The 144,179-nt window shown below is 43.1% G+C and overlaps 3 protein-coding genes and 2 long non-coding RNA genes across 11 annotated transcripts; 3 read left to right on the top strand and 2 right to left on the bottom strand.

Moving 5' to 3' along the window:
- The first annotated feature begins 25,373 nt into the window (after positions 1–25,373).
- Positions 25,374–33,893, top strand: LOC146656517 (E3 ubiquitin-protein ligase DTX3L). Of its 2 annotated transcripts, none has more exons than XM_085424263.1 (5): positions 25,374–25,465; positions 27,827–28,798; positions 30,312–30,529; positions 31,595–31,660; positions 31,925–33,893. In XM_085424263.1, the coding sequence occupies exons 1-5, from the start codon at positions 25,442–25,444 to the stop codon at positions 31,926–31,928; spliced, it is 1,284 nt and encodes a 427-aa protein (XP_085280389.1). In that variant the 5' UTR covers positions 25,374–25,441; the 3' UTR covers positions 31,929–33,893. The 2 variants fall into 2 exon arrangements, with proteins under 2 accessions (XP_085280389.1, XP_085280388.1); XM_085424262.1 differs by having other exon boundaries at positions 31,595–31,671.
- Positions 33,894–35,021: 1,128 nt separating this feature from the next.
- Positions 35,022–43,991, bottom strand: golph3a (golgi phosphoprotein 3a). Of its 2 annotated transcripts, XM_085424264.1 has the most exons (4): positions 43,599–43,988; positions 41,153–41,284; positions 36,679–36,793; positions 35,022–36,280 (listed from the first exon to the last, which is right to left on the bottom strand). In XM_085424264.1, the coding sequence occupies exons 1-4, from the start codon at positions 43,806–43,808 to the stop codon at positions 35,856–35,858; spliced, it is 882 nt and encodes a 293-aa protein (XP_085280390.1). In that variant the 5' UTR covers positions 43,809–43,988; the 3' UTR covers positions 35,022–35,855. The 2 variants fall into 2 exon arrangements, with proteins under 2 accessions (XP_085280390.1, XP_085280391.1); XM_085424265.1 differs by lacking the exon at positions 41,153–41,284 and having other exon boundaries at positions 43,599–43,991.
- A 7,176-nt stretch (positions 43,992–51,167) lies between these two features.
- On the top strand, positions 51,168–140,834 carry pdzd2 (PDZ domain containing 2). Its single transcript, XM_085424272.1, has 27 exons — positions 51,168–51,467; positions 79,897–79,987; positions 81,276–81,584; positions 83,103–83,578; positions 93,020–93,515; positions 94,921–95,066; positions 95,169–95,301; positions 97,316–97,459; positions 98,354–98,453; positions 98,531–98,673; positions 98,948–99,067; positions 108,903–109,017; positions 109,124–109,197; positions 113,371–113,593; positions 116,182–116,299; positions 116,452–116,584; positions 118,023–118,110; positions 119,732–119,835; positions 123,240–123,402; positions 124,815–125,713; positions 126,005–126,149; positions 132,977–135,206; positions 135,325–135,430; positions 135,505–135,606; positions 137,967–138,210; positions 138,479–138,613; positions 140,198–140,834. Exons 3-27 carry the CDS (start codon positions 81,462–81,464, stop codon positions 140,386–140,388), a joined length of 6,951 nt encoding a protein of 2,316 aa, XP_085280398.1. The 5' UTR covers positions 51,168–51,467; positions 79,897–79,987; positions 81,276–81,461; the 3' UTR covers positions 140,389–140,834.
- Positions 57,797–66,024, top strand: LOC146656515 (uncharacterized). 5 transcript variants are annotated; one of them, XR_014913889.1, is made up of 6 exons: positions 57,797–60,513; positions 61,011–61,068; positions 61,231–64,022; positions 64,123–64,235; positions 65,262–65,356; positions 65,465–65,693. It is a non-coding gene; the product is annotated as an uncharacterized LOC146656515 (long non-coding RNA). The 5 variants fall into 5 exon arrangements; XR_014913888.1 differs by having other exon boundaries at positions 57,797–61,068; XR_014913891.1 differs by lacking the exons at positions 57,797–60,513; positions 61,011–61,068 and having other exon boundaries at positions 63,926–64,022; positions 64,178–64,235.
- Positions 66,022–68,416, bottom strand: LOC146656514 (uncharacterized). The gene is made up of 2 exons (XR_014913892.1): positions 68,210–68,416; positions 66,022–66,526 (listed from the first exon to the last, which is right to left on the bottom strand). It is a non-coding gene; the product is annotated as an uncharacterized LOC146656514 (long non-coding RNA).
- Positions 140,835–144,179: the final 3,345 nt, after the last annotated feature.

Here is a 144,179-nt window from a genome sequence, read left to right as displayed (position 1 = left end):
AGATAAACAGAAACATGGAACTCTAATAATAAACATCATAATCATCATCATAAACACAACAAGAGAACAAGAAAACAATCCCCGATGCAAACTAAAACCAAAACATAATAAAACTCAAAATACTGGGTCCAACGGACCCAGAACCGTGACAGTCTCATTCAAAATCCCTCACCAGCAGTTGTCCCGGGGCAGCCACTGACAGCAGCAGCAGACCTGACCCCGGCCTCCAAAACCTGTGACATTGGTGCCTGTGACTTTTGCGACTTTCTGAGTTCTGTATATAGTGTGTACATTAGTTTTCATTGTAAATAGCACTGGAACAGAAGGGGTGAGCTGCCTTATTGTTTTCCCTTGCACTGTTTTTCTCCTGTTTATCTCAGTAGGGAGTTAGGTGTAGCGCTTGTCTTTTGTTTGGTTTTTGATCTCACATAGGGTTTTAGATAGCACCTCCTCCTGACTTAGCTTGTTTTGTTTGTTATTTTGGCCTTTGTTCACCCCGGAGCTTCATTTTGCAGTGTAGAAAAATAAACCACCGTTCACTAAGAAATTGGTTTTCCCTCTGTGTATGGTTTTGGGGACCAGGGCGGGGCAATCTTTTCAAACTTATGTTGCGTTCCTGTACCCCTAGACTGGGGCGTAAAGTGGGGGCTCGTCCGCTCTTTTCTTTTTGGTCATTGTGTTTTTGGGTTGTCTGCAGTTTTTGGTTGGCAGTTTTCTTGTAGTGTTGGGGGTGATCTAGTCACAATGACTTTTGACGTGGATGATTTTGCACTGCAACCCACCATAGATAAGTTGGATCAATGCTCAAAGGCAGATTTGTTGTTGGTGGCAAAGTTGTTTAATGTTAGTGTGCCTTTACATGCTAAAAAGGCAGAAATTAAGCAGTGCCTAACAGCACAGCTGGTGGATAAGGGGGTATTTGCAAAGTCGAAACCTCGGCCGGTTGAGGCGACTGGAGGTTTGGTGGTGGATGCGGGGGCAGAAGCTGCTGCAACCATCCCACAAGCTGCCAGTGGACGGATGACGCCAGGGGTGGAGGCTCTTGCTGCCATTCAGATCCCAAACGTTAGCCCAGCCGGACAATTAACAGGATTGGTTAGTGAGGATCTTAGGCTCGCCCTTCGCCTGAAAGAGGTGGAGCTTGAGGCTAAAGCCAAAGAAGTTGAGCTTATGCATCTCCGCATAAGGGCTATGGAGCTGGATCCTTCCCGACAACGCAATGTTACCTCTACCCCGGTGAGTAAAATTGTGAGTAAACCTTCTGATTCATTCTCCTCTGACCAATTTGATGCAAGCAGGCAAATTGCTTTAGTGCCACCTTTCAGAGAAAGTGAGGTTGACTCTTACTTTAATGCCTTTGAACGCATCGCAACCACTTTGAAATGGCCCAAGGATGTGTGGAGTTTGTTGCTGCAGTGTAAATTGGTGGGGAAAGCACAGGAAGTGTGTGCAAGCTTATCCACTGATGACAACCTGGATTATGAAATTGTGAAATCCACTATTTTAAGGGCGTATGAGCTAGTTCCAGAGGCATATCGCCAGAGGTTTCGGTCGTGTGAAAAGTCTGACAACCAAACACATGTAGAGTTTGCCAGGGAGAAGACTCTTGTTTGATAAGTGGATAGTTGCAAGTAAAGTGAAGGACTTTGCTCAGCTGAGAGAATTGGTCCTACTGGAGGAATTCAAAACGTGTCTTCCAGAGAATGTTGTTGTATATCTCAATGAGCAAAAGGTGGATTCGTTGTCTAAAGCTGCTGTTCTCGCAGATGAGTTTGTGTTGACCCATCGCGTTACGTTTCCAGCTGTGTGCCGTGAATGTGCCCCGTTGTCTAAACCTGCGAGGAGTTTGAGGGTTTCTCCTAAGCGTCAAACACGCCCTGATCAGGCTCCCATGACTGTCCGAGAATGCTTTTATTGCCATGATACTGGCCATCTCATTGCCAATTGTCCGTCGCTCCAGAGCAAACTCACACATGGAAAAAGCCAAAAAGCATTGGTTTTGTTCAGTCGGTTTCTACTCCTAATCCCGTCAGTGATGAACCAGGAAATGACAGTCTTGACAGCAGTTACCGACCTTTCATTTCACAAGGGTTCGCCTCACTGACTGGAATAGAGGAGGATTGCGTGCCGATTGTAATTTTGCGCAACACTGGGGCTGCCCAGTCTCTCATTTTGGAAAGTGCGTTGCCTTTTTCAAGTAACTCGTTTTGTGGTGCTGATGCTCTCGTGTGGGGAGTGAAAATGAGTGTGTTACGAGCTCCGCTGCACAGAGTTTTCCTACAGTCGCCTCTCGTTTCGGGCCCCCTAACAGTTGGGGTGCGCGCTCGCTTGCCCGTGCAGGGGGTTACTATGATTCTGGGGAATGATCTAGCCAATGGAAAAGTTTTCCCAATCCTTGAAGTAATTGAAAACCCCATCGATGATTTTGTTTTTGTTTCTGAGCCTGCTGCTGACAGTCTGCCCTCTGTTTTTCCTGCCTGTGTTGTCACGTGCGCCCACAAGCGCAAATATGGTGATGTTGACTTGTCTGACTCTTTACTATGTTCTGAAGCTGTTCCTGAGAAAGCTGAACTGCCTGTGGAAAAAGCTGAAAAATGTGTGTCTGATAAAATGCTACCCGCTACACCTGACCTATCTTTTGAGGTAAACAAAACAGATTTTATTCATGCGCAACAGAATGACCCGACTTTGGCCAAATGTTTACTCGCCGCAAATTCCAGCAATCAGAATCCCCATGTCTACAGCATTGAAAATGATGTGTTAATGCGCAAATGGCATCCTCCCTCATCTAGTGATCTTGGCTGGAACGTATTTCAACAAGTGGTTGTACCGCAAAAATTCCGACCCCAAGTACTCAGCCTCGCACATGACAGTTTCTCTGGACATTTAGGAATTAGGAAAACTTACCATCGTATTCTGCGTCACTTTTTTTTGGCCAGGTTTGAAGTCTGATGTGACCAAGTACTGCTGTTCTTGCCACATTTGCCAGGTCAGTGGAAAACCCAACCAGGTTATTCCTCCCGCTCCATTGCATCCAATCCCGGCTTTAGGGGAACCATCTGAGCACATAATCATTGATTGTGTAGGTCCACTTCCAAAAACAAAGTCAGGACATCAGTACATCTTGACTTTGATGTGCGCCGCCACACGCTTCCCTGAGGCTATTCCGTTACGCACTATCAAAGTCAAATCCATCGTCAGAGCATTAGTAAACTTTTTCTCCACTTTCGGTTTGCCTAAATCAGTTCAAACGGACCAAGGGTCTAACTTCATGTCCAAGATTTTCGCTCAGGTCTTAAAATCGCTGTACATCAAGCATCAAAAATCCAGTGCGTATCATCCCGAATCACAGGGTGCGCTTGAGCGTTTCCACCAAACTTTAAAAGCCATGCTATGAAGAAGCCATGAGGAAGTTCTGCCTCGAGTCAGGAAGAGAGTGGGACGAAGGTCCGCCACTTCTCCTTCTAGCGGTGAGAGAGAGTGTGCAGGAGTCCACGGGTTTCAGTCCCGCAGAGCTGGTGTTTGGACACACAGTGCGTGGTCCCCTGCGGCTGCTTAAAGAGAAATATCTGTCCGACACAGCTACCCCCGAGCAGAACGTATTAGATTACGTAAGTTGATTTAGGGAGTGTCTGCATAAAGCATGCGAAATTGCACGCGAGGGTCTTTCCGCGTCTCAGGAAAAAATGAAAAGAAAATTTGATAAAAAGTCCGTGCAGAGAAAATTTGAAGTGGGTGACAAAGTGTTGACTCTCCTACCCGTTCCTGGATTCTCTCTCCAGGCAAAGTTCTGTGGGCCCTATGCTGTTCAAGAGAAACTGAGTGACACAGATTATGTTATAGGTACCCCAGACCGTAGGAGAAAGCGTCGTGTGTGTCATGTTAATCTGATGAAGCCTTATTTTGTTCGTGATGCAGGTGTAAACTCCTCCTCATCCCCCGCTGCGCTGTCTGCCGTGCCGGTAGTTGTGCCGGCATCCCCGTCTCAGTATAGCCCAGAAAGTGATGGCTTAGTTTTCATTTGTGCTGAGGGTTGCTCCCGACTCAGAAATGCAGTTTGCATCCATCCAGAAGTGCTTTAGCCATGATATAGATATATTACAATATATATTAGCAATAATATAGATATGTAAGTATATTACAGAAATGGGTCTATTACGGTATGTTATAATGTACACGGTATGAAGGTATGTTATGAATATGCTATAACTATAAGTATGTACAGGCTATGAACAGGATATAAACATGAAAACTATACAGAAATATGAAATATGCAAGTTGTAAACAGTTGTAGAATTAAAAATTATCGTATGATTATTTACACAGAACTATACAGTAGTGCAGTTAAGAGGCTATATAAAGTGCTAGTGGTTGTGAGTGGTGGTTCAGTCCATGTTATTATTGTGTGTTTGAGGGTACAGTTGTCCATTGTGTGTGTGTGTATGTCCAGTCCATGTGTTAACGTGGGTCAGATGTCAGGAGGCAGAGTTCAGGAGTCTGACAGCTGTGGGGAAGAAGCTGTTCCGGTACCTGGTGGTCTTAGTCCGGAGGCTCCTGTAGCGCCTCCCAGAGGGCAGGAGGGTGAAGAGTCCATGTGATGGGTGACTGGGGTCTTTGATGATTTTCCCAGCCCTTTTCAGACACCGCTTCCTGTAGATGTCTTTTATGGCAGGAAGTGGTGCTCCGGCGATGCGCTGGGCAGTTTTCACGACCCTCTGCAACGCCTTCCGGTCCGAGGCAGAGCAGTTCCCGTACCAGACTGTTATACAGTTGGTCAGGATGCTCTCGATGGTGCAACGATAGAAGTTCACCAGGATGTCTGAGGACAGGTGGTTCTTCCTCAGAGTCCTCAAGAAGAAGAGGCGCTGGTGAGCCTTCTTGACCAGCTTGGAGCAGTTGGTCGTCCAGGTGAGATCCTCGGAGATGTGGACTCCCAGGAACTTGAAGCTGCTCACACGCTCCACAGCCGTCCCCTTAATGTGGATGGGTGGATGTGGGTCAGCATTCCTCCTGTAGTCCACGATGAGCTCCTTGGTCTTCTCGGTGTTAAGCAGCAGGTTGTTTCTGTCGCACCACTCAGCCAGACGATCCACCTCCTCCCTGTAGGCGGCCTCATCGTTGTCACTGATGAGGCCAATCACCGTGGTGTCATCTGCAAACTTAATGATGGTGTTGGAACCATCAGCAGGTCTGCAGTCGTGGGTGAAGAGGGAGTAGAGGAAAGGGCTCATCACACAGCCTTGTGGTACACCGGTGTTCATCGTGATTGTAGATGAGCAGCAGTTATCCAGCCGGACATGTTGGGGGCGGTTGGTCAGGAAATCCAGTAACCCTTTGCAGATGAGGGAACTGATGCCCAGGCCTGTCAGTTTCCTGATGAGCTGTGAGGGGTGGATTGTATTGAACGCTGAACTGAAGTCTATAAACAGCATTCTGGCGTAGGTGTTGTTGTTGTCCAGGTGTGAGAGGACAGAGTGCAGTGCGATGGAGACTGCATCCTCTGTGCTCCTGTTCTGGCGGTATGCGAATTGGTGGGGGTCCAGGGTGGGGGGGAGACAGGATTTGAAGTGTGCTAGGACCAGCTGCTCTAAGCACTTAGTGATGATGGGGGTGAGTGCTACTGGGCGGTAGTCATTGAGGCAAGATGGGTTGGAGTTTTTGGGTATCGGGACGATGGAGGTGGATTTGAAGCAGGCCGGTACCACAGCGTGGGCCAAGGACAGGTTGAATATGTCTGTGAGCACTCCTGCAAGCTCCCCAGAACACGCTCTGAGAACACGCCCGGGGATGCCATCAGGGCCTGCAGCCTTGTGGACATTGATCCTGCTCAGCACCGCTCCTACATCGGTGGGGGAGAGAGTCAGAGGTTGGTGGTCTGGCGTCACGTCTGCTTTGGTTGTAGTTGTGGGGTTCCCTCGCTCAAAACGAGCATAAAAGTTGTTGAGCTCGTTGAGGAAGGAGACATCAGAGGATGCGGGGGAGGGTTTGGTGGTCCTGTAGTCTGTAATGGTCTGGAGTCCTTGCCACATGCGTCGGGGGTTGGAGTTGGAGAAGTGTTCTTCTACCTTCTTTTTGTAATGGTGTTTGGCTTTTTTTTAGCTGTGTTATATTGCTGCCTCTGTTCAGTGGTGTCGAGCCAAACGGACTTTAACGTGTGTTTGAACGAGCTGACGGTTCACTCGTTAAGCTGAAAGAAAGATGCTTTAATCACAGCAGTCACACATGTGTCCACTGCACCATCTGGAACTCTTCTTGTTTACACTCGTAATAACACAAACACTAAATCCTGCTTCTCTGTGCTGTTGTGTAGCAGTGTGTACACCTGAGACTGTCACCTGTCTGTCTGTCCTGCACTCTCTCTCTGTTTCTTTCTCTCTGATTGTGGAATAAAAGTATGAACATGTGTTTATAAGTCACACTTGTGTTTGAATCCTGCAGCTTATCACACATTTGATTTCCATGTGTGACGACTGCAAGTGTCCAGAGTGAGGACAGACTGAGGGAGCCACTGCTGCACATCATCTGTGAGGCTTTGCACCCCTGATGATCCACCAGGACAAACTCAGCAGTGTGTGAGGAAGAGGAGGAGGAAGAGCCAGCAGCAGCTGACAGATGGAGAGAATAGACAGACTGTTCCCTGTTTGTGAAGGACGGCTAGGAAAGTTTAACATAACTGTCTGTGCTGAATCAGTCTTATTAGGTAATGTTCAAATAATGTGATCATCCCAGTGTTTCCAGTGTGGGAGAAAGTACTCAGGGCCTTCAAGTTACACACTATGAAAGGCAGCAACAAGTTTAATGTTCAGAAACCTAAAGTCTGTATCAGCAGCAGAATGGAGCTAAAATAAATGTTGGTTTCAGTTCTATGAAGCTTTGAGTATTTTGGATCAGTAGCTGCTGTGTTTGTTGCATCATATTGCTGTAATTGTTTATATGCTTTATATATTCTGAGCTAAGTTGATCTATAGTGTCACATCATATTCTATAAGGATGTTATGTGTTTGTAGACTTTCTGCCCAGTTTGACCCATTTAGCAGACGTCAGCCTGTTTAAGGCTCTGATATCTATTCTGTGTGACTTACAGCAGTTATGACATGGTCTGATTTTCTCACCCAATAAAGGAATATTTCATATATCAGTCTACTCTTCATTCTATCAGACACAGTTATCACAGCTCGTACATTTTCTTTTTACACATGTATGTAAGCATTGAGCCAAATTTAGTAATGACAACATGTTAAACGAACAATATTTGTCTCTTATGTATAATACATCTATATATGCACTGTCAAAGATACTCGTCTTTGAGTGAAGATTTAAAGTGATAGGAAATATAAATAAATGCAACTTGAATCTTTGACACAGAGTTCAAGCTCACTGCTGCAATATATCCTGTAATACAGTGGTCCCCAACCCCCGGGCCTCGGACCGGTACCGGTCCGTGAGTTGTTTGGTACCGGGCCGCGAGAGTTGAGGCTCATGTGTGAAATGTATAGTTTTCAGGGTTTTTATCGGTTTTCAGCGTTATTTTGTTATCGTTTTTATCGTTTACCGGGTTTTTCTGGGTCTTTTCACGTGTGTTATGAAGGGTTAGGGTTAGGGTTAGAGTAAAGGAATGCATGTACCGCCGTTACATATTTAAAATACAAAATATGAGTAACTGTATTCCGTTACAGTTACCGTTCAAAAAGGTGGTATTTAGAATACAGTTACTTTGTTGAAATAAATGGATTACACTGCGGTACTTTCCTGTTTCATTTTGTCGCGGGTCAGGACTGTTTGGGTTTTGTTTGACAGCTATGTGCTGCTGTTCCAGGCGGCAGCGTTACGGTTGCCATGGTTACAGGGCGACGCCCTCTCTCTCTCTCTGCGACTGTGTGTTTCCTGGGTGAGAGAGGCCTTTTCGTTGTTGTTGTTGTTGTTGTTGTGCTAAGCTAACAGGCAGAATGCTACAGGCATGGCCCTAAAGAATGTAGCATCATGGGCAGTGTAGTCCGTGCTGCAGGGAGAATGGACTGCCATACACGTTAATGTGTCTGTGAGCGAGGGAGGGAGAAAAAGGGGAGTGGAAAAGTATGAGTTGTGATCGAACTGGAAGCATGTAAATATAATAATAACCACTGCAGCCAAGAAGAGTGCCTGACGAGCCCAGTTGTAAGTAAGCTATTAAGACTCGACTGTACACCGTGTTCGTGTTTTCCTCCGAAAACAATAAGTTCCATTGGAGCAGCCTTTCAACGCCTCTCTCTGTCTCTCGCAAGAAAAGTTGACCCACACAACAAAGTAAAGCTATTTTTCGGCTACGAGCCAACAGGGACCCCGCCGTATTAGTCAGGGGTCCCTTTACTACAGTTCGGAGTCGCGGACCTTCACTTACAGTAATAAATCACAGCAATAGTACATTCAAGTACTGTAGTTGTAAAAAGCATGATAACATATTAAGTAATCCAAAGTATTCCGTTACGTTACTCTCATCGAGTAACGTAACGGAATACGTTACAGAATACATATTGGGGCATGTATTCTGTAATCTGTAATGGAATACATTTTAAAAGTAACCTTCCCAACACTGGTTATGAATAAATCTTCTTTTTTTCGGTACCGGTACTAGTTTTATTTTGTTGTATTTATCCGCGACACCTTAAAGGCCGGTCCGTGAAAATATTGTTGGGCATAAACCGGTCCGTGGTGCAAAAAGGTTGGAGACCGCTGCTGTAATATATCCTGTAATATATATATATATCATTATAATCTGACAACACATATAATATTGGCCATATTATATTTACATTACCACAGAGAGATGATTTTAGTCTCATGAACAACATTAACTAATTGTTATTTACGAATGTGGCAGGATGAATGTTATCCTTCGGTCCAACCCACTTTCAGCCTGGCCCATTAGGGGGCGCTGGTATAAATAGTGGCCATTTGAGTGTCTCTGCGTCGCTTGCCTGTGAGCTCCTTTTTGGTCACCTGACTTCCCCTCGGTGTGGTGGAGATCATTTGCGGGTTATTCTTCTGAAGCCTCCATCGCGGCTGGTCGTAGCTATAGAAGCCTCCTCTGAGCTATTCTGCTTACGTTCTGTGACCCGGCTTACTTGGTACGTAATCAACTTTTGTTACGCTCTCTGCCTTCTATTGTTCTTTTATAGTAATTATTTATTATGTTTCGCAGGAAGTGTGGGCCTTAGTTTTGCGCCAAGCTACGCGAACTGAAGTGCTGCTGTTTTGCCTTGCTGTGCTTTTACCGTCTGTTCCCGTTGTGAGAATTCTTTCCCTGCTGCTGTCAGCTTTTACAGTGGACGTCGGCGTGGACAACGGCCATATGCATGCCGGTTATCGGAGTCAGCTGGCGTGCATATTGATTGACTGTTAACTTATCGTCGTGTGGACGGCAAGTTGGAGCAGTACGGCGATTCCGTTTGCTCCAGATTTTAGAGTTTTATTCAGATTGTATGTTGTTTTATTGCTTTTTGATTTGTAGTTTGGATTTTCTGTTACACCACTGGTGGGAGGCCATTTTTCTAGCTGTAGATCACCAGTGTGGTCCTGCAGTTGGGTTATCCCCCGGTGCTACACATTAGTTTGTTGTAATATATTAACATTTTCTTTGTTTCTTTTATTCAGATGCGGAGTGACGACGTGGAGGAGACTAGGGTGCCTTGGTGGTGGGGTCCCTTGAGTGTACACACCTGCCTTGTCTAGTTTATTAGTGTGAGTGTGTGATAGTGTGTTGCACTTGTGTTTTGGTGTGTTTTCTTTCTTTAGTTGTGTGTGGCATCCCTGCCCCTCCACTGGTAAGCCTCAGCTCTGAATACCTTTTTAAGCATATTTGTATTTGAATATTTATGATTATGTTTTTATTCGGTGTTTTAAATAATTACCAATAAATTGTCAATTTGTTTATTATTGAACCTCGTCTCTGGATTGAGTATAGCGAACCTAAGTGCCTTTTTGGTGATTTAGTGTCATTTCCAGTATTCTCTGGGTGAAATTCCCAGGGTGGCGTTGTCGTTCTTTAAAACTGAAGAGTATTTACTTTATATCCCAACCTCGTCTCGCCACACTAGCTAATGTTGAAATGACTGTTCAGTGCAGAAATGAAGCCCAACAGTCATGTTTTACAGTCCCGTGGTCTCAGCCTCAGATACTCAACTAATCAAAGCGATGTCATGAAAAAAATGAATGACCAAAAAAACATTTTTCTCCTTCATTTCTGTCACACAAAGCCGTATGAAACGTTTCTCGCGGTTAGTGTCATGGTTGCTAGGCAACCTGAACAGCGCAACGACGGGTAGACCGTCCCATTTCACAGGCCTCGCACTTCCGCACTTCCCGCACTTATAGTACGCACCGTCCGTAATACGCGTACTGCACGTACTCCAAGCGTGCGGTCTCTTAATTGGGACACAGCCATTGGTTCGTACAGTGCTCTTAGAAAGCCTCACCTTTACACACCTGTAGTTATTGTGGTCAAACAGCCTTTGTCTCACCTGGCCATAAAACTTCTCCAGAAAGTGTTTGGCAGGACATTTCAGCCAAGCTTGAAGGAAAACAAAGACTGACTGTGTGCATATATGAGGCATCTCAGGAGCCTGATGTGTTTGTGGGCGTTGGCGTTTCCTCCTGGACTGTGGCTCTGACACTCATCTTCTGTCTAATCTTATGGACATATTTGTTTTGAGCTTGTTTTGTCTGCACTGGCCTGCATATTGTTAAATGTTGGTTTCCTTTTTTCAGATCTTTCTACACTGTATATATTATTCTGCTGCGTGCACTCTTGTATGCCTCTGCTTCTGATATCCACGGTTCACTTGTGTCATACAACACAACAGAATGTCCTCCTGTTGCATGATGTAACCCACATAAAAATAAAAAGAACTGCATCTATAACTAAATCGGAATCTTAAATTCCAACCGGAGCGTGTCCGTGAAGGCATCGTGACGCGTCATGACGCACGCCACGCCGCGAGGCTGCACGTGCCTGTTGTGACCAATCCTATTCGCGAGGCACTATTATATGCCTTCCGGGTTGTCGCCTCGAAACGACGCGGGGGAGAGGCGTTAGTGGATGGAAGCAACAGTATTTTGATACCGCCGCGGGTAGATGCGTGGGGTTCGTATGTGACATCGCACGTAGTGAATGTGCAGGCTAGTGGTGCCCTGGAGAGACCACAGCGACACCACTACTTTGGATGGCGAGCTAGGCCCAACGAGCCAGAACCCCAGCTACAACTTCCTGCGGTCTGGTAGGAGGCTGCTGCGGCCTACACTCTCCCCTCTTGGTTTTCAGTCCCCTAAATCTCACTTCCAAGATTTCAGTCTTGGAATCTTAGTGCTGATCATCATACTTCCAATTTCAACCTGTCTAGACTGTCATACGCGTTGGACTTATATCAATCATGAAATAAACTTTATGGACATTGTTTGCCAGAGGTTGGACGAGGTTGCTGCACCGCTGTGCAGCGGATATTTTACAAGCTTGAATTATGTTTTATCTTTTCCTGTCTGCAGAATTTGTAAATATTGGTATTTGGTAATTGCACTTTATTTTCACTATAAATAATAACTGTAATCCCAATATCTGTGGTTGTATGTTTATTGTACTTCACTCACCTCCTAGAGCCGAATCTGATATCTTCTGAATTAGCCCAACTACTCATAACCAACTTAAATTATTTTAGCTTATGTACTTGCTACAATGATATGCACTTATCCATGTGTTTTACTTAATAATATTCTCTTTATTATATTTATGTGAACTCAATCGAAATTTTATTAAAACCCTTTGAAGTTATAAAGAGAGCAGCTTATAGAAGAAAGAAAAGTCTGACACATTTTAACCCACAGCCCTGGAGAACACTGAGGCTGCTTAGCTAATGCATAGCAATCAATAACACTGCACAATGTTTAAGCTCACTATGATAATGCATGTAAGTCAATATGATTGTTTGAGAGAAACTGCACCTCAGAGAGCAGCAGTAGGGGGGCATCAACAAAAAGCTCGAGTCCAGAGAGTTTCCATTAAAACAAAAGAAAAGAGCAGGATTTTAATTCCCCCCAGAATTCTTCAAACCTCATGAATAAAGATGTGAAGAAGAAAAATGTTCACTGAGGAAATTCTGCCTTCTGTTTGAGATCATCAGTTGATCTGTTCTAAGGTAATTAAGTGAAGATTAAATCCTCAAGAATCTATGTTTTACTTAAAAAATATATTTCACTATGTTATGTACTCCAAGTATTAAGAGGAAATCTAAATGGTAAATGGTAAATGGCCTGTATTTATATAGCGCTTTTCTAGTCCCTAAGGACCCCAAAGCGCTTTACATATCCAGTCATCCACTCATTCACACACACATTCACACACTGGTGATGGTAAGCTACATTGTAGCCACAGCCACCCAGCCACAATCTAGAACCGGAGCAGTTTGCAGCCGAGTGTGAAGCAGCAGAAATGAGAATCAGCACCTCCAAATCTGACACTATGGTCCTCAGCCGGAAAAGGGTGGAGAGCCCACTCTGGGTCAGGGACGAGTTCCTGACTATACGCATAGATATAGTCAGCTGTGGAACCTGTGTTTGCTGAATCTCCCACAGCATAGTAACGAGGATGTAAGAAAAGAGGTGATGGATATAATCGCCCTGATCATCCCAGAGGAAAAAAACAAATTCGAGTCCATGATAGAGACTGTTCACAAAGTTGGTCGAACAACAGATGAAAACAGCTCACGCCCCATCATCATACAGTGCACCATGCGCACCTTCCCACACAAAGTGTGGAATGGCCATCATTGATGGTGTAAGACACACGGCATAAAGAAGAGATTACTACAAGAATCGCAAGATGTACCTTAAGTTCCCTTTGTAAGTTCCCTAACATTAACAGGTATTTCAACTACCTCAGGCTCACAATGTTACACAGCAAATCCAGCATGTCCAAATTAACACTGTCGGATTTGATTTCAACACTATTAAAGTGTCTATATGGGTCCACACCAGAGAGTGTTAATTTAACTCTTTTTGGAGAGTTGGTACGTTAACTCTGATTTAGTGTTAAACACCAAATCTGTCTGGAGTTGATAATTTAACACTTGGTGTTAAGAGTTTATATATTAACTCTCAAAGAGTATTTTAGTTTAACTACGTAAGAGTTATCTTCTAATTCATTCTAAAAAGCGGGAATTTTACTGTTCTGAACTTCTAGAAATTTATTTTGGAAATAAACATTTACTAAAAAGATGCAATGGTTTTTGAAAAACATTTATTCTGAACTGTGCACCACAATTTCAAAACATTTTCTGAAAGATGTAACAGTATACATGTTCTCACTTTCATTAGAAATTTGTTTATCAAAAGGTCTGACATGGTAAATGCAAATAACAGCATCTCATCACTTATTTCTTCAATACAATATGCATGTCCTTCATTCATCACTTTGTGGAACTGCAACGCACTTCTGCTCTCCCCCATATTCCATCTTCACAAGCATATCCTGTGCGGAGATCGAATAAAAATTAGTTGACACTAATTAATGGCACAAATAATCCAGTAAACAATTGCAGCACAGTAAAAAAAAAAAAAAAAAAAAAGGAATCCTCTTTGAGCCATTACTTGTGTAAAGTATTTTCCCAAAAGACAAGGACACAGGCAACAGGTAATACTGAACTAAATGTAAAACCTCAACCTTTTTAATTTTTACCTAAACCGTGTGCACAAAACTCTGGAGGGATCTATGCTAACGTAGAACCCAGTCAGGACGTCAGCTACTGCTGTTTGCTCGTTTTGTTTTATGGGCGATCGTTTTCAGGCTTCAAGTAGCACCATTATACCAACATTTACATTCTGCACATTGTTTTAGGTGTATTTGACCAAAAGTTTGACTGAAAATTCACATGCAAGCTTTTTTTCATGGCTGTGGTATTTGCCCGCAAACAATACCTTTCAGCTAGCTAAAACAGAATATTATGCTATCAGCGAGCAACATGGCTAATGCCTTTCACACAGCTTTGTCTCAACTCCAAAGAGCCACAGAAGTAAAAGCTCATAATAATAATTGAAACAATCTTTGAAAAAATGACTTACCAAGCATGGCAAACAACTCAAATATGTAGAGCAAAATGTTCTGAAACGGCTTCACTTCAGCTTCGATTGGAGCCGTGCTGGGGGCGGAGTCTGTGAATTTACTCTGTTGGTGTCATAGCCCCTCTAGGAGTTCAGAGTTAAGAGGTCAAGAGTTAATGTTTCCATTGTAACACCTCCAGATTTGACAGAGAAACACTCATTTTTAACACTCGATTTTAACTACTATCATTTTACACCTCAGAGTTACATTAAAAGAATGTGACTCTGCTTAGAGTAAAATTAACTCTACCTTTGCAAGGAGACTATTAACACCAAAAAATTTAACACTTTTGAATTTGCTGTGTACTGTTCAGTGTTTAATAATTTTGTGACACATGTACATTATGATTCTTTTTTTATTTGAAATACCTCAGGTTCATTCGGTAATATGTTTACAACCAACAATAACCTCTTTATATTTTCTATAAAACTTTTCATACCTCCAAGTTAGTCGTACGAATATTTGACAAACATTATTATGGTAATGTTTGGACTTGTTTGCGTTTTACGTTGTGAGTAGTTAAACACAAACTTTTATAGGAGTATAAATGTTAATTTGCTTCAGCGTTTGGGTCACTTCATTGGAAAAAAAACAAAGAAAAAAAGTCTGAAGAATTTTACGTAGGTACTCAAAACTTAGTGTTCCCTTTTGAGAGTATCTTCTTTAGGTGTTTATACCTTAGCACCTTATAAGTTTCTAGTTAATTTAATAGACATCCAGTTCACTTTATTCGTTCCCTTCTTCCCTTATGGCAGGCTTAAAAATGCTATCCCTTAAAGCTCAAGGTATTCATGACAGTACCAAAAGAAAGTCCATTTTCATTTTCTGTAGACAGAAAAATTCTGATTTGATTTTCTACAAGAAACTCATTCGTGTGATAATGATGTAAAATTTTGGAAAGCAGGGTGGGGTGATCACTGTTATTTGTGCTATGCCTCTCAACATTCGGCAGGCGTAGCTGTTAGGTTTAAATTGTTAAATGTTATCATTGTGTTACTTAAATTTTTAAGTCTTAGTTCAAACAGCATGATCAAAGACATTCCTTTGTTTCTATTGCCCTCCCCAGCCTGTTGGTGGGGGAGGCTGTAGTGTTTATTATAGGCACATCCTATGTGAGGGTTCTGTTTTCTTGCTTAGTAAGTTTCCTGCTTTTATGATCCTTTTGGTGAGCAGGAGGTCACACAAACACACACGTGCTTACACGTGCACACACATACACACGGTACCTTATCTTTTATAACCATAGGGGGGTTTACAATGGGTGGTGCTTGTGTGTACTCTAACTGTTTTCAATAAAAGGCGGCAAGCGGAGGCCAGTTCTTCGAAGTGGTCTAAGACGGAGGGCAGAAGGGCTGCTCTGAGATCCTCCCTTGCGCAAGTAAAATCGCTGTTCGTCTTGCTTCCTTGTCATTAAGGGGAATAAGTGTCTAAACCAGCGGGGCCTGTGGAAGCACAGACCCAACAGTAGCCATTCTGCTTAACAACTTTAAAGGTAACATTATTGAGTCATTGTCTTCAGATGAATGCAGATGCATTATTCTGGTTTTCAAATTGGACAACACCTTCTTTATAATCTGTAATTTATACAGTCATAAAAACACAAATCAGGCCAAATCTATGTGCATACAATTATCTGAGAAACTTGATTCTTAAAATCAAAATACAAGGGAGCCCACATGATTCTTAGAGGAGATTATAATGATGCTCCAGACGATCTTATAGATAGAGTACCAATAAGAACATCTCAACACTCACAATTTAAAAGCACTGCGTTTTTCTGTGAACAACTTGCAGATATAGACGTATGGAGATTCTCTGATACAGAAGATTTTACCTGGAGCAATGCAAATAGATCTCTACAATCCAGAACTGACTTGTGGTTAATATCTTCTTCATGTTTGCATTCTGTTTCAGAATCTTCTCATGATTTTGCTCCATAAACTGATCACAATTCACGTAGTTGGCAATAAAAAAAGTCAAAGTAATCTACGTGGTTTTTGGAAGCTAAATAATTATTTATTGAGTGATGATACATTTTGTAATATAGTGGAAAAAACTGCAGAATATTTGGGGATACCAATATGAATCACACACTAAAATGGGTATTTTTCAAATCAAGGTAAGAGAAGCAGCAGTAAGGCGCAGCAAAGAAATAAAACAAACAAACAAATGACTCTAAAGAAATCAGTATTATGAATGAATTAAACATATTCATGAAGAAAGATGCTCTTTCAGATTATTAAGAAATTAAATTGAAAAGACTAAAGGAAGAAATAGATAATGCATATATTAACATGCACATGAACTCTCACCCCCGTTCTCTGCGACCTGCTGGAGCGGGGGGGGGGCTAGGAGGAGGAGTTGGCCGTCCGACTGCGGTCTGGAGTGTGGGGCCTCCCTGCTGCTGCGGAGTCGGGGCGGTCTGCCTCCCCCCACTGCAGGGAAAAGGGTAACACCACCTGGGTCTGGGTGCAGTTCCCCCCTCCAGGGGCAAGGGTACCTAGACCCGGTTTGTAGAGTACGCTTGGGGAGTGTGATCGTGTGTACAGCGTCTCTTTATGTCTGTCTCCACGTTGGTTGAGTGTGGAGTGAGTGCATATGAGAGCATGAGGGTGGGAATGGATGTTTGTATCTGTGTGTGCCTGTATGTCTGTGTCTATATTAGAGATGGACCGATCCAATATTACGTATCGGTATCGGTCCGATACTGACCTAAATTACTGGATCGGATATCGGAGAAAAATAAAAAATGTAATCCGATCCATTAAATATCACGAAAGCACCTCACAAAACTTGCAACACGCCGTAACTCACCTCAGAACGTTAGCACGTCGGAGCAGTATGCATCACGTGATAGAGCGGCTGTGGCATGTGGGACCTGTCGGTGGTCTGGATAGCATGTGGAGCTTCGCTAGCAACCCGGCATTTCATCTCCGACAAAGTTACCCCGAGAGAAGTAAAGCAAGTGTGTAAGTCCATCTCTGAATGTTTGTAAAGCATTCCTGCGTTAAGCTTAACAAGCGATATATGGAGTGACTGCCTCTCCTGCTGCTACTTCAATCATGAAACTGCTTAATGATCAGCTGATCGTCTCTTGTTTGTTTTTGGCCCACTTTGCACCAGAAAGAGGAAACCAGCGGCTGAACAGCAGCAGCACGTTTAAGCTTGATCAGCTGTTGTTAGAATTTATTTAATATTACTTTCTACACCAGGATCTTTTTCTACGTAGCTGACGCTGGTAACTGTGCAGGGGCGGATCTAGCAAAGTTTAGCCAGGGAGGCCGATAGGGCATTAACTGGGAAAAGGGGCACAAAGACATACTTTTCTTTCTTATTCTCATTTAAAATGTCGAGCTTTTAATAAATAATTATCTGACACCCAAAGTTTTAATTTGATGTAAAATGAATAGAAGTCAATTACTGTATATAGTAACTATTAAGTCTAATATATATACCCTAGTAAGCTATAGTACTTTTTCCTTTGGGAAGGTACCATCTGTGCAGTCTGCAATTTTGTTGAAGAAAGATGTTGAATCTATTTAATATTTCTTGAAAAATAATTGATTTCTGTGCATTTTTTTTCACACTGCATCAAATTAAGGTTGATTACGTCGATTAAGCATCATGAGGTGGAGCGTGAGGGGTGGTTCCCTATTTTTTATTTATTTATTTTTGTTGATGCTGGGAGTTGGAACCCTATTAGTTAGGTTGCTTAATATTTACGCTAAGTACTCTTTAAAATACCAGAATAGGGAGGATGGTGTAGGTCTAAGTTTATTAGATTGATCAGTATTGCTGAACTATGAAAAAAAATTTTGCATACAGGTATAACAGAATAGCTTTAGTGTAGTTGTTGTTTTAAACTTGAGTATGAACTTATACAAAATGCAGCAAGATATTTAAAAAACTGTTTTGTTGATTAAAAAACACTATATCGGATTCATATCGGTATCGGCAGATATCCAAATTTATGGTATCGGTATCGGACATAAAAAAGTGGTATTGTGCCATCTCTAGTCTATATGTCAGGTTGGGTATCAGACGCCACCTCTCTGGGGACATCTCAGGCCCTCCAAGGTTTGGAGGCCTATCTCCCCCTACCACCACTTCCCCTGCCAGTGGCGGACCCCCTCAGACATCGGTGCGTTGGTGGTTCTTTGTGTCCGGGGATGGGCGTCCAGGTACACACCGGCTCACTCCTTGGCGGCCGCTTATCGGGGCCTGGAGCCTGGGGCTCGCTCGGGCCACTTCGGAGGTGGGGTGCCCCCGGCCTCTCTGCCTGGGGCTCGGTCACTCAGGCACGGCTGGCTGCCGGCGGAGCTCACGGGCGCGTCACTGCAACTCCCCCTGGCTTCTGCTCCGCGGCTGCTGAGTGAGCCCTCATCTGGGACTCTCCTCAGCTCTTTCTGGGACAGTGGCGCGGCTGCCCCTCTGTTGGTCTTCCTTGGTCTCTTGTGTTCTGGGGGCCTCTGGATGTCTGGAGTTTTGATCTCCTCCATACCTGCTTCATGCCCTGGAGGACGGGGCTGTGGCCCCCCCACACCCTCTAGCAGATCATTACATGAAGGAACCTTTTAAAAACAAGCGCGTCCATGCTCACAGGTGTACACACGGGTGATCACACCCACAAACTACACCCTTTTTGGCTCCTACCTCAAAGCACACTGTGTTCTGTTGATCTTATGTGCTGCACAATAATGTTTAATATTTAGTATTTACTGTTATATTCACATATATCATTGTGATGTTGTTTATTCTATTACTCTTGTTCTCTTCTGCTTGTTTTCTTTTTTCTTTCTCAGCAGGTGATCCAGGTGATTGATATATGTGTTTTTTTTTCTGCCCGTTCTGTTGGTTTTTGTTTTTTGCCCTTCTCCCCCGTCCCTCTTCTCAGCTGTTTCTCTTTCCCTCTTTCTTTCTCCCCTTCTTTCCTCCAGTCAAGTCTGTCCCGTATTCAACAAGTGAAAATAAAATAAACAATAAAAGGTGAATCAAATGGACCATTACGGCAAGGCTGGGATGGTCAGTTTGGTAAAGTAAATCCGTTGGGCATCTTTCTTTGCCTTTAGACAACAATTCTGATGCAAAAGAGCCAAACGGGACAGGCAAAAAAAAAAAAAAAAAGGAAATGTGAAGCTCACACTGGAGGTAATGGTGCTGACCTAATTGCGTGAGGTACGAGTTTAGATTACGTCCAGTGATTAGAAATATGAGCTGTGTGTTTGTGGGTCCATTTGTGAGCATGAAAGAAAATGGCTACAGCTATACCCTGCAGACAGTAGCATAGCAGTATGGAAGAGTTTAAATTAATAACTTTAATAAATGATGTCATTCTAATATTTATCATTTCATTTCAAACTGTGCAAAAAATATGATCTCATTATTTAAAAAAAAAAAAAGAAAGAAAGGAAAAACAAAGTTCTGTAGCAAGGCCAGTTTTGCTTAATATGGTTGGCATTGTTTTACTGAAAAGATCAGAGTTCCATGAAAACGTTGTCAGAATGGAAGCAGATGTTGCTCTAAAACCTGAATTATGCGGTATTAGCAGCGCTGATGCCAAGTAACAGTCTGTTTACGACTTATATTTACTGGGACATCTTATTTAGCACTAGCTAAACAGTTAGCCAAACAGTTAGCTATAAGTTAGCTAGAGGTTCAATGTTTGAAGCTAGTTAAACTAATAGTCTAAAAAATTACTTTTTTTTCTTAAGAAAAAAAAAGAAAAGAAAAGAAAAACATGCACTGTTCCAAAAAATAGTAATGTCAAAGTATCTTACTGTATATTTTACAGTTTTGTACTGTCTTTCTAGAATATCATTAAATTTACATAAGTAGAATGTGATTTTACATGTCAAAGGTAAAATAACATAACATCACTGTAAATATAGTAAAACACAATTTACTTGTTTTTTAAATATATTGTTTTGTACATGTGCATATTTAGATTGTAAAAATACATTTAGAAATGTATCATAATTTCACAAATATTTGTCTGTTATGTGAGAGAATGATCTGTTAAATTCAAATGTAATACTATGGAAAAATATATAAAATGATCAAAAATTAATGAGAATAATCAATAATTAAAGGAGTATTTGAATTATAATTTTGCTGAAAATTTCATGTCATCCAGGTCTGATTCAATAATTCAGAGGTAACAAGTGAAAATATAATTAATAGGAATAAAAACATAAAAAACATATAAAACATTGCACGGCCACGCTGTGCTAATTATATATTTTAAAAAATAAATGTAGAGGTAGGAATTGCAATTAATATAAATCTCAAAGTATTCACAACATTCCTGAAAAGAAATAGGCCTCTGCACCTGGGGTGAGGGTGTGGCCATGAAAACAATGTGACATGCCATTGGATGTTGGGACACATAATAACATGACGCTAAGCATCGGCCAATGAATGTGAACTAACAACCACAAGGTCGCGGGTATGGCAGCACTGTAGGAAAACATCCTAATATAAAAGTATTGTACTGTGCATTTTACAGTTTTGTTCTGTTCTTCTAGAATATCATTAAAGTTACGTAAATAGACTGATTTCACATTTCAAATGTAAATTAACGTTAAATCACTGTAATGCAATAAAACATAATTTTCATGATTATTAAATGTATCTGTCTGTACATATGCATATTTAGATTGTGTGAGATTATAATATTATTTTATGCCACGTTAGACCCCTAATCAAAGATTGTGAATTATTATGTAGTTTTAGTTTGCATTATTCTCCTGAATTAGAAGAAGGTGATAACTATTACATTTGTTAAACTGATTTGCATTACATTAGACTGCTGATTTATTGTGAATGAATGATATTGTTTTATGATGCATTATACTGCTGAGTTATAAGAAATACTGTTCGCAGAAAGTCATCAACTTATTTGTCTGATTAGAAGAGAACAGAACATGCTGGAGTTTTCTGCCCCATCTCAGCAGGAGCAGATAAACAGGGAGCCAAGGTCGTAGCTTAGGCGCCGTGTGAGAGAAAGCATGTGAATGTTTAGGCTTTTATGATAAGGTGGGAGAACCAGAGGCTATAAGAGTTTGATCAATGCTCCACCATTTTGAGATCTGATGCTGTCTGCGTACGGTGTCCATCTCCCACGCGTGTGATCATTAAAATCATCGTTTGACTCAACCCGGCCGGACCAGTGTTGTTATTGTGGTTTTTCCTCTTGTGTCCATCCCCAATATTTGAATCCGTAACAGTTGTTAAAATACATTCACAAATGTATCATGATTTCACAAATATCTGTCCGTTATTTGAAAGATTGAACTGTTGAATTCAAATGTAATGCTATGGAAAAGTATATAACATGATTCCTATAAGCGTGTGTTACATCACATAAGTATTATTATCATTGCTATTTAGGGCGATCGTGGCTCAAGAGTTGGTAGTTTGCCTTGTGATTAGAAGGTTGCCGGTTCGAGCCCCGGCTCGGGCACTCTTGGTATTGTGTCCGTGGTCAACACTCTTCACCACCTACTGGTGATGGCCAGAGGGGCCAATGGTGCCATATGGCAGCCTCGCCTCTGTCAGTCTGTCCCAGGGCATGCAATCCATTATCATTTAAACCAACTGTATATTTCTGTACATTTACGTATTATGATTCATATTGCCACATTCATTGACCTTGTTTATAGGTAATTTCATTGTTTGATCACGTTAAAATGTTTCCGAATTTGATGTCTAAACGCACGTTGAAAAGGTCTAATCCCATGTAAAATTAGCGCAACAAACTCTATTTTCATTACTGAAACTAACTGTATTTTCATGAGAAAGTTATTTTCTGTTATTTTACGGTAGTATTTTGGCGCCTCAGCTGCTGGAATATTACTGTTTTTTTAGGATTTGTTTTTTTTCCTATTTATAGATAATTTCATTGTCTAATCACATTAACATGTTCCTAATTTAATGTTTAAGATTACTTGAAAAGGCAAGATCCCATGTAAAATTAGCACAACAAACTGTATTGTCATTACTGGAAATAACCGTATTTTTATGAGGAAGTAATTTTCTGTTATTTTACGGTAGTAAAATAGCTGCCGGAATATTACCGTTTTTTTAAGATGTTTTTTGTAACAGTGTGGCTACAGGGGCTTTTATAAAGTCCAAAGCAAAATGGCTAGAACAAGGTGAAAGAAATTCTTGTTACTTTTGTGCTCTTGAGAAACGAAACCAAAGAAGAAACAATATATCTGCCCTTAAGATTGATAATAACATAACCACTAATCATTTAGATATCTCAAAACATGTTGGTTCATTCTACAATGATATATACAAATCAAATTGTAATATCAATGATTGCGATAGATTTATCGAGTCAGTTAAAAATTTTGCACCAATAATCTCAGAAAACTTTAAAACTAATTGTGAACGTCCCATAACAAAATCAGAAATTTCAGAGGCACTTCGATCAATGAAAAAGGGCAAATCTCCAGGCAAAGATGGTTTATCAGTGGAATTTTATTTACATTTCTCGGATATCATTGTTGATCCTTTATTAGAATTATTTAAGGAATGCCGTGATAGAAAAGAAATGTCCACAAGCATGAAACAGGGTATTATAACTTTAATTCCTAAACCTGATAAAGATCTTCTATAGAAAATTGGAGGCGTATCACACTTTTGAACATAGATTTTAAGATCATCTCATTGGTCTATGCCAAAAGATTAAAAAAAAAATCTTGATGAGATCATAGCTGAAACGCAAACTGGATTTATGACCAACCGCCATATCACTTCAAACATAAGGCTTATTTTTGACCTATTACACTACCCTGACAATATAAATAATGGTTCCCTTATTGTGTTTCTTGATTTTTATAAAGCTTTCGATACGGTAGAACATTATTTCTTATTTAAAGCACTGAAAACTTTTGGTTTTGGTCCACACTTTGTGTCAACTATCAAAATGTTTTATAAAAATATTGACAGTTGTGTTATACTATATCCAAATACTACTAAGATTTCCAGTCATGAGATCTGTTCGCCAGGGTTGCCCAATTTCACCCTTTTTATTTTTGATTGTGGCTGAACTACTTTCATTACACATTTTGAATAGCCCAGTAATTAGGTTTATCTGTTATGGGTAAAGAAATCAGACTGACTCAACTAGCAGATGACACTGTTTTATTCTTAAAAAACAAAGATCAGATTGAAAAGGCTATTTCATTAATAGACAAATTCTCAACTGCCTCTGGATTAAAAATAAGTCTAAATGTGAAATTTTATTTTTGTACCAATCAAATGTCAAATCTTTATACGATATTCCTGTCAAAAACTGTGTTAGATACCTTGGTATTCATGTCTGTAAGAATGACACGGAGCGTCAACAACTCAATTTCTCTCCCAGGATGGAAAAAACTAAAACTATGTTGAACTTATGGCTCCAAAGAGACCTATCAATTTTTGGTAGAATCCTTTTGACTGGAGGTGTTTCCAGATTTGTGTATCCAGCCCTTTCCGTTAATGTGTATGATTCCATGTGTAAAAATATTTTGTTAACTTTGTATGGAAGAATAAGCACCATCATCTGAAAAATCATTGCTTTGTGGAACTAAAAATAAAGGTGGTTTTGGCCTTCTGGACTTCATGGACCTGAACTATACATTTAAGGTGAAATGGCTAAAAGAATGCTTAAAATCTCCTGGATCATTATGGCATTTCATGCCACATAACATTTTTAGGAATGTTGGAGGTCTACAGTTCTTATTGTCTTGTAATTACAGTATATCAAAGTTACCAGTTAAAAACAGCTTGGAAACGATGTTGTTCACATAACTTTTCTCCACATAGATCTATTATCTGGAATAATGAATGTATCACTAAAAGGAACAAATCACTTTATTTGCAGAATTGGATTGATAAAAAGATAATCTATTTAAAAGACTTATTTGACGTTGAAGGCCAACTACTTAGTTATAATGACTTTATTACTGAAAAAACATTCCCTATCAAATTTAAAGATTTTAGTTCAGTAATAAAGTCCGTTCCTAGTGGACTGATTGATTTAATGAAAGGCTACAAAAAACAGAACACACCACATGCATCCGTTAACACTCTTTATATAAATGGTATTGATCTCTTAAGCAAGAAATGCACCAATAAACATATTAGAGAATGTTTGTATAATGCGAAGAAAATAACTCCAAGAAGGAAGTTTTTTTGGAATGCTATTTTTGAAAATATCAACTGGGATAAGGCAAGGCTTATTCCTTTTAGATTTTGTATCACAAACAAAATAAGAGAATTACATTTACAACAGGAAAATACTACATAACATTTTAAAACATAACATATACACAACATTTTTTTTGTGCTCAGTTGCAGTATCCAGATGAAATTCATAATCATGCCACACGATTCTCAACCAACCACAATTTAGTAATTCCTCGTGTTAAAAGTAACTTTTTGAAAAACTCTGTTATATTCAGAGCATCGTTTCAGTGGAATAAGTTGCCTGAGGCAATAAGAGAATTGGCTTCAATTCATAATTTTAAAAATCACCTAAAAGCCTATTTAGGCAGTTTTTAATGTATTTGTAAAAATTGTAGAGGGTAATATCACTTGTAATGGAAATTGTGTATTTTGTTTGAGTGTTTTGTTTTGGTTTTCTGCTTTTATATAATTTTTAATATTCACATGTTTACATTTCAGTATTGTAAAACTTTACTGTAGATCTAATTGTTGTAACATTTTATTTGGAGATATTTGATGGCTTGGGCCCCAGGAAGACTAGCAACCACTGTTGTGGAAGCTAATGGGGTTCCTTATAAATAAACAAATAAACAAACAACATTTCAAGATTCTGTGACACTGATAGAAAATTTACCTTTTGTAAAACTAAACCTGAAAGTGTAACTCATTTGTTTAATTTCAAAACTCAACCCATTTGTTTTTGATTGAAATGGAATATTACTTAAACTCTCTTAAATCAACTTCAAATAAATTGATTGAAATTCATTCCGAAATTTTCAACAAATGAGCTGTCACAGATACAATTTTCAAGTACAAAGCTATTATGAAGTCTGTCACGTCCCTCTTTTTTCCCTGTATTTATTTATTTACCCTTCTTATTTTCAGTGTACTGCTTATTGTTGCGCTGATTTGTCCTGTATCTCGACTGTACAAACTGAACTGGAATGACTGACTGTTCACGTTACAGTTTCAAATAAAGTTTTGAAAAAAAAATTCAAGGTTAAAAAAAGTTGTTTCCAGTTTGATCACGTGATGAACAAAGGCTGAAAGTGAAAGCAGGCGAGGGTCGGGTCTGCGCCGAGTCCACAGACAGCTGCAATGTCCGCGATCAGCAGAGCAGAGGTAGGTGCTTCTGTTCTCATGTACAGCTAAGGAAGCACAACAACGTTTTTACGGCGGTCCGGTTTGCGCAGTGTAGCCTGCACCGTATCTGCGCAGTTGCTCTGGCAGCACGTAGGGTTAGAGTGCGCTGCTTTCTCTTCTTTAGTTCATCGCAAAAGCAGCTTATACAAAACAGCGTTAACAGAGTTAACTGCGATACGGCGCTCACACCGCTGTTTAATACGACTTCCGGTGTTCTGACAAAACACCCTACCTATCAAGCTGTGAATCTCTGATTAATACGAGCACATTTCTGCTCTGAGCTCTTCCACTCGTGCTACGGTACTTTGGCTGTATCCCAGTTCAGGGTCTGCAGCCTTAAAGGCCGCATTTTAAGGCCGATTACGTCACAGCGACGCGACGAAGGTTGCTCGAAATGCGGCCGTCAAATGCGTCCTACATTTCCCTGAATTTAAGGAGACTTCGGCTGAATCCCCATTCAGGGTCTGCAGCCTTAAAGTATGCAGCCTCAACGGTCCTCAAGGGCCGCGTACTCAAAGACCGCTAAGGCCGGAAGTGTGAGGCTTGTGAAGTGGGACGGTCTAGCCTCCGCCGCGCTGCCCAGGTTGCCTAGCAACCATGATAGCTGGAAACCTGTGGTTGACAGAAAAGAAGGAGAAAATGTTTTGTTCGTTTGTTTGTTTCTACATGAGCTTTGTGTGATTTAATAAGTATCTGAGGCTGAGACCACAGGACTGTAAAACATGATTGTTGGGCTTCATATCTGTACTGAACAAAGATTAGCTAGTAAATAACAATTAGTTAATGTTGTTCATGAGACTAAAGTCAGTGTAAATGTGATATGGCCAATATTATAGTTATTATACTAATCATTATTAGTTATTACAGCAGTGAGTTTGAACTCTCAAATCAAATCATTTCTATTGTACCTGCACATCACATGTGTAGGTACACTGGTGCAGCACATGTGAGTGAACTCTGTGTCAAACACTGAGCTTCAGTAAAGATTCGAGTTGCAGCTATTTATATGTCCTATCACCTTAAATCTTCACTCAAAGACACTCAAGTATTTTTGACAGTGTATATACAGATGTATTATATATAAGAGACAAATGTTGTTCCTTCAGTATGTTGTCATTACTAAATTTGGCTCAATGCTTACATACATGTGTAAAAAGCAAATGTACGAGCTGTGATAACTGTGTCTGATAGAATGAAGAGTAGACTGATATATGAAATATTCCTTTATTGGGTGAGAAAATCAGACCATGTCATAACTGCTGTAAGTCACACAGAATAGATATCAGAGCCTTAAACAGGCTGACGTCTGCTAAATGGGTCAAACTGGGCAGAAAGTCTACAAACACATAACATCCTTGTGCCGTGATATTCAGGACTGCAAACCGAGCAGCATCACTGACTTTCAGCTTGTTGTGTTTGTGGATATATGACTGACTTTAATTATCCACAAAATCATCACATTGGCCATCACAATGGTACAATACTGAACATGATGTTCTTTTTGATGGCACTATTCTTCATAACATGAATCATAATCATCATCATCATTAATGATAATACTTAGAGATCTTCCTGACCCTAACGCAGTGGAATATTCCTCTTGTTTGTTATGTAGAATAGAATAAAGTAGAGTAGATTAGATTAGAATAGAATAGAATAGAATGCCTTTATTGTCCCTATACAGTTGTACAATGAGATACAGAGCATCTCCTACTCAGTGCAAACATGGGGGCGGGGTGCACAGTTCTGCAGCAGTATTAAAAATATATATAAAATGTACAAATATACAATCCGGTGTAAAAAAAAAAGTAAATATGTAAATAAATAATGTTTGTATATACAGTTCAGGTTGTTGCACATAGAATTTAGTATTGCACATTCATACTATCATTATATCTCTCGGCTGGCCTGGGAACGCCTTGGTATTCCCCCGGATAAGCTGGAGGAGGTGGCTGGGGAGAGGGAGGTCTGGGCCTCTTTGCTTAGGCTGCTGCCCCCGCGACCCGGCCCCGGACAAAGCGGATGAAGATGGATGGATGGATGGATGGACATTCATAGAGGAGAATGGGGGGTGGGACTGTGTTATCAGTGCATGTGTGGGTTAAGGGTGGTTATGGTTATTCCTGTTGTCCTATATGTCGTGCACAGCTGGTGTGGAGCACCAAGAATTTTGTGACAATAACAGGCTATTCTATTCTATTGTGTTTCTATTTGTTTGTCTAACATGGCAGCTCTGGTATGGACACAGTTCTTGACTCAATATTCTGAGCTTTATTATAATGTAGTGCATTTTAATGGCATTGATGATCAAATAACTAAAGCTGTCCTGTCTCGTTGCAGTTTTTCACAGACATCATTCTCAGCATTGATGAAACTCCTTTTAAAGATAAGGGAACATTAAAGAACATTGTTGAAAGCAGGAAGGATTGTTACTCCTATGAGAAGAAGGGTTCCTGTTACAGAGTGAAAGGAACCTTTGAACAGCTGCACAAACTTGTAAGAAGATGCCAAAGAGCGACCGATCATCACAGTACTGCTACACATGGACGGACAGGTCAGCACAGTCATCACGCTTCCACTCGTGTCAAATCTGTGGAAGTGTCTCGGGTTGTTATGGACTACATTAATGAAAAATGTGACGAAAAACTTGGAAAAATTCTTGGAAACTGTTCACTGGTCCCTGTACCACAGTCTGACATCACTGCACGGATTACTTTCAGACCACAGAGCGACTCGTTCCGCCAAGCTGCCTTTGTCAGGCAGAGGTTCATCACATTTTACCAGAGAGTTGCGTCTGACCTGCACATCATATCTGTCCCTGGGGATCTACACGAGCAGAACAAGCTGCAGAGAAAATTCCCAACTCTCATCTTTGAACCAAGCAACAATAAACTAACAGTCATGGGACCTTTTCCACACATAGCTGAATTTAAGGAGTTTCTTTGGAAAAATCGTTCAACCAAGCGTCTGGTCAGCAAAACTCCAACAGACAGTCTGAGCAACAGAATCTCAGCGTCTTCATCGGCACACAAAGATCCTGATGATGAATCCTGCCCCATCTGTATGGAAACAATAGTCAGAAATAAGAAAAAGACACTGCGGTGCAAGCACTCTTTCTGCAGCGACTGTCTGGAGAAAGCTTTTGTATACAAGCCAGTCTGTCCCACCTGTGGGGAGTTATATGGCACTCTAAAGGGGACACAGCCTGATGGAGGCACTATGGAGGTCACCAAAAACACTTCACCTTTGCCTGGTTATGAGAAGTATGGAACAATAGTCATCCACTATTATATTCCACGTGGCATTCAAAAGGTAAGAGTGCAGATACAAGGTCATTTTCTCTGTGATCTGCTTCCTGGTTTCAGGCAGACATGTTTGACCCGGTCAGACTCATAATTATTAAACACAGAAATAAGACTAAGGCATAGGCTAAAACTTAACTTTTAGTGTGTGTGTGTTTTTGTTACCCTTTCATGACCCCAGTCTGCAGCATCTAGGTTTCACATCATCATCATCATGTTCCATCTGCTCACCTCACTACCACAAAACTCTGGGCTGCACTTCCACCAGAGCACCACACCACTTCTCCTTTAAATCACATGTCAACATCCATCTGTTCAGAACTGCATACCCGCCATTATAACTTGGTCCTAGTCTCTTGGTACCTTGATTAGTTTTAGAGTTGTGACTCTGTTTACTTTATTTAGTCGTCTGTTTCTATTTTGCTGTACTAATGTCAGGTGACCTTGAAATCGTCTCACGGAGCAATCTGAATCTAAAACAAGATACCTGATAGATAGATAGCCTGAGTCTAGCTCCTGTCACCACCTGGTCCTGGTGACCCTTCTACTACTCTTATCAGTACCTGCACCAGATTTGATCCTGTGTGACTCTTGCAGTGGGCGTGTTTGTCCAATTGCATGACCCTCTTGGTTGTGTTGTTGTGTTGTAGTGAGCAGTCAGTCATGTAGCTTTCCATTGCCCTAGTTCACGTGTCAGTGAATTATGGCTTTGGCTAGTTCACTGACAAAATGTAACTTGTTGTATTTAATTTTATTTATATAGAACCAAATCGCTACAAGAATCACCTGGAGGTGCTTTATATTGTACTGTAAAGAAAACCCTACAGCAGGCATGTCTGCTGCCATGAGCATCAGGCAGCATTGGTCACAGCGTCGGCCCCGTCTGATCCTGCAGGGGTGACAAACTCTGCAGCTTTTGAAGTTGTGTTGTTGACACCTCAGATACTGGTCTTATCGAGGTGTTATCACCTCGTCTGTGCGGCAAAGCTTGATTTATTGCCACTGTTATACGGTCAGTGTTGGGTGTAATGTGTCACAAAGTTCATGTTACTGGAATCACATTACATTTTTCAGTAAAACAGTGGTCTGTACTAAATTCAGTAATTACACGGTGAAAGATCAAAATCCAACACGGACTCGTGTCAACGTGAACTCTTTGATCAGAGCAGGACCCAGTGTGCTCCTGATGTCACCAGCCTGGAGAACTGGGAGGGCTGTGTTAGGAAGGGCGCGCAATATTAAATATTTGTCACATCAAACAAAAACTCAAAGAGGTGTTTTGGAGGTCGTACTCCTGTGTCCTAGCTGAGTGTACATGAAGCACACGGGTGGGTTCATTCGTGTGAGACTCACAACTTCTGTCTTGTGTGCATAATTTTAAGAATTTCTCAGCACATATAAGCTTTACTTTTATAAAGAGTAATAAAGAAAGCAACTGCAAACTACAGCTACCTGAGAGCCAAATCCACATTGAGTCTAGGCAAGTTAGATAAAGCAGAGAAACCTTTTCTGTCTGTCTGCAGGAGGAGCATCCCAGCCCAGGTCAACCATATGAAGGAGCATCCCGGACCGCCTACCTTCCAGACTCCCCGGAGGGCAGGATGGTGCTGGGCCTGCTGAGGCGAGCCTTCGATCAGAGACTCATTTTCACCATCGGACGCTCCACTACCAGTGGCAGAAACAATACAGTCACATGGAACGATATCCACCACAAAACCTCAACACATGGAGGACCGACTCAGTAAGGACAATGGCAACACTGCAGCTCATTGATCGATCATTTTGGATTGATTGTACCCTCAGTCTCTTCTATATTTAACCCTTGTGTGGTGTTCGTATTTTTGTTACTCAGCCAGTGTTCATGGGTCTGGTGGACCCGCTAGAGTTTTGGCTTTCCAAATTAACACTATCAAACAATTTTATGTTAAATTACTCAACAGATGTTTACTTCATCCCAATTACAAGACATATGAACAGCAAACATGGTTAATTTTTTCCCTTTACCTTTGTTAGATCACATTTATGAATTAATGTGCTTCTCGTTTTTCTTTTATATAAAATTTTATAAATAAATCAGTTATAATCAAGTGGAGTGAGTGGAAAGACACAACACATTTACACGTGAAAAAATAATTAATTGTTAAATTTTTCTTTTGAAAAAAACTGAACACGGGTCTCACAGACCCGAACACCATACAAGGGTTAAGGGGCGTCCACACAGGAAGCATCGCTAGTGAACATTTCAAGCACCAGTTGCAGAGATCACACTTTATTTACCACATCGGTGGTTCTTTTGTTCACTGTTGCTTGAAGTCGCTTACTTTCATGTCCATGCTGCGGTCTCTGGACGGCACCTGCGGTGTGGACGTCCCCTTACAAATGTACTGATGAGTGCATGTCAGCAGGTTTTTGCCTCCGAACAGTTCTTCCCTTGCAAAGAGAACTAGCGTGTATCGATTCCTTTATTTTACATCAGTCTGTGTTAATGTCTCAGGCTCATTATTAGTTTTCATCACAGGTGAAACTGGCTGTAGTTCAGTTTGGTTTGTTAGTGCTAGTTTACCAGGTGCTTTCTATGTCATTTAAGTTAGACACCTTACATATTAGCCCACCTTACAGCCAGACAGCCTTATGAACAACATGCTGGACGTTTCAGACACCAGCAGAACCAGGCAGCCATCTGCTGCTGGGTGGTGAGAGGATAGAGGCGAGCGTACCACAATCAAGGACAAGAGTAGACAGCAGTTAATGACGTGCAACAGTAAGAATATAAGGCAGCACTTATTTTCCTGTGACTGTGTTACAGCTACGGATACCCCGACCCCGAGTATCTCAGCCGAGTTCGAGATGAGCTGAAGGTCAAAGGAATTGAGTAAGTTTAAGGTTTGTGTCTGCACAAAGAACACTTACGATTCCTTTTCTACGTTTTGTCCCTGTTTCATGATTCGACGTTTTGAACATAAACTGTATTTAATATAACCTGTAATGTTGGAAGCAGCTAATATCTGCAAAAGAAGTAACAGTAGTAACACAAAAGGTCAAACACAGTTATGTCCCATTTCAAAAAAAGTCACAAACAGTGCATACGAGTGGATGTAAGGAGCTATGACGTGTGTTTCTGTTCACTTTGTCACAGGTAAAAGACGCAGCCGTCCCAGACTGACCGCTGCTCATCACCAGCTGAAGGCACACGAAGCGTTTCCTCTCGCTGTGCTTTCATGAGTCGTGATTTTTGACAAGAAGCCAGTTTAAGTTGATTCTCCATTAACTCCCCCCCATTAAATATCAGCTACGTTGTATAAATGCACTTTGGTAACACTAACCAGAGGTCTTAATAAGGAGGATGGCTAACATCCTCAGGGTCACTCAGTTGTGTTGTTGGACCTGCAGTGACTACGTTGTTTCACTCAGTGTCGACTAACAAACATGCAAAGTGCTGGGATGATGCTGATTTTTGTGTTGTTCTTTCATTATATGTATTTAGATGTTTGTACACTGATTAGGAGGCATGTTTGTGACTGTCCAGAACTCCAATTTCCTTTTTTTCAAATTATAAGCCACATGAAGCTAAATGAAGGTAATGTTGATTTCCTCTTCTGAGCACAGGCAGCCACAGCATGGCTCCTCCAGGACTGGTGGTGCTATTCTCCAGGCTGATTGGTCAGTGAGCTGTGATTGTATACCTGTTCAATCACACCTGTAACCTTGAACAGAACCTCCTCTTAAGCAGTTTAGAGTCGATGTACGAGGTGAGAAGTGAATCATCACTAAACAAACTAAAGTAACATTCAGCCCACATCACACTTTGAGCTAAAACGTTGCTCTCCAGAGCGTCCGTGAGTGTACAAAGTGTGTGACGTTTAACACACACAGAAAGAGCAAATAGTGCTTGTATGAATGAGTGTGAAGCGCTTTGAAAGAACTGTTCCATTTACTATTCAGGTTTGTGGTGACAGAGTGCTGAATGCAGGGTAGTGTATCAGTGTGTCGACCCACCGACAGGGTGACACAGCTCACTCTACCTGGTGTTTACGTTCAAACCTAAACGTCCCTGTAAGACTTCACTAGTGTTTGGTGAAGCTGTGTTTATCAGTACGCTACAGCAGGCTGCACCACACATCTGTGCCCAGCTGTGTCATCCATCATTTGGTGGACTTTGTATAAAAGTTGCATTTATTCTGACTGAATACACTGTGTTGCAAACAAATAACAACAAAAACCATGAGTGGGTGTGTCTGTGACTTCTGTTCAATCATTTTCATTGGAATTGAAGCTGGCCTGACAGATTAGTGCTACACAGCTCACACAAGCACAGAGTTTGGTTTAAACATCGAAGTCACACGTTATGATCTGGCTGTTCTTGGATCTGTTTTCAGGACAGTACACAGACTGGAGGTCCCTTTATTTAGAGAGCACACATCACTTTGCTGCAACATGTCATGCCTTATGCACAAGCCTCCTGATGTCTCTTCTCTTGTTAGATATGGAAAAGAAGAAGGCCATCCTAATTAAGCAACATCCTTCATCACGTTCATGGGGAAAAGGCTTTGTACATTTTGACAGTGAACCATAAACTTATGCCTAATTCAAACACATCAATAGGAGAATGTGAGGTTCGATTCTTCTGACAGCCTGACGTGTACCCAGCTATCCAACAGACGGATCAATCTGAGGAGTTCAGCTAAAACGTAGAGACAACGGCTACATCGGCTCCACTGAGAACCACAGTGGGCAAAGATGTAAACACAGAGCTTCTGATTTACATACTGTAGGTTACACTTTACTGATTAACCCTCTGACTTCACAATGGGATTAGTCGACCAAGTTAAAATAACCTCAGAACTCCTGGGCACATCTTGAGTGGGTTCACTGAGATCACAGACCCACACTCTTTCCACTGATAGTGGTACGGTTCATACTCATTTAAACTGAAAACTGCTTCCAAGAAGAAATAATGGCATTAAAGATACACATCGATGAACATGATGCAATCAGTTTGTGCAGTTCTTAAGGCCTTTTGTTTTTGGTGTGCCGTGGTTGTTACTGGTGAAGGAACCTGCTTACGTTTCAGATGACGTTCTCGATTAGACGGAGTGTCCAGGTTCCCAGACTGAGCTTGTGTGGTGCAGACAGTACATCGCATCAGAGTAACGTAAACAGTCAGTTTGGGACTTTGCTGTGTTTGGAGGTTCCTGGAGTTTCCCTGTACTGGAGAAGAGGTGGATTATGAGTCATCAGACGGAGCTCGTTTCACTCAGTGAACACTTTTATTTTATGCACCCAAGACCAGGCAGCGTGAGCACATTCTGGAGGAGGAGCCTGCATTCAGCACCATGTCTCACTGAAATGTGTCATTGTAGTTGGGAACGTACCAACTGTAGCTGTCACTGATGCTGAGTTTGTTCTCTATCAAAGTGGAACATTTGATCCTTAGTAAACAGAGTAAAAAGGCGCTGTCCCACCACCTGCTGCTTTAACCCTGGCGTGCTAACATTAGCCGGTGTGTGTCTGTGAAGGTCATCAGCTCTTTCCAAACTCCTTATAGGGCTGATATTAGTCCTGCACCAAAATCTGTTTTCATTGCAAATAATTCAGAACTGTTTTTGTTCAACTACTTTTGAGAACATTTCTCCTTTGATCAGCACAGAAACGACAGAAGCTCAAATCCAAAGCACCTTCTGCAGGAGCGTACCCTGGTCCACGATCGGCCGTGTTAATCCCACAGGAACTCCTCCACGAACAGCGAGACCGCTCACAGCTGTATAGCTCTAGTCTTTACCAACCACACATACACACAGGACTTTATTCTGTACACTTCATGCACATCATCTCCATGACCACCTTAGAATGACCATTTACCCAAGCATGCATGTCTTGACTGTGGGAGGACTAGCTGGAGCAAACCCATGCAGCACAGGGAGAGCATGCAAAGTCCACACAAAAGGCCTCAGCCAACCACGAGACACCACAGCGCTAACGACGACACGGGCGCGCCGCCCCAGGCCGACAGCACTTAGCTGCTTTTATGGTGTCTGATGTTGTTCTGCGTTGAACTGGAAACTGCCACAGCCTGATGGGAAATGACTTTTGGCTTCTCAACACTTGATGCCAGCGTTTTTGCAAACCAGAGAGGAACTTGGTTTATTATCATCATGGGTTCTCAAAGTTGTTCAAAATTGGAGCTAAAATTGCACTTCTCTAGTCAAAAGCCTGGTCCAAGTGTGAGCGAGCTATACATCAAGTTTTACTTCTTCATTCCCAACATGTAAACGACCATACAAACCAGTGACGTCACAGAGCTACAGACTGGTGTCAAATGAAAACAAAACCCTGTGGGTTAGTAAGAACATGGAGCCAGGATAGCTTCAGTGCTACAGCATCGTCCGTCACTGGGTGCGTTGATGATGCAAGGCTCGCTCCATCATGTACGGGTCCGTGCTCGTGCCTCGACGGTGGCCACACTGGTATTGTAGGAGAGGTTTCATCATCACGATCAAATTTATACCGGTTTTCAGTGACTCACTTCTAACTATGCCAGCAGCACAACAGAGCCAAACCAAACAGGAGTTAGTGTCCCAACAACTGAGCAAACATCTGGAACTCAATCTGATGGTGGCCCACAGTCACAGAGTGGACCAGTACAGATGTTACTCCCAATAAATTAGACTCCAGCTCATCTAACCTTTTACTTTCCTGCTGCTGTGCACATGTACATCATTGTTGATAACCTGTGACATCTGTACCACACTCTTAAAAAAAGAAAAACAGGATATGAATCAGTGATTTCAGGCCTACCCATACCATCAGCAAGCACTTCATGTGACGTGGCATTTAACCACAGCTAGTTTTTATGAAAGTGAACACATAACTGATGCAGGGTAGAGACAGGGTCATGGAGCATCATCAAAGAGAATCATCAGGAAGGAAAAGAAACAGAAAGAGGAAACAGGGCAGCCCATGCCACAAAATCCAGGCGTCTGGTACCAGAAGTCACTAAAGTCAAAATGTCAGGGTCAGGAGTAATTTTCACCCCCACTGTCACGTCAACGCCACTGCCTGCTGTTCCCTCATTTAGTGAAAGCAGCCACCACAGCCCATAGCAGCTCGTTGGTGTTGGCCTTCATGCTCTCCCCTTCTGGCTCCAGTTCCAGCAGCTGCCGCACTCTCTTCATGGCGAGGTCATACTGATCATCTAACAAGGGGGCAAAGGCATTTTCCAGAACATCAGAGGAATGGGCTAAGAAGATGAGAGCCAGGAGCCGCTTGTCCATTCGATGAGGATCATTCACCCACTTGTCCAGCACAGCCTCCTGCACCTTCTTAATGAGGCGCTGTTTGATGTTGTTGTTGGTCAGGGGATGTGTCGTCATGTCAAACAGCAAAAAGTTCTGCTTCTCCGTAGTCAGGACACCTTTTTCCACCAAGTTTTTGGCCAGCCGTTCACGGACGTTCCTCAGCTGGTAATGAAGCTTCAACGGGTTCCACGTCTCTCCTACAAGGAGCCAACAGAACAGAGAGCGTTAGTGCCGTCACACGCCAGCATAACCAGCTCAGCTACGCCTACACCACAGACAACAGGAAAACCGCATCAGCGCCAGTACAGCAAAGGCCTCAATGAACCTTTAGCTCAATAAACTGTAGACAGTTTGGTGTGATTGGAGATGCCGGTTCTTTAAAGTTGTCGGTGGACTGGTTGTTACAACAACATGCCTGTCAACCTATTCAGGAAGACTGTTATTTACCTGCTTCACAGTGCACACATCACAGCACTCACACTCTAACTACACTTTACCTGCAGACACAGTGTTTTGCTAAGAGTCACTTGGAAACACAGTGAGGAAGCACACAGTGCAGTGGGAGAGCCCACAGCAGCAGGACAGCTGAACTCACCGCTGAGCAGCTCGATCCAGCTCTGCACAGTCTCTGGTGGCTGAGTGTCTTTGATGTGTTTGAGAGCTTCGTCCAGGAGCACATCACCTGTAGGAGCATCTGACTTGCAAATCACCTGCAAATGCATCCAGAATCAGAGCAGGCAGAGCGTGGAAATGTTCTTAACCCTGAAAGAATCCTGAAGTTAATCCAGGCTTTGCTGAACCATGAAAAAGTCCTTACCAACAAAGTGGGAGCAGATTATTATAGTAAAGACTGACACGACGTGAAACAGCACCGAGTGAACTAACCCATATGGAAAAGAAATAGTAAAAACATATGATTTACTCATGAAAGTGGCCACTTTCTCATTACTTTCATATAATTTTTTTTAGGAAGTATACAAAACATACAAGTTTCATTATATAATTTTTCAAGGGATCTTATATCTGTTTTCTACGGAAGCGTAGAGCTGCCACCCAGGCAAAAGAAAAATACAAGTGTATCACGTTATAACGTGAAAGGTTATTATTGTTCTAACAAGATACTTTTCCTGTTTGTACAATATAATATTTATATTGTACGAACGTGATATTATGTTGTACAAACGTGAAAAGTATCTTGTTAGAACAATAAACCTTTCACGTTATAACGTGATACACTTGTATTTTTCCTTTGTCTGGGTGGCAGCTCTACGCTTCCATAGTTTTCACTCTTGTATGCTTTTCATACAAGTTTCATACAAGACCGAACAAACTTTATAAGATTTATAAATATCTTTTCCATATGGGAAAATACAAACAACTAGGCATGTGTGGGACTAGTCATCGTCGCTGCTGTCACTAGTCAGTACCAGACTTACTAGTCAGTTAATCTGTTAAAATTTTATTCTCAATTATGATAAATGGTTGTGTCCTAAGCAGCCACCAGATGGAGCATCGTTGTTGAGAAACACATCAAATCTCAGCTTGATGTTTTGTTATCAAAAATTAACATCAAAATAAAATAAAACGATGCTCAGTTTTAGTATTTGCTAGTTTGGTGAAACCTTTTATTAGCGCATTATTAGTAAAACTTTAAGTTGTGGTTTATTGTAATACCTAGGGCTGTGCCATATGACCAAAATGTTATATCCCGAAATAGGACATTCATCGTCCCGACAACCACATATATCACAAAACGCTTACATTTTCTGTCAGTTCGGTGAATCTCGGGCAGCTCGACCTGTGTGAAGTGTTTCAGCCGGGCGCCGTGTAGCTGGAGTCGAGTGTTTTGACCGATGCATGAAACTGTAACAGCTGCATTTGCTTTGTATTCATTACACGGCGTGCTGCGGGGAAAAGCCTGTTCTAATGTTTGAGTCGAAGGTTTATGTTTTAGCACCTGACGGCTCTTTCACTTCTCATCCGTAAACACTCTGCGTACTCTTTCACGTGATTCAGTTTATTTTGAAAAATCTCAACAGGATCTTCAGCTTTACCGTAAAAGGTTTATGTGGAAAACAAACAAGTGGACGTCAGAGCTGTCACTACCCAATCCGTACCGGAAACCTGATCGGTACTACGCATGTGTGAAAGGTGTCTCCTCCCGGCTGAAGCATTTTACGCTAGTTACGGGTCAGAGTATCTGTTAAGAATAATAAGTATCTCTTAAATTGTTTGCAGTAATGAAACATTTCAATGTAATGTAGACAAAAACGAAAAATAAAACGATAGTTACAGATCAGGACTCCCCGATCCGTACCGCGCATGTGCAGATTTTTCTTCTTCTTCTCTTCGTTTAATGGCAGTTTACTCCCCAGTGTACAAGGATACCGCCACCTGCTGACCGAGCGAATGAACCCTATTGTAAAATGAACTAGCGTCATTACAAACGCGTGTTAAATTTGATTTAGTGATAGTAGAGTGCGTTTATGCTCGTCTGTGTAGAGAGGATTGATGGAACAGCGATGATTATGTCCGCTATCACTGTCAATTGTCAGTAAACACTTAATCGGGCTGCTGAATCTTCACGTGTCATATTACTAAGTCAGTATTAGTAAGTCTGTAATTAGGCGCCATTCTTCTTATTTTACAGCGCTGTTGTTTAATCGGGGGACGAGAAAAGCATGAATTTGTTTGTAAACGGATTATCCATTGTTTAAATGTCCCGGCAGTCGAAAAGGAGGCAGAGCTGTTGAGAAATGCTAGGAGCTAACTGGGCGCTAACCGTGTCACTCTTAACTGTCGCAATGTTGGCAAAGAGAGGAAGTGACGTAAGATTTGCATATGCGTGGTACGGATCGGGTAGCGACAGTAGCCACGTGCTTCCCTCGGGTCCTCAATTGTGGTGACACGTGTTCGAAATGCAGAGAGGTGCGCTCGATTTGCCACACGGAGCAGCGCGAGAGTAAAGCATGAGGGAGGGGCTAATAATCAGTCATTTTTAATGATCGTTGAAAGCCCAGATCGTAATCGAGATTAAAATTCGATTAATTGAGCAGCCCTAACCGTAAATACAAAAAAGTTGCACAAAATTATTTCCAACTAGGGCTGGGCGATTTATCGAGTTTTTTTTAAAATATCGATATATTTTCATACGAGATATAAGATGTGACAATATCCTTTATATCGATATAGTCTATGTTACGTTATAATTATACTTGTGGAGCCGCAGGTTTGCCTCTCTTTCGTCCACTTTTGTCTCTACGCAAGGTTACTCGGCCTCGCCTCTCCTTCACTGAACACAACTCCGCCTCCCCCATAGCTTCACCTGCAGGCAATGACAAGATGAAAGCGGAAAATCTCCGTTAGCGAGTTACCGTGCGTGGGGCTGGGCGGCGTCAACGTGTTAGCGAGCTAACCGCGCTAACGAGCTAACTGCGCTAACGACATGCAGCCCGGAGGGGCTGCACGGCCTAAAATCCTTTCATTTTCTCAAAAATCGACAGCGCGCCTTATGTATGAATTCTGGTTGTGCTTACTGACCGCGAACCGATTTTATGTGGTACACAGCGCTCAGCAATCTGTCAAAAAATGTTTTAATATGACTTTGCTAAGCTACGGAGCTGCACCGCTTGATGGATTGTCGGAGGATTACGGCTACCGAGGAGGAGCCTCGCGGAGTGATACGTACTCTGCTTCAACGTAATATTACCGTACTGTGTGTGTATAAGGACCACAAATGGCTCCTGTTCAGAGACGTGGTGCAGCTGTGAAATCTGTCTCTTTGTTATTACGCTCAGCGTCTATTAGTTTACATTTTGACTGCACAATTGTGAGCTTTTTGTTATGCACAAAAACAACATTGTTTTCTTTTATTTATGGACCATGATTATTTAATAAATGCTGATAATTTATTTTTGAGTAATTTCTTCATGTACATCTACGCTGTATGTAAATAAAAGTGCCCGTGTGACATCTGGGACACAGTGTGACTAGGAACTCTCTTTTTGTTCTTAACTTATGGCTTTAAAAAAATTAATTAATAAATAAATCGAGATATATATCTTATATCGCCATCCAGCTAAAAAAATATCGAGATATGAATTTTGGGTCATATCGCCCAGCCCTATTTCCAACCACAGGAAATTTATTTTGAGTGTCTTCATAGTTTTGTTTTTGAAATACACCAATTTTTATATACTGCAGGAAAACCAAAAATAAATATTATCATGCAAATTTGCAAAGAAAATGGCATATGCATCAAAATAAACTATTTCCAGCAGTGCAATCTGAGTCCTAAGCATCCCAGAAACGACACAGAAAGTCATAAAGTCAAACATAACTTTTAAAAACACCAGTATAGGCTCATGAGGCCCTGAAGGTAAAAAAAACGACATTTCCGCGAAAAATGACGTCACTTCCGGTTCCGGGCAGGTGATGGCGGACATGTGATAGTTCGCGCTGACGTCTATTCCAATGTAGGAAGTGCTATGAACAGCTGATCGGATCGGCAAAGCGTGTTTCTGGAATATTATGTTTTTGTTCCTGCAAGTGTTTTTTATGAAATTTTTGCAAAGCTTTATGTGGAAGGAAACCGTGACCGAGGACAAGCTGATGGCATAAGATGTCAGTACAACTCCTCCGGTTTCTTATGAAAAAAATTATTGCGCTAGCTTGCGTGGTTGCAGTTCTACTGGGATTAAAAATAGTTACGCAAAACGGAGCGTGCTGCTCTGACCGGCTTTAAAGGGTTAAAAAGACTAATAACTAATAAAAACTAAACATTTTGAATGAATCCAAACTGAACTGAAATGAAACTGAATTAAAAACAAAGAACATCTTCAATGCAATAAAAACTGATTAGAAGATACAAAACTGTAACAACATGAGATTTTAGGTGTGTGCTTGGACATGAACAGCTGATATTACACGTCTGTTAAAGATGATTGTTCTTGTGCAGGCCTTCACTACACGCCGTGACACCGTGACACTAATACACCAGCAGGGTGACGATGTCTAAACGGGAAACAGCTTGTGTACACAGTGAAAGCTTAAACATAACCGTGTCGTACCTTCCTGGCCAGCAGACCTTTCCTCCTCATGCCACAGGCCTCCAGCTGAAGGCGTCCTCGCAGGGCCAGCTCGATCAGCATGCACCCTCGCAGCCCTGATGAAATGCAGTCATTCCAGAATGAGGTGTAGCCCTGTGCAATGGGACACATCGTCACAATCCAGGTTGTCAAAGAGTGCCAGAAGCCGACGAGCTCAGTACCAAATCATTGCAGGTACTTGGGGCGCCTTGAGGCGACTTTTGTTGTGATTTGGCGCTATATAAATAAAACTGAATTGTATGAGTGTGTCACAGGGCTAACACACAGAGACAGACAACCATTCACACTCACATCCACACCTAAGGGCACCAACTAACTCAACCCCACTAACTGCATGTCTTTGGATGGAGGGCGGAGCTGGAGAGCCTGGAGAGAACCCACGCAACCACGGGAGAACATGCAAACTCCCCATAAAGGGAGGTGGGAGAATCGAACTGCATCCTGTTTGTGGTAAATTCAGTTGACTGTACATGATTGGGAAAGGCACACAGCTGTCTACATAAGCTCCCATAGGTAACAGCACAAGTCAGAGCACAAACCCAGCCATCAAGTCCAAGAACGTGTGTAAACCAGGACTGTATCGAGGCACAGATCAGGGGAAGGGTACAAAAAAAGACTTCTGGCACTGAAGGTCCCAGAGTACAGTAACATCATCTATAAACAGGAGTTTGGAAACACTTCTTAGAGCTGGCTAATCTGAGCAGCACATGACAGGCGCTTGCAGTTTGTCACCTGAGGGACTCTCAGACCATGAGAAACAAAAGTCTGATGAAACACAGATTGAACTCTTTGGCCTGAAAGACAAGCGTCATGTCTGGAGGAAACCAGGCGTCCCTCATCACTTCCTTACAGGTGCTGCCCATGGTGGTGGCAGCATCATGCTGTGGAGATGCTTTCTAGCAGCAAGAACTGGAAGACCAATCAGAGTCGAGGGAAAGAGGAACGCAGCGACATACAGAGACGTGATAACGTGCTCCAAAGAGCTCTGGATCTGGAGGGGAGTAAGCTGTGCGCTTACTTTTGCTTTGACGATCAAAAATGTCTTGTTCCTCACCTCCCACAGAGTTACTCACCGATCCTGACAGAACATATATGCATGTGTCCGTACTGACAGCAGTGTAAGCTGAGTGAGCTCTGGGAGACACTTTGACACTTTTGAGGCAGAATATGGACCACAAATGTCATCGTTGTTCACTGTTAGCATCACAGTGGAATCATGTTTTGGCCACCAGGGTTGTGAGTCGGTCACACGACTGAAAACTGAGTAAATGGCTCATTTTAATGTGTGCACCACCCAGGCTAACTTTTATGATCATTATTTAACAGTTGTTGTTGCAGCAGAGCTTTTCTGACCTCTGACATTCCTCCTGAAGTTGTTCAGTGCTGTGAATGTAAACTACTTCAGTCAGTGAGGGAGGGACTGAGTGCTGGTCTGTCTGTCAGCTGGAGGAGGCAAACACAGCACCGTTTGTCTCAATATTGTTGACAATTTCAATTCTAGATGACCTGAATATCAGATTATCAGTTCTGTTAACAACCAATCAGCAGCAACTTGTCATCAAAGCAGAGTCCCACAGCCGTGGCATGGGTGAGAGAGGACCACGCTCTACTTTATCAACATGGATCTGAAGGAATAATGTTTGGTCACCCACTGAAACTCATCCGTCTTCATTTCTCAGCCAAATTTGTGATAAACTGGAGTCTTGTTGTGTACCTGAAACTCTCCATCAGCCATTTGGCTACTGAAGCTGCTGCATTTACTCTCTACAGAAGAAAAAACAGTTGTTTGTGTTGCTGACGTTAAAGTTAAAACGAGCAAACATGGTTTGTAATTTTGTTTAAACTGACACAAGTTTCCTGTTAAATTTGGAGGTTGAATGACTCCGTTTTAGTTGCATTCCTAATGTTATGTGAACGGGACTGAATCCGTACTCGAGGATTTTAGATTTATCGGTGGATTTCACTTTGCTTGCTGTTCGTAGTTCAGTGACAGCAAATCATCGATACATCTAAACACACCTTTCACTGGTACTGTAGCACTTTGTATTAGTTATAATCAAACACTCCTGTAAACAGTTTTTTACTTTGACTCCATTCCGTTTATTCTTCTTACTCATTGTGTTAGCTTGGAGCTACTAACATCAACGCCAGGATCGCCGCACTTATTCTCCGACCATTACTGCTGAACTACTGGAAAATATCATTTCTTCTCATAATCGTGTAGCACCAGACATTAGCTATCTCGCTGCAGACTGAAGACAGCAACTGTTGTTAGCTACAGCTAGCATTGTAGCAAGCAGGGATGCTAACTTACATAGAGCTGTTTGGAGACTACAGCTAACGTTAGCCGAGCGATAACATTTAGCTTATTTGCTACAGCGTTAAGGCGCAGTTTATCTGCCATTACCTCTCGGTCCTTCAGTCCTAACAGCAACACTTCTTCCATCAGTGTAAGACGTGTTTCTTTGGAGTCTCCGGTATCATCATCGTCCTGATCCTCCGCTCGCCGGGGCCCGTGGTCTTCTTGGCCGGACGGTCGGTCTTTCTCAGCGGCGTTACGCGAGGCTTCGGTCCGCCTCTGCACGAGGCCCGAACTCCTCTGAGTCAACGAAGTCATTTCTGCCGGCGAGTGTGCTCAACAACTACGAAAGCAGCAAGTCTGGGACTACGTTCACCCAAGTACTTGTCAACCATAAGTATTTTGCGTATAGGTTAGTACCCTTATCAGGAGGAGTCCTCCTCCCCTTCCGCACCAGCGTCTGTCTAATATGGCGCCGAGCGGAGACTGTGGTACCAAACCTGCTGGATGGGTTTGGTACCACAGTCCTGCTGGATACCAAGCGACCCACCTTTAACTTAGTCTGAACGCCACACCAGCTGGCTAAAAGGCTCATGCTTGGACAGACCCACTGGACTCCTCCATATAATAACAAAATCTAAATACATACACAGATTCATGAAAACAAATAAGTACATTAAAAATACACTTGTTCCCAAGTGGAACCACAAGATAAACATGATTAAAGAACCAAATTAGTTATTCTGGACCTGTTCCTCTCGTGCTCTGTGTCCATTAATCATCTTAACTAACAGGGAAGGAATGAGTGCTTGTACTGGTCGTGCTGACATAGAAAAGCTGTGTACCGTTGCCCGAACTTTAATAAAACATACTCAGAATGCAGAGCATGCAGATCTGTTATAATGCCGTCTGCCTGTGTGAGGATGGTCTGCTAGTAATTCTTGAGAGTTTCACAACATATTGATTTGGCTGGGAGCTAGTACAGTCATGAGTGTAAAGGTGCTAAACGCCGTGTCAGAGAAGACAGAGTTCATCTTCACCTGCTGTGGCCCGTCTGACATGAAAGAGCGATACCAGTTCATCATCATCGTTTATTTGTATAGCACTTTAAAAAAACACACCAGGCAGACCAAAGTGCTGAACAACACAAATCAAAACAACAAAGTTAAAATACAATAAATTAATAAGAAAGGTGTCAGTTTCCTAAAAGCCAGGGAATAAAAGTAGGTTTTCAATCTGGACTTAAAGACCTGCACTGATGACACTTGTCTAATATGGAGGGGAGGGTTATTCCAAAGCATCGGTCTCCTCTGCATTTCAGCCGCGACTTAGGAACCGACAGCAACAGCTGCTCAGCTGAACGGAGCGAGCGAGTAGGAACATGTGACTTCAGCAAATCAGATAAGCATACAGGAGCCAGACAATTTAAAGATTTAAAAACCAATAAAAGGACTTTAAAACGAACCCTAAATTAAATGGGAAGCCAATGTAAAGAAGCCAGGACCGGAGTGATGTGATCGAATTTTCTACTACCGGTTAAAAATCGTGCTGCTGCATTTTGCACTAACTGCAGGCTTGACAAAGTGCCCAACCCAAGCCCAATTAAAAGGAAATCACAATAGTCCAGACGTGAGGTGATAAAAGCATGAATAAGAGTTTCCAAATTGCTTTTGAAAAGAAAAGGCTTGACCTTCGACAGGCGTCTGAGGTGATAAAAAGCTGATTTTAACATTTACATGACCATCGAAGGTAAGTGCGGAATCAAATTTAACACCAAGATCAGTGATTGAACTTTTCAAATGGGAGGTCAAATCACCAAAATCAACATCTGGAGAATCAGTAGAACGATGCGGGCCAAATAAAATTCTGTTTTTGATCATTAAAATTTAGAAAGTTATTTGCCATCCATGATTTGACATCGCTAAGACAGTCAAGCAGAGATTGACATGGGGAGGTATCCAAATGACTAAAAGGTAAGTAAAGCTGGCAGTCATCGGCATACAAATGAAATGACACTCCGTGTTTACGAAAAATCGCACCAAGAGCGAGTAAATACAGCGAGAAAAATAAGGGCCCGCGGATAGATCCCTGGGGGACACCCCAAAGCAGAGGGGCCACAGAGGACGCGGCCAACCCCAGCTTAACACAAAAACTCCTTTCGGAAAGTTATGATTTTATTCACGACAATGCCAAATCAGAAATTCCCACACAGTGGTGTAAGCGGGAGATCAGCAGGTCGTGGTCCACTGTGTCAAATGCAGCTGTCATGTCCAATAAGACAAGCGCAGCATATTTACCACAATCAGTCGCAACAAGAATGTCATTCATAGCTTTAACAAGAGCTGTCTCCGTACTGTGAAAGGGCTTAAAACCGGATTGAAAGATTTCAGACAGCTGCGAGTCATTCAAGTAGTCTAACAGCTGGGTATGTACAATCCTCTCCAAGATCTTGCTTAAAAAGGGAAGCTTGGAGAAAGGTCTAAAATTCGACATAACAGAACTATCAAGGCCAGGTTTCTTAAGTAAGGGATGTATGACTGCATGTTTAAAGGTCCATTAGACATGGATCCACATTCAGCTGGATCAGTTTTTCAGAAGGACCTGAGGCGAATTAAGAGCAGAGCTAAAATCAATCCCACATATGGTAAATGGACTGGATACACTTTTCTGCTCTATCTGAGCACTCACAGCGCTCTACACTAGTTGTCACTTTTTCCTACACACTTCCTGTCTAACATCCACACTCTGATTGATACATCAGAGATGCAACATGGGGTTAATGTCTTTGCCCAAGGATATTTGGCAGCAGACTAGGATCAAACCACCAACCTTCCAGTTAGTAGGTGACCACCCCACATGCAGAGGGACATGAATTATCAGCAAACATTCATAAAAAATAAACAACAGTCTGGTCTTATATAACCTACTGTTCCCACCTAAACTATTCAGCCTCTTCTCTCAAGAACTTCTGCCGAGATTTTTGTCAGTTGGCACCCGCCCGGCTATAGCTGGGTTTAATTTATTCTGGTGCTAGGATTTAAAAACTACAAATAAAATAAAATTATAACCCTTACCTTTTGACTGGCAACTGTCTCAGGTTGGACTGATGACAGCTGGGTTAAGGTCCAAACCCCTGCCACTATTTTAGACAAGAAGAGTGTTTGAAGAGAATGGATGGAATTAAAATCAGCAGATGTTGAAGTTTCCTATGAAGCAGTACCCTAAAAAGACCAATAAATGGCGCTATTGTACCATTTGCCCTGTAGAGTAGCTCTGTTATACCTATTCTTCATACTGTTTGTGAGGGAGTTCGCCTGTCTTTCCCAGGGTACAAAAGTTGACCAAAAATGGACTGAAGAAAAAAAATCTATAAGAAAACTTAGATGGAGGTATGCCTTCACGCACGCTCAATCATCCGGGTAAGGAAATCCCAGAAAGTTGATTCTGTTCATCTGTTTTCAGTGGGAGAAACGCTTCGTCATCATCAGGTGACTTCTTCAGTCTCAGCTGACTGCAGGTTTCCAACCTTATAAACAGGACATTTGTAAAATGACCTAAACTAGGACCACTGACTAACTATTGGCCATAAGGTCACTGATATGTCACATGGAGGATGTGGACATGTAAGAGAGAGAAAAACTGTCAACAACTCACTCAAGCAGAGAAAAATATCCTTGCAAAAGGGCTGAACTTTGCTATGATGCTGAGATTGTGTAACTGATCACAGCCACAGAGTCAGAAATTCAAAACAACAACACCGCAGATGTGAAAGCAGAGCAACTGTGGATGAAAATGTCGGCCTGTCTCAGCAAAGAAAAGTCCCCAGCATCCAATATCAGCATGGAGGAGAGGAAGGTACTTACACCGCTTAGTAAGGACAACAACAGCACCATCCAGCAGTCTACAGCAGGTGTTGGTTTGCTAAACCACACAGACCTTCATGAGAAAATTTAGCTCAGTGACAAAAATACTATAAAATACTAAAATATGAACCCTTGAAACAAGACCCAGGTAGTGGTCACAGGAAAAGGGTGATAGATTGTCTTAAGCAGTTGACTTTACTGACCAGACCTCAGACCACAAGTCACACCCAGGGGAATCTACACCAAGTCTGTATAGTTAACTAAAAAAACATAAACAGGGTGCACCTTTAAGACCTCCTTTAAAGCCTGTATGATCAGCTCTGTCACTTGTAACATCTCTTAGTTTCTGGCTTCGATCCTGACCCATTGATAGGCAGCTCTGAACACCACATCCAGAACACTTTGGATTTTGTTGAGAAGGTGAGAGATGTCATCATGGAGGCAGATGAAACCATGGTCTCGTACGACGTTACATCTCTCTTCATTTGCATCCCAGTCACGGAAGCATTGGAGGTAGTCCGTAAGAGATTAGACCCCAACCTCAGCAACAGGACCGCTCTCAGCATCCACCAAGTGTGTTTGAACTGTGTCTTCATTACACCTGTTTCACATACAAGGGTCAGTTCTACAGACGGAAACATGGGTGTGCCGTGGGCTCCCAGTTTCACCCATCGTGGCCAATTTGAACATGGAAGAAGTGGAAAAGAGAGCTCTGCTAATCTACCCTGGAACACCTCCAAGCCATTGGTTCAGATATGTGGATGACACCCGGCTGAAAATCAAATCTCAGGACGTACCACATTTCACAGATCACATTAACTCGGTGGACCGACACATCAGATTCACCAGGGAGGATATGAAAAGGGGCAGGTTAGCCTTCTTAGACTGTGAGATTTCCATCAGTAATGGGGGACATCTAAAAGCTGACGTGTACCGTAAACCTACACATACGGATCAGTATCTAAGGTTTGACTCACATCAAACGTCATTATATACTCTCTATTGTTCTATTATACTACCTTACAGGACATACTGTGTGGAAGTGTGGGGAAACGTATAAAACACATCCAATATACATTCTGCAAAAAAGAGCATGTAGTTTGTTGTTGCTGTGGTTTACGTGCTGGAAATGGTTTTATTTGTGTATGCTCATGTGTTAGTGTGTATCTATACATCCATCCATCCACTGGAGCACAAACTGGGGGTCATCAGGACACTACAACACAGAGCGAACACCATCCGCACAGACACAGCAGCCAGGGAGGCAGAAGAACATCAAGAAGGCCCTGAGTAAATGTGGCTATCCTAGCTGGATGTTTGTCAAAGCTGGAAAGGCTCCTAAAAAAAGCTCCAGCCGATCCAGGAGTACGTGTCAGGAGTATCAGAATAGTTGAGACAAAATCTCATCTCTTTGACTTTCAAACCCCAAAACGTGCTGCGATAAGGATCCAGAGTATCAAACAGAGTAACATAGTGTACGCTGTTAAGTGCAGGAGGATTGCCAGGATTTATACATCGGGGAAACCAAAGAACCTCTGGCTAAGAGGACGGCACAACACAGCAGAGCCACCTCGTCGGGCCAGGACTCTGCAGTCTATGCACACCTACAGGCCAGTGGACACTCTTTCAATGATGAGGATGTATCATCCTGGACAGGGAGGAACGCTGGTTTGAGGGCGGAGTCAAGGAGGCCATTTACGTGAAAAGGGAAAGACCATCTCTGAATGGAGGAGGGGCCTAAAGGTACATCTGTCACCATCTTACATGCTGTGATTGCAGCCATTCCCCAACTCTCTGTGAATTCTTGAATGTGTTGTCTGTCACTTCTTTTCACCCACTTGTCCACATCATCTGTGTGGGTGTGGCATATCAGTGGCCCTGGTACTGACCTCCCAGTCCATTGTTCATCAGTGGTGCTAGTTTCAGTCAATAACCAAATGTACTGTTGTGTAAACCTGCAGTCAGCTGAGAGTCACCTGGATGAGTCATGAAAACTCTTCATCCAGATGAACAGCTGCAGTCTTTAACCCCATTTTTCAAATACATTTAATAGCAAACACTCATAAAGCAGTTTCCATCTGAAGAGGACATACCATGTTCAGACATCAGAGACTAAAACAGCTCTGCTATCACTTCAGACATAAATAAAGACAGAGTGTTTGAAGGGTTAGTGAAGTCTGGCTAGCTGAAACATAGTGTGCTACCTGGTGGTGCTAACATAGTGTAATGAAGACCGAGGAATAGTGGTAACTAATAATAATGAAAGTAAATGTGATTGGATGAATGCAGTCCGACAGTGACCAGTGATTATTTTCAGGGGCTTGTTTGTGCCAAAAAAAGGAAAATGCAAAGCACTGCAACATGTTAAAAAGATGGCCGCCTTAATAAACTCAGTAGGAGCTTGGAACCAGAGGCAGGGTTGATACGTCACCATATATGACCTATTGTTCTACATGTTGGAACAGCAGGTCCTACTAAATAATGATGACGTGCACCAGACACGTCTTAGTATCAATAAGCATAAAACAAGAAAGGCACTGCTAAGTGAAATGAAAGGGCACAACTGGTAGAACTCATGGGGCTCAATCTAGGCTGACTGCTGCAGAGCCATGTGTTTACCTGAGGACACCAATCACCCACCTTGATGGCCCGGTGGAAGCACCTTCAGTTGAACTAATCATTTACTGTATGACTTTATCAGTCCCCAACATTTTGGCTTTCTTTATAACATTGCCCCAGTTCAGTGCTCTGTGTGGGTATTCAGTTATGGACATTTGTGCTCTCTCTGAAGGTCCCACCAAAGTGTTTCAGTGGGGCTGAGGTCTGGAATGGGCCTTTGCAGCAGCTTGACTCTTTTCTTTTTCAGCTGTGCTTGGGATCATCGTCCTGTTGCACGACCCAATTAGAGCCAAGCTTTAACTGTCAGACAGATGGACGCACATTTGACAGATGGTCCACACTTCATGCTCCACTCAGTGATTGAAAGGTGCCCAGATCACCACGCCTCCACCACTGTGCTTCACAGTTTGTGGTGATATTTAAAAGTGGTCCTCTGCACGCCGCCAGACGTCTTCACTTTGGTATCGTCTGTCTGAAGGATATTGTTCTAAGTGTTTTGTTGTTCATTTTGCAGCTTTGCAAACCTAAGCTGTGCTACCACACTGACTTTAGACAGAAGAGGCTTCGCCTGGCAACCCTTCCAACAACTCGTATGATTTCAAGTCTTTTTTCTAATTGTACTGACATGAAATGCATCATTTGAGATGCAACACAGGCCACCTATATCGCCTTATCCCAAGGATGCATTAAGGTGTTTTTTGTACTTTTCTGTACTCTGTAGGGTCCTGTAAATGATTTTAACATGGTTGTATGTTGAATATATATGTGAGAGTGTGCTGTTTGAGAAGAAGAAAGCCCAGGTCTACCAGTGCACTAAAGGAGGTGAAGAACAAAGGTTACAATGTTAGAGAGATGTCCATGTGTGTGGCATCATAGTAACCAGGATGAATAAGCACAGTCACGTATACAGTACGGCTGGTTCCATTTGAACTTGGAGACAGCCAGAGTGGAAACACCGAGCAGCATGCTAACATCTGCTAATTCCTGCTTCATGTTGTAACAAGTTCAAGTTGGGAGAGTTGGGAGGTCAGTTTGACAGACCATAGTATTATTACTACTGTAGAGTTATCACACGATGTGATGGACAGCACATCACAACACGTAGTGTTGGGGAGCCCACGGGGGGAGGAGCTGGGCGCAAAAGAACCACCTCAACAAATCTGGACGTGACTCCACCCTCCGTGTGCAGTGGGGAGTGGGGCGGCCGAGTGACAGTTCAACCCGAACCCAAACCACCCGTGACTGTGGCTCAGCAGGCTGAAGTTTGACTTTGTCTCTGTGTTTTTTTTCCTCGGTGTTCCCGGAGAGGATATCGGGACTTCTGAAGTTTGGAGCCGCTTTTCTTCAGAAGCTTTGCGCCACTTTATTCCTGCACACAGGCGCTCTGTGAAGCGCGCCTTTCATCTCTCTTTAAAAAGGAAAAAACCCGCTGAAAACACGGAGGATTGTTCGAGCTGGAAGTGGAAGCCTTAGAGGAACACGGTGTAGCCCGCAGGTACAGTAGCTCTGCGTTATCTTCGCACTGAGTACGCGTTTAGAGACGTGGACGGTAACACAGCAGTGACTGAGCCTTTGCGAGTGTGTCGCTTTCACAGAATAGGGACACGCTGGAAAACAGCGAGCATCAGCAGTATCCGCTTGGCTGCACAGCTCTGGACCGTCTGAGCGCTTCACTTTATTACGCATTATACGGACAGCTGTGAACTAAATAAGTCACGTTACTGAAGACTTTCAGATACTAACTAATCATAACCAACCAATCTGACCAGCAACGTTTTCTTTAGAAAAAGTTTGGTGTTAATGCATTATTATTGTTATTGTTATTATTATTATTATTATTATTATTATTATTAGTAGTAGTAGTAGTAGTAGTGTATCTAGATACATGTCAGCAGAAGGTTAAACTATATAACCTCAACAACAGCACCGTGTGTGTGTGTGTGTGTGTGTTGTTTTTCTTCTTCTTGAACTTATAATTTAAAAGCACAAAGCGTGAATGTCTCTGATGTGTTTACCGACCATCAGTCTGTCAGACACACCGAGTGATTCCTTAAAGTTCTCTCTGCTCTCTCAGCTCCATTCACTGTTGCTTTCAAGCTCTTTTGGCTCCAGCTTTAAAATGACCTCATTAAGAAGTAATGTGATTTCTTTTCAGTGTAGAGACTGCCATCCAACATTCACAGCCTACCACCCTCACGAGCCACACAAGTACTTAGTTGAACAGAGCATGTGAAATATGTACAGTATGATTATGAACATGTTGTATACGAAACCATCCAAACACATTTCACTGCTACATGTCTCATGTCTCTGATGTCTCACTGATGTATGAGAGGACACATCGTGGGCTTCACTAGGAAAAAAAACACAAATACTCTGCAATACCTGGTCCTGGTACTGATACTGCAGATAATATGGATGTTTTTCCCAGGTTCCAAATTAGAGTGACTTTGTGTGTGTCTGTATGTAAACGCCTTGAGACAGCTGTACTTGCTGTGAATTGAAATTGAACTGTGTCGTAACAGAGGTCGAAAGTAACAAAATACAAGTACTTGGTAACAGTGCATAGAATCTTCTGTTATTTTTATTGTTGTCCTTTATTTATCCAGATCAAAGTTTCCAAGAGGGCAGCACATAAATACGATACATAACAATATAACAAATGCAATATTCCACACAGACACAGGAATAATATGCAACAATGACATTATAAGCAGTCACACTAACCAGAGGAGCTTTTCTCTCGCTCATATAAATACAACTAAAGTCCCACATTGTAACTATTTCTGACCATTTCAGTTTATTCTGTGGATTATTCCAGAAACACAGCCATATTTAAATGTTGTTGTTTTTTAATTGTGTTCTGACTCAGGGGACAAGCATTTGTATATTGTTGGGAGAGCGTAGGCTAGACTGGATGTGGTTTTTACACATAAACACACAGATAAGAAGGAACCAGGCCAAGGAGACATCGATTTACCAAGAAACTGTGTATGCAGGTGAAAGTGGATATGTGAGGTCTGTGGATATATGAGGTCTGTGGATATATGCTGTCTGTGGACATGTGCGGTCTGTGGACATGTGCTGTCTGTGGACATGTGCTGTCTGTGGATATATGCGGTCTGTGGACATGTGCGGTCTGTGGATATATGAGATCTGTGGACATGTGCGGTCTGTGGATATATGCGGTCTGTGGACATGTGCGGTCTGTGGATATATGAGGTCTGTGGACATGTGAGGTCTGTGGATATATGCGGTCTGTGGACATGTGCGGTCTGTGGACATGTGCTGTCTGTGGACATGTGCGGTCAGTGGATATATGCGGTCTGTGGACATGTGCGGTCTGTGGATATATGAGATCTGTGGACATGTGCGGTCTGTGGATATATGCGGTCTGTGGACATGTGCTGTCTGTGGACATGTGAGGTCTGTGGATATATGCGGTCTGTGGACATGTGCGGTCTGTGGACATGTGCTGTCTGTGGACATGTGCGGTCTGTGGATATATGCGGTCTGTGGACATGTGCGGTCTGTGGATATATGCTGTCTGTGGACATGTGCGGTCTGTGGATATATGCGGTCTGTGGACATGTGCGGTCTGTGGATATATGAGATCTGTGGACATGTGCGGTCTGTGGATATATGCGGTCTGTGGACATGTGCTGTCTGTGGACATGTGAGGTCTGTGGATATATGCGGTCTGTGGACATGTGCTGTCTGTGGACATGTGCGGTCTGTGGATATATGCGGTCTGTGGACATGTGCGGTCTGTGGATATATGTGGTCTGTGGATATATGCGGTCTGTGGACATGTGCGGTCTGTGGACATGTGCGGTCTGTGGATATATGCTGTCTGTGGACATGTGCGGTCTGTGGATATATGCTGTCTGTGGACATGTGCGGTCTGTGGATATATGTGGTCTGTGGATATATGCGGTCTGTGGATATATGCGGTCTGTGGACATGTGCGGTCTGTGGATATATGCTGTCTGTGGACATGTGCGGTCTGTGGATATATGCTGTCTGTGGACATGTGCGGTCTGTGGACATGTGCGGTCTGTGGATATGTGCGGTCTGTGGACATGTGCGGTCTGTGGATATGTGCTGTCTGTGGACATGTGCGGTCTGTGGATATATGCGGTCTGTGGACATGTGCGGTCTGTGGACATGTGCGGTCTGTGGATATATGCTGTCTGTGGACATGTGCGGTCTGTGGATATATGTGGTCTGTGGATATATGAGGTCTGTGGATATATGCTGTCTGTGGACATGTGCGGTCTGTGGATATATGCTGTCTGTGGACATGTGCGGTCTGTGGATATATGCTGTCTGTGGACATGTGCGGTCTGTGGATATATGCGGTCTGTGGACATGTGCGGTCTGTGGATATATGAGATCTGTGGACATGTGCGGTCTGTGGATATATGCGGTCTGTGGACATGTGCTGTCTGTGGACATGTGAGGTCTGTGGATATATGCGGTCTGTGGACATGTGCGGTCTGTGGACATGTGCTGTCTGTGGACATGTGCGGTCTGTGGATATATGCGGTCTGTGGACATGTGCGGTCTGTGGATATATGCTGTCTGTGGACATGTGCGGTCTGTGGATATATGCGGTCTGTGGACATGTGCGGTCTGTGGATATATGAGATCTGTGGACATGTGCGGTCTGTGGATATATGCGGTCTGTGGACATGTGCTGTCTGTGGACATGTGAGGTCTGTGGATATATGCGGTCTGTGGACATGTGCTGTCTGTGGACATGTGCGGTCTGTGGATATATGCGGTCTGTGGACATGTGCGGTCTGTGGATATATGCTGTCTGTGGACATGTGCGGTCTGTGGATATATGCTGTCTGTGGACATGTGCGGTCTGTGGATATATGTGGTCTGTGGATATATGCGGTCTGTGGATATATGCGGTCTGTGGACATGTGCGGTCTGTGGATATATGCTGTCTGTGGACATGTGCGGTCTGTGGATATATGCTGTCTGTGGACATATGCGGTCTGTGGACATGTGCGGTCTGTGGACATGTGCGGTCTGTGGATATGTGCGGTCTGTGGACATGTGCGGTCTGTGGATATGTGCTGTCTGTGGACATGTGCGGTCTGTGGATATATGCGGTCTGTGGACATGTGCGGTCTGTGGACATGTGCGGTCTGTGGATATATGCTGTCTGTGGACATGTGCGGTCTGTGGATATATGTGGTCTGTGGATATATGAGGTCTGTGGATATATGCTGTCTGTGGACATGTGCGGTCTGTGGATATATGCTGTCTGTGGACATGTGCGGTCTGTGGATATATGCTGTCTGTGGACATGTGCGGTCTGTGGATATATGCGGTCTGTGGACATGTGCGGTCTGTGGACATGTGCTGTCTGTGGACATGTGAGGTCTGTGGATATATGCGGTCTGTGGACATGTGCGGTCTGTGGACATGTGCTGTCTGTGGACATGTGCGGTCTGTGGATATATGCGATCTGTGGACATGTGCGGTCTGTGGATATATGCTGTCTGTGGACATGTGCGGTCTGTGGATATATGTGGTCTGTGGATATATGCGGTCTGTGGATATATGCTGTCTGTGGACATGTGCGGTCTGTGGATATATGTGGTCTGTGGATATATGCGGTCTGTGGATATATGCTGTCTGTGGACATGTGCAGTCTGTGGATATATGCGGTCTGTGGACATGTGCGGTCTGTGGATATATGCTGTCTGTGGACATGTGCGGTCTGTGGATATATGTGGTCTGTGGATATATGCGGTCTGTGGACATGTGCGGTCTGTGGATATATGAGGTCTGTGGACATGTGCGGTCTGTGGATATATGCTGTCTGTGGACATGTGCGGTCTGTGGATATATGTGGTCTGTGGATATATGCTGTCTGTGGACATGTGCGGTCTGTGGATATATGTGGTCTGTGGATATATGCAGTCTGTGGACATGTGCGGTCTGTGGATATATGAGGTCTGTGGACATGTGCGGTCTGTGGATATATGCAGTCTGTGGACATGTGCGGTCTGTGGATATATGCGGTCTGTGGACATGTGCAGTCTGTGGATATGTGCTGTTTGTGGATATACAGAAAACATTATTTAGCAGTAGCAGAGAGAACAGTGACATACACGATTTCCACAGCCGGTAATAAAACATGGATCAGGAAACAGGATCTTTAAGTTCTGGTCTGATGCATCAATCAGCACATCAGCATAAAGACTCCAGTATCTGTTCTACGTCAGATTATCAGAACAAGCTTGTTATTTTTCTTTTAAGAAGTTTGAGGCAGGTTTTATTTCACATCAGTGCGTGCCGTCAAAATGATGAAAAAACATTTAATTTATGCATCATTTGTAGCGCTGTACTAAGAGTTAAAGTGGGGCAGAACAATCCAGAAGTGTTTTTGAAAGGAGAAATACAGGAAGGGGTGGGAGGGAGAGCGGTTCGGTTTGAAGGCGAGGGCTGTTCAATGCGATCTGAAATCTAAAGTTTACATGAGAGCGACCTTTAATATACTATATACTGGATCAGTATATGATGCAAAATGTCATATGAACCTGAAGTGTGTACAAACTGTGTGTTATTTACAGGGTGCATGAAAACACTGCAGGTTAGAGCAGGACGACGGCTCACAGTGAAGCTCACAGCAGAAACTGATTGATTCACTACAACTAATGTTGTACTAATGCACTAAATATATTATTTTGTTCTTATTATTAGTAGCACAAGGCTCAGTTAGCTTTGGACAAAGTAGTAGAAACATCTTCAGAAAAGCTGCTTTTCACTTTCTGACTGTGAGTACATTTCACAGCCTGCACGCTTGTTCAAGATTTCAGATTTTTTAACACAAGTACTGTACTTCTGCTGACCCTCCTGTTCTCAGGTACAACAATGATATGTGTGGGTCAGTTGGACACACGTCATTGTTAGTCGTCCAAAAGTGTCAGACACCCAAATATTCCCATAAACAGTGTTTATATGTCATGATTAATCCATTACTAACATTTCAATCAATATTTAATGCAATGTAGCTCACAGATCATGGTTCAATGCTGATATATAACTCGTTTTTTCATAAAAAAAATGAGTATTTAAACATTTTTAATGTACATTGAAAAGTCCTGCATACAAAACAGAATGTTTTCCATGATATTGACTTTTCTAAAATGTAGTAATAATAGCTGTAAGCGTGTTGAACATTCGTATCTCAATTTTCAAATCAGATTACTGAGAGAAAATACAAAGTCTCCAGAGACGTGTTCTGCATCCCACAGACTGGCTGCTGACTCACAGACCCAGCCAGGACTCGCAAACATGCATCCTGTCAGTTCTCCTTCAGATACACCGTCTCTTCAGATTAGCTGTTTTCAGAATGACTTTCTGTACCGAGCTCTGTCACACGAGTCACTGCCACACTAGTGGGACTTGGCACCGTTTGTTATTGTGTTTCGTGCACTTTTGGCTGATGTGTATCTCAGGATGAAGATCACAATATTTAACCATTTTTTGATAATATTGTTGTCCTTGGAGGGATATGAATAGGGATGGGTACCGGTGTCCGGTGCCATGATGGCACCGGTTCTGACATAAACGGTAGTAACCAGACCGAAAAGCAGCGCACATTTCGGTGCTTTATTTCGGTGCTTTTTTTTCCTGAGCTGTGATACACTTTGGATTCTAGCCAATCATTTTACGTTTCCGAGGATAGTAGGCGGGGCCAGGTACGTACGTTCTTTTAGAGCAGAGCTACAGATTAAAAATGCCCAAGGCGAAGCGGTCAAAAGTCTGGCTGTACTTCACAGCAAAAGATGCAAACTCAGCAGCAACAAGTGCTTTAAGCTGATACTGTGATACTGTCAAAGGAGGTAACACCTCAAATCCGATGAAACACCTGGCGACGCATAGCGTTTTTTTTAAAAGCCCAGAAATGCGCCGTATTTGATAGCTTGCTGCGAGACCTCACACCGAGCACATCTACTGCGGGTGTGGTGCCTGTTATCGGACCCGGAGTTAGCAACATCCCCAAAAACACGAAGAGGAGAGTCCTGGCCCCTAGCCCTGCCAGTGTAGCAGAAATGATGAGGATGCAGCAGCAGCCGTTCTTCTCTGCGTGAGTAGCTTAATGTTGTTCGTGTGTAATTTACGTTGAGTAGGCTAACCACGTTATTACATTAATGCATGTAAGGTGAACTAGCAAACATCATCATAGCTACATGCGGCTGTCTTCTTGTTTGATGGCAGATACTCCCTTCACCCTGGCCAAAAAGGCTAAAATGACCAAAGAAAAAGTGGAAAACAGCTAAACATGAGAGGTTTTTGGACAAAGTTTGTGTTTTTTCCATTGTTTAAGCACTGCTTCCAGCCAAGAGTGATACCATATATGCCCCATAGCTGCAGAAAAGGCTAACGTTGTTATCTTTTTACAAAAACAGCTGAACATGAGAGGTTTTTGGACCAACTTTGTGTTCTCCATTCTTTAAGCACCGGTTTGAGCACCGTTTGAGCACCGGCACCGTTTCAAAAGTACCGATTTGGCACCGGTATCGGATAAAACCTAAACGATACCCCTCCCTAGATATGAACAGCAGTTTCCTCATTTGGTTCATAATCTGAATCCTGAGACTTCAAGATGTTCTTCAGCCACATCCTCCTCAGACGAATCTCCCACCCTGTGATCAAAGCTCCAGAGCCTGCTGGGCTCTCAGCTTTTTACTTCTGCTGCCCGTTTGGTAATAAACTGACAGGCTGCAGAGTCCTTATGTACTCTGCTCATTTCCTGCTGAGTGTACATTCAGTGTGGTTGGAGCTGGCCGGAGAGCAGAAAAGGTTCCCATCAAACGTCATAACATCACTTTACACATGAGGTCAGTAAGTCAGTTGTGTGTTTGAAGTGAAATATGGCTCACCCCGTTAGCCTCCACTTTGACTGCCAGGTCAAACTGACTCGAACCGTATCTATGTAATATGAACCTGCAGGGTTACAGATATGTCAGATGGACCATTTATATGTTGATCACACTTTTTTAGCAAAGCAAAATAAGTTTCATGTTAAAAAAGCAATTTGAACCATTTTTTAAAATGTTTTTCAAATATCAAAACAGTCAGTTGGACCCACAACATAACAGAAGGGTTAAAGAAAGCCTGTCTGTACCTCAGCTGCTTCCCTGTCACGGTGTAGAGGAAACAGCCTGAGCTGCATTGGTAATGAGAGCTCAGCACAGAAGCAGCAGAACCAGAAATCAAGTAAGACGAGCCTCAAATTCCTAACAGCAGGGTCAGCTGCTCTCCTGATCTCAAGTCATTTTTTGGTATCAGAATTGACCATAATGGATCAGTTGGGGTGACTCTGGGTTAACAGGCTCTAAAACTCATCCTGACAACCATCAAAAGGCTAAACTTGAAGTTTACATACATGACTTCACACAGTGCGCTGCTTACTGTACTTCTTTCAGAGTTAGTAGTTCTGTGCCCTGTGGTCTCAGTTACACTGCTGTAATTCAATTCAATTCAATTGTATTTATACAGCGCCAAATCACAACAACAGTCGCCTCAAGGAGCTTTACATTGTAAGGTCGACCCTACAATAATACACACAGACATAAACCCAACAATCACATGACCCCCTATGAGCAAGCACTTTGGTGACAGTGGGAAGGAAAAACTCCCTTTTAACAGGAAGAAACCTCCAGCAGAACCAGGCTCAGGGAGGGGCGGGGCCATCTGCTGCGACCGGTTGGGGTGAGAGAAGGAAGACAGGATAAAGACATGCTGTGGAAGAGAGACAGAGGTTAATAACAGATATGATTCAATGCAGAGAGGTGTGTGAACACATAGTGAGTGAGAAAGGTGACTGGAAAGGAAAAACTCAATGCATCATGGGAATCCCCGGCAGCCTACATCTATTGCAGCATAACTAAGGGAGGATTCAGGGTCACCTGGTCCAGCCCTAACTATATGCTTTAGCAAAAAGGAAAGTTTGAAGCCTGATCTTGAAAGTAGAGATAGTGTCTGTGTCCTGAATCCAAACTGGAAGCTAGTTCCACAGAAGAGGGGCCTGAAAACTGAAGGCTCTGCCTCCCATTCTACTTTTAAATACTCTAGGACAGGGGTCAGCATTTGGACCCGGTTTCCACGCAAAGGTAAACACTGGGAGCCGCAAATACTTTTTGACATCTAAAATGAAGATAACACTGTATCAAGGGCGTAGACTTGGCGTGGACGGAAGGGACATGTCCCCACCAATATCCTGCGATTATTGAATTGTCCCCACCAATAATTTGATCTCTTCGAATAAAGAAAATCAAGAAAAAAACGATCTGTCAGCGTCTCATTCACCCAGCGGTGCAGAAAGAGTTAAATTACGTTCTCTACTGGAGTCCTACATCATGTGACAATTATGGCCAATGTGATTGGCTGAGCCTTTCAGGGAGCTCTGTTTAGTTTCAGCAGCGGTAAACCTGCGCTGCAAGGAGGAGAGGAGGACGGCAGCAAAGAGGAAGAAGCTGGATATAAGAAAGTATTTTTCAAAGAAACCTGTAAGTCACTTAAAGCCAAGTTCACTCATAAAATGTGTCACAATAACGTTACAGGCTATGCTAGGCTTTGGCCCACATCAGTCTAAAACTGTATGTAACCATGAATAACGTGTTTGGGAAACTAACTGCATAACAGGCAGCACTATTAGTTCTCTCAGTCTCAGAGCAGCGTTTCTCATTTTGATTGAAACTGTCAGAAAACGTCAGCCTCGAGCAGCCCGGATATTAGTTTACAGAGGCTGTTAGAATTATATGTTTAATGTTAAAATGTTGGTGACACAATAATTTCATCCTAATCGCACTGACGTATTCATAGGGTTCATTTTTGAGATAAAATGTCATCATGATATGCAAATATTTCAACCAACCCAAAGCTCAGAGAGCAATGGTGACAGAAGGTCACAGGTGAAATTGGATGATGACTTGTTGGTTCATGACTGTATTTGAAGCACATGTGTGACTGCATGTATGTGGAATGTCTCACTGTTATTCATCAGGTGACAGGCAGCTCTGCCATGTTGTAGCTCAGACAGAGGTGAAGAGGCGAGCTCACAGGTGACTGGCTGATGATTTGGTGCTATAGATTAACTAGTATTTATTATCATGACAATTGTTAGGCTGCTGATGTAAATTGATTCATTAGTGTATGTTTGACAAAGAATCTGAATTGACATGTCTCACTTTTATATGGCACAAATCAATGTGTTATTTTATCAGGTGGCAATATGTCCCAGTGCAGTCAGAGGGGAAGAGCCAGGCCCAAAGGTGAGGCACATCAAGCACAGAATAATAATTGTAATCTGAGGATAAAACGCAGGTACTGCATTCAGTGTCCCCTTAGTGCTAATGTATCAGAGATGTTGGTGTAACTGAAGTAATGTTGTTAAGTCCTTGAAGTCATATTCTTTTATTGTCATGACTGTATTTGAAGCTATTTTTATGTTTGTATGATACCTGATTTATATGGAATATGACTGAAGTAAACTAAAGCCTAAAATACTTAGTCAGTCATTTGTTTAATAGTAATTTAACATTATATAATTCACATGTAAAACTATGAATTGTAATTTTAAATGGTTTAAAAGCATGTAGAATAGCATATGTAGGCAAGTATATTTCTCCTTTTTTTTTAAATCAAGAAGCAAAGACAAAAAGGGAAAAAAAGAAACAGGGTTCGATGGTTGAATCGTCCGTCCCCACCAACGCCAAAACCAAATCTACCCCCTTGCACTGTATATATTGTTTTTTACTTGTATGCTTTGTGTGAACAACTAAAGTGTGTTGCTTATGAAATCCATGAAATGCTACAGAGAAAATGACATGTTATTTATGTAATGAACACATTTTGAACTCCTAAAGAAATATAACAAAAGGAAAGACACGCAGCTGAACTAAAAGGATCCAGGAAACAAAAACTGTTGTGAGCCGCCACCCTCATATCGCCTTTGGGCTTTTGGAGCCTTGACCTGACTTTTAAAAAATAATTGGAAAAAAAGCACTATGCTGCTAAAAAAAAATAGATATTTGCAAAATTCTGCCTAAATATGTATTTTACCTGGTTAATGTCTGTGGCGGGGCGTGGTCTGCAGCGCCGCTGCAGGGGAGGCGGACGCACCTGAGCGTCTGTGCTCTCTATGCTGTTGTTGGTATATGTCGGGCTGTGAGCTGAAAAGCTACAGCTGGCTGTATGCGTACAGCAACCGTGTGTGAAAAGTGGTCAATAAAGAGATGCTGAAAAGCGTGTTCATGCAAACACCATCGGGTCTTTCGTGATATGTTTACAACGGGACTTCTGCTCCTGAACCTCTGCGCACAGTGTCTGCAGATCGGGGCTGTACGAAGTCACTTTCATCTTTACGCAGGACTGTAAGCTGTCGTCTGTGAGGCGTGAGCGGTGTTTGTTTTTAACATAGCTCACAGTGGAGCTGCTGACATAATGTGGATCCGAAGATCCATAATTGGCCTACCTGGGGTTGAAAGTCTCGATAAATGCATGGCGTTTCGGCGGGTACACCGGCTTCCGCGAGCGTGACGCTTATTTTGAGCGATGAAAAAATAAAAAAATATTTCAATATCACAATAATCTTCCAATTTAGAACTACAAGTTTAAAAAAAAGAACTAACATAAAAAAAATACACTTCAGCTAAATACTTTTAATTTATTTTCCCAAACCACCTTGTAGTGTGGTTATATTAAATATAAGAGAAAGAGAGAACTTTAGGAAATTAATATAGCCACTACAATGATCATCAAAACGATGAAAAAATATTGGCGTAAACAGTTTATTTTGCAACACCACGAAACAAACGATAGCGTAAAATGAAACGATAGACGTTTTTATATCGTCATCCGATATATATTGTTATATCGAACAGCACTAGAAAGCAGTCTTACATATTTGTTTAATATGTGCGTTGAAGGACATGTCCTGGTCAAAAATGACTCCAAGGTTCCTCACAGCGTTACTGGAGGCCAAGGTAATGCCATCCAGAGTAAGAATCTGCTTAGAGACCATATTTCTAAGCTTTTCAGGGCCGAGTACAATAACCTCAGTTTGATCTGAATTAAGAAGCAGAAAGTTAGCAGCCATCCAGGTCTTTATGTCTTTAAGACATTCCTGCAGTTTAACTCATTGGTGTGTGTTATCTGGCTTCATGCACAGATAGAGCTGGGTGTCATCAGCATAGCAGTGTAAATGTATGCTATGTCTTCTAATGATGCTGCCTAAGGGAAGCATGTATAATGTAAACAGAATTGGTCCTAGCACTGAACCCTGTGGAACTCCATAATTAACCTCAGTGTGTGAAGAGGACTCTCCATTTACATGCACAAACTGGAGTCTATTAGATAGATATGATACAAACCACTGCAGCACAGTACCTGTAATACCTACAGCATGTTCTAATCGCTCTAATAGGATATTATGGTCGACAGTATCGAACGCTGCACTGAGGTCTAGCAGGACAAGCACAGAGATGAGTCCACTGTCAGAGGCCATAAGAAGATCATTTGTAACCTTCACTAAAGCTGTTTCTGTGCTGTGATGAGCTCTGAAACCTGACTGAAACTGCTCTGTGTTGGTACAGGGCATTGAAGATGATAACAGCGGGTGGATTATATTCTTAAACTTAGTTACAGCGCTTTCAGAAAGACATCTACTGTGATAAAGTCTACTCTCCACTGCTGTGTAATCAATTATTGTAAATGTAATCAGGAAATGATCAGACAGGAGAGTATGGAAGAAATATAGTATCATCAGAATTCAAGTATTTTTAGACATTGAATTTATGACACTGAATTTTTATCCTCCAAATTTCCCTGCAAAAATATTCACCTGCAAAAATTCACCTGCAAAAATTCAACTGCAAAAGTGATGAACTTTAATGACCCAAGCCAGAGCAATCAGCACCAGATCGAGTCGAGTGGCTCTCGGCCAATTAAATTACGCTGTTTGATCACATGACACCGTTAGCCAGCAGTGTGTCTCCTAAAAGAGAGCTGTTTAGAGGTGAGTGATTAAGTTTTTCTCCTAAATAGAGATCATTACAGAACGCCTAGTCCTACTTAAAATCCCATTTATTTTTATTTTATCATCTACTCGAACTAAGGAAAACGTTTGACTAACTCAAAGACAATTTCCACGCCTCCCCTGCCTGACTGCAGAGGCAGTTTTGAATTTAGGAGCAGCAAGATGGAAGCGGCAAACCCTGGCGATTCTCCGGTAAGTATATTGTTTTTTATCTTCAAGTTTGTCTTTTGAAACGTTAATTTTATTTAAATCCGTTGCTCACGTATAAAGTACACAGACGGGGTCTTTGCTCAACTCGTCTGAGGCGTGTCTCACTAAGCGCTACATGCTAGCATCCTGCTAACCGAGCTACCCTTTACATGCTGTGCTTTAGAAAATAGGATACTCGTTAAAAAATACTCCGCAGATATTGATAGATAGACGAACACTGCAAATATAATGTTGTAAACGAAAACGGCCTTTGGTGAAGGGGTAAAATACACCATGAATAAAGCCATAGAGTGAATGGCTGCCATGGTTGCAGAACGGCCTGATTTAATGACAAGAATGGGGAAGAGTGAGGCGAAGTGAACCAAAGCCACAAAACACGGTCAGACAAGGCGGCAAAAGGGCAGTGATCTGTCCGTCAGTATGAAGTTGGTGTGTGCTTTGGTGAACAAAAACTCCAGACCGGTAGCAGGAAGATGGGAGACTCGTGTTTCACTGGAATAGTGGTGAATTAAAACATCCTTTGTTGGGGACATTTAGGTGTAAATGCATCCATACAGGTGAGACAGAGGCAGACCAGACAGTGAAGAAAACAAGGCAAACATTAGAAATATTAAAACGGAAATATAGGATTAATATAACATACAATTGGGGAAAATGTAAGGAACACAATGTAAATGATATTGTAAAGTCATTAAAACAGCATACTCTGATTAAAAGAAACAGATAATTGGGTAGGAGGATGATGATGATGATGATTTTGATGATAATAATAATAATAATAATAATAATAATGTTAAAGAACATGTACAAGATGGGTATGTATACTTGTAGCCAGAACTTAACAACTACAAAGTTGTAGCATGCCAGACCATCTTGATTGAATGTAACTTCGCTCCACACAAGTTTTATGGTAGACATATTCATATTGGTATCTAATAAATGATTGATTCTTAGATTTTATCAAACGTTAATTTATAAATTGTTTCTGTCTTTATGTGTTTGTTTCAGATTATGCAAGATGTAATTATTCAGTCAGCAAGACACTTGCTGCAGTTACTGACATCATCCAACTGAACTGCTGCTGTGATGAATCAGAATACAAGGTTTACTTTAGCAAGACTTATGAGTTAATGCTACATTTAACTAAATTGTTATATATTTTGTGTCCAATATTGTCTCCATATGATTTTGTTTTTTGCAACATCTTGCAGAGAACAGAGTCAAGGTACCAGCTTGGTCAACCCTAAAAGACCATCTGTTCATCAAGAAATGACCAGGTGAAAAAGTCATAAACTAAACACTCTGCATGAGCATGGAATTTAGGATGCAACTTTATATCTTACCTGCTCTACACTCAGGGCTTGAATTACAACAACAGTCAATCACATAAAAAAAAAAAAAAATACTTTTGGTAGTTCTGTGTCTCTCTCTCTCCTCCAAACCCAGATGGCTGCTGGTACTGAACCGGGTTCTGCTGGAGGTTTCTTCTTGTTAAAGGGGAGTTTTTCCTCTGCACTGTCACTTCATGCTGCTCAGTGTGAGGGATTGTTGAGGTTGAGTCCATATGTCCTGCGAACAACTGCTGGGCAATGACACCATGCAATCTTCTGGGATTCCTTGGATAGAAAACCTGTGAACTGCACTTGTCCTTGGTCTTCACAGCTCACCTTTTTACTGTTTATTGAATCAAAATTCTCCAGTGACATGGATTCTACATTGTAACTGATGTGATGTTCTATAAAGTGGTTTTAATAAAAAAAGGCAAAAATTAGTTTGTTTCTTTATTCAATTTTTGAACAGTGATACTCATTCAGTAAATGCAAATTATTTACATGGCAGTGCACTATAGGCATAAATCTAGACCCCTAGATAAAACATGATGGCATTATAGCAGTGACAACTCCTCCACAGTAGCAGGTGGGATTTTTCTTTTTTGAGGACGGCTCCTTTTACCTGTCACTACAGATGGTCTGTTTGTTCTGATCAAGAGCCTTTTTTTGGGCAGCTGAAGAGGAGAAGTCTATCTTATGGCCAGCCTCTGGCTGTATCTTGGTCATATTACCCAGCAAAACCCAGTATGCAGGTTCATCTGTAACAGTCCTTGTGCCACAGATCACTGTTGCTTCTACATTAAACAGAAGAGCAGTGACGTGGGTGCAGGTCTCCGTGACTCCGGCCTTACAGCTGCAGTGGGCGGCTTCAACCTTCCCTGTGATGCTCACAGTGACCCATGGCTGCAATGCTGGTTCATTCAGTCTTTGAGAGTGCAGGACCTGAAACACACACAAAGTTCTTGTCTTTAAATGAACTATGAGCCACGGCTGACATAAATGTTTTATCTACTTAATCATTAATGTAACAGTGTTTAGAAAGTTAGCACATACATGTAATTTTTCATTTCTTTATGTGTCCATCTATAGAACGCTGCATGTTATAGTGTAAATCTGCCTGTTCTGTCAGAAACCTGCCTGCAGAAAATGAACCTAAAGGATGTAATGCAAGGATGTCATCACTTTCAAGATGGAGAAAGCATAAAGTGACAATTATGAATCACTTAATATGATAAGGAGATTCTGCAGGTCATTAATCAATGTATAAAATTAAATAAAATTATTTTTAGTGACACAAGATACAAATATGGAAGGAAGATGTATAATCGCTCAGTTTGGGGAAATTGTGGGTAGCCTGCAAGGGCCTCAACTTCTCCATACCCACAATGTGCAACAAATGGGCACAGCTGATCTTCAACAGTGGAACATCGGCCAGTTACTTCCAACTTTAACGCAGCTTGTAGTCTTGGAGAGCAGCACACCAAAACTGCATGCACAACTTCTGCTAACAGTGGAAACAGATTAAGAAATCCATGCAAACAGATTCATAAACCGAAAGAATATTATTTTACAGGATTAATGATCATATCAGCCGCTGGCTGATCACAAACCCTGAGGGTGTATACGAGAAGCAGAAGAAGCAGAGGGGATATCCAGTTTAAGTTTAGATAGTATTTGTAAAGATATTGACCATATCCTTTTCTGAAAGTGTGGATATAATGGATGGGGTAAGGTACTGACATGCTACAACTTTATAGTTAAGTTCTGGCTACAAGTATACATACCCATCTTGTACATTTTATTATTATTATTATTATTATTATTATTATTATTATTATTATTATTATTATTATCATCATCATCATCATCCTCCTACCCAATTATCTGTTTCTTTTAATCAGAGTATGCTGTTTTAATGACTTTACAATATCATTTACATTGTGTTCCTTACATTTTCCCCAATTGTATGTTATATTAATCCTATATTTCCGTTTTAATATTTCTAATGTTTGCCTTGTTTTCTTCACTGTCTGGTCTGCCTCTGTCTCACCTGTATGGATGCATTTACACCTAAATGTCCCCAACAAAGGATGTTTTAATTCACCACTATTCCAGTGAAACACGAGTCTCGCACCTTCCTGCTACCGGTCTGGAGTTTTTGTTCACCAAAGCACACACCAACTTCATACTGACGGACAGATCACTGCCCTTTTGCCGCCTTGTCTGACCGTGTTTTGTGGCTTTGGTTCACTTCGCCTCACTCTTCCCCATTCTTGTCATTAAATCAGGCCGTTCTGCAACCATGGCAGCCATTCACTCTATGGCTTTATTCATGGTGTATTTTACCCCTTCACCAAAGGCCGTTTTCGTTTACAACATTATATTTGCAGTGTTCGTCTATCTATCAATATCTGCGGAGTATTTTTTAACGAGTATCCTATTTTCTAAAGCACAGCATGTAAAGGGTAGCTCGGTTAGCAGGATGCTAGCATGTAGCGCTTAGTGAGACACGCCTCAGACGAGTTGAGCAAAGACCCCGTCTGTGTACTTTATACGTGAGCAACGGATTTAAATAAAATTAACGTTTCAAAAGACAAACTTGAAGATAAAAAACAATATACTTACCGGAGAATCGCCAGGGTTTGCCGCTTCCATCTTGCTGCTCCTAAATTCAAAACTGCCTCTGCAGTCAGGCAGGGGAGGCGTGGAAATTGTCTTTGAGTTAGTCAAACGTTTTCCTTAGTTCGAGTAGATGATAAAATAAAAATAAATGGGATTTTAAGTAGGACTAGGCGTTCTGTAATGATCTCTATTTAGGAGAAAAACTTAATCACTCACCTCTAAACAGCTCTCTTTTAGGAGACACACTGCTGGCTAACGGTGTCATGTGATCAAACAGCGTAATTTAATTGGCCGAGAGCCACTCGACTCGATCTGGTGCTGATTGCTCTGGCTTGGGTCATTAAAGTTCATCACTTTTGCAGTTGAATTTTTGCAGGTGAATTTTTGCAGGTGAATATTTTTGCAGGGAAATTTGGAGGATAAAAATTCAGTGTCATAAATTCAATGTCTAAAAATACTTGAATTCTGATGATACTATATTTCTTCCATAGGAGAGGGTTTTCAAGAAACACTGTTAAATGTTCAGTTTCTATGCCATATGTTAAAACAAGATCTAGAGTGTGATTAAAGTGGTGGGTGGGTTCTTTTACATTTTGAGAGAAGCCAGTTTGATTTTCCGAGTTTTACAGCTGGGGTGGATGAGGCTAAGCATCAGGCTTTCAAATGAATTAAAAGTCTGTCTGAGTCTTTGGTTGATTAATCCGATTGTTAAGTGATGACGTGACGAATCCTACTTCCGGGCCTAAAGTAGTCTGCGTTTAATATGGCTTTTGTGTTGTTAACATGTTTAATGTTATGTATTTTCTTCTATTTAATCTCAAAAAGCTCCTAAAATAGTGAGTGATCACTGTTGACCTCCCTCGGCTTTTATTACTGCTAATCATTTATTTAAGCTCAGTTTTTAAAACCTTAGGATGTAGCTACAGCCCAGCCCATGCAGCAGTATATGAATGACTAACCTCGTATTGTGGATGGATTATCTCAGTTGTTCTTCTGGCTGAAGTTTGGTCCTTTTACAGCATCCTGCCATGCGATTACATTTGTTCCTGACCACCGAGAACACTCACGTTAACTTTTATCGAGTGGAAAAAAGTTAGCTTGTTTATATTATGCTAACATAGCTGTGTCGCTAGCGGTCACGTAGCACATCATTATATACCAGCTAGCCCAACTTCAGTAACCCTACAAACGTCACTGCTGTTTAGTTTCCTGTCTTCATTTACGCTGGAAGTGATAACAGAGCTGTACGTTTGAATCTGTTTCCAAAACCCCGCAGTCAGGACATGCTATATTGTATTTAGATAGAAGCTAGCGAGCTAACTTCCTGCTAACTTCTAACTCCGTTAAATGTCATAAATTCCGTTTTCATGGATGCCTGGATGTTAAACTCAATTGTTACACCTGGTAGAGCAGAACGCTGATCATTTTATTAAAGATGAAAGACTTTAGACAGTTTTTCAACTCTTTTTTTTTTTTCTGTTTGGGAGCTGACACAGTCTCTATGGAGATGGGTTTTTGGGGGGTAGCAGGAGGAGAGAAGCTGCAGAGAGGCGTGTAAGACTGCAACTCTGCTTCCTGGTCCCAACTCTGGATAGTCATATTTTGGGGGGGTTTAATAAATTTGTCCATATTTCTAGAAATGAGAGCTGCTCCATCCAAAGTGGGATGGATGCCGTCTCTCCTAACAAGACCAGGTTTCCTCCAGAAGGTTTGCCAATTATCTATGAAGAACACATCGTTTCTGGGACACCACTCAGACAGCCAGCAATTTAAGGAGAACATGCGGCTAAACATGTCACTCCTGGTCTGATTGGGGAGGGGACCAGAGAAAACTACAGAGTCCGACATTGTTTTGGCAAAGTTGCACACCGATTCAATAGTGATTTTAGTGACCTCCGATTGGCGTAACCGGGTGTCATTACTGCCGACGTGAATTATGATTTTACTGAATTTACGTTTACCCTTAGCCAGCAGTTTTAAATTTCCTTCAATGTCACCTGCTCTGGCCCCTGGAAGACAATTGACTATGGTTGCCGGTGTCTCTAGCTTCACATGTCTGAGAACAGAATCACCAATTACCAGAGTTTGACCCCCGGCGGGTGTGTCGGTTAGACACATGAACAGGTTGGTGGTGTACCTGGGGCTTCTGTTTAGGACTATGCTTCCTCCTCACCGTCACCCAGCCGCCCTCTTTCCCCAGCTGCTTGGGGTCTGCCGGGGAACAGCTAGCGGGGCCTACGCTATCTTCGGCTGCACCAGCTACAGGGGCCTGGCTAGCTACGGGTGAATGAAGGGTGCGAAGCCGAGTCTACAATTCAGTAATCCTGGCTTCCAGAGCTGCAAATATGCTACATTTGTTAGAGATATCATTACTGCTAAAGGAGGCCGAGGAGTAACTAAACATGACACAATGAGCAAGAAAGTGCAGGAGGGACAGGTGAAGTAGCCATGGTGCTAACGAGTCGGCTACGAGCTAAGCTAAGCTAGCAAAACAGTACAGAGACAGTGAGTGAATACTTTGGCTATAAATTAGGTAGTGAGTACTCAGAAAGTGTGCTTCGGATGAAGCACGTGAAGATTATACTATGAAAAAAGAATGTATTTAAAAGTTTTTAATTAAATTGCTAAGCAGATAAGCTACTCAGAAACACCACTGTGTTTGAGCAGGAACAGGAAGTGATACTCTACCACAGAGAGAGTGAACACCAAGTGACCTTCACATAAAAAAATATTTTGGCATGCGACTAAAGAAATCCTAGGTCACACCGGTGCAACCAGCCGTTCGAGCGCCAGTGCAACCGTAGAGCCCTACATGGGAAGCAAGAAATATTCCCATTGCTTAACTGATCTTGAGCCAGGAAGGGATCTATTAGTAACCAGTATGAACAAGTGAATAACTGCTGCAGATAAAAGCTTTGTGTATGCAGCTACACATGTGATTATTGTATAAAGGTTTGACATGGAGACTTGTGTGTGTTGTTAAGTTTGCACCAGTCCAAACTCGAGGAACAGAAACCTGGTTGCCTCTAGGTTAGAATGCAAGTTCGAACAAGTGTACAAGTCTAAGAACCATTACTGGTTCACTTAAATGTTGAAGGACGAATAAATCCCCCTGTAAGAAAACACAAGTCTCTTTTCTCTCAGTTATATTGTTTATAATATTACATCTTGGCTGCGTACGACTCTGGATACTGTAGCTCCTGTGAAAACTAAGGCCTCAAATCAGAAGTACCTGACTCCGTGGTATAATTCTCAAACACGTACACTAATGCAGATGACTCGTAATCTGGAGAGGAAATGGCGTGTCACAAATTTAGAGGATCATCATTTAGCCTGGAGAAATAGTTTGCTGCTTTATAAGAAAGCACTCCGCAAAGCCAGAACATCTTACTATTCATCACCAGTGTTCGGACTAACGCGTTATTAAGTAACGCGTTACAGTAACTACGTTATTATTGTGGTAACGAGCACAGTAACTAGTTATTATGCCAAAATCAGGAACGCGTTACTCGTTACTGGGATTTAGATAGGGTCGTTACTCGTTACTTCGTTTGGTGGCATCGCGTAGTTTCCACAGATTCAGTAACATTAGCAAGTGGTGGAGGCCAGCAGGTGGATGAAGGAAAAGGGACCCGAGGCGGCCGCCGGTCCAAGTGTGAACTGAACTTCAGGTAAGAAGTTATGACCTGCAGTCTCTCTGGGTCAGATATGAACCAAGTTTAGGTGGAGTTTATTTTCGTTATTCTGACCTTTTCCGTACTGCGTGCTAGCTAGCATGACGGAGTTTCTATACAGCTGGGTGGTGCTATGAAGTTAATGATGTTGAACTTTATTTTGTTCATAAGTTATTAGAGTTGCCAACCGTCCCGTCTGGTATTCAGAGAAAATATTACGCGTTTCTTATTGAGGTGAAAAGGAACAGTTTGTCCCGTAATTCAGCTGCAATGGAAAACACACAAAGCTGGAGTTATTCTGTGTTTACGCTGCACAGCTGCCTCTTCTTCTCTCATTCTCTCCCCCTCCCTCTCCCGTTTCTACTTCAATCATGAAACTGATCAATGATCAGCTGATCAGCTCTCTTGTTTGTTTATCGCTCACTTTGCGCCGAAAGAGGAAACCAGCGGGTGTCGCGCTAAACAACAGCAGCACGTTTCAGCTTGATCAGCTGTTGTTAGAATTTATTTAATATTAATTTCTAGTATCAGCTGATGTTTGCTGGAGCCACAGCTGTAAAGCTGCTGGTCATGATATGGTTTGGTTATCTGGTGAGAGGGAAACATGAAGATGAAACCAGGAGATGTCCTTACTGAATCATCAGAGCTGTGATGGAGAAACAGGTTTACCTTTTAGGTGACATGGATGAGTTGAAGTTATGAACTGTTTCTGAGAGACAAATAACACCAGGATCCTTTTCTAAGCAGCTGACAGCTGGTAACTGTGCAGGGGCGGGTCTAGCAAAGTGTTGCCAGGGGGGCATGTAGGGCATTAACAGGGAAAGGGGGGCACAAAGAAATACTTTTCTTTCTTATTCTCATTTAAAATGTCTAGCTTTTAAAAAATAATTATCTGAATCTTACAACAAACGATTGATAGATTGATGCATATATACCATCAGAACAGTGTACATCACTGTCACAACAGTGTTTATTTTCATTCAAAGGCTTTATGATTTTTCCTATAATGGTGGGCCGGTCTCTAGTCAAAATGCCCAGGACAATTTTCTGTCCCAGTCCAGCCCTGTATGCAGCTCATCTGCAGTCTGGTGTTACCTACATCTTCCTATTCAGAAGGCAGAATTTCCGAGTTCTGAGTACAATCGAAAGCACCACGACTGCAGTTTTTGTGTTGGATGTAAAAGGCGCACATGACGCTGTGACGTAGGCTAGAATCACGGCAGCAGTCAATGACGGTCCAGGCGTGGGATTTCTCTCGTGGAAATATGCACATTATCTTTTTCTTTCTATTGGTAGGTGGCACAGTGCACTGTGGCAAGTAAGCAAGCTAGAAGACTGCAAAGTTATGGGAGCAACACATTAACAAGAGAATTCTGAGTAAAACCAAAGTTACTTTCCCTAGTAACTAGTTACTTTGAAAGTAACGAGTAACTTGAAGTAACTGAGTTACTTTTGAGAGAAGTAACTAGTAATGTAACTAAGTTACTATTTTAAAGTAACTTACCCAACACTATTCATCACTGATTGAAGAAAATAAGAACAACCCCAGGTTTCTCTTCAGCTCTGTAGCCAGGCTGACAAACAGTCAGAGCTCTGTTGAGCCAACCATCCCTTTAACGTTAACTAGTAATGACTTCATGAACTTCTTCACAAATAACATTTTTATCCTTAGAGAAAAAAATGACCAATAATCATCCCACAGATGTAATATTATCTACAGCTACTCTTAGTACCATTGATGTTAAGTTAGACTCTTTTTCTCCAATTGATCTTTCTGAGTTAACTTCAATAATTACTTCCTCCAAACCATCAACGTGTCTTTTAGACCCATTCCTACAAAACTGCTCAAAGAAGTCCTGCCATTAATTAATGCTTCGATCTTAAATATGATAAACCTATCTCTAATAATCAGCAGTGAAATCTGTGCGAATGTTTTTGTGTTTCTTTTGACTCATCGTGAAGCAGCCGTTCACACTGAATGAATCGTTACGCAGGACGAATTTGCTGCATTTATTTTTTCACATCAAGTTCAATGGTACGATGTTTTGGATGTGTATGAACATCTGACCAATCACATTGTTGTGTAGTGCTGACACAGTCAAAACGCTGTTGTTGTGTCACAGAATGGCTCACATTCTCTGACTCCTCGACTGTGGTCCCATCCTGCTAACAAGAGCTCAAACCGCCCACTGACATCCTGCAATATCAGTCGCTCTCCCTGCACCGTTTGCCCTTCTTGTCATACGAAGCACGTGAATGACTCAGTGATATGACACAGCCCTGCCACGGAGGGCGAGACACCAGCAGCTGCTGATATGTAAGGAAATATGGATACTTACGGATGTGGGTGGCAGGTGGCAGAGCAGGTCAGCCACTAATCAGAAGGTCGGTGGTTCGATCCCAGGCTGCCTCCTGGCTGCATGCCAGATATCCTTGGCATCTTGGGCAAGATACTAACCCCATGTTTGCCTACTGGTGGTGGTCAGAGGGCCCGGTGGCACCAGTGTCCGGCAGCCTCGCCTCTGTCAGTGCGCCCCAGGGTGGCTGTGGCTACACTGTAGCTGCCATCACCAGTGTGTGTGTGAATGGGTGGATGACTGAATGTAGTGTGAAGAGTGCTATACAAATACAGGCCATTTACTTCCTTTCATGTGACATATTACTGATGTAGATACACAGGCTATAAGCAGCTGCTTAGAAAGCCAAAGATGCAACATCCCTCGGAAAAAACATGTTTCAGTTTTATTATGTGGCAATATCATGCAGCTCATTAACAGTTATTCCATAATGGAATTAAACTTTTTACTTGAATATTCGATACAGTCCCATAGTCACAAAGTGAAGAAGGTTTGTTGAAATTCTTGCACATTTATTAAAAATCATATTTAAAAATGACGTGTAGCTGAGGCTTCACACCTTTGACTGCAGTTGCAGCTTTAAGTCTTTTCGAGGATGATGCTACGAGCTTGGCACGCATATCTTTGAGCAGTTTTTCCCATTTATCTTTGCAGAACCTCTCAGCCTCCGTCAGGGTGGGTGAAGAGCATCAGTGCACAGTTATTGTCAGGTCTCTCAGGGATGTTCAGTTAGCTTCAAGTCTGGGCTCTGGACATAAACAGAGACATGCCTTTTCTTTCTCCTGCCCGTCCGTGTCATACTATACTACATATATACTATATACATGTCATAGTTTTACTTTTTTATGTTCATAACTTTGTAACAAGTTGAAGCATTTTGTCACAATGGAGTGTTGTGTATAGAAGGCTTTTTGTATGATTACAGGAGGTTAATATAGCTGCAGTTGTACACAGACGCAACCTGCTCTGCTCGGGCCCCACACAGCTCACATAAACTGCTGACAGCAGCTCAGCGTGGCCTGAAACAATAAATATCTGTAATCCCCGCATGTTCCAGTGGCCCTGTGTAGCCAAACACACTGTGTCCTGTGCTGTGTGCTTTATTTCAGAGCTGAAGCTAAAAAATAAGAAAGGGAACTACAACTAACTGAATGTCAGTGTAAGTTAACACACACACACAAACTGCTGACCTAAGAAGTCTAATCAGGTTATAGTCAGTGAGCAAGTCAGAGATGTACCAGGGGGCCAGATCACTGAGATGCTCTACTGGTTCCCAGTTCAACACGCCTTTAAAGTCCTTCTGTTAGTTCATAAAGGGATTTTAATACTGGCTTAATGTGGTTACATCTCTGGGTGTGCTTACTATGCTCCTTTCTGTCATCGTTGTATTTTTACTCAGTTGTATATAGTATTTGTATTTGTATTCTATTTTTATCTTATTGTATATTTATTTTATTTTATTCTACTGTATATAGTATTTTATTTTATTCTATTCTGTACAGTTGTGTACTGTATTTATTCTTATTGTATTCTAATTTTTGCCTCATAACTTTTGCACTGTCCACTTCCTGCTGTGACAAAACAAATTTCCCACGTGTGGGACTAATAAAGGTTATCTTATCTTATCTTACTCTTTAAAAGGTGCTTGAATTCTCTGAGAGGGCTTGTCGTGCACAGCATGAAAACTCTAAGACCAGGCAGCAAAGGAAGTTTGACCTACTTGTTGTGCATTGAAACACTCATTGAGTGTCCTCAGTGAGCAGAAAGGATAAGGATGCCACACCGAGGATGTGGACAAGTGGGTGAAAAATGCATCTGGCAGACAGCTCAGCCAAGCAGAGAAAAACATCCTCGCCAAAGGGCTGAACGTTGCTGTGACGCAGAGACAAACGTGGGCCTGTCTCAGCAATGCAAAGCCCCCAGCATCCAACATCAGCATGGAGGAGAGGAAGGCACTCACATCAATTAATAATGACAACAACATCATCATCCTTCCAGCAGACAAGGGTAGATGCACAGTTTAAACCAGAAAGACTGTCATGAGAACATTTTGTCACTGCGCAGTGAGAAAAATACTTACAAGCTCCTGAAACGAGACCCAGGAAGTGTTTACATGAAGAGGCTGATAGACTGTCTTACACAGTCGACTTTAATGACCAGACCCCATAACACTAGTTATACCCAGGGGAAGCTACACTAAGGTTGGGCGATTGGACGAATATATCGACTATTGGCTGAAGGACCAGCCTGCCTGGAGCGCTGAGAGGTTCACACGCTTCCCATAAAGCCGGCTGAGGTGCTGTGTCACAGTGGAGGAAGTGGAGTGGGTAGGGGTGAGCAGCCGTCACTCGCAATGAATCGTTTTCTCCTGCCTTTGAATAGGACAAGCAGCTGGGACTGTGTCGTGGTTCTTTTCTCCGTGTGTGGGCGTCAGAGCTCAGCTTTGTTGTGTTGATTATTTTGGCCTCGGCTCACCCTGAAGTGTTGACACTTGTGTTGTGTTGCTTCCTCCTCACTAGTCTGTGAATAAGCGACATGCAGTGATTGTTTCCTGTGGCTGCTTGGGTTTGGGGGGAGCAGAGGCCTCATCTATGCTGTGGCCATTCTGTGCATGGACAAGCCGCTGCCTTCAGTGGAGTTTAAGTATCTTGGGGTCTTGTTAGCACCTGCAGTGATGCAGATGTTCTACCAGCCTACTGAAGAACGTGCAGAGGGAACCTGTAAATTTACTTGCTGTGTTCCTACCATCACGTATGGCCAATGGGTAGTGGGTGGCTTGCTCATAGGAGGCCATATGGTTGTTGGGGTTTTTGTAGGGTCTACCTTACAGTATAAATCACCTTGAGGTGACTGTTGTTGTTGCTGGGTCTCCCTTAGAGGTAGGTTGAAGAACTTCAGGAGGAGCTCAGAGTAGAGCTGCTCCTCATTAAAGAAGCCAGTTAAGGTGGTTCATCTCCTGGTGCCTCTGAGCTGAGGTGTTCTGAGCATGAGAGATGATGTCTCGCCGCTGGTTTGGGAACGCCTTGGTTCCCAGGTGCAGGAGGTTGCCTAGGATGTGTGGACTGCTGCCGCTGCGACCTCTGGCCTCTGTTTATTTTAATATGGCACTTCCAACAATATAACAGTAGTGGAGAACAACAGAGAAGTTAAATCCAGAAGAAAAACTATGTTTTTCATCTAATTCAAACTTCGGGTCCATGTGTGCACAGACTATTTAATATATGAGTGAAGTGCCCGATGAAGAAACTGAACTGGCAGACCACACAGAGCAGCACTGAATTATGGGTATCCTGGAAGACAGTCAGAGACCTGCCATAGTGTCATAGCTGCGTGTGCTCCAGATTACAGTGATACTGTGGGTTTGTCCTGTAGTCTGTAACAATGTGGCACTTTAGATCCACTGAAATGAGGCTGTTTCTAATCTTTGGCCATATGGTGCCTGGACGAAGAGTGGGCTGTGGGGGTGGGTGAAGCATGTAGGTCAGCCTGGAACACAGAACCAACTAATCCCTGTTGCCAAACTATAGATGGACAGAAAGAATGCTTCAACCAACAGTCTGAATAATACTGAGCTCAGCTCGACTCCATTAATGAGCACATTTCAGACTTCTCCTCTGAACCCCACTGTGGGTATCTCACTGGAGACTCAAATGAAGAGTAATATCAGCTGTTCTGTAAATGTTCTCAGCAGTTTAATTAGAAAGTAGCTTATTGATCCATCCAAGTCTTAGTGTAACCGCCTGTAGCTTAGAAAAGAACTGTCAAATTCAAAGAATGATCCCAGACTTGATTTCAGTTCAGTTTTCTTTCTATGGCACCAGTTCACAACAACAGTCACTTCAAGCTGCTTCTAGCTTACTCTGAATATCCTCATGCTGTATCTATTGTGAGGTATGGAGTGTTTCTGCCTGGGGCCGTGTGAGATGACGATCAAATTATACTTTTTCGTGGTGTCACAAAATAAACTGCTTACAGCAATGTTTTCATGGTTTGGATGGTCGACACGTGGATGCAGGCACAGAGGATCCCAGCATGACCAGTGAAGACGAGGCAGAACCAGTTAGCTCCAAACGCATCCAGGACCTTACTCCTAAACGAGGGGCTGCCTCTGTAGCATGGACATGGTTTGGTTATGAAACGTCTGACACAGACCTGAACCTGCACAAAGTGGCCCCACCCCCACTCAAACATGACAAACCTCTACCACCTACGCAAGAGTCACGTGACAGAGCGTGGAGAGAGTTTACAGACGAGAGGCAAAACGAGCCGTCAGGTGCTCCAAATAAACCTCAAACATTAGAACAGGCTTTTCCCCGCAGCACGCCGTGTAAGAAATACAAAGAAAATGGCGGCCGTTACAGTGTCATGCATTGACTCCCAGCTGAAACATTCACACAGGTCGAGCTGCTGAGATTCACAGAACTGACAGAAGATGCACTATTTAGTGATCTATGTGGTTATCGGGAGGAGAAATATCATATATCAGGATATGAGACTGTGGTCGTATCACAGCACCCACAGTCATAGAACTGTGACGATGCACAAACCTCTAGAAATTAAAAATATTCCACAGTAGATATTTGTTGTAGGTTAGCTAAGAAATGAAAGAGGAATAAACTGAACAGAAATCTGTAGGAAAATACTGCAACGACAGAAGTGCAGCTTTGTGTAACCCAGCAGGGTGGCTCGGGAGGCAGAGGAGGTCATCTGCAATCAGGAAGGCTGGTGGTTTGATCCCTGGGTACGCCACAGGTACTAAGCCCAAGCTGCTCCTGATGCAGCCATCATAGTGTGAGAGTGTGTGCTAGCTGTACAAAGTGCTGTGAGAGAGTAGAAAAGTGTTATATAAGAACCAGACCAGGTACCAAAGAGTCTTCAGCTGTGTGACACTCACACTGGTAGAGCTCCCAGCTGATGGAGAGTAGAACTGAAGCGTCTGGGAGAGACATAGTTTTAACTTTATAAGCAGCTCTTATCATTTATGTACCAGTGACATTACTGTCATGGCTCTTTCTCATTCATTAGATGGGATGGGCCTGCTAAGCTGATATATAGATGCCCATTGGCATTACCAAGATGGCTGACCGATGCCTCTAAGGATTAATGAAACAAACAGTGCAGTGAGAACAACGTGCGACTTTCCCAAGTACACAACGAGTAACCGCTGTCATCAGCACACACCTCCACGCCCACAGAGATGTTTCTGTGAGCTGAATGTTCCCACAGCTCTGAGTGTGCTTCATGCAGAGCTGAGGCTCCTTCTATGAGGTCATCATCACCAGCTGCTTCCTTTATCACATCTAATGATCACTGACATGTGTGCAACAGGCCTGATGTGGAGTCAGCTTCACCAGTTTGACTGTGGGTGCTGAGCCAGCAGTCCTGTAGATGGGCAGCATCGTCCTGCTACGTGTGTGGAGCACTGAGCCAGAGATTATGGGGGGGGGGAGTGCTCCATTTAGGAGGATTTAGGTCATTACTGGAAATGTCATGTTAATGCTGTTGTTATTGAGCTGAAGTGTGTCAGCAGATGATCCTGTTCTCTTCTCAAACTTCAGTCTGGAGATTACAAACCCTTCGTAGCCTATCACACGGGCTTATTGTAGACAAATGCAGATGTGATGTCAGCACAAATAGATACAGCTGCGTTTGTTTTCAGGCTTCCTGTGCTCACATACACTGGATGCACTGAAGGATCCTGTGAATGCCCAGGAGCTGCTACGTTTCTGCACTTGCTGGAAGCAGAGCTGGTAAGTCTGTGATGATCTGACAAAGGAACTAATGCATTTGTTTGTCATTTGTTAACTGAGTCTTAAACTCCATCACTTATCTTTGTCCTTTATTGAACAAGTGAAAATGTCATCTGTTTGTTGAAGTGCAAAAGCAAATGAAACCCATCCTGTATGGTTTTTGGCTTTCTGTCAGTCAGTGAGGAGTCCAAGACTGTAACTGCAGTTTGTCTCCTCAGAGCATACACCCTGTACTATACCCTCACCCCGGGACGTTTAAAGTAGTTGTTCCAGCCCACGGTTCAGCTCAGGCCAGGACAGGGCAGGCACTGTTTGTGTGTACAGGAATAGCAGACGCAGATGGTGCCACAAAGCCCAGCAGTTTATTTGAAGCCCAGGCTCTACATAGTCATTACAGCGTGGTCTCATGGTAGCCTGCGTTTTTGTCTATATCTGCCACAAATGTGGCTACGCTTAGCTTTAAGTGTGCACATGCAGTGTCAGCCCAGAGTCCTCGGGAGCAGCTTGTTGTGAACGGGCCCCTGAAGATCCTGCTGGCTGAGCTGAAGTCAGTTTGATCACCCAGGTCACTGTGTGTGAAATATCACAATCATTTCATTGCTGTTGATCTCGTGCATATCCTGCATCTGACTGCTTCGCTAACAGCATCAAGACTCAGTCTTCAGTCATAAGATTTGAATGTCCCACATAACACGGTGAAAATCTGAATTCTCTGCACAGTTTCAATCCGAACTATAAATACACACAGCCTGTCGTATCGCTGCTCTTTATTCTACAAACTCTTTCTGTGAGACGATGAAGTCAGCAGGTTCCTGTGTCGCAGTCACAAAGACCAGGTTGTTTTCAGCGTGTAGTGCTAGTTAGTCCTAGTAACTGTTCCTCTGCAGCGCGGCTCTTTTGTTTTGTTACGTTTCAGTTGTGATGACGTGGAGCAGACCTCTTCCTGTTTAGCTGCTCAATATAAACGGTTCTATAACAGCCACCAACATGGCATAGCTGCACTGAAGCCTGAACAGCAGTAGGCTAGCATTACGTTGAGCTATTTATTTTATATGTACTTTGGAAATGATCGTGCACAGTGCTTTTTGATTGGTTGGTGCTGTACATCGTAAAACTCTGAGCTCTTTACCCTCCAGGCTCTGTTTGGTGCACTGTTACCATGTGAAGCATCAGAGAGCACAGACGTGTGCGGCAGGAATGACTGACGAGCTCGATGACTCAGGAAAAACAAACATTATCTGTGTGTGTATTAAAGTCTGTATCACACTGTTTCTGTCTCGTGCTGCAGACCCACACCAGACGTGTCCTGTCAGTGATGACATCCACCCTGGTTCACATCTCTGCCACACTGTCTCTGCACTGCTCTCTCTGAGAGATGGGTTCGGGGCAGCCGTCCCAGACTGGTTCCTGCTCCTACACTGATCATTGGAAGCATCAGAGTGGCGCCTGGTGAAGGACAAGGGGAGATGCCAGGATGCCTATCACTCAGGACAACGCCATAAGCATTCTGTCACTGCTGGAGGATTGGCGTGGGGCTCACAGCACGAGGTCACAGCAGGATGATGATCTAAGTCAGGACAGCTCCTCTGGTTACACGGTACTGACCAGTCTCTCCACATAAGATAATGCTGCATGCTCTCATTGATGTTACCTGATTCCACCTTAAATCCCAACCTCTGAGTGGGAGGACATGCATCACACCAAGAAGTCAGACAGGCAGGATGCAAACCTGTTAAAGACATGGCCTGACAGCAGATGAGGGAAAGACAACGATACACAGAAAAGTCGTTCACTGCTCTGTGGTGACCCTGGGCTGGGCAGAGCAATCAGAGAGCTCGGAGACAAATACTCACGGGGAGTAAAACATGCACAATTCATTTAATTATTAAAATGTCATTCAGATGAATTCAGTTTGATTTATACAGCACCGAATCACAGCAACAGTCGCACTGACAGAAAAACAACAGTGTGTCTACATTACAAACAAACAAGACTAACGATGACACATTTCCCACCACAACCTCATTAATGCCCAGACAACTCAACATTGTGCGCTTTGTTCTGGCTGCACAAGCGTCGTTTTTTCCATTTTTACTGAACAAAGTTTGATGGTTTTGTAGTTTCACCTACCAAGTGAAAGATCCCTGGTTTGATCCCAGGAGGACGCACGGCTCCGTACGGTTGCTTCTAGAAGCAACATCTGCTTTCATTTGGTGTAATAAAAACAAAACCAACGTCTTTTTCTACCAAAAGGTGGAGTGAGACTTCATGACGTGCTCCTACGTGAGCATGCCCTCCACTTCAGTGCACACCATCAGAGGACTGTTGAGTCGTGTGTCTCTCCCAGCTGCTGTTTGTTTTTGTCTGTTACAGTGAAGCTGTTGGTGATAGCACATGCTAGCACATTCAATGTAATATTTGAAATAAGACCAACAGAAATGAATAAACAAACAGATAAAGGATTCCCATAAACAAGAGGAGCCAGTAGATCAGGGGGTCAAACTGAAACGAGCGGAGAGCCGCTGCTGGCGCTGTCGTCTCACACGTTAGTGTTCAGCTAGGACAAAACAAACAAACAAATATTTCCTAAAATGTTTCGTTTGTTTTTTAAATTTCAGATCTTGTATCAGACAAAACTGCAAACTTAGCTGAAGCCTTCCAAACACACTGGTCCTCTGTGTGCGCGCACGTTGTGTTTGTATAGAACAGAATAAATAAGTGCACACAGTGTGCGACTGTCACCGACAGCCTCAGCAGGTTTGTGCTCTCTGCTCGTGTCGTCTTCATAGTCAGTCATGTTGTGCTTTTGATTTTCCTCCCTAACAAACAGTCACTTCAAAGACAAACTGCATTATGTTTCTCCACATCAGTGTACGGGCCACAAGTGGCCCGGGGGCCGCGAGTTTGACACCCCTGATCGAGATACTGTATAGCTGTTCTTGCAGGAGCAAAGCGTGCTCCGTGCATTCACATCACAGTTCTGAAGCTGCTGACAGGACAAGATTAAAAAAGAAAGAAGGAAAAATTAAAAGTGGCCTGTGAGGAACAGAATTAATGTGTATTTGTTGAAAACTAACGTCTGTTTCCTGATTGGTGACTCTTCTTCTCTCTGCAGCGGCTGGATCCTGACTCCTACCAGAACGGGGATGGGGAGAGTGTGTGCAGCACTGTTAGTGGCGGAGGACATGTGGAGGACACGTCCCTCTGTCTGGCTGCTATTCAGAAGTTGGTGGAGTACATTCATTTCAACTTCATGGAGGGGGACACAGCTCCATCAGCCAGCCGGGCCTCATACAGTGAGGCGTTAGATGTTGAGCTTCATACGGTTTCCCTCAGTAAGGATGAGGGGGATGCTGCGGACTTCGGCCTTAGCTTTGGAAACATCCCTATTTTTGGAGACCCAAAGGGAAGAAAGAAGGGAGGCCCGAGGAGCAGGAGGGATCAGAGCCCCATCATGGATGTGGGCTGCATCTGGGTGACGGAGGTGAGGAAGAGGAGCCCAGCAGCTCGTTGTGGTGGGATCAAACTGAGAGATGAACTGCTGTCACTGAATGGGCAGCTAATGGTGGGAGTAGATGTCAGTGGAGCCAGGTAAGATTAATAAAACCTGATATATGAGTGAAGATCTGTGAAAAGTAAATAACACTCATTACCTCCACAGCAAATACACTGAAGACACAGGCAGCAGCCAGGCATTGATAACCATCATTCATCATTATGATCATTCCAATCCTATCCAATTTTATTTATAAAGCACTTTAAAATACCCAGCACAGGAACAAAGTGCTGTACAGAAAGTAAGTTAAAACAATAGAATAACAGAAAACAGCAAAATAAATAAATAAAACACATAAAACATAAAATTGGATTATGATCATTAACAAGTGTGAGCAGCTCTGTCAGAGCAGACGTTTTGACAGTTTGCTGCAATGCCACAGTCTGACCCAACAGAGTGATCAGAGCTCCAAGCACAGTGGCACAAGGCTCATGATTTGGACTGGGGCAGCTTGAAGTCCTCTCTATACCCAAGTGCTCTACAGTGATGAAGAGAGTGTGAGCACATATATATATATATATATATATATATATATATATATATATATATATATATATTAAAAAAAACACCCAGCACGCCCCTGCGGGCGGTTTATCCTTCAAGCTCGGGTCCTCTACCAGAGGCCTGGGAGCTTGAGGGTCCTGCGCAGTATCTTAGCTGTTCCCAGGACTGCGCTCTTCTGGACAGAGATCTCCGATGTTATTCCCGGGATCTGCTGGAGCCACTCGCCTAGCTTGGGAGTCACCGCACCTAGTGCTCCGATTACCACGGGGACCACCGTTACCTTCACCCTCCACATCCTCTCGAGCTCTTCTCTGAGCCCTTGGTATTTCTCCAGCTTCTCGTGTTCCTTCTTCCTGATATTGCTGTCATTCGGAACCGCTACATCGATCACTACGGCCGTCTTCTTCTGTTTGTCTACCACCACTATGTCCGGTTGGTTAGCCACCACCATTTTGTCCGTCTGTATCTGGAAGTCCCACAGGATCTTAGCTCGGTCATTCTCCACCACCCTTGGGGGCGTCTCCCATTTTGACCTCGGGACTTCCAGGTTATACTCGGCACAGATGTTCCTGTACACTATGCCGGCCACTTGGTTATGGCGTTCCATGTATGCCTTGCCTGCTAGCATCTTGCACCCTGCTGTTATGTGCTGGATTGTCTCTGGGGCATCTTTACACAGCCTGCACCTGGGGTCTTGCCTGGTGTGATAGACCCCAGCCTCTATGGATCTTGTGCTCAGAGCTTGTTCCTGTGCTGCCATGATTAGTGCCTCTGTGCTGTCTTTCAGTCCAGCTTTGTCCAGCCACTGGTAGGATTTCTGGATATCAGCCACCTCCTCTATCTGCCGGTGGTACATACCGTGCAGGGGCCTGTCCTTCCATGATGGTTCCTCGTCTCCCTCCTCTTTCTTGGGTTTCTGCTGCCTGAGGTATTCACTGAGCACTCGGTCAGTTGGGGCCATCTTCCCAATGTATTCTTGGATGTTCGTTGTCTCATCCTGGACTGTGGTGCTGACACTCACCAGTCCCCGGCCCCCTTCCTTCCGCTTAGCGTACAGCCTCAGGGTGCTGGACTTGGGGTGAAACCCTCCATGCATGGTAAGGAGCTTTCTTGTCTTTATGTCAGTGGCTTCTATCTCCTCCTTTGGCCAGCCTATTACCCCAGCAGGGTACCTGATCACGGGTAGGGCGTACGTGTTGATGGCCCGGATCTTGTTCTTACCATTCAGCTGACTCCTCAGGACTTGCCTGACCCTCTGCAGGTACTTGGTGGTTGCAGCCTTTCTAGCGGCCTCTTCATGGTTCCCATTCGCCTGCGGGATCCCCAAGTACTTGTAACTGTCCTCTATGTCTGCAATGTTGCCTTCTGGTAGTTCAATCCCCTCAGTTCTGACTACCTTCCCTCTCTTTGTTACCATCCGGCTACACTTCTCCAGTCCGAACGACATTCCAATGTCATTGCTGTATAGCCTGGTAGTGTGGATCAGTGAATCGATGTCTCGTTCACTCTTGGCATACAGCTTGATGTCATCCATGTACAGGAGGTGGCTGACAACTGCTCCGTTCCGTAGCCAGTCTTGTTAATGATCTCACTGAGGGGGTTCAGGCCTATGCAGAACAGCAGTGGGGACAGAGCATCTCCTTGGTAGATCCTGCACTTGATGGTGACTTGTGCTATGGGCTTGGAGTTGGCCTCTAGTGTTGTACGCCACATCCCCATTGAGTTCCTGATGAAGGCTCTTAGGGTCCCATTGATCTTGTACAATTCTAGGCATTCCAGTATCCAGCTGTGGGGCATTGAGTCATAGGCCTTCTTGTAATCAATCCAGGCAGTGCACAGCTTGCCACTGAGAGTACACCTTTGCTGGTTCTGTGGAGAACAGCTGGTTTATTCTCCTGCTGGTTCTGTGGAGAACAGCTGGTTTATTCTCCTGCCTATATATATATATATATATATATATATATATATATATATATATATACACACACATACATACACATACATACAGGCTGGGCCATTTATATGGATACAGCGTAATAACATGGGGGTGGTTGGTGATATTAAAGTCCTGTTTGTGGCACATTAGTACAGTGGGGCAAAAAAGTATTTAGTCAGCCACCGATTGTGCAAGTTCCCCCACTTAAAATGATGACAGAGGTCAGTAATTTGCACCAGAGGTACACTTCAACTGTGAGAGACAGAATGTGGAAAAAAAATCCATGAATTCACATGGTAGGGTTTGTAAAGGATTTATTGGTAAATCAGGGTGGAAAATAAGTATTTGGTCACCTCAAACAAGGAAAATCTCTGGCTCTCACAGACCTGTAACGTCTTCTGTAAGAAGCTTTTCTGTCCCCCACTCGTTACCTGTATGAATGGCACCTGTTTGAACTCATCATCTGTATAAAAGACACCTGTCCACAGCCTCAAACAGTCAGACTCCAAACGCCGCCAAGACCAAAGAGCTTTCGAAGGACACCAGGAAAAGTATTGTAGACCTGCACCAGACTGGGAAGAGTGAATCTACAATAGGCAAGCAGCTTGGTGTGAAAAAATCAACTGTGGGAGGAATCATCAGAAAATGGAAAACATACAAGACCACTGATAATCTCCCTCGATCTGGGGCTCCACGCAAGATCTCATCCCGTGGGGTCAAAATGATCATGAGAACGGTGAGCAAAGATCCCAGAACCACACGGGGGGACCTGGTGAATGACCTGCAGAGAGCTGGGACCAAAGTAACAAAGGTCACCATCAGTAACACACTACAACGGCAGGGAATCAAATCCCGCAGTGCCAGACGTGTTCCGCTGCTGAAGCCAGTGCATGTCCAGGCCCGTCTGAAGTTTGCCAGAGAGCACATGGATGATACAGCAGAGGATTGGGAGAATGTCATGTGGTCAGATGACACCAAAGTAGAACTTTTTGGTATAAACTCAACTCGTCGTGTTTGGAGGAAGAAGAATACTGAGTTGCATCCCAAGAACACCATACCTACTGTGAAGCATGGGGGTGGAAACATCATGCTATGGGGCTGTTTTTCTGCCAAGGGGACAGGACGACTGATCCGTGTTAAGGACAGAATGAATGGGGCCATGTATCGTGAGATTTTGAGCCAAAACCTCCTTCCATCAGTGAGAACTTTGAAGATGAAACGAGGCTGGGTCTTCCAACATGACAATGATCCAAAACACACCGCCCGGGCAACAAAGGAGTGGCTCCGTAAGAAGCATTTGAAAGTCCTGGAGTGGCCTAGCCAGTCTCCAGACCTCAACCCCATAGAAAATCTGTGGCGGGAGTTGAAAGTCCGTGTTGCTCGGCGACAGCCCCAAAACATCACTGCTCTCGAGAAGATCTGCATGGAGGAATGGGCCAAAATACCAGCTACTGTGTGTGCAAACCTGGTAAAGACCTATAGTAAACGTTTGACCTCTGTTATTGCCAACAAAGGTTATGTTACAAAGTATTGAGTTGTATTTTTGTTATTGACCAAATACTTATTTTCCACCCTGATTTACGAATAAATTCTTTACAAATCCTACCATGTGGATTCATGGATTTTTTTTTCACATTCTGTCTCTCACAGTTGAAGTGTACCTCTGGTGCAAATTACTGACCTCTGTCATCATTTTAAGTGGGGGAACTTGCACAATCGGTGGCTGACTAAATACTTTTTTGCCCCACTGTATATGTGAGGGGGCAAACTCCTCAAGATGGGTGGTGACCATGGTGGCCATTTAGAAGTTGGCCATCTTGGATACAACTTTTGTTTTTTCAATAGGAAGAGGGCCATGTGACACATCACACTTATTGGTAATGTCACAAGAAAAACAATGGTGTGTTTGGTTTCAACGTAACTTTATTCTTTCATGAGTTATTTACAAGTTTCTGACCACTTATAAAATGTGTTCAATGTGCTGCCCATTGTGTTGGATTGTCAATGCAACCCTCTTCTCCCACTCTTCACACACTGATAGCAACACCGCAGGAGAAATGCCAGCACAGCCATCCAGTATCCGTAATTTCAGAAACCAAGCACACATTGTTTTTCTTGTGACATTACCAATAAGTTTGATGTGTCACATGACCCTCTTCCTATTGAAAAAACAAAAGTTGTATCCAAGATGGCCGACTTCTAAATGGCCACCATGGTCACCACCCATCTTGAGGAGTTTGCCCCCTCACATATACTAATGTGCCACAAACAGGACTTTAATATCACCAACCATTCCCATGTTATTACGCTGTATCCATATAAATGGCCCAGCCTGTAGAAATATATAAACCCTCTAAAAGCTGTCTGTCACTGTGTTTTGGCACAAAGTGCTTCAATCTGTGTCTGGAAAGTACAGCGGACAGAAATGTCTGGTATGTCTGTGAAGGTTCTCAGTCATCCAGGTCATCGTAGTCAAAGGAGCTTGCAAAGAAAAGCGTCTGGACTTCTTTAAGTTGCTTGAAGGCGTTTCACCTCTCATCCGAGAAGCTTCTTCAGTTCTAATGTCAAATGGTGGAGAGTCCCAGATATAAACCTAGTGGGAGTTTCCCCCCACAGAGGGACAAAAGGACCCCCTGATGATCCTCTAATCGCCTGAGCCAAGGTGGGAAACTGGGCGTGGGTCCCAATCCGCCAGAGTTTCGGGTGTGTTCATTGTGAAACCTGGCCCCACCTTATCATGCGAATTCCTGAGGTCAGATGGCCCAGGATGTGAGTGGGCGTTAAGGCGTCTGGGAGGGATCTCAAAACTGGATTATAGATGGCAGACAGTTGGTGTCGTAAACCCCCGCCTCTGTTCAAAGATGGTCGCTCACAGTGGACATAGATGCTTCTTTCACTCCTCTTTCAAACCATCTGTCCTCTCTGTCCAAAATGTGAACAACACAAAGCAGAGTTGTTCCTAAGAGCCTACGCCTTGGATCCACTGTCAGGGGATACAGAGCAGACTTGATTCTACAGAGAGCACAAAATCACCTTTTAAGTGAAAGGATAAGACAGGTCCATTTCACCATAGATGCCCTCCAGATCAAGATCAGCCAGACCCTGCAGGAACTGGAAATCCTTCTACCCTCTCCAATCTTAGAAGAGGTTTACAAGTTTGTGGACAAGGCTCAGCGGGCCCAACACTCTAAAGGAAAAGAAAGACAACGCAGGAAATTCCACACCTTGCTTTCAAAAACACACACTCCTCAGTCTGAACCTACACAACCCAGAGAAGAAAACACACCTGATGCCAGTCAGGAGAAATGGGTAAAGAACTTTTCAGACAGGAATCTCACTGAACCTGAAAAGAGAGTATTAGCCAAAGGACTCAATTTTGCCATTTCTCCACAACAGTTGCCCATAGTGGACCTCATCACAGCCACAGAAACCGCCATACGGATTAATACATTATCACAGACAGAAGCAGAGCAAATCAGGATGAAAGTCTCAGCCACGCTCTCCAGTGCCAAAGTCCCTCCGTCCAACCTCACAATACAGGAAAAGAAGGCCGTCGCCTCCCTGAGCAAAGACCACAACATCATTATTTTACCAGCTGATGAGGGAAGATGCACCGTGGTCCTAAACACTACAGATTACCATACAAAGATCACTACTCTCCTCAGTGATAACAATACCTACGAAGCCCTAAAGCGAGACCCCACAAGCAGCTACAAAAAGAAAGTTATAGCTTGCCTTCAAGACTTTGAAAAGGACAAAATTATTGACCGCCTTACATATCACCGCCTTTACCCAGGGGATGCCATACCCTGCATCTATGGACTTCCTAAGATCCACAAGGAAGCTGTCCCACTCAGACCCATAGTCAGTAGCATAAACTCAGCCACTTACAACATTGCTAAACACCTTGCTACCATCCTTGCTCCTCTCGTGGGGAACACCCCACACCACATCAAGAACTCCACCGACAAGGTCCAGAAACTTACCCTGGATCCAGATGAAACCATGGTGTCCTTTGATGTAGTCTCTCTCTTCACCTGCATACCCACCACGGAGGCCGTGGAGACTGTCAGAAAACGACTACAAGAAGACAGCTCCTTGGAGGACAGGACCAACTTCACACCCAATCAGATCTGCACACTGTTAGACCTCTGCCTCACCACCACATATTTCAAATACAATGAAGGCTTTTACAGACAAAAACATGGCTGTGCCATGGGCTCCCCCGTGTCACCTATTGTAGCCAACCTTTACATGGAGGAAGTGGAAAGGAAGGCTCTTGGCTCTTTCAAAGGAAGAGTACCCAGCCACTGGTACAGATATGTGGACGACACCTGGGTCAAAATCAAGACACAAGAAGTGGAATCCTTCACTGCGCACATTAACGCTGTGGATAAAAACATCAAGTTCACCAGGGAAGACACAAAGGACAACTGTTTGCCTTTCCTGGACTGCGCCGTGCACATTGAAGAGAACGGCAACCTCAACATCGAAGTTTACCGGAAGCCCACACACACGGACCAGTACCTCCTCTTTGACTCCCATCACCCTCTGGAACACAAACTTGGAGTAATTAGGACCCTACACCACCGGGCAGAACATGTTCCCTCTAAGCCTGAAGGGAAAAAGAAGGAACACACACATGTAAAGGAAGCACTCAAAACGTGCGGCTATCCTAAATGGGCGTTCTTAAAGTCAGCAAAGAGGCACAGAAAAGAAGACCAGACACCAGCGAGGGAGGATAAGAAGGACAGACGCAACAACATTGTCATCCCCTATGTAGCCGGTGTATCAGAGAAACTCAGGAGAGTTTTCTCCAAGCATGACATCCCAGTGTATTTCAGACCCAGCAACACACTCAGACAGAAACTGGTTCACCCGAAAGACAAAACTCCAAAACACAAACTTAACAATGTGGTGTATGCTGTACAGTGCAGCGAGGAATGCTCAGACCTCTACATTGGAGAGACCAAACAACCACTTCACAAGCGCATGGCACAACACAGAAGAGCCACCTCCACAGGACAAGACTCAGCTGTCCATCTGCATCTTAAGGATAAAGGACACTCTTTCGAGGGTGCCAATGTTCACATTTTGGACAGAGAGGACAGATGGTTTGAAAGAGGAGTGAAAGAAGCCATCTATGTCCACTGTGAGCGACCATCTTTGAACAGAGGCGGGGTTTACGACACCAACTGTCTGCCATCTATAATCCAGTTTTGAGATCCTCCCCAGACGCCTTAACGCCCACTCACATCCTGGACCATCTGACCTCAGGAATTCGCATGATAAGGTGGGGCCAGGTTTCACAATGAACACACCCGAAACTCTGGCGGATTGGGACCCACGCCCAGTTTCCCACCTTGGCTCAGGCGATTAGAGGATCATCAGGGGGTCCTTTTGTCCCTCTGTGGGGGGAAACTCCCACTAGGTTTATATCTGGGACTCTCCACCATTTGACCTTAGAACTGAAGAAGCTTCTCGGATGAGAGGTGAAACGCCTTCAAGCAACTTAAAGAAGTCCAGACGCTTTTCTTTGCAAGCTCCTTTGAAATGTCTGGTAGTGTAATCATTTGTTTTACAGTGACTGTCTATCTTTTGCTCAGTTCATGGTGATTACATCAAACTTCTGTCACGCTGAGGTTAAGTCATGCTTCTGCTGTAGATCTAAAATATGCTCCCACACTTCTGGTGGGCTTAAGAGTCAATGTTTTTTAATGTTACCTTTATTTTTCATAGCAAATGATTTAATAATCGATCAACATTAATTTATCCTGCCTTACAAAGACCTGCTGGTCACAGCTTGATGGCTTTCCATCTGTTTTCAGTTCATCCATCCATCCATATTCTTCTGCTTATGCAGGGCTAGGTCACAGGGTCAAATCCTCTAGCTTATCCGGGGGAACACCAAGGCCCCGGGGCCTCCTCCCGATGGGACACGGCTGGAACACCTCACCCAGGAGGCATCCTTATCAGAAGCCCTAACTATGTTAACTGGCTCCTTTCGGTGTGGAGGAGCAGCGGCTTTACTCTAATCCCCTCCTGAATGGCCGAACTCCTCACCCTATCTCTAAGGGAGAGGCCAGCCACCCTTCAGAGGAAGCTCATTTCTGCCGGTTGTATCCGCGATCTCGTTCTTTGGGTCACTACCCACAGCTCGTGACCATAGGTGAGGCTAGGGACGTAGATCGACCGGTAAATTGAGAGCTTGGCTTTTACACTCAGCTCTGTCCTCACCAAGATGGATGGGTACAGCATCTGTATCTGTGAGAGACCAACAGACCTCTCTGTGGATCCCCTGCTGCCTTCTCCCCTCACTCATGAACAAGACAAGACCCAGACATATTTAAACTCCTCCACTTGGGACAGTAACTCGACCCTGACCGGGAGTGGGCACTCCACCCTTTTCCGGCTGAGGACCACGACCTCAGACTTGGAGGTGCTGATTCCCATTTCCGCCACTTCATACTCGGCTGTGCTCCACCTGATGAAGCCAACAGAACGACAAGCAGAGATGAAATTCTGAGGCCACCCAAGTGGAAGCCTTCATTCTGCTGTGAACCACAGAGTAGAATAAACTAAAGGGTCAGATGCATCTGTCAGGTCTTTGATGGATTTCTTTTCCTAATTCAAAAATACTATTTCATGCCAAACTGTCAAACTGTTATCTTTGGCATTTTGCATAAAATGAACTAAACAAATGTCAACCAGTTTGCTTGTAACAAAGATTTAAAACAATTTAAAATAGTTGTTATTAATTTGTCTGCTCTGTGTAGACAAACACTGGTCCATTCCTTGAGTCAGGAGCCTTTTTATGTTTGAATGATTCACAGGAAGGCGTGTCGGTGTGAGAGCTGGTGTTTTGAAACTTATGCACATTACTATATTTCAACGAATATAAACACAAATCAAGCATTTTATTGTAGAAAAGTGTAGAAATACTGACCTAAGTGCAAAGACTGTACTCCTAAAATAGTTCTGCCTTTATTTTATGACACCTTTATCTTATTTCATCTTTTCTTTGCCTTATTCACAGTTACCTGACTGACCAGTGCTGGAATGGAGGCTGTATTTACCTGATACTGCTGCGGCGAGTCAAGCGAAAGGCTCCTCTTCCTCCCTGCGAGGCAGCTGAAAGTGTTTGTATCCCACTCACCAGTGACAACTGTGAAGACCAGCGTCGCAGCACATCTGAGTCCTCCGACAGCTCTGCAAATTACAGACGCACACGTAAATTTGGAGTGATATCACGCTCATCCTTCAACCAAGAGGACAGGCAGCGTACGAGTTCAGAAGTCCGGAGGTCTTATCATGACTACAGTTCTCATCCTGAGAATATAGAAACTAGTCCTCCAGATAACTCAGCTCACATCCTCCCCACACCTTCTAAGGAAAGCCCGGACCACTGTTCTCAGCTCAGAGCTGCTCCCCAGCGTCAACACGGTGGCGAGGCTGCCCCCCAGCCGCTAAGGTGTTACAGTCAGCTGCTAGAGTTCAAAATGGATTCTTCCTGCAGTGAATATTTATGCCAGGTGAGACAAATCGGATCAATGCTCGTCTGTTAGAAGCTTCCAACGTGTTTTACTCAGTAACTGTTTCAATGAGAAGCAAATACAATCTACTGTGGTGCAGCTGTTGATAGGTTCATCTAGCATAAACCCATTGCTGGAACGCCAAGACAATTGTACTCCAATGGCAACAGCAAAACGAAAGTCACCCGAGCTCTTTGTGTGACCTCGTGCACGAGGGAGACGCCTGAGACGAGCGCTGTTCCTGCCGCTCAAACCCCAGCCACTCTCAGTCAGCTCCCCCATAGCACTGCTCTTTATCGTGGTTACATGAATATGCATAGGTTCATTAACATATGACGTCTTACACAGGCATACATGTGAACAAAGAGTACCATCTGTGTGTATGTGTGTGTATCAAGATATGGCCCTGTGAACGCCTCCTTAAAAAGCTGGTACTAGGAGTCCAGCGGTCCACCTAAACAAAAGGCTCTTATACTAAAAGAGATACAGATACAATCCTCCTGTACCATAAATCAGGAAGGGAAGGTATGACCTCTCATGGCCTGAGGATGTGTGCATATGCCAGAACACTCTGGAAGGCACACAGAGTCTGAATCTGTGGCAAGATCTGAAAACTGCTGTTCACAAACGCTGTCCATCTAATCTGACTGAGCTGGAGCTGTTTGCAAAGAAGAATGGGCAAAGATTTCAGTCTGTAGATGTGCAAAGCTGGCAGAGACAGACCCTAAAAGACTGGCAGCTGGAACTGCAGCAAAAGCTGGTTCTACAAAGTATTGACTCAGGGGGCTGAATAATTACGCACACCCCACTTTTCAGTTATTTATGTGTAAAAAAATGTTTGGAATCATGTATGATTTTCGTTCCACTTCTCACGTGTGCACCACTTTGTGTTGGTCTTTCATGTGGAAGTCCAATAACATTGATTCATGTTTGTGGCTGTAATGGGACAAAATGTGGAAAAGTTCAAGGGGGACGAATACTTTTGCAAGCCACTGTGCATTGTCAATGTGGAGCAACCAACCAGCAGGGCAGAAAATATAGTCGTTTGCAGGGGAAGAGCTGGTGCTTTTTTGGTGATTTATCAACAGTGCCTCAATGGACCTTAACCACATGATTGCATATGACCAGCCGGTCCATGTAAGTTAGTCCATGTTTAATTAAAGATTTCCAAGGAAAGCAAGAGAGTAATGGGATAGCGGTTTAACATGTAGGTCAGTGTTGTGAGAAACAACTGGTATGTCATTCCTGTATATCATGCAAAATGTGTGTAGCTAGCTTATTTTTGCTTCTGTTTTCTACATAATTCATGTTTTTGCACATTACTGATAATATATCTAGTATGTAGTAACATTTATATCTGACTCTGTGTGATAAGTTGTTTGTTTTTTCATGTGTTTTTTTGTAGCCCAGAGATACCAACCACATCTGGAAAATGCACATGGTGAAGGGTCAGGAGGGCCTTGGCATAAAGATCACAGGGGGGCGTGGCTCCAAGCGTTCCCCTCATGGCATCATCATTACACATATAGAGGAGGGAGGCGCCATTTACAGGTGAAGTTAGGAAGGAAAAATGTATAAAATACATGGTTTAGTTTATATTTGTTGACCTCTCTCCAACCCCCTTCTGTGTGTGTGTGTGTGTCTGTTTTACAGGGATGGGCGTCTTCATGCTGGTGATGAGTTACTGATGATTAATAATCAGTCTTTGGTGGGTCTTACTCATCAGGAGGCTGTTGATATCCTCCGCTCTGCTACAGGTCTGGTCCAGTTGGTGGTTGCCAGTAGGGTAAGTGCACAAACACAGACACTGGAGGCATGAGTGAGTTTGAACAGAAAGTGAGCCATTTATTGAGGCTAGAACCATAACATAATTAAAAGGCAAAACGTGAAACTGAGACTAAAGTAACTAATTAATTCTTCGATCTTAAATATGATCAACCTATCTCTAATAATCAGCTATGTGCCACAGGCCTTCAAGCTGGCTGCAGTTAAACCTTTACTCAAAAAGCATCTCTAGACCCAGCAGTCTTAGCTAATTATAGGCCAATCTCCAACCTTCCTTTCATATCAAACATCCTTGAAAGAGTAGTTGTCAAACAGCTAACAGATCATCTGCAGAGGTTTATTTGAAGAGTTTCAGTCAGGTTTCAGAGCTCATCACAGCACAGAAACAGCTTTAGTGAAGGTTACAAATGATCTTCTTATGGCCTCTGACAGTGGACTCATCTCTGTGCTTGTCCTGCTAGACCTCAGTGCAGCGTTCGATACTGTCGACCATAATATCCTATTAGAGCGATTAGAACACAGACATCACACGGGGATACAAGTCAGAGAACGGTTGCATTACAGAAAAAAAACACTGAAATATACACTACAATGGGAAAGTACAAGAGGAAAAAAAAGAGACCTCTGCTCATGCTGGGCTATAGAGGACAGCGTGAGAACAGGAAACAAAAAAACTCCTCTGCACAGAAAGCACATAAATGTCCACAGCACAACATTATAGAGCACGTGACCAGCAACAGGGTTGGGTAAGGGATAAGGAGTAATCCCAGGGAACACAGCAGCCATCCTGCCACTGCACGGGCACAGACCCGCCTCGTGTTCCCAGGAGGCTACAAGCATCGAAGGCATTGGAAGGGGAGGGGGGATGAGTGAGTGCTTATCAGTGTATATGTATGTGTGTGCGTGTCCATAGTTCAGCTGAGACAGTGTCCTTCGCCCTGCCAGGCTAAGTAAACAGTCTTCCAGCCAACCCAGGTGGCCTTGTAGGGAATGGGAAGAACAGACTAAACACAGTCGTTATCAGGGTGGTGTTGTTCGGCTCCGGCCTTGAGCCCACAGCTGGCGCCGAAGGGGTAGCCGCATTATGATGGTAATTTTTCTTTTGCAAACAACTCGGGAGAATTTCAAGCTGTTTTTAACACTCCGACACTGGTCTCTCAATCTCCCGTTAATAGCTGCGAGTTTCTCCATGGTGTTATTTACCTTCAATTCCATGGTCTTTTCAGTCTTTCGCTCACATAGCAGATTCTGAGACCTCACGACCGCAGCCAACTGATCCGCGATGTAATCCAGCTTCCGCCCAGAGATGTTGTTCCGAGTGGATTCTTCCCTGATGTAATCCAACATACGCTCAGAGGTGTTATTCTGAGTATTCACTGCGGCTGTAAGCGCCTCCAAGCTCTTAACCATGCTGCATTCAGTGAGCCCTTTCTGAGAAGCCGCACCTCGTCCCATCGTTTCAATCCCAGCGGGCAGCCTTGTGGGGGTTTGAACAGCTGGTTCCGCTTTCTTAATTCTCCAATAAATCAGGGCCAAGCCAGCTCCGATCAGCAAGAACCCTGTTATCATGGTTCCGAATAGGTAGATATCTTCAGCGTCCTCGATCGACAGTCCCGCCAGGCACACGATCCTCCATTTCTGGAGGAAATCAGCCATCCTACGTGCTGTTTGTTTGTACTTATGTACTAGCTTAGGCAGTCCTTGCCAAAGTGGGTTAAAATGTCTTGATGCATGCTCAATCATCCAGGTAAGGAAATCCGAAAGGGAAAAGGAAATTTCGGGGTCCCAGATTTAAGCCCTGTGGGAGTGTCCCCCCCCAAGAGGGACATGGACCCCCTAATGATCCTGAAGAAGCTTCTCAGATGTGAGAGGTGAAACGTCTTCAAGCAACTTAAAGAAGTCCAGATGCTTTTCTTTGCAAGCTCCTTAAACTAGTATGACAGTAGTAGGCTGCATTTTTGAAGGTTTTGTAAAAAATAAGGTTTGCATGTACACATCCATTGTTGTCCTTGCAGGAGGATTCAGATGTAGGCTTTGATCCTTTTCCATCCGCCAGTCTGCCAGACCTTGTCAGCACCTGCAGCTCCACTTCATCCCTGTCCCAGGCTGCTCACACCAAGACTTCCAACAGTAGCACCAGTCTGCACAAGTCCTACATGGTACAAACAGATAATATGTAAAGTGAGACAAATCGTTTTTTGACCTCTTGCTGAATTTGAAAGTTTGCTCACTTAGAATAAAAAGTTTTATGGTAGTTTTATTTTCACTGTGAGGGAGAATATCAACCAACATCCAGGAAGACACGATTTGAAACTTATAAATGAATTTGAATGTCACTGAGTCAGTTAGTAGTGACTCCAGTAGTCAATGCTACCAGAGTCAAATGTTACAGCAGCTCATGAGTGAATGAACAGGATATAATTTCTCCCAACACTTGTATGTAGGGTCAGGGCTTTCACCTCAGCACGCAGGCAGTTCTACTGAGTCGTGCTAATGACCTGCTAATTGTATTCAGGTGTGTTGCAGCAGATGGAAAAGTTTCAGAACAGCGGCCCTCGAGGACTGGAGTTTGACAGCTGTGGTTTAGAGAGGTTCTTTCGACAGCACATGTCCAAGATACACGATCATAATTATAATATTTCTGTCTGAGTCAAAATTGAACTGAATTAAATCAGGACCCTGAGAATCAGAAGTGAAACCCCAAATATAACAGTAAACTTAAACACTGCTGCAAAAAAGATGAAATTAGTGTCGCAGAAAAATCATTAATCTGGTGATTTAGCACGCAGCGAGTGCGCTCGGTGCTGCTTTTAATATCTGTGGTGACGGCTGCACTTTACAGTGTTAAAGCTTTGAACTGAAGTGTTAGAGCGTCGAGTGTTACTGTCCCACAGTCTAATAACAGAAACACAGAAATAGCTTTAGTTTTTTGGCAGATCAGTAAAATGTATTTTACTGTCTGAACAAATATTTGTTGTGTGTTCCTTGGTAGGTGCCAAAGGAGTGTCAGATGTTCATAGCTGCTTACAAAGAGCGTGTGCGTGTCCTTGCAGGTTGATAGCCTGGAGAAATTGGAAGAGCAAAGTCAGGAGGAAACAGCCCAAAGATCCTGCTGCGGCCCCACAGCCACGAAGCTGTGCAGCCGACCCCAGGGTTAGTGTTTCACAGAAACACACTGCTCAGTAACAACAACAACAACAACAAGATTTTAAATGTTTCTCTCGACCTAGGAGGGAGCACTCGCCTGGAATCAGTGGGTGAGGATGATGAGCTGTTTGTGGCTAATGGGACGAGCTCCTTTGAAATGGTGGAGAAGCCCGGCCGACGTAAACACTCCCTGCCTCAACAGCTGGACCCGTCTGGAGTGAGACAGGTCAGTCAGTGTCGCAGGTTCTTTCTCCCAGTGTTAGATGAAAAATGGCATGAGCGCTTACCTGAGAAAAATAAATCAGAATGATAGCCTCTTAATGTTGTGTAGCTAGATATACATTAACATAGACCTGTAACGTGTAACAGGAAAAAAGGTATTTTCCTAACGTGTGAAAATGCAAATTATGTCAGAGACTGAGTGAAAGGTCTCATCACTATGTAAATAACTGTTTGGAAATTTATTTGTCAGACTTTGTTTTGCTTCATTCAATTTCCAGGAATATCAGATCATTAAGAAATCAGCTCGCTCCCTGAGCACTGTTCAAGTGGAATCTCCATGGCGACTGGCCCAGCCATCCATTATCTCCAGTATAGTATTAATGAAAGGTCAGGGCAAGGTAAGTGCACTCATTTGGCATGTGTACATGAATAAAGCTTTGAGCCTCTGAAAAGACCCATCTCTCTGCTGTTAATGTGTCCTTACATGATTTGTTAGCATCTGCTTGTGCTGTCTTTCTTCTTAATGATGTAAGTAATGAAAGGGCTCCCACAGTTGGCACAGCCGAAGCAGAGCGGACAGAGACGGATAGATGCAGCATAGACGAACAACAATAATGTTATAAAAGACAGATGAAGAAAATATGTAGACTATACAAAGTAGAACACACACACACAAACATATATATTTATTAATTCCCCTCTCGCGCCTGCGGGCGGTCTATCCTTCAAGCTCGGCCCTCTACCAGAGGCCTGGGAGCGTCCTGCTGTGCAGTATCTTTGCCTGTTTGAATGTTTGACGTGTTGGCCAGTTTGGCCAGTTTGGCCAGTTTGGCTTGTCCATGATGGTTGCTTCTCCTCTCTCTCAGGTACAGCCTCAGGGTGCTGGAGTTGGTGTGAAGCCCTCCATGCATAGTAAAGACCTTCCTTGTCTAGATGCCAGTGGTTTCTGTCTCCTCCTTTAGCCAGCTTATTATCCCAGCAGGTTATAATAGTAGATGCTGTTCGCCTCTATCTGGTTCTTACCATTCAGTGGACTCCTCGGGACTTGCCTTACTTTATATAAGTATATAAGTATAAGTATTTGGTGATTGCAGCTTTCTTAGTGACCTCTTCGTGGCCTCTTCGGTTTTCCTACTTACCTGTAGGGTCCCCAGGTACTTGTAGCTGCCCTCGATGTATGCAATGTTGATCTTCTCAGTTCTGACTACCTTCCCTCTCTTTGATATCATCTGACTACACTTCTCCAGTCCGAATGACATCCCGATGTCATTGCTGTATATCCTGGTGGTGTGGATCAGTGAATCGATGTCTCCTTCACTCCTGGCATACAGCTTGATGTCATCCATGTACAGGAGGTGGCTGACAGCTGCTGCGTTCCGTAGTCAGTATCTGTAGACAGTTTTGTTGATGATCTCACTGAGGGGGGTCAGGCCTATGCAGAACAGCAGTGGGGACAGAGCATCTCCTTGGTAGCTCCCGCACTTAGTGGTGAAATATGAGCTTGAAGTTGGCCTCTAGTGTTGTGCGCCACATCCCCATTGAGTTCCTGATGAAGGCTCTTAGGGTCCTGTTGATCTTGTATAGTTCTCAGCATTCCAGGATCCATGTGTGGGGCATTGAGTTACTGGCTCTCTTGTAGTCAGTCCAGGTAGTGCACGGGTTGGTCAGTCTGGTCTTACAGTCCCAGGCGACTGTTCTGTCTATCAGTAGCTGGTGTGTCACCCTTCTCTTTCATATGAGTGCTGCCAGACAACTTCAACCAGCAGGCGTGAACCATGTCAGGGCCTGGAGCTGTGCAACTCTTCATACTGGAGGCCCGTTCTTGGATGGACCACTGTGATGGTCACTGGATCTTGTTCAGGGAGGTTTGATCTGCTCTTAGATCCAGTGGCCACTGAGCATTGCTGTTATGGGTTGCATCCTTCTCCTGTCTGCTCTGGCTCCAGTTCATGTGAGGCTGTTCTCATATTGTAACTCTCTGGTGTACCTCTTCAAGCTGCTGTCTAAGGCTGTGAGCATTTACTTGGCAGTTTTCAAGGCCTCGGGTATGGACAGCCTGCTGTACTTCTTAGGCGTCCCTTTCTTTATCACACCTTTCTGCAGCTCTGATAGTTGGCTAACTTCATTCTAGATTAGCTCGAGTCTCCTTCTCCATGGAGGGCACTGCTCCTTGCTGCTGTTCGTCTTAAAGCCAAACATCTTTGTGATCCCTGCTGCTGTGCTGTAGATCAGCTTGTTGGCTTCCCTGATGATCCCAGTAAGGACTGCCTGTAATGTTACATTCACTTCTTCTTGTAGACCTTCAGAGGGGACTTCACGTAGTCTTGGTAGTCAGAAACCTGGACCCTCCCTGACTGTGGTCTAGTTTTCCAGCTTCACCAGGTCAGCTTCTCTTGCACTCAATGCACCTCTCGTGGGCTTGGTACCCAATACAGGTGACAGTGATGACATCTCCCCCTGACCTGAAGCCCTGGTTCCCCTTTGCTGTAGCACTTGTGTTGTACCTCATTAGTTGGGATTAGCAGTTCCTTCTATGGAAGGCTGGAACACGGAGCTACTCTTTGTTTCACCGTCAGTCTGGATGTTGGGTATCAAAGACTCCAGAGGTCCCGCATCCTTTCATGTAACCCTTTCGCTGCGTAGTAACCCAGTTCCCAACAGTTTTAGTTTTTCTTCTCTTAGCTGCAGAGTACTGTCTCAGGATTTAAAAGCATTAAATATAAAAACATTATATTTATTGCTGAAGTTTATCAATTAAAACAAAGACATCAGACACTAATTAAAAACTTTAAACCCTCCTATTCTCCTGCAGAGAGGTCTGAGGGATTTTCTATGTGTTGACCTCTAATCTGCACAAGTTACCGTGGTGATTTATCCCAATAAGAAGTAAATCAGCTTCTTCTTAGAGAAGACCCAGGGTTAACCCTGAGGTTACCAGGATAAACCAGATAGTACAGGGTCCTGTTCCAAATGTAGGAAACTCAGATTTACTGTTCCAGAAAGAGACCTGAACTCTGAGTCAGTTACCAGTGTAACTGAAACCTTAACCTGCTCTCTGGCAGATTTTCATCAACAAACGATGGATGTGTTTCTGACTCGGAGCAAACTGGTTTGTGGAAGTTTATGCACAGGATAAAATCACAATTAGATATTAGTTTGCTGCTTTGTGTACTTAACATGAGCACTTTGACGGTGATTCAGTCATCAGTATAGGACGGAAACAGCGATTAGGTCATTGATTTATAATCAGCTCAGAATAAAATCTTCAGTGTCCATCTTTCTAAAGCTGTGGGTGGTGATGCAGCTCCTCCCGGCACTGCAAACATGTACATAACAAATGTCTCAGTCTCAGAGCTAGCTCAAATAGCTTTTGCGCCCAGGGTCCGTTTGTCCTCAAACATATAATATGTCTTTAGTCTGATCTAATACCTGAATTAATCTAAGACAGTGGGGTAAAAGTAACATTTCTGTGTCTTTTATTAGTTGCTCCCAGGTTCTTAAACTTAGATTTTCCTGCAGTTATTATTATTGTTGTTGTTTTTTGTTTGCTTTCACATCTTTATGAAACATAAAGATGATATTTGACAAACTTAAATAATTATTTAGGTTTTTATCTTTTATTTCTTGTTTCTAATTAGTGAGCTAATTTCCTCTCAGATGTGGAGGTGCATCTACTTGTCTGCAGTTGTTGCCTTTGAAATGTGATTGAAATCTTATTGAAAGCGTAGAAACACTGTCCATACATTACTCTGCATTCATTCATGTTACAGCATTGTTAGATCACGGTGAGTGTCCTTATTTTATTTAAATTTCTGTTTTTCAAGTCATCTTAGTGACAAGCAAAGTAGTTCTCACTCAGTGACACCGTAAGCTAACAGCTAATAAGCTAACAGCTGACTGAGTTCACCATGGTAACTGAGGCAGACTGCTAAGATGTTAAACTGTAGACAGTGTGTTTAGTCTGACATACATACAGTTTGTTTTTACTGCAGTGCTCTCCGTTGTATATGGAGATAACAGTGTCTAATCTTTTACATTTAAGATGAAGGAGCTAAAGAAAAAATCTGAACTAATGAAAAAAGCTCAGTAATTGTTAGGGAAGTGACATGAGCTGGTTAAAGCAAAGAGAAAGTGGTTTGATCATGTAGAGAAATGGCTGAAATTTATTGGAGGAATATCTTGCTGCTCATTCAGAGCAAATGCTGAGTTCTTCTCTTTCTGAAACAATGTCGCAGTGTTTTTGTTCAGGGAAATATTAAGCAGCCTTTTGAAAGCTAGAATTCTTGTTTTGGACTTGTTATCAGCCTCTTGGAAAAATGTCAAACAGACTACTACTAGAACCCTACAGAGTCCAGACGAGGTGTTTTCTGTTTTTTTTTATTTTATTTCATTTTCTTATTTATGTTAAGTAATAGCTGGACTACAAAACATTTCTGATTTGAGTATCAATGTTAACCAAGAAGGTACTGATCAAAATATTGAAGTTCTGATAAACTTCAACATTATTTTTTTAACGATGATTTATTGATTTTTTTGGAACAATACAAACAGCAACAAATCAGCACAGCCAAATAGAAATAATAAGAAGAGAAGAACTAAACAAATACAGGTACATGAGTTATAGATGTACATGTCTGGCTCAGAATATGTACAGCATTCCACATTTCAAGTCAAGGGAAAGAAAAAAGAAAGAAAAAGGGGAGAGAAAAAAAGTGAATAAAGACATTAATTATTGTGTTTAAAAACAAAATGTGATCCCCTTTATGTAATAGCACAGCAAGGTCACGAGGTAGGTGATCAAGCAAAGGCCGCCATATCCTACAGAATGCATCAATTCAATTCAATTCAATTCAGTTTTATTTATATAGCGCCAAATCACAACAAAAGTCGCCTCAAGGCGCTTCATAGATACAGAGAAAAACCCAACAAACATATGACCCCCTATGAGCAGCACTTTGGCGACAGTGGGAAGGAAAAACTCCCTTTTAACAGGAAGAAACCTCCAGCAGAACCAGGCTCAGGGAGGGGCGGGGCCATTTGCTGTGATTGGTTGGGGTGAGAGAAGGAAGACAGGATAAAGACATGCTGTGGAAGAGAGACAGAGGTTAATAACAGATATGATTCAATGCAGAGAGGTCTGTTAATACATAGTGAGTGAGAAAGGTGACTGGAAAGGAAAAACTCAATGCATCATGGGAATCCCCGGCAGCCTACGTCTATTGCAGCATAACTAAGGGAGGATTCAGGGTCACCTGGTCCAGCCCTAACTATATGCTTTAGCATATTGTTTATTTTAGCATCACTTTAGCATCACAATTTATGATGGCACTAAGGCGCTCCATTGGCAGCACCTTGAACGTTTCTCTGTACCATTGTGTAACAGTGAGGCGCCGTCTCTGAATCCATTGAAACAGTACACATCGCCTCGCTAAATGTAAAAGTTTACCTAACGAAAGCATCTGCACAGAAGACACAGAGAGCCCTTCTATAGACAGACCCAGAACGAACAGCACAGGGTTCAGTGGGATCGTCTGCTGAAAGATTGAGCGAAGCTCTATAGCAATGTTTTTCCAAAATCTAAAGGACATTGCCATATGCAATGGTAGTAAGTCCCCACATCCGTATTGCACTTTACACAAAGAGGAGAAATCTGAGGATGAATTTTATTTAGAAACTCTGGCGTACGCTGCAGTCTGTGTACGAATCTGTAACGGCTTTCCTGGAGTCGGTTACAGGAAAACAATTTCTTGGCAGATCTAAAAGGTTTGGACCATGCTTCTGCACTAAGCTGAACTTCGAGCAGTCATCAAATATACTAATGCCAATACCTGGAGGGAAAGCTTTATTCCTAATTAGAGGCTGCAGTGCACTAGAGAAACCTCTTCTTCCCATGTGGGCAGCAATATTATGCCAAACCTTAAATGTAGGCATCAAAATAAAATGATTTCTGACACCAAGAGGAAGGTCAGCCAGACCAATAGATAAAAGACAGAGGCGAAAGAGGGTCACAGCACCAAGTATCTACTGGTGGCTCGCCTTGGTATAGAAAGGAACCACCCTGAGATTATTTGTGCGTGGCAAGCCCAGTAATAATATAGAAGGTTATGAAGCGCCTGCCCCCCTCATCTGTAGGCAGTTGTAAAATCTATATCTTTTGTCTAGATTTCTTCCCATGCCATATACATTTAGGAAGATATCCCTCAATCTCTGAGAATGTTTTTCTGTTGATCCTGAGAGGCAACATTTATATGGGATATAATATTCTGGGTAAAACATTCATTCTGATTAAACGGGGGGGTCAAACAAAATTCTACTTTTAAGTTCATCAGTTTAAAAAAAACTTCAGGCAGTCGGTGACCTCAGGTGTTTTAAGTTCTGCTGACTTCTCCAGGTTTACAGTGTAACAGTTAGCTGGATGAAGCTTTAGATGCTGAGCATTGATCATGTGTCGTGTCACAGATCGCTCACGTTGAATGAAGAAAGGCTGTCACGGTTACAGCTTGGAGAAACTGAACTGCGCTAACAACTAAAGTGAGTTTTTAAGTGCAGCTGGAGAACGTGTCAGCATTTTGAAAGCTGATAACAGATCAGCTTTCACAAACACTAGAAACTGTAAGTGCCAGTCCATTTCTTTACTTGTCATGTTAACAATCCATTCAAATTTGACTGACATCCACCAAGGTCTTGAAGGTTCATCATTTATTGGTTGAAAACTGACAGAAACCTTGTACCCCAGGAACTGTGTACTGTCAGACTGTCATTAGCAGTCGTTTAAAACTACGTGTTATAGCTGTACGATATACATTCTGCTGCCTTTGTTGGTATTGGCAACATTTAGGACATGATACTGGCATATGGGGACTGTAAATATCACATTCTAATATCATTTCACATTTAAACTCTGACCTCACGTTTACATTTTACATCTGCTGTTCTTTACGTTGATGCCAAAATGTGTTATTTTTACTACAAATCTCCTAAAGTACAAACAAAGGACACAAAAATACAGTTCCAGCCTGTGTCATGGTCCTGGGTCTGTGACCCATGTTTCTAGGTTTCCTATGTTCTCATTTAGCATTGTTTAGTTTCCTCATTCTTCCTGCTTTAATCATTTGTATTTCTGGTTGTGAGTTCTTGTTCATTTAGTCTGTTGCTGTTTGTGCCTCCCAATTCAATTCAATTTCTTTATTGTCCCACATGGAGAAATTAGTTTAGCAGCAGGAGGATAACAATAAACAGAACAATACTATAAAATAATAATAACAATAATAATGATAGAAAGTTCAAGGACAATTATTTGCCATTAAGGAGACAAGACGCAGTAGGGATAAAAGAGACCTGGAGTCCTCACAGGTACTCTATAACGGCGGCCGGAAGGCAACAACTCAAACTCACTGTGAAGTGGATGGTTCACACAATTAATAATAGAATGAGCCTTTCTAAGCACATTTCTATTGTAAATGGCCAAAAGTTCATCTTGCCAGCGCCCTGAAATTTTGCTAGCAGTTTTTACCAGAAGTCCCAACCGATTCTTGTTCTTCACCGTCAGGTTACCAAACCAGGCAGCGATACAAAAGGACATCACAGATTCGATAAAACTTCTATAAAACAAGGACAATATCTGAGATGAGACATTAAAAGATCTCATTTTCCTTAAAAAGAACAGTCTTTGTTGAACTTTTTTAGTAGTGGCATCAGCATGAGATTCAAAACACAGTTTATGGTCAAGTACCACACCTAGATATTTATAACTCTCAACGATCCCAACATCGGCAGTTTTAATGATAGTGGGTGATGAGCTATAAGAGGACTTCCTAAAATCAATAATCATGTCATTAGTTTTTTCCCTGTGTCTATCATGTCTATCATGTATGTTTAGTTCTGTCTCTGTTCCCCGTGTTCATCCTGTTTTACTTTGAAAGTCTAACGTCCTGTGTTTAGTGTATTGCTTCCTGCCCGTCTCCCTCCCAGTGGTGTTCCCTGTGTGTTTCAACTTCCCTTGTTGGCCCTCTTTGTATTTAAGCCCTTTGTGGTTCTCTGGTTGTTGCTGGATTGTCTGATTCTTACACATCTCTTGTCTATGCCCCCAGAGCACTCAAAGCACATTGTACAACATGCCACATTCACCCATTCACACAAGCATTTTCTTCGATGCTTTTCAGTGCTTCCTAGCTAACAGTCACACACATTCACACTCCCATGGATGCATCGGAGAGCAACTTGGGGTTAGTGTCTTCTTTTTGCTGTCCTCTTGGACCGAGAGGCTATCATTGTCCAAGAGGACAGGCATGCACATGCAAATCCAGACCATCTTAGACTGCAGCAGGCTTGCAAAAGTACATTTACCTTAGAGACACTGTTGTACCAATTCATATGAGGCAGGGCTGGTGAAACTGATCTAGTAGCTTGACGCGTCTACAGTAGAGTCACACCCATACCCACACCTCGTCTCGGAACAGAGGACGCCATCATCTACCTGCTCAATCGTGTCTACACCCATCTGGACCAGCCGGCGAGCACTGTGAGGGTCATGTTTTTTGACTTTTCCAGTGCTTTCAACACCATCAGGCCGACCCTCCTGGGTGATAAGTTAGCAGCGATGCAGGTGGATGCTTCTCTGGTGTCCTGGATTGTTGATTACCTGACAGGAAGACCACAATATGTACGTCTCCCACAGTGTGTGTCTGACAAGGTGATTAGCAACACAGGGGCACCACAGGGGACTGTCCTCTCCCCCTTCCTCTTCACCCTCTACACCACAGACTTCAGCCACTGCACAGAGACCTGCCATCTTCAGAAGTTTTCTGATGACTCTGCGGTGGTTGGATGCATCAGCAGGGATGATGAGACAGAGTACCGGGCTGTGGTCGACTCCTTTGTCACGTGGTGTGAGCAGAATCATCTGCAGCTCAACGTGGCAAAGACCAAGGAACTGATCGTGGACTTCAGGAAGACCAGGAAACACTTGACCCCTGTTTCAATCCAGGGGGTCAGTGTTGACATTGTGGAGGACTATAAATACCTTGGAGTACACATTGACAATAAACTGGACTGGGCTAAAAACACCACAGCACTTTACAGGAAGGGCCAGAGTCGTCTCTATTTTTTGAGGCGACTGAGGTCCTTCAACATCTGCCAGAAAATGCTGAGGATTTTCTATGAGTCTGTGGTGGCCAGTGCGATCCTCTATGCTGTTGCATGCTGGGGGAGCAGGCTGAGGGTCGCAGATGCCAACAGACTTAATAAACTAATCCGTAAGGCCAGCAATGTTGTGGGGATGGAGCTGGACTCCCTCAAGGTGGTGTCGGAGAGGCGGATGCTGCCCAAGATAAAGACAATGTTGGATAACACCTCCCACCCACTCCATGACATGCTGGTCAGTCACAGGAGCTCGTTCAGTGAGAGACTGAGATTACCGAAAAGCACCACTGAACGACACAGGAAATCATTCCTGCCTGTGGCTCCCTGTACAACGCATCCACTTAACACACTGTTTGCTGCTACAACTACACATGTTTCTTTTCCAACTATTTATTTATGAGTGACTTATGTATGTATGTATGTATATATATGTATATATTGTACTATTCTTAGTTAGCGTATTGTCTGTCTTGTCTTAATGTTGGTTTAAAATGGAGCACTGTAACAAAAAATAATTTCCCCCAGGGATCAATAAAGTATTCTGATTCTGATTCTGATTCTGATACAACAGTGCTGTCAGGCCTACTGCTCTCTGTTTGGTGGACTTCACTTTCAACCCTTCTGTTCCGTACTCGCTTGTGGAGTTGTGAAGTCTTCCTGTGGCTGGACAGCAGGTGGCAGGGTTTAGCCCGCAGCCAAAACCATAAGCAGTGCTTTGTCACAAAGGCCCTTTGCAGTATGTGGCTGCAGGATCTTCTGACGGTGTTTACTTCCATAAGCTTTTCAAAGTAAACCCACATTGTGCAGTCGACTGTCATCCTGTAGTAGAGACTGACCTCTGACCTGTGTTACATCATTGTTATCAACTGAAACATTTTACATTCACACTTTACTTTGTTAATGATGTTTTCACTGCAACTTTCAATATATCTGGTAGGAACTTCTACCGACCTTGATATCTATGTAAGGAGAAAAGAAACCTATGCATGGCGATACATCTAAATGTGCGCTGTCATGTGTCACTACTAAAAGCTGTGATGATAACACTGAACCCTTGGTTCCTGCTGTTCTGCCTGACTCCAACTCCCACAGGGCCTTGGGTTCAGTATTGTTGGTGGGCAGGACTCAGCACGTGGTCAGATGGGCATCTTTGTCAGGACAATATTCCCCCACGGTGCTGCGGCAGCTGATGGACGGCTGAAGGAGGGTATTACTTCCTGTTCATTCTGTGTTACTGACTTGGAAGGAAAAGCTTGACAGCACCTGGCAGAGATCATTACCTACTAACGGTGATTTTATGCCTCCCCACACAGGAGACGAGATTCTGGAGGTGAACGGAGAGTCTCTGCAAGGACTCACACACCAACAGGCCATCCAAAACTTCAAGGTTGGCTTTCAGCGTTTATATTTCATCAACAATGTAAAGAATGTTAAACTTGAACTGTTGTCTCCTCCTGATGGTGGTGAGAGTAATTACACCAATGCCACTGACGTCTGTATCCAGCTGCTGACATTATGCTGTAATCTGCTTGAACTATTGCAGTTTTTGTAGATTGCTTCTGTACACAGTTATCGTGGTGTACAACTTCAAAATGACTAGATACCCGAGTGTTACTGTGGGATACTGTGAGCGAAAGCAGAAGCGAAGCGACTGTGAGTAGAGCAGGTGAACAATGACGTTCAAACCCCGTCCCAAATGTCCTCTGCCCTGTCGCTGTGACTTTAACTCGCTCACATTTGTTAAAAGTGCAGGAGTCATTGACAAAGAACACTATTATAAAAAACCTCCTCTGCATTTTCCCAAACTTTACGACAAAGTTTAAATGAGGGATTTTTGCTTTTTCTTATTTTAGTGCATGTTGTTAGGCTGCTGTGCTTCATTTGCATGACATTGTCCCTTAATGATAATAAGGAGCCCCTCTCTCTGCCTGTCTGTAAAACCTGTCTGTAGTGAATCTCATTGATGTGTTTTGTCCTCTTATAAAGTTACAAACAAAAGATTTGTCTGATTTTTAGATTATCGTTAAAACCCCATTTTTAAAAGTATGTAATGTGTTACTAAAACGGTTGATTTTTGACATTTGCAGACTTTGTGACATGGTGTTGTATTTATAAAAGAGTGTAGCTGTTCTGTAGTTGATGGAATGAGCTGACAGGTCAGAACAGGCCCGTCTTCAGCACAGAGCTGCGTTCGTGAAACTCTGACATCACAATATTACACCTTTTATTTGGGGGTCACTGTGAGAGCATACACTGTCCTCTGTGAAAGAAATTGTTGTTCAGCAGAACAACAAAAGTGAATATCAAGTAGGAAAATCCTAAATTTATGGAATTCCCCTTGTAGTCTTGACATTTCTTTGGCTGTTTCCTGTTGTCAGGATGCACCTTTGTTAGTTTGTTTTCTCAGTCCTGGTCCACATTTCCAAAGACATCATCCCAGCACAGCTGATAAGTTCCACACTCACGCACATGCTTCTGTTAACGCTGGTCTAATAAACTTTAGCTGGCAACGTTAAAACTGAGTGTGACAAAACATTTGTTTGGACAGAAATGATTTAAAATGATTTAAAAACTCTCAAAGAGCACCTGGAACACCTTCATAAAGCCTCAAAAGCACTTTAAAATAAAAATTAGTTGAAAGTCTGGCCTCATATGCTAGTATCCTAACAAATTTCCCACGTGTGGGACTAATAAAGGTTATCTTATCTTATCTTATAAAGAAATGATGGGTCGGCCAAGACCTCTGCATAACTTAAGAGTTCAAGGAAATCTAAAGAATAAATGTTAAGTACAGAAAAACTGAATGGCGTGCTCATAAATCAGTGGACAGGTACCAACCCAGCAAACAGCAAACCAATGAGAAATGAAATTCCACCAGTCTCAGAAATAACATCTTAAACATGTTAACATCGTAATATTCAAGGTGTCTGTAAATTTTTATCCATCTATATACAGTTTTTATATTTTTAGGTTTACCAACGAAAGCCATCAAAAGAAGGTGAAATTCATTCAATTCAGTTTTACGTAAATCAAAACAGTGACCTCAGTGTGCTTCGTATTATAAAATATAGACTCTACAATAATACTGAGAAAATTACCAATAGCCAACAATCCAAGTCAAAAAGAAGAAAGTGCCATCAACCCAGTGTAAGGGGTGTGTTTTTACACCCCAAGGGAAGGAGGGGGGACTCCCAACGGGGGAGCGAGTGGCATGGGTGGGTGGGTGAGTGAGTGAGGGGGGGCAAGGAGGGGACAAGGGACATCGAGGGGGGGGGTGAGTGAGGGACACACAGGGAGAGAGGGGGAGGAGCAATGTTCCCTCTAAGCTGCGCGCATGCGCAATTGCGCACTGCTGGCAGGTCTCTGCGCACAAAAAAGAAAACTAACCTGAACTGAAATTAACATTAAAACTTTAACAATCCTGTTCTGCATGTTAGTCAGTGACTGGCTGCTCCCGTATGGGATCAGAACGATGCCACCTTATCCCACAGTCCAGCCAATGATGCGATTCACATTCGTATATACGCAGCTGATCAACGTGGTTGTCAGGCTATGACAGTGTCCTTATGTGCCGACACCGGTGTTTTAGCAAAGCGGCTGATGTGGAGTGAAGCCACGTTAATGACAACGTGGACAACCATTGGAGATGTGAGCAGGACAGACGAACAACTGACGGGAAAAGTGTGGACTTTATACCAGTTTTTAAATTGAGTTGATCGGCCACGTAAAACCAGAGTTATGATAAAAATATCTGCAATGTTTGATTTTCTTCCTGAATACTGTCGTTGTTTATATTTACTGCAGGAAGAAACGGTAAAAACGGCGTTTTATAAGGAAAACGCTCGAAAGCATGTGAGCAAAAACAAAACCAAAACTCCCAGCCTTTCCTATTGGTGGAAAAATGTACCATGTGGACCAATCAAAACATGGCATTTAGTTGTTAAGAAACGGGGGGAAGTTTTAGAAGTGACGGCGTGTTTGAGATGTGAGAGATTTGCGACGTTTAGTGCAAATCTTGTGTAGTTAGTGTGTAGTCAGTGTGTAGTGTAGTCAGTAGTGTTGTTGTGTGTCAGAACAATGAGGCGCCTGCTGAGTGTTACAGGTGTTACAGCAGTGACACATCTGCTGCTGTCAGGCCTGCAGGTATCAGGCTGTTGTTCTCCTTCATCTCATAGTGGACAAAAATTATTTTTTGGAGCGGCACAAATAATTTGTGTGGCATCAGATTTGATGCAGAACAGCTGATTGTTCTGTAAATAGTTTGAAATGTTTGTTTAAAAAACGCCTTGGCTGCATTTTTAGGTAAACAGCTGCAAAAAACTTTGTTGTTTGCATTACTCAGTTACTTTTTTGAAGAAGTAACTATATAATTAATTGCCCAACATTGGTCATTATTTACTGTATTTTGCAGACAGAGTTACAGACTCTCTCCCAGACCACAGACTCATAATACAAGTCAGAGCAAAAAAAATAAAAAAGAAAGTTGTGTTTTCAAAATTGGAGTTCAAGTTGGAAATGGAAAGCACTTTGGTGTACTTCGGTCTTAAAAATGTGCTATATAAATAAATTTTGATTTGATTTGATTTGAAGTTATTTTTCCTTCCAATAGTGTTAACATGCTACACAGGTCATGAACAAGATTTTTTACATTTTCATTGTAAGTGGGCTAAAGCAGTTAATTAAAAGTCGTCTAACATAAATGTAAATGCTGTAATTTGATTATTTTAATAAACATGTAACTTGGATGGATTCGATGCTGGCGTGACCACAGTGCACACGTCTGCTGTTGCTCACAGTGGTCCAAGGGACGCTCAGGGAGTTTGTGTGTTCGCTCAGACACATGAAAAATTAGAGGGAACATTGGGGAGGAGGGCAGCAAAGGGAGGGACATGGGTGAGGGGTCGGGGGTGGGGGGGGGACATATCAGATTATTGATTTGACCACTTCTAAAGTATCCTTAAGTTCTCTGATTGGTTTTCAGCCTACAGACGGCCGTCTGGCAGCTGCATCCAGTTGAGCTTTGTATTCAAATTCATAGTGAAAAGCTATAAAATACAATTCAGCACTGTTAACTTTTGATATTATGTCTGCTGCATTTGTCATGAAATAATAACGGAGCAGGCCTCGCCTGATATTAAACCACTTATTAGTCAGCTGTCAAACAACTAAACAGTTAAAGCTTAAAGGAGACAGTGTGAACCTTTCAGTGTTGTGTCAGCATTTTCTGAAATGTGTCTGACAAAAGCTAAAAGCTGATTAATATGTCAGTCATCTCTTAAACGCTGATGTATTGTTTCTGTGCTGTAGGTTTAAACCTTTGCATTGCTTGCTGACAGTTCTGTTTGTCTTTCACTAAATGACACAAATGTCACATAAATGTATTGTAAGTTTTGGATGTGTTGTTTCATATTTTGTCCCCATCATGTTGACATTGACACTGACGAGGACAGCTGAAGGGCGAGACCATAGACTGAATTTCTGGTGCTGACGTCCGCAAACAGAAAACACTCAGCACAGTCACTAAAGACGTTTTTATTTCCACTTTCATCTTCATTAACAGCAACTTAAGAAAGGCGTTGTAACGCTGACCATTAGAACACGGCTGCGCAGCCCCAGCCTGACACCATGTCCCACCCCCACCCTCCTCAGCCGTTCCACTTCACCCAACTCTCATACCAGTGGAAGTACACCAGTCCCATCAGGCTTCAACGAAGCTGATGAACGCAGAGGCCCTGGCCCAGGTCCGAAGGACTGCATTGTCATGGAAGTTACACTTAATAAAGGTGAGCTGGTGTGACTGAACCCAGGAACCAGTTCAGGTGTCACTGGATGATTTTCTTATTACCACTGAGATGGTGTGTCTCTGTGTGTGTCTCTGTGTGTGTCTCTGTGTGTGTGTCTGTGTGTGTGTCTGTGTGTGTGTCTGCGTGTCTCTGTGTGTGTCTGTGTGTGTGTCTGTGTGTGTGTCTGCGTGTCTCTGTGTGTGTCTCTGTGTGTGTGTCTGTGTGTGTGTCTGTGTGTGTGTCTGCGTGTCTCTGTGTGTGTCTGTGTGTGTGTCTGCGTGTCTCTGTGTGTCTCTGTGTGTGTGTCTGTGTCTGTGTGTATCTGTGCGTGTCTCTGTGTGTCTCTGTGTGTGTGTGTGTCTGTGCGTGTCTCTGTGTGTGTGTCTGTGTGTATCTGTGCGTGTCTCTGTGTGTCTCTGTGTGTGTGTGTGTCTGTGCGTGTCTCTGTGTGTGTGTCTGTGTGTGTCTGCGTGTCTCTGTGTGTCTCTGTGTGTGTGTGTGTCTGTGCGTGTCTCTGTGTGTCTCTGTGTGTCTCTGTGTGTGTGTCTGTGTGTATCTGTGCGTGTCTCTGTGTGTCTCTGTGTGTGTGTGTGTCTGTGCGTGTCTCTCTGTGTGTGTCTGTGTGTGTCTGCGTGTCTCTGTGTGTCTCTGTGTGTGTGTCTGTGTGTGTGTCTGTGTGTGTGTCTGCGTGTCTCTGTGTGTCTCTGTGTGTGTGTCTGTGTCTGTGTGTATCTGTGCGTGTCTCTGTGTGTCTCTGTGTCTGTGTGTATCTGTGCGTGTCTCTGTGTGTGTGTCTGTGTGTGTGTCTGCGTGTCTCTGTGTGTCTCTGTGTGCGTGTCTGTGTGTGTGTCTGTGTCTGTGTCTGTGTGTATCTGTGCGTGTCTGTGTGTCTCTGTATGTGTGTCTGTGTGTGTGTCTGTGTGTGTGTCTGCGTGTCTCTGTGTGTCTCTGTGTGTGTGTCTGTGTGTGTGTCTGTGTGTGTGTCTGCGTGTCTCTGTGTGTCTCTGTGTGTGTCTCTGTGTGTGTGTCTGTGTCTGTGTGTATCTGTGCGTGTCTGTGTGTCTGTGTGTGTGTGTGTCTGTGCGTGTCGTGGCCAGCTGTAGCAGCAAGCACAGCTGTGTGAAAGTACCAAAGCATTGATTTACACTGAACAAAAATATAAACGCAACACTTTTGTTTTTGCTCCCATTCCCCATGGGATGGACGTAGAGACCTAAAATTCATTCCAGATACACAATATAACCATCCCTCCCAAACAGTGGTCACAAATCAGTCCAAATGTGTGGTAGTGGGCACATCTGCTATATTGAGATAATCCATCCCACCTCACAGGTGTGCCACATCAGGATGCTGATCTGACATCATGAGTAGTCCACAGGTGTACCTCAGACTGCCCACAACAAAAGGCCACCCTGGAATGTGCAGTTTTTTGCACTATTGGGGGTCTGGGGACCCAGAACCGGTCAGTATCTGGTGTGACCACCATTTGCCTCATGCAGTGCAACACATCGTCGCATGGAGTCTATCAGATTGTCAATTGTGGCCTGTGGAATGTTGGTCCACTCCACTTCAATGGCTGTGCGAGGTTGTTGGATATTCGTGGGAACTGGTACACGCTGTCGTATACGCCGGTCAAGCACATCCCGAACATGCTCAATGGGTGACATGTCCGGTGAGTATGCTGGCCATGCAAGAACTGGGACATTCTCAGCTGCCATCTGCCCTGAACAATGTGAACCATGATTCATCCGTGAAGCGCACACCTCTCCAACGTGCCAGACGCCATCGAATGTGAGCATTTGCCCACACAAGTCTGTTACGGCGACGAGCTGGAGTCAGGTCAAGACCCCGATGAGGACGACGGGCATGCAGTTGAGCGTCCCTGAGACGGTTTCTGACAGTTTGTGCAGAAATTGTTTGGTTGTGCAAACCAATTGTTCCAGCAGCTGTCTGGGTGGCTGGTCTCAGACGATCTTGGAGGTGAACCTGCTGGATGTGGAGGTCCTGGGCTGGTGTGGTTACACGAGGTCTGCGGTTGTGAGGCCGGTTGGATGTGCTGCCATATTCTCTGAAACGCCTGTGGAGACGGCTTATGGTTGAGAAATGAACATTCAATGCACGGGCGACAGATCTGGTTGACATTCCTGCTGTCAGCATGCCAATTGCACGCTCCCTCATTGCTTGTGGCATCTGTGGCATTTTGCTGTGAGACAAAACTGCACATTCCAGGGTGGCCTTTTGTTGTGGGCAGTCTGAGGTACACCTGTGCACTACTCATGATGTCAGATCAGCATCCTGATGTGGCACACCTGTGAGGTGGGATGGATTATCTCAATATAGCAGATGTGCCCACTACCACACATTTGGACTGATTTGTGACCACTGTTTGGGAGGGATGGTTATATTGTGTATCTGGAATGAATTTTAGGTCTCTACGTCCATCCCATGGGGAATGGGAGCAGTAACAAAGGTGTTGCGTTTATATTTTTGTTGAGTGTATGTTCCAGTATGATCACAGCAGTTTCACTGCTGCATCAATCAGAGGCTTTCTTGACTTTGGGACTTACTACGGCTTTAACCCCCTGCAGAGCACGGTGTGGGCCTTGGAATTGGAGTGTGCTGTTTGACCCTGGAGAACGCTGCTCCTGGTATCTACATCCATAGCCTGGCTCTGGGCTCTGTGGCCAAGATGGATGGCAGGCTCAGGTAAAAATTTGTAGTTTTACTAATATCAGAAGAGTAAAACGTGTTTTAATGAGAGTATTTCTCAGTAATTGTGATAATCTACTCACTGACGTGTGTGTGAATCTTGAGGAGACAACGTTCAGAGTTGTGCTGACACCTGTGCCTTTGTCCAGTCGTGGAGATCAGATACTTGAGGTGGACTCGGTCAGCCTTCGTCACGCTGCTCTCAGTGAGGCCTATGCCATCCTCAGTGAGTGTGGGCCTGGGCCCATTACTCTTATTGTAAGCAGGCATCCTAATCCAAAGGTAAGACCTGATCTGCTTTTAAATAAAAAGTTCAGCCTCCTGTAAAACCGCCTTAACTGTTGGTTTGATTCAAGCTACTGGATGAAGTTGCTCCTGCATCCTCTGTCTTGATCCTCATGATGTTCCTCTCCTCCAATGACATTCAGGGGTTGTTGAGCCAAAAATGTATCACATAGCCCGGATCTACTCACCAGTTTCTAGTTTAATTGAGAATTCAAAGTAAATTGAGTCTCATTCACCCAGACAAAAACACAGTCTATGTTCCATAAACACAATCCTAGGTTTCTTTTTAGCTCTGTATATACACTAATCAAGCATCACATTATAAGGACCTGCCTAATATTGTGTCGGTCCCTCTTTTGCTGCCACACAGCCCTGAGGTATTTGGCCATGGGCTCGACTAGACCCCTGAAGGTGTCAGTTGGGGTTTGTTTGTCCAGCACGTCCCACAGATGCTCGATTGGATTGACACACGGGAGCCTCGTCAACACCTCAAACTAATGGGCTACTCAAACCTTTCCTGAACCCAAGAAAGCTCCAGCTGATCCAGGAGAGAAGGACAACTGCTGCCTAAGTGAAAACCTGTAGTGATCCCATACGTGTCAGGAGTATCGGAACAGTTGAGACGCATTTTTTCTAAACACCGGGTCTCTGTGGCTTTTAAGCCCCAAAATATGCTGGTCCACCCCATGGATCGGGTCCCCCGACACAAACAGAGTAACATAGTGTGCAGGAGGATTGGCAGGATTTATACATCGGGGAAACCAAACAACCTCTGGCTAAGAGGACGGCACAAAACAGAAGAGCTACCTCGTCAGGCCAGGACTCTGCAGTCTATGCACACCTACAGGCCAGTGGACACTCTTTCAATGATGAGGATGTAACATCCTGGACAGGGGGGAGCGCTGGTTTGAGGCCATTTACATGAAAAGGGAAAGACCATCTCTGAATCGAGGAGGGGCCTAAGGGTACATCTGTCACCATCTTACATGCTGTGATTGCAGCCATTCTCCAACTCTCTGTGAATGGGACTCATGGCCATTAATCAATGGTTGTTGATGGTCATATCAATGGTCATGAAACTGACCACACGGCCCGTTGTTAGTCATTGGTATTAGTAGTCACTATGCAAATATAAAATAATACATGGTCTGCAACAATGCTCAAGTTGGTGGTACGTGTCAAAGTAACATCATGAGTAGCATGACCCAATGTCTCCCACTATCACTTTGCCCAAAGCATCAGACGGCCTCCACCAGCTTTTCTTCTTATCGTAGTGCATCCTCATTCAAAAACCCCTTATTCTGTTAAATGGGATTGTCGGCACATGTGCTAATTATTGTGTTTCTGGTAGATTCCTGAAGGTTGGTGCTTTAGGATGTGTTTGTCTTTCTTGATGCTAAAATGCATCTTTTTGTGTTTCTTTGTCTCACCTCAGGTATCAGAGCAGGAGATGGATGACATCATAACTCGATCCACTCACAGGGACAAAATGAGCAGGAACAAGCACTCATTTCATTCGCAAGGTCTGACCTGTACCAGCATTCACATTTTAATTAACTGTATCAACTATTTTACTAGTTAGCTCCATCATTTTACACATGGCCCTGCTACACTATTGTAGTTTAACTACTGTGTAGGCAAGAGCACTGTTTCTTTGGTTTGTAACAAGGTTTCAATGAAGAACACTGTACTGTGACAAGACAGGGTTGATGTTGTTCACTTAGTCCTGGTCTCGCCATGGTATTAGATCACTTCCTGTTCTTGTTACGGTGCACTGTGGTGTTTTTCTGTAGGTCAATCTGTGTAGCTTGATTAACTGCAAATTTTCTCAATGAAACTTATTTCATAGTAACTTACAGGGGCTGTATTAAAGCATCATTTCTTCAGAATCACATGCAAATATTCACTAACTGTGTCCTTAGGGATTTGCTAGCTTAGTGTAGCTAATAGCTTATCAGTTAGCCAAACCACTAGCAGCAGGTTTGTGTGTTAGGGGTTAACTGCACTTTCCTCCTCAGCTGTGCCCCAGCAGGTGACTGTGGAAGAAGTGTAGTCAAAAACAGAAGTGCCCACCAACCTGTTCAGTTCTGGGGAAAATTGATTCTGCCAGTTAATTTTCCCCAATCTGTGAAATACCTGCCAAAGAACAAAATGTGCTAGGAAGATTTTACTCTTAGAAATGTGAAACTAGAGTCCCAGCAACCATGGTCAAAGTATTCCAGGGGCCAGAGCAGGTGACACTGGAACAACTTTGAAGGCTGCATCAGCCTCTAGTCCCCTAGTATATATGTATATGTAGTGTATATGCATGTCCACATGTGGGTCTTCAAATGGCGGCTGTCCAGAAAATGATGTAACTTTTATAGATAACTTAAATGTTCAGAGGAAAACCTGTTCTTATTAGGAGAGACCCAGCATCTATACCTCTTTGGATTTTTTAGTTCTTTCTATAAAAATTGGTGAGATTGTATAAAACCCCAGTCCTACAGTCTTACAGGCCTCTTAGGAGCTTGCCTCCTCTTGTTACCAGCACCCCCCAGTTCCCATCCACATATAAACTATCCAACAAACCACACTCTCATTGCTGTGCAGCTGATACTCAGTTTTAGAATAGAATAGAATTCAACTTTATTGTCATTGCACATGCACAGGTACAGGGCAACGAAATGCAGTTTGCATCCATCCAGAAGTGCTTTAGTGATATAGATATATTACAATATATATTAGCAATAATATAGATATGTGAGTATATTACAGAAATGGGTCTATTACGGTATGTTATAATGTACACGGTATGAGGTATGTTGTGAATATTCTATAACTATAAGTATGTACAGGCTGTAGTGAGTACAAGCTATGTACAGGCTATGAACAGGATATAAATATGAAAAACTATACAGAATATGAAATAAATAACTTTACAGAAATCTGAGATATACAGTTATACAGTTATACAGTTATTTATCTATGAATCCAGACATGACGGCCTGGATGATCTTTAATGTCCTCCCTCTAAACTCAGATAAAGCTGAGGTTAAACCTTAGAAATACGGTCACTAACTTGCTCCGTGTGGCGTGTGAAAATGATGGCATCACTGAATTCTGTATTTGTCTGGGTTTGTCTGTTGTGGTTTTAATGTGTAGGTGTGTCCTGTAAGAACACCAGCCCAGCAGTGAAGGACATGCAGGAAGACAGGTCGCCTGTTCTCAGCTGGACCATGAAGAGGTTCCTTGAGCCTGCCAGCAGGGTACGTTTTCATTTAGACATATATTTAGTTTTGTTGCTACATTGATAGGTTCAGTTTCAACCTTCTTACACAATCATATAGAATAGAATAGAATAGACTTTTATTGTTATTTTACATGTACAATGAAACTGTAGGTGCTCCACACCAGCTGTGCATGGAATAAAAGTGTAACTAGAAAAAGTTGCATTTCCTGCGAAAATGCAGTGTGAATGCCGTGTAGTGGAATCTAATGAAAAGAGCTGAAGTAGCAGAACTATCTGCTGAAAAGAGCTGAAGAAGCTGAAGTTTGTGCTGAAAAGAAGTGAAAAAGCATAACATTTAGCCTAAAAGAGGTGAAGGAGCTAAAATTTCTGCTGAAAAGAGGTGAACTAGCTGAAGTTTTTACTGATAAGAGTTAAAGAAGTTAAACTGTCTACTGGGAAAAAAAATGGTGCTATTACCGGGATTTAAACCCGGCCCTCCCGCTTTGAGAATGGCTGCTCATCTCTCTGAACCAAACTGGTTCTCAACTGAGTCAAACATATGATGAGAGAAAAATCTGCAGGGTGCAGAAGACGCTGAGCAAACTGCTGAAAAGAGCTGAAAAAGCTGAAGTAATTGCTGAAGATGGCTGTATTTGAAAGGGTACACCGCAGACTGTCAAGAAAGCAGTGTGCATGTGAGCACGGAAGATGTGGCAACTGCCACAGGTAGGATTCGTACCTTCGCCACTGGATCTCAGCTGCTCATCCCACTGAGCCAAACCAATTCTAGTCCCGAAGAAAGATATAAGAGAAAAAATGTGCACTGTGCAGAAGAAGCTGAATTGTGCTGAAAAGAGGTGAAGAAACTGAAATTTGTGCTGAAAAGATTTAAAGAAACTGAAAATTGTGCTGAAAAGAGCAGAAGAGGCTGAGATTTGTGCTGAAAAGAGGTGAAGTTGTTGAACTTTCTGCTAAAAGAGATGAAGAAACTGGAAATTCTGCTGATAATAGGCCAAAAAGCTGAAAAATCTGCTGAAAAGAGGTGAAGAAGCAGAACTTTCTACAGAAAAGGGGAAAGGAGCAGAACTTTGCACTGAAAAGAGGTAACAAAGCTGTAGTTTCTGCTAAAAAACAGCTGAAGAATCTGGAATTTTTGCTGAAAAGAGTTTAAAAGTTTAACTGTTACCTGAATTTTTTTAAATTTTTTTGCCATAGGCGGGATTCGAACCCGGGCCTCCCGCTCTGCTCATCTCACTGAGCTAAAACACAGCAAAATCAGTGACCACACTTGTAATGTTGTCCTAGTCATCTTAATGTGCCAAAAAATTGCAAAAAAACCCTTAATATTTCAAAAAGTATAAAAGTTATGAGCACCAAAAGAGTAGGCGTTAGCAGAAGGAGCAGAACAGGCCTCAGGCCCTCCAAGGTTTGGAGGCCTATCTCCACCCACCACCACTTCCCCTGCCGGTGGCGGACTCCCTCAGGTGTCGGTGTGTTGGTGGTTCTTTGTGTCTGGAGGTGGGCGTCCGGGTACACACCGGCTCACTCCTTGGCGGCCGCTTGTCGGGGCCTGGGGCCTGGGGCTCGCTCGGGCCCCTTTGGAGGTGGGGTGCCCCCGGCCTCTCGGCCTGGGGCTCGGTCACTCAGGCGCAGCTGGGGGCCGGCGGAGCTCACGGGCGCGTCACTGCAGCTCCCCCTGGCTTCTGCTCCGCGGCTGCTGAGTGAGCCCTCATCTGGGACTCTCCTCAGCTCTTACTGGGACAGTGGCGCGGCTGCCCCTCTGTTGGTCTTCCATGGTCTCTTGTGTTCTGGGGGCCTCTGGATGTCTGGAGTTTTGATCTCCTCCATACCCGCTTCACACCCTGGAGGACGGGGCTGTGGCCCCCCCACACTCCCTAGCAGATCATTACATGGAGAAACCTTTGGAATGCAAGCATGCTGATCCACACAGGTATGCACACATGGGTATTCACAGACGCGGACTAAAGCTTTCTTGGCTGCTACCTCAAAGCACACTGTGCGCTGTCTATCTTGCGTGCTGCACAATATCGTTTATTATTTAGTAAATACTGATATCTATGACTAGCTAGTTTATTGTGATGGTGCTTTGTTTTCTCTATTATTATGTTGCTCTTTGTTGTTTGCTGTCTCCTCTGTTTGTTTTTTTTGTTTGTTTTTTTTTTTTCTCCATACAGGTGACCCAGGAGTTCTTTTTTTTTTTTTCTCTCTCTCTTCCCCCCCCTTCTCACCGTCTCTTCTCCCCTTTGGTTTTCTTTCTTTCTCTCCCCCTCTTTCTCTCATTCATTCCCCCTGTCCTATTTATTAAAAAAAAAAAAAAAAAAACATCATGTTTGCTTGAGGTCAGCTAATTTTGTGTCGAGCTATGTTAAGTGTGAATGGATTTCCAGCCAAGGTTTGAGTCAACAGAGGCCCAAGTTACTAAATAAACAAATACTAATCATCCACATTTTAACAGCAGCATGACTGATCCATCAGTGGTTCATTTGTGTGACTGATATTGGACAGATCAGCTTTTAGGAGGATATAAGATGTGTAGATATAAGGTGTATAGCGCATTTAAATAATAAAGTCAAACAGATACCTTATTTCTGTCTTGGACAACAAGGACCTTTCCACTGGACTCATCAACAACTGCACCTGGACAAAACAATCAGTCAGACATTAATTTTATATATTATTCAAGCACCTGTGTCCCTATATGCTGGTTCACATTTTGCATATAAATCGTAATAATTTTAAGCAAAATGTGGTGGTAGACTGGCACAAAACCAATCATTTGGTTGGACACATAACACATGCATCATGTGGTGAAGAAGGCCGCTGTCAGGTTTCAGAAGATGACGACTGATTTGTTCGTTTTCTGTTTTGCTTCAAATCTCTGACCTACAAATACATCAAGATGGTAACAGTCTGGGCTGCTGAGCTGGACAAGCTTGAAGATTTGAGTAATTTGGTGAACTAAAACTGTAGAGAAAAAAAAAAAAAAAAAAAAAAGAAGGAGCAGAACAGTTTAAAGTTTGAATGGTGAAAATCGGATGAAAACTGAGGGAGTAGTTAACCAGCAAAGGTCTGAGCAACTAGAATAAGGTAGAAGAAAGAATAAAGAGAAACAGGAAATCAATAGTGTGAATGCCTCTGAGGCATTTATTTATTTAGTTCCAAGTTTAATTAATTAATGACTCTTTTTATTAATTAATGGTGTATTTATCTATTCATTTTGTCACTCCTGGCCTTCCGCAGTTGGTTCTTGTTTCATCAACTTTCTTGGGGTTTTAAATAAACAGCTAATCAGTGTAACAAAGTAAATCTTACAGTTATAGTATACACCCTTTCATCCCAGTTAATGAGTTAAATGTATTTTAATAGTTTTAAACTTCCTTTCATTTCAACTTCTGTCCAATTTGGTTGTTTCTTAAACAGGGCTCCCTGAGTTCAGAGGCAGAGTTGTCTCAGTACTTCCTGCAGGAACTTTCCAGCCACTCATTCCCATCTGAATCCATGTTGATGGGCTCAGATAGTGACGATGTCCTCCACCAGATGAGCTGCATTACCTCCAAGGCTGACTGCTCATCAAAACCACATGGTAAAATGTTACTGATTAAATCCCAGGAAGACGTTTTAGGAATATTTCACAGATTTAACTTTAAAGTTTGCTTCCACCACGCTTGACATGTGAACAGTAGTTGATGAAATGAGAACTTTACTGACCTCTAAACAACACGACTGAAGTATTAAAAGGTTAACATAACTATTAGGAGTTACCAGTGATCACATTACCTGTGGCTGTTGCCATTAATACAGTGGCTAGAAGCTAAGGCTAATAATAAAATGATAATATCCACTAGGAACTAGACAGGAACAATGGGATCCTACCTTCTAACTCTATTTGATCTGCAACAAACATAAAAATGTGCTGGATTGTATCAAATGAACTCTGGACCTTTTATCTGCTCATTGTAATTGGGACAATGAGGGAATAACACACACCTGGCCATGGAACAGCTAAGAAGCCAATTGTCCCATTACTTTTGGTCCCTTAACAAGTGGGAGGCACATATGCAAACTGTTGTAATTCCTACACCTTTCACCTGATTTGGATGTAAATACCTTCAAATAAAAGCTGACAGTCTCCAGTTAAAGCACATGTTGTTCGTTTCACTTGGAATCTATTGTGGTGGTGTATAGAGCCAAAAATGTTGTGTCAATGTCCCAATATTTATGGACCTGACTGTATGTGAATATGTATATTAGTGAAATATAAGTCCTCCACAAAGTCAGGGAAAGCCCTGTAACTTACTGTAAAACTAAATATGTTCCCTGAGACACAGAGCTACAGATCCCTGAGAGTCTTAGCCAGTCAGCTAGCAGCTGTGACCAGCACACCTGTGCAGGTAATAAAAGGACAGGTAATGTTTGCCGAGCTGTTGCACACACAGCACGCTCATTTCATCAGTTGCCAAAAGGCAACTGACCAGCGTGTCCATAATGAGCTAATACTCCTGTGTGCTACATACTACAGTGTACGCTGTACACCTGCTTACTGGTTTTTGTTGCATCACTCTGTGTCTCCCAGTTAATTTGTTTACAGCTCCGCACCGCCCAGGTGGCAGAAAATGTGCATGGTATTTGCAAACTGGTTCCCAGCTCGTAACCAGCGCACTCTGCTTTCAAGGGTGAGCATTGGTTAAAGGTCATCATGTGACTGATGCAAGCCAGATCCTTTTATTTAGCAAAATTGTGATTAATCGTTAAACTTTACTGTTGAGGGGAGCGGCCACGACTCCACACACACACACATACATTAAAAAACAAAAAAGCCAGAAGAAAAGGGCACTCGGGGCATCCAAGAGGAAAGAGCCTCAAGCCCTGCCCCCACACATGCCACCGACCATTTATGAGATTTTTTTAGAGACCAAGCATTTATCATCTCTCTTTAAACAATTACACAGCATCCAGTTTTGTAAAAATTAGCTGTAAGTTCATCTTTATTTTCAGGATTCAGCCCATCTCTGACAGAAGTGGAAGACGGCCGTGTGTACAACAACATCCAAGACCAAACCTCTGCACCTCTCAGTCACCATGTGGAGGCCGTGTGCCAGCCCATCACATGGTCCAGCCCCCCCACAGCACGCAGCCCACTTCTCTGCCAGGTGAAGTGCTTCGAGGATGACCTCAGCGAGGGAGAAAATTCAGCCAGCAGCAGAAAAATTGAGCCCTTCCACAGACCCACAAAATCTGAAGCCTTTACCTGCAGTGACGTGTCACAGAGTGATTCAGCAGGTGTATTTAGCAGCTCGGTGTTAGACGGTGAAGATAGTGGAGATTTGCAGAGTGGAGGCAGAGATATACCCACAGCACTCTGTGACAGTTCCACTCAAAGTAAGGATGGTTTTCCCAATAAGTCAGAGTCACCTGGTTGTGAGTTAACCTTCATGTTCATCCACCAGCCTTTAGATCACACAGCAGGGGTGTCGAGCAGCTCTGTGCTCACTGATATGACCACCAGCAGTGAGGACTGTCCAAATCAAAGTCACGGACAGTTGGAGTCAAAGCAGTCCCCCAAGCTTGAAGCAGTGAACAGGGTCATTATGAGCACTGAAGCACCAAACCTACCCCAGCAGCAAACATCCCAAACGGATGAACCCACCCTGGCCTTGGCCCCATTCCAGCTCCCATCCCACAGCACAGGAACAAACCCCACGGTGGCTGCCGACATGATCCCCAGTCAGCTATATGAGAAGGAAGATGCCAGTGAGTTTGCAGGGATTTGTCCCATTAACACGGTGATCCTAAGAAGGAACGACGGGAATTCATTTGGGCTTGAACTGGAGATTATGTCATCACCACTGAAGCTGGTGATCGCTGGGGTGGAGCCTGGAGGTGCAGCAGAAAGGGTACGTGGGATTGCTTTCAACCCTACACCAGTGGGATGGGGGTTGGGGGTTCCCCCCAAAAAACAAAATAAATTCAACAACACAGTTTTTGGCAATAAACTGCAAAGCAAAAAAATGATGGCTGTAGCAAAGATGATACAAATTCAAATATATATGCAAAATTTTCTCTGCAAACTGAATATGAACAAGAATATTTGAATTTTCTGGTGATTCTTTAAAGGATCAAACGATTTAAGATATTAAAAATATTCCATGTAAAGGCTGAGCTTGTTTCTCTAACTGTGGTCCCAGGAGTCTGCAGGCAGGCTGCGTCCCGGAGATGAGATCGTCAAGATTGGAGATAAACTAGTTTGCTCCTCCAGCTACCAGGACATTTGTGAACTCATGCACAGCCTTCCTCTGACACTGGCCTTGGACATCAGGAGACCGATCTCAGGTAAGACGCTCACCGTGTGACTTTATTCTAAAGCTGAATAGATGAAAATGAGCAGCTCACCTGCTTCAAGAAATTACAGCCTGATGCTGTCGAGTCAGGGAGAAGATGCTGAAAGCACTGTGAAACAGGCACAGGGGACTCCAGTCTGGATTGTCCCTCATTGTGGGGTCGCAGCAGGCCTTTTATTGATCGGAGGCAGTGTTGGGAAGGTCACTTTTATAATGTATTCCACTACAGATTACAGATTACATGCCCCAAAATGTATTTTGTAATGTATTCCATTAAGTTACTCAATGTGAGTAACGTATTCTGAATACTTTGGATTACTTAATATATTGTCATGCTTTTTACAACTACACAAATGTCGCTATCACATCCTGCACATTCTTGTTTGTTTTTCTTTACCATTTGGCTGTTAAGCCCAACTTAATATATTTAATGTAGAGGAGCAAAGACTTGGGTATGTTTGTATAAGCTGTTTTGTCTTCTTAAAGATAATAAAAAAGCACCATCTTTCCTTAACAATATTTTTTTATTTATAAAGCTGACAAGTGGAAGAGTATTAGACAAACATAAAATCTGCCATTGAAGAGTATTTACTGTTATGGTCACCAACATCACTTAGTTAAAATCAAAAGTAGCCTGGCACAAGGAGAAAAAATATCAGCATTTTCAATGACTGTTTTCTTATTAGGACAAAAAAAGGCAATATATAAAATTATACTCAAAAATGAAAAATATATTATTTTGGCATTTACTGTCAATATTATTCTTCCACCAAAAATTTTAAATTACAAAAGATTTTTCAATACAACTCAGATATTCAAACTCAATGTAACAATGAGAAATTACATTTTAAACCTTACCCTAGATATAATTTTTAAAACAAGACAATATATGTTTTAATGCAACTCAGCAACATTACCTTATGGCCATTTAACAAAGGCAAGCAACAAAGAACTGTCCGAGGTGTCAGTGCTGAACTGCTTGGTTCAAAACCTTAAATGGCCCCAAAAATCAAATAATTGGCGAACAATTGCAGTAAACATATGAGGTGCTGCTTTTTGAATGCATGCCAAAAACAAATACTAAAGACTACAAAATACTGAGGTTGCAAGCCCCATCTGTGAACAATACCAGGATAGTTTCAGCAGACTACCTACATCTGTTCCGCCTAGTCTGCAGTCCAGTAAAGGCGGTTGTAACGCAGCAAGAGCACCTGTTCAAAGTGTTTGTCTGTCATGCGGTTATGGTGTCAGGTGAAGACGAGTCTTCCGTGGCTAAAGAGACGCTCGACCGGAGCAATTGACGGCAGAGTTGTATTGTGTTTTAAGAAGAGGGCTCTGATCACTGGATGTCCCATTAATGAGGTCAATGTCTTATCTGAATCTTGAAGATACCTCTGTACCTCATCCTCCGCTGTAGAACAGGTCACCTGTGTACTCTGAAAACTGAAGAAGCTGTTGTCGTCATCATCTTCTGGCTCATTTCCCACTGAGGCATGTCCAGTGGTGCTGGTGTCATTAGAAGGTTCTGTGTTGAGGAGACGGGCCTCTTGGACCATCGTTCTTCTCGTGGATTCTCTCTCATCATCTGCCATCCTTGCTTCATGGGAGGCTAATACAGCTGCAAATCGAGTGTCAATTGCTTTGATGATCGCTAAGAGGATGTGAGTTGAAAATTGCACTTGTGTCAACTTTTCAGATAACTTGGCTTTCAGACTGAGAAGGGTGGGAATCACATATCCGAAGTAGCAGTTCTTTTCCCCTGGAGCAGGTTGACTGAGTAGGCAAGCGGTTTCAGAGTGGCTGCATACTCTTTGAGAAACACTGTCTCTTGAGGATGCAGTTTTGCCACCTTCAGATGTTCACAGATTTCATTGAGCTGACTTTCAGGTAGATTCATTAGCTTCTCGATTGCATGGTACTCTGAGCTCCACCTAGTCACTGAAGGTACAACACATCTCATTTGGGCAATTTCTTCAATTACCTCAGAAGCACCTGATGAGTGATGAGCCTTATTCCAGATGGCTGCACATTTTGCCTTTGCACTCCTGTATAATTTTCTGGAAACACCCTGCTGTGAAGCAGCTTTATCAAGGTCAGTCGTGGCAATGAGATTTAGTGTGTGCGCAGCACATCGATGGTGTGGTGGCAAAAAGAAGTTCAGCTCCTCGTGTTCTTGCTCCTCCTCAAGTACTGTAGTGACATCATGAAATTGTGCATCACCTGTGTCTTCCAGATCATCTTCTGTTTTTGAATCTCCATATTCATTGAAAGCTTTTACAGAATTGCTCCCATTGTCTGTGACTGTAGCACTAACCTTGCCTCTGATATGGAATTCAGCATGAACCTGACTTATTTTGGCGGCAATAACATCATAAATGTGATGGCCTCTTATCCTCTCACATGCCAGTGCAGCAGACCTGCGATCCAATGTGTCTGACTCGATCCAGTGACATGTGATGCCAATGAAACTTCTGTGATGCGCAGTCCAGATATCTGCTGTTGTGCACACATTTTGAGTATGTAGAAGAATTTCAGTTATTGCTTCGTTCATTTTTTGGAAAGGTTTTCTCAACACGAGTCATCAATGTTTTTCTGCAAACAGGACTCCTGCCCCCACTTAGTCCTTCAACCGTCTTACGGAATGAGGTGTTCTCAACAGTAGAAAAGGGCTGCACTTCATTGACTATGAAGTCAAATACCAAGGAATTTACTCTCCTTTGGCTGATGGCTGGAGTGCTAAGGATGGCTTGTTTGAGAGGAGGAGAGGCTGTGTCTTTGCCACTTTGTTCATCACCATGATCCGATGTGTTTGCTTTGGGTAAACTGCGTATAACCCTGGGATGCGTCCTCTGGAAAAAAAAAAAAAGAGACCGAACAAAAGACAAAATATTACTGATGAAGAAATAGTTTTGTATTCGAGATCACTGCAAAAAGTGCAGCCTTACCTAATGTCCACTAAGGTTGGGCGATTAGACGAATATATCAACTATCAACAATAGGTTGAGCCTTTCGCCGATTGTGTTTACAAGACGAATTTTTAATTTTTTTGCCCATGAGTAAGTATAATAATAATGTTGGTTGAAGGCAAGAGAAGCAGTCAACGGGAAATATAATAGTGATGTTTTAACGGCATGAACAAATGCAGCGATTCATTTACTCAAACTCAGAATGAAAGAACAGCAGTAGTCTATGTTCAGGAAAAAATTAAACATTTAATTTAAATAAAGAAACCGCAATGGTGGGTAGGGATACAAAGAAACTGTCTTCTTCTTCCACTTTAACTGTGTTCCAGTGTTTATGTCTTAGACACTCGACCAAACAACAAATAAGTTAAAAACCAAAATGTCACTTCCAGCGACCATAAAAAAATATCAGAGGTAAAGTTAAGGTTTTTTGTGCAATTTGGTGCATCTCAAATAAATAAATGAATAATCCAAAAAAGGAGCAATGTTAATACAGAAACTCCAACAAGGAAAACTTTCTATTTATGTTCTAGATGCGCAAATCAGTCCGTGCATGATTACATTACTCCGCCCACTAACAAGTCACCTGCGCGAATATGTTGGTTATCATCATTTGTTTGACTGACGATTGTTGGTTGGAAAATTTTTAAATCTCGCCCAACCTTAATGTCCACCTTACTGTTAATCATTTTGGGATTGCTTTCAGAACTGCACACGATAATTTGAAGCTAGCAGGTTGTTAATGCTATCCATCAAGTTTAACAGTCTATGAACTAACTTTAGCTAACGTCAGCTAACATTGTTAGCTGATGTCAGCTAACAATGTTAGCTAAAATCACAGCAATATCACATCGAAGCTGCTGAAGTGGCACATAGCCCAGGTAGCTACCACAACTAAAATGAGATATTTGCAGTAGGCTAACGTTAGTTTTTAAAAATAACTTACTTGATTTGTTAGGTTGGAGGTGGAGTTTTTGGCGAGGAGAGCATCTTCTTTTTTTGCATTGCACTGTTAAATTTCGCCCATCCCTTTCTTCTTTGAATATGAAATGGTGTTGGAACTTCCAAGTCCGAAACTCTGTTGCGCTGGCGCTGGCTCCAGGTCCATCGTGTGATTGACGCCACCAACAGGACGCGTTTTCTTTTTACAGCCTCTTCTCGCGTGTTTTGTTTGGGTTTCCAGCCGCAATGCGCAGCGTGGAATGACCAGAATTACAGAGGACTGCCATGTAATCCATTTATAACAAAGTAACTGTATTCTAAATACCACCCTTTTAAACAGTAACTGTAACGGAATACAGTTACTCATATTTTGTATTTTAAATACGTAACGGCGGTACATGTACTCTGTTACTCCCCAACACTGATCGGAGGGTTGGTGGTTCAATCCCTGCTGAATATACTGGACGGGATACTAAACCCAACTTGCTCTCTGATGCATCCATCGGAGTGTGAATGTCTCTGAATGTTAGATAGAAAGCAGTTAAATAGAAAAAGTTTTTGTGTGAATGGATGAAAGAGCCTAGTTGTGTAAAGCTTTGAGAAAATAGAAAAGCTCCATTTAAAAACCGTATATATGGACTGCCCAGCTGATTGGCCAATGTCAGACGAGAATAAAAACAAACATTGGCTACTCAGAGCTTTAGACTCTTCCTTCCACCCAACCCTTTCTACATTTCCTCAGTGCAGTAATAATATGTTTATAGCTGCTGTGGTCTGCGTCTCATCACACAGTTGTCTTTGCATTGGGGAAGAAGCACTAACAATATACAGGCTGGATTCCTGATTAGATGCTCAGCTACACTAAGCAGCTGAACATGTCACTTCTGTCACGCTACACTGCTCGTTCACTTTCTGCAGCCTGCCCATCAGCTTACACTCAAACCTCCAGCTGCTGGGAGGAAAACCGTCTCCACTTAATGGTTACGACATGATTAAATCGTATATGTGTGTGTCTTTGAATGTGCGCTTACACTGCTGTGTAGTGCTGTTTCTAAGCCACCAGGTAGTGTTACTCTTTAAGCTTTCACATAGACTGCTGTGTGTTTTCCTTTAATGCTGACCTCAGATGTAGGATCAGCATCCCCGCTCTCTCCTCCCCTAAGCAACCTGCACGCCTCTGACTCTCTGTTCACGGTGACTAACCTTTATATTTTACTTTTAATGACCAATATTAGATTTGCCCTGTAGCTTCACACTAGGCGTAGTGTAACATTAATCTTTATGTAACACAGAGATTGCTGTGGGGCACTAAAACGGGGAGTCTTTCCACATGTCTGTTTTAAAGTCATCATGTCTCTCTGAGTAAACATGTCATCATAGATCAACATTACTGATAAGCAGGCGAAGGAAAAAGGAGGAAAAGTCACTTCCTCTGATGATAACCTGTCCATATACGCTGCTCCTGACAGTTTCAGTTCTGTAACTGGTAAACAGAGACTTCTTCACATCTTTGCATGTTAGACACTAAAGTGCAAACATGTGTAATACAAGAGAGAGCAGTCGATCATGTGACTTCCTGGATCAGCCACAGCAATGTCTCCAGCTAAGTCCTGCAGTTGACCAGCTGAGTATACATCTGTGTACAGTAGCTTTAGTCTTTCCTTATGAGATTGTAGATTATAATATAATGCAACCCTTTTGATGCATATCACTGTATCGTATGTAATAGTATTGTACAGTGTGGCTGTATGCATTCCCTCTGTATGTTAGGAGTCAGCAGTTCACAGCAATGACTGTATCAAATATAACACAGTTGATAGAGTCATTGGTTCAAATCAGAGAGAAATCCATTCGGGTTCATTTCACGCTGCTAACATGAGAAAAGGTCTTTAATCACTTCACCTTCATGACGGCGCCTCACCTCTCATGCAACAGGCTGAATTACATAGATACATGTTATATAGTGGTGCAGCGGATCGCGGTTGATCCGTAATCGGAACCGATCCCACTCCACGGTTCGGCACGCACGTGGTCCGAAGATTCGAAAAAGAAGAAAAAAAAGTATGTGTATGGTGCGCGTGGTAGGTCTGTCAAGCGATAGCTATGGCCAGCGCTAGCGGTCCAAGTGGAGGAGCAGAGGAGTTTGTGGCATTTAAGCAGCCCTTTGCTGCCCAGCCCGACCGGGCTAAAGCTATTACAGAAGCTACTGGGGTGTTTAGCTGCAGACGGGAGGCCGTATTCTGTTGTGCAAAACAAGGGGTTTAAACTATGATGAATGTGCTTGAGCCACGCTATGATATCCGGTTGCGCGTCCACTTTAGTGGCAAGATCATTCCAAGCATGTATAAGCAGGAGAAGTTTAAAGTTATGGCTGAACTGTCCCAGGCATCTTCTGTTGCCCAACTACTACAAATGGGTGGAGCTCCAGGGCAGCGGAGTGCGATGTAATGAGCGGTGTGTATTATTGTAGGGTCTACCTTACAATATAAAGCACCTTGAGGCGACTGTTGTTGTGATTTGGCGCTTTATAAATAAAACTGAATTGAATTGAATTGAGTGGTAGATACAAAGCCCTATACTGCACTATATTGTACCATAATTTATTTTAATAACTGCGTGGAATGAGTCTTGAGTTGAATGTTTTTAACAGGCAAAAAATACTTCAATAAGTAAATGTTAAATTTTTGTCTTTTTTCTTTTTTTGCTGATCCGAAAATTGATCAGATCCAAACTGTGAGATTTTTGATCCGTTGCATCACTAATATGTACACATAAATAATTAAACTTACACATCAAATTATATCATATAAATTACAATTCACTGGTTTCATATTTAAAAAAATATGTAATGTAAATTATTCGTTGTTACCAACCTCCTCTCATTCGATCCTGATCTTTTCATGTCTTGTGCCAGCTGTAGATCGACTGCTCAGCCTGGGAGGGACTGTGTGGTCACAGAGCAGTGATGGATCCACAGTGGATCCAGCCAAATCTGTTCAGGGGGGGACTGATCAAGTAATAAGAACACATTTAGGAAAAGCCACAATCCAACCAGACTGTAACTTGCCCATCGTCAATGTAGACGACGTGTTATCAGATGTGAGCCGCGACACCAGTGAGGAAATATCATGTGATGAGCCTGAAACCTGCTGTCCAGGCCAACATGGTGCAGCCCTGTGTGAGAAGCCTCCTTTGGAAGCCAGAGATGAAAAGGGTGCTGCCTTTCTGATGAATAAATGTGTGAACCAACAGAAAGAAGGCAGCTCTGCAGTTTTCAGCGGATCAGGTCCAGAAAAATCAAATCCTAGTTGTAAACACATGGATCCCACTGCAGATGTCAGTGGTTCAAACAGTGACTGCAGTGCAGTGGTAAAGAACATGGCAGATGGTATTGGTGGTGTCTCTTCTACACGGTCACCATGCCAGTTTCTTAACAGTACAGCACCTGTTTCTGCTACAGAGCCACACTTTGACAGAGTTAAAGCGTGTGCAGCATCCAGACACACGAGCGTTTACAGAAACCATGCTCCACCAGCAGCCCACTCCGTCACTGAAAATCTGCATGCAGACGTCTCCCAAAGATCAGATTTACTGAGGTGTGACGACACACAAACATATTCAGTGGAATCCAACCCCTCAGGCTCCAGGCTATCCAAAATGTCAGCGTCAGTGAGCAACAATCACAAAGTCGTGCAGTGTAAAGATACGTTAAAGCCTGACGCTCGCTCCTTACCTAAGACAAGCTCAAAGCTGAAACACCTCGGTTACTCAGACAGTCCTGTGTGGAGGAGTAACTTCAGACTTCAGGTTGAAAGTGGTCCTTCCACACTTAAAGGTTTGAGTATTAAAAAGAAGAACAGCCCAGAGGAGCCTCTTCAAAAACTGTTGGGGAGTCCAGTCCCTGCAGATACAAAGGCTTCCTTCAGACAGTCAACAAATCCAGCAGCTGTGGTAACCATTGGGATTTTGAAGCCCACTAACCAGCCTGATGTCAGGAGTGGCCTAGCTGTGGCCGGAGCAGGTGACACAAAGCAAATAATGACTGAGCATGGAAATTCAGATGGAGCTTTGCAAACTGTGCAGCTGCCCAAAAAAGATATGCATGTAGGTTACGAAGCAAAAGCTGAATCACATGGACCTGCCACTCAGAGGACATTCATGGAAGTGCGACTGTCTTCCTCATCATCATCATCATCATCATCATCATCGTCAGCAGCAGCAGCAGCAGCAGCTATGTCACATAGAGACAAAAAGGTTTCAAAAGAAAATAAACACAGAAATGATACAGATGCACGATTAGCAGCAATACATTCATCCACTGTCACCGCAGAAGAAAGAACAGCTGCCTCGGTCACCAACACAGCATTTCATTCACTGTCTTCTACAGCAGCTCATTCAACAAGTAAAGGTTTCAAACCTGTGACAGTTATGGAGACAGAAGAGACAGCGAAGTCCAGCACATCCAGACTGTCCACACAGACCCTGTCCACACGGACCCTGTCCACACAGACCCTGTCCGCACACACTGCCTCGTCTGCAGATTACAGTCCTTTCTCTGTCCGACATAAAATCAAATCCTTTGAGAATCTGGCTAATGTTGACAAGCCCCTGGTGAAAAGCAGTGATCCTCAGCCGTATGCGCTGGCATATAGAGCCCCGCTGAACCAAAGGATTGCAGGTTATATGGAACTGGTTAATGCTGTTGACTTCCGGACACGGCAAAGGAGTTTTAGCTCTTATGTGGAAAATCTGCTTCCAGCCACATCCTGTTCTCTTCGTCTTCGTAAGTCTTCTAAGAATGAAGTTCACAAAGCTCCAGATGGGGCTGCACCACACACTCCTCCAGTGCTGCGCAAGAAACATGGCAGACTTCTCTACAGTAGGTTACGGCAGCTCAGGGCTCTCAGCATGCCTGAGCTGGAAAAACTGTGCAAAGAGGACGTTGCAGGAGGGTGCAGCAATGCAGATAAAACAGACTCTGACACCCAGTCCACTATAGCCCCAGTGACTGACAGCTTTCCAACCTGTGCAACTCCAATGAAAGCAGATTTGAACAGCGTTAACCACAGTGAGGCTGAAGTCACTGAAGAGACTGCTCAGAGGACCCGAGAGACCCATGGCCGGCAGCTCGGCTGGTCCATCAGGTGAGACTTTAAACCAGTCATTGTAAATCACAGCAGCTGCTTTGCTCCAAACATAACTGTGAAATGTGGGTGAAAAAAACACATTAAATGTCCTGATTCGATGGCTTTTTCTCTGCAGTTTAGAGGAGCTGTCGGCTTCACCTGTGAGTCAGTGTAAACTGGAAACACTGCTGTCCTCACTAACAGCGAAAGCTTACATATCAACCCTGCTTCAGCAAACCAAGGTAATGTCTCACTGCAGATACAGAGTCCAGCTGAGTTTGAGTGTTCTTTATTTGTCTCTCTGTGTGTTTTGCAGACTAACAGAAATACTCGTCTTGTTGTCCTGAGTAAAGGAGAAGGTTCAGGACTTGGTTTCAGTATTGCTGGAGGAGTTGACCTCGAGCAAAAGGACATAACTGTAAGTACAAGATGTTGAATCTCTGTTCAGATTCACATCCTTCAGATTTAAACAATAATGTACGGTGACTGTTGCAACAATTTAAAGCACATTTTCTTGCACATTCATTTACTTGCCTTGAATGCCTCACTAAGATATGAAGATTCAGTTAGTCCAGAAAATCTCAAGAAAAGTTTCTTCAAGAGCAAAATGCACCAAACAGTGTGACAAAGCCCACTCTGCTGAGGGAAAGTTCATTAGAGTCACCAGCTACAGAGGTCAAAGGTTACCAGCAGCTCAGATTACAAAACACAACAAGCCTTTCAAAACTTCAAGCAGCAGACATTTGAGGACTTACAGGATCTATTAGGACTTACAGGACGTTTGAGGACTTACAGGATCTATAAGGACTTAGAGGACGTTTGAGGACTTACAGGATCTTTAAGGACTTACAGGACGTTTGAGGACTTACAGGACCTTTAAGGACTTACAGGACGTTTGAGGACTTACAGGACGTTTGAGGACTTACAGGACGTTTGAGGACTGACAGGATCTTTAAGGACTTACAGGATCTTTAAGGACTTACAGGATGTTTGAGGACTTACAGGACCTTTGAGGACTTACAGGACCTTTGAGGACTTACAGGACGTTTGAGGACTCACAGGACGTTTGAGAACTTACAGGACCTTTGAGGACTTACAGGACCTTTGAGGACTTACAGGATCTTTGAGGACTTACAGGACCTTTGAGGACTTACAGGACCTTTGAGGACTTACAGGATCTTTGAGGACTTACAGGACCTTTGAGGACTTACAGGACCTTTGAGGACTTACAGGATCTTTGAGGACTCACAGGGTCTTTGAGGACTTACAGGGTCTTTGAGGACTTACAGGAGGTTTTAGGACTCACAGGATCTTTGAGGACTTACAGGACGTTTGAGGACTTACAGGACCTTTGAGGACTTACAGGATCTTTGAGGACTCACAGGACCTTTGAGGACTTACAGGACCTTTGAGGACTTACAGGATCTTTAAGGGCTTGCAGGATCTTTGAGGACTTACAGGACCTTTAAGGATTTACAGGACGTTTGAGAACTTACAGGATCTTTGAGGACTTACAGGGTCTTTGAGGACTCACAGGACCTTTGAGGACTTACAGGGTCTTTGAGGACTTACAGGATCTTTGAGGACTTACAGGATCTTTGAGGACTCACAGGACCTTTGAGGACTTACAGGACGTTTGAGGACTTACAGGGTCTTTGAGGACTTACAGGACCTTTGAGGACTTACAGGATCTTTGAGGACTTACAGGATCTTTGAGGACTTACAGGACGTTTGAGGACTTACAGGACCTTTGAGGACTTACAGGATCTTTGAGGACTCACAGGGTCTTCGAGGACTTACAGGACCTTTGAGGACTTACAGGATCTTTAAGGGCTTGCAGGATCTTTGAGGACTTACAGGACCTTTAAGGATTTACAGGACGTTTGAGAACTTACAGGATCTTTGAGGACTTACAGGGTCTTTGAGGACTCACAGGACCTTTGAGGACTTACAGGGTCTTTGAGGACTTACAGGATCTTTGAGGACTTACAGGATCTTTGAGGACTCACAGGACCTTTGAGGACTTACAGGACGTTTGAGGACTTACAGGGTCTTTGAGGACTTACAGGACCTTTGAGGACTTACAGGATCTTTGAGGACTTACAGGATCTTTGAGGACTTACAGGACCTTTGAGGACTTACAGGATCTTTGAGGACTTACAGGATCTTTGAGGACTCACAGGGTCTTCGAGGACTTACAGGAGGTTTTAGGACTCACAGGATCTTTGAGGACTTACAGGACCTTTGAGGACTTACAGGATCTTTGAGGACTTACAGGATCTTTGAGGACTTACAGGGTCTTTGAGGACTTACAGGACCTTTGAGGACTTACAGGACCTTTGAGGACTTACAGGATCTTTGAGGACTCACAGGACCTTTGAGGACTTACAGGATGTTTTGCTAACATTTTGGTGCCACAGCACAGCTTCAGGTCCAGTGGAGTCTTGATGGCTCAGCCCTGTTTTGGCAGCAAAGGGGGACTGACAAAATATTAGGCAGGTGGTCATAATGTTGTGTTTGATCAGTGCACTTAATTAGTTCATGGCAGATGCAGAAAGGACTGGTTAACCTGAGAGCAACAGTGATCGACTGAAATCAGTCACATATTGCTCAGTGAGTAACTGTCACTGTTGCACCAACTCACCGTGACCTCTCACAGTTTTGTAAAGGCCATGATCCTCCAATAATTCAGGAGACCCATCTGCTTAATGAACACATAATAAATGTATTTAATACATGACTGAATGATATGTATTATTAATATGTTTTTGTCCTCAGGTTCATCGGGTCTTCACGAAAGGTGCAGCTGGTCTTGAAGGTACAATCCAAAGAGATGACAGCATTTTATCCATAAATGGCACCAGTCTGGAGGGTAAAACACACGCAGAGGCTAGATCCTGTCTTCATCAAGCCAAGCAGTCCAACCAGGTCTTAGTGGTCATTCACAGAGACAAAGACAGTGTGCAGTGTATCTCTGACAGACAAGCCTCGGCTACCCAGAAGTCTTTGGAGCGTAGCGGAGGTAGGTTTCCATCTCCAGTGGGTACACAGAGCTTCCTGTAATATTCTCATTGGCTGTAACGTCGGTTTCAAATCACTCTGATGCTGTCTGACTTAGAGTACTTCTTTCGTCAGAGCATTTGACCCTTTTAAATACAAACATTAACCTTGCAAACAGCTCTGCCCGTGGTGTGGTTTCTGCAATCAGCTGAAGTCCAGCGGTCAGCAGCAGCATCCTCTCTTAGGTTTATATCTAACTTCTGTCCTTCTTGGTGTGGGATGTCTTTCAGCTGTGGATGTCAGTCCAGATGGTGCTGTAACAGTGGAGCTTCATAATACTTCTGTTGGACTGGGCTTCAGTCTGGAGGGGGGCAGGTCTTTGAGCCACGGAGACAGGCCTCTCACTGTCAAACGCATCTTTAAAGGTGACTTTTTCTTCTCAGACAAAATGCACACACACTGTGACGTCACAGTGTGTGTGCCGCTGTTAACAATGAACACAAGGTTTCCATGTGACGTAAACTGTGTCTTTGTAACTGCTGGTGTCACAGACGATAATGTTAACATGAATACTGATTCTTGTTTGTTAAAGATTTTATCACATAAACCTTCGGGCTCAAACATAAACATAATGCTACATAGATAACTAGCTTAGCAAACAAATTCAGCCTGGTGTGAATCACAGGGAACATGACTAAAGTCGTTCCACCTCCTGTGTTTCAGTGTACACTCCTTCCTGGTTTCATTCATGCTTTCTTAAAAAAAAATCCCAAAACGGTCATTCTCTTATTTTGTAGGTGCATTTGTAATGAACAGCAGGGATCAGGGGATAGGGCACACTCACTGCAATTCTTGGGACTTTAATCATGAAGCTACAGCAGCAGTTCTGCTTGCATTTGCACAAACTTAACGTATATTTTTCCGGGTCTTTAGCCACAGACACAGATACTTTCATCAGTGGGACACAGAGTGGACGCTACCTTTGTGTTCGTTCATTCAGTAAAAGTTAGTGATTGAAGCCGACTTCAGTGCAGTGTTTGAGCATTAGAAGAGAAAGTAAACACAGCCATCACAGTGAGATCAGTTTATTTTCTTTACCCCTAATTTCTTTAAGAGCTTTAATAGCTGTAGTGCTACTGGGAGAAACACAAAATCTAAGCTGTTTACACTGTGTCTGCCTTAAATCAAACAACGTGACTGTTATAACAGCATTGACATTTCTGTTTGGATGGAAACTTGTTTCCCCCACAGCATTTTCCTCTTGTGGTCAAAATTTGTTGCATAACTTAAAATTTGTGGCACTTGGGTTAGCACGGTTACCTCACAGTAGGAAGGTCCTGAATTCAGTTGTCTGTGTGCACGTTCTCCCCGTGTTTGCCCGGGTTCTCTCCGGCTTCATCCCACAGTCCACAGACATGCAGTCAGTCGGGTTGGGTTAACTGGTGATTCTAGATTGTCCACAGGTGTAAATGTTCGTGTGAATGGTTGTCTGTCTTTCTGTGACAGACTGGTCACCTGTCCAGGGTTTACTCTGCCTCTCGCCCTATGATAGCTGGGATAGGCTCCACCCCCCTGCGACCATGATAAGGATAAACAGAAGAGGATGAATAGATGGAACGCTGGAAAGTTCAACAAAATCAAACTTTACATTTGTTGAACTTTGACCTCAGTGACCATGACAGCTGCATGCGTGTTTTCTTGGAACGGCCACACTGAAAGTAATGATTGCAGTGTATCCTGTGTGAAAGTACCTTTATTATTTATTTAAACACAAATCTTTGACTTAATTCAAATAATGAGAGTCTGTGAGATATGCATATATTAGAGGAGAAATCAGAGGCTTAAATCTGACAGACACTGACAGGGAAGGTTGGTTATAGCCAGGTGAATGGCCATCTCTCAAATCATAGCTATAATTTGAATATATCTTCAGCGTGTAGATCATAAGTAGACCAGAGTAAAATAAGGAGCTTTATCTGAGTCTGAATTGCTGTTCATGTCTAACACAGGAGGAGCTGCAGAGCTTTCCGGACTTATCGAGGTTGGCGATGAAGTCCTGTCTATCAATGGCGGTTCTCTGGAGGGACTCATGCACCATGATGCCTGGAAAATGATCAAAGCCACTAATGAAGGGCCTAAGCAGCTCCTCATACGCAAGCAGAGCAATGTGATGGTAAAAAACAAGGAAACGGAGTCCTGACAGGCTCTACTGTTCAAGCGGATACGTTTAAAAAAAGCAGTTATACATTTTGATGGTTGGACTTTTTGGTTAGCCTTTTTAAAATATCTTTGTATTTAATAATTGGCTGGACACTATTGTGGTGCATAATACGTAATTATGATTTTTCGAATGAAGAGTTCAGTTTATTTATAATAAATTAACTTTTGAACACTCAGAAATAATACATTTGTAAGGCATTCCTTTTTTAAAATAAAGTTGATATGTTGACAGAAAATTTGCAGGTGACTGTGGCTCTAGCATTCCAGCTTATACATCCACACTATATGCCTCTGTACCTATTCACCTATATGGACATCAAGACGAGGGAGCTCTTTGCCATTAATGGAGGAGTTCAGGTATCGGGTATGAAGGTAGCCGATATGGACAATGGCTCCATCCGGTGCTGCAGCCATCTTTCCGGTGCTGGACACAGATATGTATATATATATATACATGTGTATATATATATATACATGTATATACACATGTATATATATATATACACATGTATATATATATACACATGTATATACAGCTAGAGGGCATATATGGTATCACTCTTGGCTGGAAGCAGTGCTTAAACAATGGAAAAAACACAAACTTTGTCTAAAAACCTCTCATGTTTAGCTGTTTTCCACTTTTTCTTTGGTCATTTTAGCCTTTTTGGCCAGGGTGAAGGGAGTATCTGCCATCAAACAAGAAGACAGCCGCATGTAACTACGAGGGTGTTTGCTAGTTCACCTTACATGCATTAATGTAATAACGTGGTTAGCCTACTCAACGTAAATTACACACGAACAACATTAAGCTACTCACGCAGAGAAGAACGGCTGCTGCTGCATCATCATCCTCATCATTTCTGCTACACTGGCAGGGCTAGGGGCCAGGACTCTCCTCTTCGGGTTTTTGGGAGATGTTGCTAACTCCGGTCCGATAACAGGCACCACACCCGCAGTAGATGCGCTCGGTGTGAGGTCTCGCAGCAAGCTATCAAATACGGCGCATTTTTCGGCTTTTAAAAAAAACGCTATGCGTCGCCAGGTGTTTCATCAGATTCGAGGTGTTACCTCCTTTGACAGTATCACAGTATCAGCTTAAAGCACTTGTTGCTGCTGAGTTTGCATCTTTTGCTGTGAAGTACAGCCAGACTTTGACCGCTTAGCCTTGGGCATTTTTAATCTGTAGCTCTGCTCTAAAAGAACGTACGTACCTGGACCCGCCTACTATCATTGGAAACGTAAAATGATTGGCTAGAATTCAAAGTGTATGACATCTCAGGAAAATAAAGCACCGAAATAAAGCACCGAAATGTGCGCTGCTTTTCGGTCTGGTTACTACCGTTTATGTCAGAACCGGTGCCACCATGGCACCGGACACCGGTACCCATCCCTATATATATATATATGTGTATGTATACGTGTGTGTGTATATATATATATATATATATATATATATATACAAGAAAATATATAAAAATTTGCCTTTTGGGAAGTCTTTATCCTTCAAGCTCGGGTCCTCTACCAGAGGCCTGGGAGCTTGAGGGTCCTGCGCAGTATCTTAGCTGTTCCCAGGACTGCGTTCTTCTGGACAGAGATCTCTGATGTGGTTCCTGGGATCTGCTGGAGCCACTCGGTCATCTTGGGAGTCATTGCACCTAGTGCTCCGATTACCACTGGGACCACTGTTATAGTCACCCACTACATCTCCTCAGCCCTTGGTATACCTCAAGCTTCTCGTGTTGCTTTTCCTTGTGTATCTTTTTCCTTCCTTTTCTCTTGCCTCACCTATCAATACAGCCTCTTTCCCTTGATTGTCTACCTCTGCAGTCCAGTTGGTTTGGCATCACCAGTTTGTCCGTCTGTACCTGGAAGTCCTACAGGACCTTAGCTCGGTCATTCTCCACCACTCTAGGAGGCATAACCTACTTTGACCTCGGGACTTCCAGGCCATTCGGCACAGATGTTCCTGTACACTATGCCGGCCACTTAGTTATGGCGTGCCATGTATGCCCTGCCTGCTAGCATCTTGCACCCTGCTGTTGTGTCCTGGATTGTCTCAGGGGCATCTTTACACAGCCTGCACCTGGTGTGATATTAAAATACTGATAAACTATAATAAAAATGACACTGGAACATCACTGACTCTAAGTTATCCTGTTGTAACTGAATCTATTTATAGTGTTTCAGGGGTAAAAACGCAAAATATTTAGTTGATGTGTATCTGAGTTTTAGTCATGATTTACTGCTAAGACCTGAGATACTTTAAATATGTTAAAATCTTTGGGTTGTTTTTTTTTTTGCTTTGTTTGTTTTTTACATAAATAGTAAAAAAAAAATAAAAGTAAAAAAATAAAAAGAACTAATTCCATCTGAATTTTCAAGGAGGATAGGGAAGATGTTAATAATGCTGCTATCGATAACACGACTGAAGGAATCTGTTATTTGTGGACACTCTTTGCACTGATGAAGAAAATGCTTTGCATCAGTTTCTTGTTTGAAAACAGAGAGTTTCTCGTCTGTTGCACAGTTTGACTAACAGAACCACTTGCAGTTATTTCTGACATTGACCATTGGAGGGCGCTAAAGTGCACAAAATGTTTGTCAGCAGCCTGAATGGCCCACAGGAAGAAGCTGTTTTTGAGTCTGTTGGTGTGGGAGGTGATTGATGTGAGGGGCCAACCAGAGGCCAGCGGGTCAGACAGGTGCTGAGTGGGGTGCGAGGGGTCACCTGTGATGGCCCTGGTTTTCCTGAGACAGGAAGATCTGATGATGGCCTCGAGGGGTGGCAGAGGGCAGGCAATAAATTTTTTGGTCAGTGTTAATTACACTCTGCGCAGCTGTCCTGTTCTCAGCTGTGGCACACCCAGCTAGTAGGAGAGCACATGCTCCGGTAGAAGGCCAGCAGCAGCAGGTTGTTCTTGCTGAGGACACGGAGGACGTGCAGCTGCTGCTGGGCCTTCTTCACCAGGGTGATGGAGGTGTGGGTCCAGGTGAGATCAGCTGAGATGTTGGTACCCAGAAACCTGAAGGTGGAGACAGCTCCACCTGTTCTCCATGTATAATGAGAGGGGAGTGGACCTGTCTGTGCCTCCTGAAGTCAGTTATGAGTTATTTTGTTTTAAAGATGTTCAGCTTCAAGAAGCTAGCTCTTGACCTTGAACAAACACAGATAAAAGCTAAAATGGAGCAACTGGAAATTTAGCCTGCAATTGCAGCATCCAGTGCAAGGCTGAAAGTGTTTGAGGAGTGATTCACGGAGGAGTCCTTTTAAAAGGTGACATATATTTATATATTTAATGATTAGATCATTAAAAAATCGATACTTCACAAATAAGTTATGTATTGGCCCAAATGTTGATGATCCCTCATTCTTCCAGATTGCAGCCTTGTTCTTGGGGGTGATCTCAGCCTGGGACTAAATGAAGAAACACAGCAGAACCTCAGCGCTGTCAGCAGTCCACAAATATAATCAAACAGTCCATGAGCGACTTTGGGCTTTGCGATGCATGGCACTCCTTCACCTCGACATTAAGGAATCGTCTTTCTTCTCACATGTCCATCACTCCTACTCTCATCTGGATTATTTCCCATCAGCAGCTCACTGCTCAGTGACATCTTAGACACTGAGATTCACCCTAGCCATCATGCTCCTGTATTTCTAACACTAAGACATAAGAAGAATACTACACCACGTAAAAACTGGGGATTTAATACATCACTGCTCAAAGATGAAGGCTTAAAGAGTGGACTTTATATTTAGACTATAATGAG

Source organism: Rhamphochromis longiceps, linkage group LG12 (genome assembly GCF_057381845.1).
Source record: "Rhamphochromis longiceps isolate RC_006_pf linkage group LG12, R_longiceps_female_GT1.1, whole genome shotgun sequence".
Classification (NCBI taxonomy): Eukaryota; Metazoa; Chordata; class Actinopteri; order Cichliformes; family Cichlidae; genus Rhamphochromis; species Rhamphochromis longiceps.
Note: the sequence above shows the minus strand (reverse complement) of the source record. Positions and strands in the feature narration are given on the sequence as shown.

Excerpts from the sequence above, each read along its gene's own strand:
- LOC146656517 (XM_085424263.1), top strand. The coding sequence starts at position 25,442 with ATGTCCGCGATCAGCAGAGCAGAG. Across the intron at positions 25,466-27,826 it reads CCGCGATCAGCAGAGCAGAG|TTTTTCACAGACATCATTCT; the intron begins GTAGGTGCTTCT and ends GTCTCGTTGCAG. Across the intron at positions 30,530-31,594 it reads ACACATGGAGGACCGACTCA|CTACGGATACCCCGACCCCG; the intron begins GTAAGGACAATG and ends ACTGTGTTACAG.
- pdzd2 (XM_085424272.1), top strand. The coding sequence starts at position 81,462 with ATGCCTATCACTCAGGACAACGCCATAAGCATTCTGTCACTGCTGGAG. Across the intron at positions 83,579-93,019 it reads GTAGATGTCAGTGGAGCCAG|TTACCTGACTGACCAGTGCT; the intron begins GTAAGATTAATA and ends CCTTATTCACAG. Across the intron at positions 97,460-98,353 it reads GTCTGCACAAGTCCTACATG|GTTGATAGCCTGGAGAAATT; the intron begins GTACAAACAGAT and ends GTGTCCTTGCAG.
- golph3a (XM_085424264.1), bottom strand. The coding sequence starts at position 43,808 with ATGACTTCGTTGACTCAGAGGAGTTCGGGCCTCGTGCAGAGGCGGACC. Across the intron at positions 41,285-43,598 it reads TAGGACTGAAGGACCGAGAG|GGCTACACCTCATTCTGGAA; the intron begins GTAATGGCAGAT and ends CCCATTGCACAG. Across the intron at positions 36,794-41,152 it reads AAGGTCTGCTGGCCAGGAAG|GTGATTTGCAAGTCAGATGC; the intron begins GTACGACACGGT and ends ATGCATTTGCAG.